This window comes from Tamandua tetradactyla, chromosome 19, assembly GCF_023851605.1.
Source record: "Tamandua tetradactyla isolate mTamTet1 chromosome 19, mTamTet1.pri, whole genome shotgun sequence".
Taxonomy (NCBI): Eukaryota; Metazoa; Chordata; class Mammalia; order Pilosa; family Myrmecophagidae; genus Tamandua; species Tamandua tetradactyla.
Genome location: NC_135345.1, coordinates 814,712 through 924,911, shown reverse-complemented (window position 1 = coordinate 924,911; position 110,200 = coordinate 814,712). Strand labels below are relative to the sequence as shown.

General features: G+C 52.3%; 2 protein-coding genes and 1 non-coding gene across 9 annotated transcripts; all 3 read left to right on the top strand.

The window, feature by feature from the left end:
* The first annotated feature begins 1,618 nt into the window (after nucleotides 1-1,618).
* On the top strand, nucleotides 1,619-61,420 carry CTBP1 (C-terminal binding protein 1). 7 transcript variants are annotated; one of them, XM_077136200.1, is made up of 11 exons: nucleotides 1,619-1,732; nucleotides 9,253-9,449; nucleotides 11,224-11,378; nucleotides 19,575-19,719; nucleotides 22,195-22,401; nucleotides 27,200-27,414; nucleotides 28,874-29,004; nucleotides 29,515-29,642; nucleotides 29,986-30,103; nucleotides 58,672-58,942; nucleotides 60,132-60,191. In XM_077136200.1, exons 2-10 carry the CDS (start codon nucleotides 9,443-9,445, stop codon nucleotides 58,910-58,912), a joined length of 1,347 nt encoding a protein of 448 aa, XP_076992315.1. In that variant the 5' UTR covers nucleotides 1,619-1,732; nucleotides 9,253-9,442; the 3' UTR covers nucleotides 58,913-58,942; nucleotides 60,132-60,191. The 7 variants fall into 7 exon arrangements, with proteins under 7 accessions (XP_076992315.1, XP_076992314.1, XP_076992318.1 ...); XM_077136201.1 differs by lacking the exon at nucleotides 1,619-1,732 and adding an exon at nucleotides 1,932-1,960; XM_077136202.1 differs by lacking the exon at nucleotides 1,619-1,732 and adding an exon at nucleotides 8,776-8,963.
* A 10,006-nt stretch (nucleotides 61,421-71,426) lies between these two features.
* LOC143663768 (U6 spliceosomal RNA) lies at nucleotides 71,427-71,533 on the top strand. The gene has a single exon (XR_013166153.1). It is a non-coding gene; the product is annotated as a U6 spliceosomal RNA (small nuclear RNA).
* A 17,624-nt stretch (nucleotides 71,534-89,157) lies between these two features.
* SPON2 (spondin 2) lies at nucleotides 89,158-106,709 on the top strand. The gene is made up of 6 exons (XM_077137104.1): nucleotides 89,158-89,265; nucleotides 89,839-90,064; nucleotides 90,345-90,568; nucleotides 90,789-90,980; nucleotides 91,462-91,633; nucleotides 106,115-106,709. The coding sequence occupies exons 2-6, from the start codon at nucleotides 89,842-89,844 to the stop codon at nucleotides 106,297-106,299; spliced, it is 996 nt and encodes a 331-aa protein (XP_076993219.1). The 5' UTR covers nucleotides 89,158-89,265; nucleotides 89,839-89,841; the 3' UTR covers nucleotides 106,300-106,709.
* The last annotated feature ends 3,491 nt before the right edge of the window (nucleotides 106,710-110,200 follow it).

Sequence of the window (110,200 nt, the reverse complement as noted above, 5' to 3'; positions counted from 1 at the left end):
TGGGCTCCCAGGCCCGCAGGGGCGTCCACGGCGGAAAGTCCCAGAAGCCGCAGATTCTGGAAGGCTGAGGTTGGCGACTTTGAAGGCCGCCCATTAGCCAAGTGCAACAAAGCAGAGGTTTGGAAGCAAATGTTGCAACTTAGGTTTATGTCCCCACATGTGCACACACACGCATGTGTTTCTCCATCTGTGGAATTTCTGACTTAAATGATCCTTTTGGGTTCGTAAATGAGCCTGAGGGGGAGGAAGCTGTTTGCTTGTGTAGGGAGCAGGGGACAGGCCATGCCCAGAAGTTAAGGGGGTGGGGGTGGAATCACCGCTGCCCCTTTGCCAGCAGCACACCTTGAAGCAGGCGCAGGTAGGGGCAGGCCTCAGGAGCAGGTAGAAGTTAATGCGCCTCCAGTGACACGCTGCCCCTGGGTTGCTCTATTGATGAACCTTCCCAGCTATCTCGGGACTGGGCCAGAGCCGGCGGGTGCCGCGGTGAGCCCCGCCCGGGCCGACGTGCCTGCGCCCAGGTGTGCAGGCCGCTTTGCAGGTGCCAACAGGGCCTTCCCCGTGAGTGCCCTAGGCGGGCTCTGGTGGCAGGCGTCGGCGCCTCACAACCCGGCCCAGCCCTGTGCTGGGGGAGATAAGGCGAAAGGAGGCCCTGCTGCCTTCCCCGGGTCCGGGCCGCCGCGCACCAAGCCCGGGGCTGGCCGGGCTTTCTCTGTCGCGCCCGCAGGGGTGTCCTCGGGCCGCCCTGCGCCCTCCTGTCTCTCCGGCCCCGCGCCCCGTCCCCCCTCCCGCCCCTTGACCCCAGGCCCCAGGCTCTGGTCCCTTGTTCCCCAGCTCCGCGGCCCCCAGGCCCTTGCCTGCATCCTCCAGCCCGGCATCCCCCGACTCCGCGCCCCTCCCCTCATCCCCCAGCCCCGCATCCCCCGGCACCGTGCCACCCGCACCCCCCAGTCCCGCGCACCCTGGCTCCACGCCCCCCCGGGGCCCTTGCCCGCATCCCCAGCTCCGCGACCCCCGGCCCCTTGCCCGCATCCCCCAGCCCCGCATCCCTGGGTCCTGCATCCCCCGACCCCTTGCCTGCACCCCCCAGCCCCCGGTCCCCCGGCTCCACGCCCCCTGGGCCCTTGCCCGCATCCCCCAGCCCCGCATCCCCCGGCACCGTGCCACTCGCACCCCCCAGCCCCGCGTACCCTGGCTCCGCTCCCCCCGGACCCCTTGCCCGCATCCCCAGCTCCGCGTTCCCCGGCTCCGCGCCCCCCGGCCCCTTGCCTGCATCCCCCAGCCCCGGATCCCCCGGCTCTGAGCCCCCCGCATCCCCCGCTCCGCTCCCCCCGCATCCCCCGGGCCCGCATCCCCCGCTCCGCGCCCCCCGCATCCCGGGGCGGGAGGGCGGCGTCGCTGCCAGGCCAGGGCGGGGCCGGCGGGCGCGCCCTGCAGCCGCCCGCGTCGGTCCGGCGCGGCGCGCTCGCCTGGAAACACGAGATTAATGCGGCCGCGCAAGCCCCGCCCGCCGCCGCGCGCCGCCGCCGCTCTGCGTCCCCGCCCGCTCGGAGGCGGCTGCTCGGCGCGGCGCGGCGCGATCGGCTCGGCGGCCCCGGGCGCAGGCGGGCGGAGCAGCGGACGGCGCAGGGCCCAGGCGCCGGGCTCGGCGGAGCGCGCCGCACTCGTCGGGGCCGCGGCCGCCCGCGCCTTTCAATGGGCAGCTCGCACTTGCTCAACAAGGGCCTGCCTCTCGGTGAGCGGGCCGCGCTTCCGGCCGGCGGGGGGCGGCGGCGCGGGGGGCGGGGAACGGCCGGCGGGCGGGGGGCGCGGGGGCGGGCCGAGCGCGCGCCGCGGGCGCCGCTTTGTGTGCGAGTGCGCGTGCGCGCCCGCCGGCCGGGGGCGGGGCCGCGCGCGGGCGCGGGCGCGGGCTGCTGAGTGCGCGTGCGCGGAGCCGCCGTCACGCCCGGCCGGGTCGGCGCAGGTGACACAAAGGGGCCGGCGCGGCGGGAGGGGCAGCCGGGCGCGCCGGCCGTCGGACCCCAGACCCGGCTGTCGTCCGACACCCAGATCCGGGTCCCCTCGGACCCCAGAGCCGTCCCTTTGCACCCCCAGACCCGTCTTCTCGGACCTCCAGTCCCGGTTCCCTCGGACCCCCAGACCCGGTTCTCCTCGGACCCACAGACCCGGTCTCCTTGGACCCGAGACCCGGCCCACGGCCCTGCGGCCTGGTCCTCTCGGACTCCCAGACCCGGGTCTCCTCGGACCCCCAGTCCCGGTCCCCTGGGATCCCCAGTTCCAGCCCACGACCCTGCGGCCCGGCCCCCTCCGACTCCCAAACCCGGTTCCCTTGGACCCCCAGACCTGGTCCCATTGGATCCGCTGATCTGGCCCATGACCCTGCACCCGGTCCCCTCGGACCCCCATTCCTGAGTCCCTCAGATCCCCAGACCCGGTCCCCTCGGACCCCCAGACCCGGTCCCCTCAGACCCCCAGACCCGGTCCCCTCGGACCCCCAGATCCGGGTTGCCTTGGGATCCCCAGATCTGGCCCACGATCCTGTGGCCCGGTCCCCTCAGACCCAGTGTCCTCAGACCCTGATGTCCGGCGGGGCCCCATTGGATCCCCAGACCCAGGTCACATCGAACCCCAGACCCAGAGTTGCTGCCCTGCAGCCCAGCCCTCTCATAGCCCCAGTCCTACAGCTGGCTGGGTGGACCCCCAGATCCAGCCCACAACCCTACTGCCGGGTCCCATCAGACCCCCAGATCTGGCCTGCAGCTCTGCACCCTAACCTCATCAGACCCCCAGACGCAGGTCCTACCATACCTTCAGACCTGGGCCTACCCGGTTCCAGGCTTGTTGGACCTCCAGAACCTGGCCTGCAGTTTTTTGGCCCAGCCCATTTGACCCCCAGTCCCAGGTCCCACTGGACCCTCAGAGCTGCGTTTCATCTTAGATCTGCCCCCCATCCTCGCCCCCCACCCCCGTCCTGGATGTCAGCCTGTGAGTTGCCCCGACCGGTCCCTGCTGGAGCCGGGCTGGCCTCGTTGGGCGGTCAGCAGAGCCTCCTGCTCTGTTTAAGTCGCCTTCCTGTCCTGGAGCCTCCTGCTCTGTTTAAGTCGCCTTCCTGTCCCGGAGCCTCCTGCTCTGTTTAAGTCGCCTTCCTGTCCCGGAGCCTCCTGCTCTGTTTAAGTCGCCTTCCTGTCCCGGAGCCTCCTGCTCTGTTTAAGTCGCCTTTCTGTCCCGGAGCCCGGGTTGGCGTCCGTTGTGTTTGGAGCATGCTGGGGTGTGCTTTTGGTGCTTCTGCGGCGCGCAAGCAGCCGGTTCACCCATCGACTTGCTTTGCAAGAAGGAGACAGCTCTCCCTCCGCCTGGGGATGTTTACTGTGTGTGACCAGGGGTGGGAGTCAGAAGGCGGTCGCGAGTGTGTTGGCCCAGCACTGCCCCCCGCCCGTTTCCTGTGGGTGGGGGTGGGGGCTGCTGGCCGACCCGGGCCTCTGTGACGTCCGAAGGCGAGGCGGCCGGCCCTCAGGTTAAGGGAGGTGACCCCAGGCTGCCGCTGTCGCACCGCAGCCCAGCTTTGCCCTTAGGCCTCTTGCTTTGAATTTTTTTGTCCCCGGTTTGTGTGTGTAAAATTAGGACGCAGCTGTCCGGCGGGCGGGAGGGCAGCCGTTCCCTCTGTGCTGCCGGCTGGAAGGCCCAGGCATTGGCCCTGCGACGTGGGTGTGTGGGGTGTGTCCGTGTCCCCCCGTGGGTGGAGGGGCCGCTGCTGGGGCACCCCCGCGGGCACCCCAGCGACACAGAGTCTGTGCATCACGAGGCACCTTGGTCTCCCCTCCTGGCATCCGAGCGCCAGCGCAGGGCCCTTCGGCTCCAGGCCCAGGCGAATGCAGGCCTTGCTCTGAGCGGCCCTCACCCAGGCCACTTTGTCACTTGCGCACGGCCCTCCGTGGCCATTTTGCAGTTCCTGGTCGCGTCCCCGCAGCGTGGCCTTCCTCGTGGCAGGAGCACTTCCGGGGTGGAGCGTCCCCGGGTCCTGCCTGGCCCGCCCGCCTCGGCTGCCCCCTCCTCGGCCCCTCCCTGTGCCCGCAGCGGCAAGGTCAGGCGGGAGCCGGGGGAGGGGGCCGCACCTGAGCCGGAGGCTTGGAGACTGGAACCTTCCCTGGCAGGGTGCCCAGCCCGGCCTTTGCCTGGGGACCTGCTTAACCCTTTGCTGCCTGCTGGAAGAAGGGCCGCCCCAGGAGGGACAGGGAACCCGTGGGCGGCCCTGGCTGTGGCCGTGGCCCTGCGGCTGAGCTGGGCTGTCACTCTTGCCACAGGGAAGCCAAACACGTCTAGCTTTCTGGGGTTTCCCTCCGTGGCCGCCGCCCTCCAGGGTCAGGCCGTGGGCCTGGAGGTGGCCGTGCCTGGGGAGATTGGGGGCTGCAGAAGCTGTAACCCTCCGCCCTGCAGCTCCCTCCCTCTCTCTACCTCCCCGTCCCCGTTCTCTCCTGCTGGGGAACCCCGCCCCCGCAGCCTGGTTTCCGGCCAGGACCCAGGACCCTCTTCAACAGTGACGACTTTGCCAAGTGTCCGGCAGTCTGTGCTCATGGTGAGCGGTCCAGTGTTTGAGAGGAGGGCCTGGGGACGTGCCCCTGGCAGTCTCCCCCGGCAGTCTCCCCCCTCAGCCTCCCTACCAGCAGTCTCCCCCCCCAGCAGTCTTCCCCCCCAGTTTCCCCCCCAGGCAGAGTCCCACCAATCTCCCCCCCCCCGTATCTTCCCCTCAACAGTCTCCCCTCTCAGTATCTCCCCCCAGCCTCTCCCCGCCAGCAGTCTCTCCCCAACTGTCTTCCCCCATCCCTCCCCCACCAGCAGTCTCCCCCAGTCTCCCCCCAGCAGTCTCCCCCCCAGCCTCCCCCCCTCCGCAGCCTCCCCCCCTCCGCAGCCTCCCCCCACTCTCCCCCGCAGCAGTTTCTCCCTGCAAGCCGTCTCACCCCCAGTCTCCCCCCGAGCATGCCCTGTGTCTTTGGAGCGGATCGGGTCTAGGACTGGTGCTACCTGGCCCTGTCCTGACCCCCCTGCTTACTGGCCTCCCCACACGGCTGCACAGTTGGATGGAGGGGTGCAGCCGTGAGGGGCTTGAGGGGCTTGTACCAGTGTCCCCGGGAGGGGCGACATGCGGTGGGCAAGAGCACCCACTGAGCTGCTGCCCTGTGCAGATCCAGGTGGAGGCTAGCTGTGTGGGGCCCTGTTGTATAGGTGGCTGTCAGGCCGCCTGCCCAGTGCACCGAGAGGGGTACCCTGCTGCGGTTGGACGCTGTCCCCAGCCACCCCGTACTGCCCCAGCTGCCCCCTGCTGCCCCCAGCTACCCCCAGCTGCCCCCTGCTGCCCCCAGCTACCCCCAGCTGCCCCCTGCTGCAGTTGGACGCTGCCCCCTGCTACCCCCTGCTGCCCCCAGCTGCCCCCTGCTGCCCCCAACTGCCCCCTGCTGCCCCCAACTGCCCCCTGCTTCCCCTAACTGCTCGTAGCTGTCCCCTGCTGCCCCTGCTGCCCCCTACTGCCCCCTGCTGCCCCCTGCTGCCCCTAGCTTTCCCCTGCTGCCCCCAGCTGACCCCTGCTGACCCCCACTGACCCCAGCTGCCCCCCTGCTTCCCCGGCACTGCTGGACAGGTGGGGCCTCTGTGCCTGCACTGCACCCCCGGGGCGCACCCATGGCTCCTGCCTCCCTCTGGGCCTTGCTCCCCACCATGGGGGTGGGGGTGGGGCACGTGACTGTGCCCCTTCCTCTGTGGGGTCCCCTCCTGCAGCACGGTGAGGCGTGGGCCACCATTCTCCACTGCCGGCTCCTGTTCCTGTTTCCAGGCTTCTGTGAAGTGCAGGATTTTCCTTTGGGCCCCTTGTCCAGGCCCTTGGACATGGGCAGTTAGGGAGGGGACGGCCCGCCTGCCCAGTGCACCGAGATGCTGGTGGATGCTGGTGGTGACAGGGGGCCCCACAGGGGCAGCAGCATCAGCCTGAGGGGCTGCAGGCAGAGGTGGCCAGGGCTCCCCAGGAACAGTGGCCACAGCCTGGGGTCCCCGTGGGCCAGTTCCCAGCTCCACACCCAGCTTCCCAGGCTTGGTGGCAGCACCGCCTAGCGTGGCCTGCTTGCCATCATCATGGGTCGCTGCTGAGGGGCCTCTGGGGGGGGGGCCCTGGCCCGAAGTTGTGCAGCGTTCGCTCCACTCACTGTGGGGGAGAGCCTTGCCTTTCGTGCCAGGTGTAGCCTCCAAGATGCTGCCCGCTGGAGACCAAGCCTTGGTGTCCCTCAGCCACGGCTGCTGGGAGGAGCAGCAGACCCAGGCCACCAGGGGACAGTAGACCCGGGCCACCAGGGGGACGGCAGACCCAGGCTACCAGGGGGACAGCAGACCCAGGCCACCAGGGGGACGGCAGTCCCGGGCCACCAGGGGGACGGCAGACCCGGGCCACCAGGTCACCATGGGGGACAGGAGTCTGCCAAGGCAGCTTTAATCCAGCTTGGCGGTGGCAGCCAAGTCCAGCAGGCCCTGCCGGCCCTTGTGACGTCTGCTTGCACCCTGTCCATGGGGCAGGCCTGTCTCTGGCATCCTCGTGGGCCTTGGGGAGCTGTGGTGGCCGCCCTGTAGTGCCCCCTCGGCCCTGGGGCAGGCCCTTGCACCTGCGGCGCAGACAGTTTGCAGGAAGCTCTGGGGGTGGAGTGGGGGCACAGACCCTGGGGACCCTCAGAAGAGGGACCCCTTTTCCCTGTGGAGCCGGAGCCCTCCGGCGGCCAGTGCTGGCGGTGTGAGGACACTGACCGTTTTCATCTGTGGCCTGGTGGTGGCCCCCCTGGCCCTGCGCCATCAGGGCTGTGTGTAGACTTGGGGCTCCAGGGCCCAGCCTGGCCCAGGGCTGTGCAGAAGGAAACCCTGGACGGGCAGGGGGACCACAGCCAGGGGCCCCCCGAGAGCAGCTGTGCTCCCAGGACCATTCCGGGGGCCGTCAGGGGCTACTGGACAGCGCAAGTGCCCTGGAGAGGCTGGGGTTTCCTCCGCCCCCTCCGCCCCAGATGGCAGTCCCTGTCCCCAGCAGGAGGGGAGGAGGGAGGAGGGGGAGGGGCAGGAGCAAAGAGGGAAGGGGAAGGTAGGGAGGAAGCAGGGACAGTTTGGGGTGCACTTTGGGGGTGCAGGCCGGTGGGGGGCCGTGGTGCCCTGGGGTGCAGGAGGGGCCCCCGAGTGGCAGTTGTCCCACAACTGCTGGGGCCTCAGGTGGGTGGGGGGCACCCAGTGGTCGGGCCTGGTGGGGCCGAGGGGCAGCAGTGGCCAGCTGTGCTGGGGGTCGCGTGTGGGGGCTCAGGCCAGGCAGGGGCCTCCAGCAGCTTCCCCCCCAGGACAAAGGGGCACCACTGTTCTCACCTCATCCCCGTTTTCTTTAAAATAAGCATTTTGTTAGGAAAGCTTTAGGTTTAGAGGAAACTTGCCAGTGAGCTTCTGGGCACCTGTGGCCTGTTTCCCGCTGTAGTGCCTGGCTCAGGCTGCCCAGCCGCCACCTGCCTGCCCTGGCCGCCGTGGGCCGGGGAGGGGGTGCTCTATCCAGGATTTTACTGCGCCCCTACACGCACCTCTGTGCAGGGTGTCCTCTCACCTGCACCCCCTCCCTGCTGTCTTTTGGGTTCAGGTGGCTGGGAACTGGTGGGTACAGCGGCCATGGGGCGTGGCAGGTACCCCTTTCCAGAGCCGGAGCTGAGGGCTGAGGCAGCGCCCTCCATGGGCACCTGCAGGGAAGGGGGTGACCCAGGGGGAGGCCAGGTGTGCAGGCCAGTGGGAGTACCCAGATGTATGGGTCTGGTGGTGAGGCCCAGATGTGTGGGCCAGTGGGGGGGGGGGGCCCAGGTGTGTGGGCCAGGTGCGTGGGCCAGGTGTGCAAGCCAGTGGGGGTACCCAGGTGCACGGGCCAGAGGCAGGGAACCCAAGTGTGCGGGCCAGGTGTGGGACCCAGGTGTGCAGGCCAGTGGGGTTGCCCAGGTGTGTGGGCCAGGTGTGGAGGCCCAGGTGTACAGGCCAGTGGGGAACCCAGGCGTGTGGGCCAGGTGGGGAGGCCCAGGTGTGCAGGCCAGGTTGGGGGGCGGGGCCAGGTGTGCGGACCAGTGGAGTACACAGGTGTGCGGACCAGGTGGGGAGGCCCAGGTGTGGGGGCCAATGGGGAGGGCCTGGTGTGTGGCCAGTGGGAGGCCCAGGTATGTGGGCTAGGTGGGGGCCCCAGATACTCGGGCCAGGTTGGGGAGTGCTAGTGTGGGTGGCCAGTTAGGGGGGCCCAGGAGGTCTAGGTAGGGGGCTCCAGCTGCTGCACGGCTACCCCGCCTCAGGCTCCAGCCCCCATGCCTCTCCCGATGTGCGGACTTGTTGGTTTTCGCTCTCTTGCCTTTTATCTCCTTCCCCCTTGGCGGCTGCTGTGAGTTCGTGTGGCGCTCACAGCATTATTTTTGGGTAAAGCCATTTCCTGGAGGCTGCTCGGGTTATCAAGGAGTCCAGTGCTTCCGTCCTTTTGGTCATTCAGGGAAGCAGAAGAAAGAAGGTTTCAGTGGCTTTTGGGATTGGTGGGTGCATGGCTGTGCCATTGCCTGCACCCCTTCTCCACTGCCGCAGTGGGGACCTGGCGTGGCTGCCCAGAGTGGGGCCCACAAGGTGCCCCTGCCTGTGTCCCTCCTGGGCCAGGTGGGGGTGTGGGGTGCAGGGTGGGCATCCTGCAGCGTGCCCCTCCAGCTGGCCCCCCGGCCTCCTCCCTGGCCACTGCCTGTGTCCTCTGCGGAGTGTGGCTAGAGGGATGCAGCCAGGGTCCCTGGAGCCCCGCGTGCCCGTCGGGGCGTCGCCTGCCTCCGTGGTCTAGCAGGCTTGTGTCCAGGCCACGGGACCGCTCTTTTGGGGGTGCACGGCTCTGCTTCGCGGTCCCCCAGGCCCTGGGCGCCGTGTGCTGTGTGGCCGGAGCACGCAGTGAGAGAGAGCAGGTGAGCGGGGCACGTGTGGGGTCTACGGAATCCTCACTGGCACACCCCCCTGGAGTGTGGAGGCGAGGGCCCTGGGGCAGCCAGGCCTGTGCCTGCCACTCGCCTTGGCCCAGCGTGGGGTGGGCGGCGTCCGGCCACGTTTGTGTGACACAGGTCCAGGGCTGTGTGTGGGTGGCCAGCTGGGCAGGCTGAGGGCTCAGCGAGAGGCCCCCACGTGGAACTTCCTGGCCGGGGCACTTCCAGAGGGCCTGATGGCATTTTAATGTGTCTCTTGTGTTTTAATTTTTAGTAAAAGTTTGAACCTGGCCCAGGCTGCAGTGGTGCAGTGGATAAGAAGCTTAAGAGCTTTGGTCCGAGAAAATTTAAGGACATGGAGCTAAAGATCCAGTGACAGGACGCTATTCTGCCTGGGAGTTCTGAAGATATAAAGCTTTGAAAAGTCGAATTCATGGTCCTGGAAACCGAGCTCATGTTAAGAGATGTCAGGTTGGTAGGCATCCCTGCCGCGTGGACTCAGGTGGAGAGCCCTGTGCGAGGCGCGGGGAAGGCACTGGCACGGCGCAGCTGTCCGGCGAGGGCTGGGACCTTCTCCGGCCACCTGCGCAGGGCTGCGTCTGCGCTGTTTTCTTTTCCTTCCTCTGCGTTCTGGGTGCCGCCTGCGAGCCAGTAGCGTGCAGTCCTGGGTCACGCTTTGAGACCTTTTCCCTCGGGGCATGTCCCCAAGCTGGCCCCAGCTCGGGGGGCTGGGGACAGTGCTGGGGATCCTGGGGGCAGGCGCTGGGGGTCCTGGGGGCAGGCGCTGGGGGTCCTAGGCACAGGTCCTGGGGGTTGGCCTCAGGTGCTAGGGGAGGGGGCAGGGTGGCCGCTGTGCTTTGCGGTGCTGCCAGCAGCGGGGGCTCCTCTGACTGCCCCCCAGAATCTAGTCCAGGTGTGAAGGTGGCTTAGCGGAGTCTTGGTCCCTTCCCAGGGCGCTACTGACACTGCTGAGGGCTGCGTCTGTGCCTCCTGCTGCGTCTGTGCCTCCTGCGCCCGCTTCCCTGGGTCCTTTCTCTAGCCTTAACTCATGGGCTTGGCGAGCCACTGCCCCCGTGCACTACGCTGTGCGTGGACGCTGGGCTCACTGGAAGGTTCTCCTGGGCTTGTGGGGAGCAGCTGGGATGTGTGTTCGCCAGCCCACCCGGAACGAGCCATGGTGAACCCATGGCAGCGTCCTTCAGCGGAGCCTCCTGCACAGAGGCCTGGGGTGCGTGGCCGCAGGGGGCACCTGCAGTCCCCTCACCCTGATGGAGCGCGTGGGGCTGGGGGCGGCGGGGTTGAGGTCGTCTGCAGATCAGTGGTCCCAGAGCCCACCGGCCCCGACCCCTTTGTCTGTGCAGGGGCAGCGCGTCCTGGGATGACTCGCAGTGCCGCGCCTTTCTGCTGTAGGACCCTGCGGGGTGGCCGCCCTGGTGCGCCTTGGTGCTGCCCCCCTGCCCGGGACCCCTGCCCCGCCCCGGAGGCTTCTCCTCTGCCCTCTGCCCCCTGCGCACTGGCTGGAAGGATCCTGGGGCGAGTCTGCCCGGCGTGGGTGGCTTCGTCCCAGCTCCTCCACCATCCCGGAGCTGAGCCCCGTGCCTCTCTGTGCCCCTTGCACCCCTCACGCCCCTCCGTGCCCCTCGTGCCCCTCACGCCCGTGGCTGGTGCCATGTGGTTAGCGCCCCAGCGTCTCCCTGTAGTGCACCTCGAGCCCGAGTCCTGTTGAATTTGCAGTGTCTGTGTCGAGACAGTTCTCAGCTGCCTTGCTCTGGGAAGCTGAGGCTTCTGGGCCGCGCGTTAATGCGTTTTAACCCTTTCTGCGTTTCTTCGTCTTGGGCTTCAAAGCCTGCGACACACCCTGACGACACTTGGGACGAAGTGCCGTTCGCAGCAGGGGCCCCGGCAGCCGCTTAGCTTTAGGCACAAAAGACGTAATAGGGTGTCTCCCCAAAGCCTGGGGCACTGTGTGTTCCAGCACCTAGAAGGTGGAGAGGCTTCCTGGGGCTCCGCCGGGGACTGCGAGACGGGGGAGGGGAGGTTCTCCCCGCCCAGGCCCCACACGGGTCTTCGCACCGCTGCCCAGGGTGCCCCGTGGCTTGCTGTGCAGGACCAGCCTTCCCGTCTCATGCAGCTCTGGTTTCCTTACGGGAGCACCACGTGGCGTCCACTTGGAACTGGGCTCCCAGGAAGTCAGCTGGCGGGGAACCATGGCTGCAGGGGAGCTGACTGTCCCGTGTCATTGCAGGCGTCCGACCCCCGATCATGAATGGGCCCATGCACCCCCGGCCGCTGGTGGCACTGCTCGACGGCCGGGACTGCACCGTGGAGATGCCCATCCTGAAGGACGTCGCCACAGTGGCCTTCTGCGACGCGCAGTCCACGCAGGAGATCCACGAGAAGGTGAGGCCAGGCGTGCGTGCGTCTTGGTCACACAGCCGTCCGCGGGGGCTGGGGGCTGAGGTGAGTGGGAGGCGGCCAGGCCTGTCCAGTGTGGCGCTGCTCCCGCGCGCTCGGCCTTCGGGTCTCGGCTCCTGCCCTGCGAGGCGCTCCTGGGACGGAGCTGGCCTGGCCGGCATGCAGGCCTCAGGAGGGGAGCCTCGATGGACGCATCTCCCGCAGTTCCTTGAGTCGTTTGTCATTAGAACTGGTTTTCCCAGAGCTGCGCGGTGCTGTGCGTGGCTGCCGCGGCCTCCTTGCTCCCAGCCACCCCGTGGGGCCCGCGCCTGTGCCCTGGCTGCTGGATGGGCCTGTGCTTTCGTGGCCTGTGCTTGCTTTGGAGTTAACGTCAGCACCTTTGGCGGTGGTGACGACGGCTGAAGAAGCTGGATAAAATGAAGAAAAGCATCCAGAAAGCAGCCAGTAGCTAGCAGGAAGGGCCCGCCTGCAGGCGGAGTGGAGAGGAGCGGAGCGGTTTGGCTGCCTCTGGCCGGGGTGTTTCCCCCTGGAAGGAGGGGCTGCGAGGCCGTGTTCTCTCTGCGGCTCCTGGGCCTGCCCAGTACGAGGTCCTGGTGGGTGCAGAAGGACTCGGAGGACGGGTTGAAACCAGGCCCACGCTCACGTCCCCCAGCGGCTTTATGCCCTGCTGAGCCCTGGGTTTGGGCTCTCGGTGGCCAGGTGCCCGGCAGGGTATGTGGAGGCCCCTGGCCTGCCATGTCACGTGTGGAGTGTGGGGCTGCCCCTGCTGCCCTGACCGGAGGGGAAAGCCAGGCTTGACAATTTTGACAACGAACCAAGAACTAAAAAATGTGACAGGGCAGGTTTGGGAAAAAGAGAAAACTTCAAGCTGAGAGATACCAATTCTCGAGGTAAGGCAGGCTGGCTCGTGCCTTCGGACTGGAGGAAAACGTGGTCGTTCTGTGTTGCTTTCTCCTCATCTGTGCCGGAGCTGGAGCTGAAGCCGCCCAGCCCAGAAATAGCAGCCGGCACAGAAGGGAGCTCCGACGAAAGCATGTTCCGTGGAGAAAGGACCGGGAAGGGGCAGCCTGGCGGGCAGTCACCCCCTGCTGTGATGGAGAGAATGGTGCCCTCCCCCGCGCGGCAAGGCCAGCCCAGGTGCCCACCTCCAGAGCGTCCGGGAAGGCCGGGGGAGGGTCCTTCATGTCTAGGTTATACGGACCCGCCCATGGTCCAGTGGGGGTGTGAGCCTGGACGTCGCCCCCCCCCCCCCCGCCATAATGAGGCCCCTCCTTTCCCTGCGGGGCAGGATGCTCAGGCTGCCCCCCCAGCCTGGCAGTACTGGGGGTCCCCTTGGGGAGTTGGAACTCCTACCTCTCTCCAGCAGCAGTGACCCCCCCATCAGGTGTCGGTGGGGTGGGGGGCTTGTGCTTGTGCCCCCCAGCACGGGCAAGGCGGCACTCTCTGCTCCTATGCTAGGGTGGTATGCAAGAGAGCCTCAAAATAATACAGAAGTGTCAAGGTTTTAACTGAAAATCACTCATCACACCAAGAACTGGGAGGCCCTCCTACCTGATGAAAAGAATAAACAATAGACAGCAACACTGGATGAAAAAGTGTTGGATTCGGCTGAGTAAAACTTAAAGCAGCCATGAAAAATGGTTCCGGTGAGGAATTTCAAGCATGCTTAAAACAGAGGAAAAAATAGAAGACTTCAGCAAACAAATAGAAAGTATCAGCAGAGAAATAAAAGATAGAAAGAAAAACATGACAGAAATTTTAAAGCTGAAAATTTAACTGAAATAAAAAGTTCCCTGGATGAATTCAGCACCAGAATGAAGCAAAGAAACTGACTTGGAAGACAGAACAATAGACATTACCAGTCCCAGCAAGACTGCTGTAAAGAAGAGCTCCAGGCCCCTGTGGGACTGTGACGGCGTCTGGGGGTTGTCATGGGTGCCCTGGAAGTAGAGGGCAAAGAGGATGGGCCTGAAAAAGTACTCGAAGAAACTGGCTGAAAACTCCCCAAATTTTGCAGGAAGCTCAAAGCTATAGAATCAGTGAGTTGAGTGAACAAAAAATTCTACACCAAGACACACGGTGAAACTTCTGAACATTAGAAGCAAAGGAAAACATTTTGAAAGTGGCACAAGAGAAATGACGGCTGATGTAGGGAAGATGATCTGAGCGACGTCAGCCTTCTCAGCACAGCCGGGAGGCCAGCACCCACCCGGGACCTCCACCCGGTGAGGGCACCTTGGGGCTGGAGGGGAGACAGGGGCATTCTCAGGGGACGGGAGCTGAGAGGCCTTGTCACAGCAGGCTGGCGCGCACCCACGGAAACGCAGACACCTATCCATGGGGGGTCCCTGCAGCTCTGGCATCCAGAGCCCGGGCAGATGTTCTCCAGAGGGTAGTGGCCAAACAAACTGGCACATCGGGGCCACAGAATAGAGAGGGGCAGACGGCTGCCCCACGCCACCTAAAGTCGCATATGCTAGGCTGTGGCATGATCCCATGTATCCAACGTTCTGGAAATGGCAAAACCAGAGAGCAGAGAGCAGTGGAGCGGCTGCAGGGTGGAAGCAGGTTGGGGAGTGGGGGCTGTGAAGGGCCTTCCGGGTCCCGACGAGTGAGGGTCAGAATCCAGGCTGTGGTTGTGGCCAGACCTACAATCAAACTAACCACTGATAAGTCAAATGCCTTCTGTCCCTAAAAGAGGAGTTTTAGTTTGTTAAAACTGCCGGGATGCGATATGCCAGAAACAGAATGGCTGTAAAAGGGGAATTTATTAAGTTGCAAGTTTACAATTCTAAGGCCATAATAATTTCCAAATTAAGGCACCAGTGAGAGGTTACCTTCACCCGAGAAAGGCTGATGCCCCCCATCATCGGGGGGGGGGGGGCATGTGGTGAGGTCTGCCAGCTTTCTCTCCTCATTTCCTAAGGCTTTCCTGGGAGCGTTTTCCTGCTGCATCTCCGAAGGCCTCTTGCTGCGTGGCTGTGTCAGCACTAAAGCTTTTTCTGAAAAGGTCCCTCTCAAAGGGCTCCACTAAGCAGCCCCACCTTGAGTGGGGTTCATCTTGAATCTCCATGGAAACCCCTAATCAAAGTTACCACACAGTTGGGTGGGCCACATCTCCATAGGAACAAATAAAAAGCTCCCACCCAGCAATATTGAATGAGGGTTAAAGGACGTGGCTTTTTTTGGGGTACACAACAGTTTCAAACCAGTACAAACAACCACAATAAAGCAATGAAATTTGTAAAGAAAACAGGATAAAAAGGAGATAGTAAGAGACAGAAAAAAGGAAACAGAAGAAAGTAAATTGTGAAAACATAAAAGGAGATGCTAAAGTATGAAGAAATTTTCAGGTAGGGTAACAAATATAAAATACGTTAAATGGGGCGGGCCACGGTGGCTTAGCAGGCAGAACTCTCGCCGCCATGCCAGAGACCCAGGTTCGATTCTTGGTGCTTGCCCATGCAAAAACAGAAAAATTAAAATAAAAAATAAATTAAAAAATATATATATATTTTATATGTCAGGTGCTGGTTTGAAAATGTTATGTATCCCAGAAAAGCCATGTTTTTAATCCTGACTCAGTCTTGTGGGACAGCTGTTTTTTTCAATCCTGATTCGATACTGTAGGGTGGAAACTTTTAATTAGATGATCTATGCAGAGATGTGACTCTACCCATTCTGGGTGGATCTTTTGTAGTTTACTCGAGTCCTTTAAAAGAGGAAACATTTTGAGACAGCTCAGAGGTGACAGAGAGAGAGAGCATGGACTTCACAGCAGAGCTGACACAGATGCCAATACTTGGAGAACAGAGACACAGATGTTTGCAGATGCTTGGAGCCCAGCAGACATCGCCATGAGATGTGAAGCAAGCCAGAGCCTGGAGAGAGCCAAGGGAAGCCAAGAGATGAAACCCAGCCCCGGAGAAGCAAAGTGCGGAGCCCCCACAGGAACAAAGACTGAAAGCAGCAGAGCCCAGGGGCAAGGGACCTGCAGCTGCCAGCACGTGACTCCCCAGCTGACAGAGGGCTCCTGACCCATTGGCCGTCCTTGAATTCAGATATCTTTCCCAGGATGACTTAGTTTGGACAGTTTTATAGGCTTAGAACTGTAAACTTGTGACTTATTAAATTCCCTTTTTAAGAGCTGCTCCAGTTCTGACACACTGCATTCTGGCAGCTTATTAGCTAACACTTGCTGTTTTTAAAACATTAGGCCAAAGAACAACTTGACAGTTTTGTTTTTGAGAGAAACAAGTTAATAGAATGACATTGCGATGTTACAGCAGAAGGCTTGGTGGCCTGCATGGTGAGGCAAAGAAAGGGAACAAATGGCGCCTGGACGGCGAGGGAAAGTAAAACCGTCCCTGCTTGCAGATGCACAGTGGCCGTAGGAAACGCAAAGGATCCTCCCAGCGACCTCATGTGCAGACACTGCCGTCGGCCCCGAGGACAGGCCATGGCGGACGGCATGTACCCACGTGCCAGCCGTGGCCAGGGGCAGACCTGGCGAACAGCCCGCTGGAGCCTCCCCTCCAGACAGAAGCAGCTGCTGTAACTGTGACTGAACATGTTGGGCGAGCTGTGCAGGAGGCGCAAATGCCCCTGAGAGAAACAGGAAGCGCCGCGGTAAATGAATACCAGGCCCGCAGATGGGAAGGGAGATGACGTCCGTCGTCCACGCAGAAAGCAGCGCCTGGTTGGCAACTTCGTCCTGGCCGCGAGAGCCGGTGGCAGCACCGAGGCCCGGTGGGTGGACGATGCACACACCGGACACCCCGAGCAGGGAAGCCCCGGGGCCGGGGCACGGGCGTAGCAGCGTGGGGAAGCCACGTCTGGGCTGACTCGCACCGCGTCTCAGGCGACACTCAGGTGGGAACAGAGCATGGCACGTCCAGGCTGTGCAGGGGCAGGCACCTGGGGCGGACGGGCTGTCTCTGCGCCCATGGGCTCTGGTCCTACGACGTGATGTGCATGTGCCCACCTGCCACACACACGTACGCAAACATGTACACACGCCACAGGTGCACAACCTGCCCACTCGCCACGTGTGAGTACACACACGTGCATACATGTACTACACGCACACCACGGGCGTACACACGACACACTCCACACACACGTACCACACGTAGATACACACCAGTCCCCACTGTACAGACACACATAGACACCACCACACACACAAAGCTGCAGAGAGGACGTGGTGGGGCCTGGGGACCTGCAGGCCGACGGGGGCCACCCCAGGCCCTGGCCTGCTGTTCCCCCAGGAGCCCGGTGAGGTGCGCAGGGACCGCTCCACTGTTTCGGCAACTTCTCGTGAGTCTTTAAGTATTGAAAAGTAAAGAACATTAAAAACAACGGGTTGGCAAAGGGATATACAGTTAGAAACTTATAAAAACAGTACTACTAAAACAAATTTTACCAGTATTTTAAAAAACAAATTAATGAAATAGATATTTTCTTGTAAAGTTGTAACTTCACACGTGAACATAAAATGCAAATAAGGCAAGTTAACCCAAATCCTGGCACTGGGAGGAGAGGGCTGGCCTCGGGATGATTGCAGCACCCCAACCCCCAGCCCTCCTGACCCCCCAGCCTTCCAGCCCCCGCAGGCTGCTGGGGAGACTGCAGCCAAGCTTCGGTCACTGAAACAGGATGTCAGTCCAAAGAAAGCTGTGGAGGGCAGGGCTCAGACCCCGCAGTGGAGGGAGCCCAAGAGCCTGTGTCTGGGCTCCTCACCAGAGGAGCCATGTGGTGCCGTGTGGGGCGTCTCAGTAGACGTGGAAACAGGGGAAACGCTCAAGGCCAGCTCCATCCAGGGGCCCTGGAGCTGCAGTGTCGCTCTTCGACCTCAGGCACGCCCCTTTTCCTGGTTAGGCAGGAGCCCCCCGAGATGTCATTTCTCAGCTCTCTTGCATCCAGGTATGGCCAGGCTCCGACCTGTGGAGGTCAGGTGGCAGCTTCCACCTGAGGAGGCCGCGGGAGAGGGTCCAGGTGCTGCTGGTTGGTGGGTGGGGTCTCCTGCGGTGCTGCGGCACTCCCCTGGCAGGGTGCCAGCTCGGCTCAGGGAGAAGCAGGCCCTGGGGACACGGGCACCCATGCCACGGTGACCGCCTAAGTGGCGGGTCCTGAAAAGCCCGGGTGGCCCTGGGGAGGGGAGCCTTTCCCTGCCCCGGAAGGATTTCAGGGAAGCTGGAAGGAGAGGGCGGCACTCTGTGGGGTGCCTGTGCTCCCCCACGCCTGCCGGCTCACCCTCAGCCCCTGGACCCACGCAGCCTCAGGTGCTGGATTTGCGCATCGCAGGGCGGCTCCTCCCGTGTGGCACCCCCAGGACAGTGGGGAGGGCCCTGTGGCCACGCGGCCCGGTCCTGCTGCTGTGGGGTGTGGCCATCGTGTGGCAGTTTGGTGCAGAGGCTGTTCCCACGAGGTCCGGGCCAGCACAGGGTGCCCAGCATGCCTGAGAGCGGCGTGCTGCTCGCCTGCCTGCCATGGGTCAGGAGGGGAGGCGGCCACAGCCCGTGCCCAGGGCGTGGGATGTGCTGGCTTCCGGCCCTGGGGTCACATGGCTCTCCGTGCCCGCCCGGGGGCTCTCCCAGGACTAGGAGTGGGCACAGGCCTCATATCCTTGTTGCTGGCTTAGGGGGCCAGGCCAGGGAGGGGTCAGGCTGAGGGGCCTTTCCGTGCAGCCTGGCAGGCTTGGCGTCTGGCCCGAGTCCACTCTGGGCCCTGAGACTGTGAGCTGCGGGGAGGGTGGGGGCTGTCTCACCAGGGAGCTTGTGCTGGCTATGGGTCAGCGCCGAGTATGCGTGCCATGCGCCCTCAGGTGGTTTGCAGGAGCCTTCGTTGAGCCCCACGGCCATGCAGGAGCCAGCCACACAGCTCAGGGCGGCACAGAGCCCTGCATGTGGTCACCATGTGCCCATGCCCTCCACGACCCCCTGACCTGCCTAAGCATGAGCCTGCAGGGTGCACTGAGGCCCAAGCTTCCCACTGCTGGGGCACCCCAGCCTGGCTGCCTGGAGACGTGGGTGAGGGAGGAGCCGAGCAGAGGGAGCAGGGGCCCGGGTGCATGAGCGGGGTTGCGGGAAGGTCCTGCTTGGGACCTTGGTCCCACTTTGCCTCTGGTCCTCCTGGGCACTCGTAGCCTTGAGTCCCTCCTGCCCAACCCCAGGGCTGGCACAGGGTGGTGGACACAAGGGGATGTGCGGAGGAACAGGTGACATGGCTACATGTGCAGACACAAGTGTGTGCATGCACTTGTGGGTGTGAAGACATGGGTGTGCTCATGGCATGCGTGTGTGTCTGAACACAGGTGTGCACGTGTGCAAACGGAAGAACAGGTGTGGCGCACACAGGCACCGTCAGGGAAAGGTGGGCGGATGCGCATGTTTCTGGGCGTGTGGGCACATGCCCATGAGGCTGAGCACGCGTGTCTGTGTGTATGCCACATGCCTGGCACACTTCCTGGGCCACGGGGACTCACAGCAGCGGTGCAACTGAGGTTCCTTGGTGGAGCGTGCTCATGGCTCATGAATGGGGCAGCTGCTGTTGTTTTCTTAAGCGACATCAACTTTAAAAACCGTGAAGCCTTAAATCTTGCACGTGCTCAGCAACACACGCCCAGCACGCACATGGCAAGGCCTCCGGGCGGGTCGCATGCACAGCACCAAGGGAGGTGTGCCCGCCCCAGGCCCTGGAGGGGCTCCTGCAGCCTGAGTGCATGTGGTCCCCGGGCCAGGAGGGGTGGGGCTGGAGTGGGACCTGGGAGCAGTCTGAGCGGAGAGCCCCAAGTGGGCCGTGCACACTGGCAGCTTCCGACACGGGAGAGCAGGGAGAGGCAGCTGTGTGTGCCGGCCCGGCCCTGCGAGCACGCCCTGCTCCTGAGTGCCCCGGTGTGCATGGGAGGGGCTGTCAGGACACTGCTGTGCTCTTGGGGCTGCCCCCGCCAGGGAGCTGCACTTGGGGGAACCTTGTGTGTGGCCTCTCCCTGGGGTCTGTGGTGTCTCCCTGGGGTCCCTGGGGTCCTTAGCCTCCCCCTGGGGTCCCTGGCCTCTCCTCTGGGGTCTGTGGCCTCTCCCATGTGCAGTAATTCCTTCCATGTGGGCTGCCAGCTGCCTGCCCCCATGGTGCCGCGATGGCTTCCAGGCTGCAGGGTTCCCATCCCTTCATGTCCTCCAGGTTCTGAACGAAGCCGTGGGTGCCCTGATGTATCACACCATCACTCTGACGAGAGAAGACCTGGAGAAGTTCAAAGCCCTGCGGATCATTGTCCGCATCGGCAGTGGTTTTGACAACATCGACATCAAGTCAGCTGGAGATTTAGGTAGGTTGGCTCCAGCTCTGCTCCTTCGAAACCCTCCCTTCCTTTCCTTGGAGGAGTCTTTAGTGCACGGTCCTTAGCGCACGGTCTTGAATGTGTGGTGTTCTCTTTCACCCGCCAAGGCGTCCCTGCACTTCTCTTGCGGGCCCCGTATGGCTGACCGTAGTATGTGTGCACTGGGCAGTGGGCCTGGGACTGTATCGGGGACACTGGACCACCTGGCCTGTGGGGTCCTGGGCAAGGGCCCCCAACCAGCTTCCGTGTCCCTCTGTGGCCACAGTGTCTGCGTCGGTGCCTGGGCTGTGAGTGGTTCTGAGTCTGGGCTTGGGCAGGACCCGGCCTGCGAGGAGTGGATGTGCATCAGCCTAGGCAAGGGCCAGGGCAGCTGGGTCAGATCATCTGGATACCGCAGGGACACAGTTCACGTTGTCACCTAGTACACACACGTGCAAACTCCAGTACTCACGCACAGCCACACATACATGCAGGCGGACACACTTGTCCACACTAGCATGCAAACACGTGTACGTGTGCACACCTGCACATGTGTACACATCTGCATGTTATACGTACGTACAAATCACTCATATACCCACCCACATATGTACACGTACACACTTGCAACCCACATTCACATGTACACATGTGAACATGCACTCACACATGTACACACATGCAAACACGTGTGCACACGTACATGTTGTACACATACATATCAGTCACACACACTTGCACAGGCGCACCCTTGCACACAAACACATGCAATCACACACATGCACACTAGTATGGATGCACACACCCACACATGCACACGTGCACATTCCCACACATGTAGACACACCACCCACGAACCCAGGCACACAAACCCCCACTAAACAAACGCTTGGCCAGGCTTCAGCTTACCATACACTCGGTGCTCCTTCCGGTTTGCCTGAGGGTCAGTTCTGGTCTTTCCTTCTAAATTCCTTGTTTCTTTGGTAAGTGTTGGTCCAACCTGATAAAATGAGTGGCCAGCACTGTGTCTGGACCTCACTGCTTTCCTTTTTCTCTGGGATCAGACTGTTTGTGTTTCCACTGCTGATGGTCAAGGTGTGCACCAGCCTAAAACTGTCCCATCTCCTCGTACTGGCAGCCGGTGCCCTCATCTGCCCTCCTGAGGCTGCATCCTGTGCATTGAGGGCACTGTGCACCACCTGGGCCTCTGCAGTCAGTGGGGCTTGTGGCGTCTGAGTCTCGGGGCTGGCTCCGTCAGCATCTCCTGTCCTCGTTTTCTGTGCAGTTTACTCGTGGGCAACCTTGTCCTTTGGCCCAGGGTTTTTCTGGAGCCAGAACACCTGGCTTGTTCCTTCAAGGCGAGACAAATTGGAGACACAATCGCCACTCCTCAGAAGTGAGCCAGGAGGCGCGGGCTCCAGAGGGCAGTGCAGGGGGCTCTGTACCCCCAGGGCGAACCCCATCCAGACACTTGGAAGGTGTCAAGGAAGAAAAGTCACTGGGCACAGGGTGAGAGGGCAGCAGGCACAGAAGGTGAGAGGGCATGGGCACAACGGCACAGGGTGAGAGGGCAGCAGGCACACAGAACAGGGGGTAAGTGGGCATAGGCATATGGGAACACGGTGAGAGAGTACCAGGTACAGGGAGTAAGAGAGCACCAGGCACACAGGCAGGGGTAAGAGGGCACTGGACACGTGGGCATAGAGGGTAAGAAGGTAGTGGGCACACAGACACAGGGAGTGAGAGGGCACAGGCACACAGGCACAGGGAGTGAGAGGGCACTGGGCACATGGGCACAGGGAGTAAGAGGGCACTGGGAAAATGGGCACAGGGAGTGAGAGGGCACTGGGCACACAGGAACAGGGAGTGAGAGGGCACTGGGCACAGGGAGTGAGAGGGCACTGGGCAAACAGGAACAGGGAGTGAGAGGGCACTGGGCAAACAGGAACAGGGAGTGAGAGGGCACTGGGGAAACAGGCACAGGGGTAAGAGGTACAGGCACATGGGTACAGAGTGAGAGGATATCAGATATATGGGCATTGTGAGTGGGCACCAGGCATACGGGAAAAAGGTGAGAGGATACTGGGCACAGGGATAAGAGAGCAACAGGCACACTGGCACGGGGTGAGAAGGCACTGGACACATGGGCATGGAGATGAGAGTGTGCTGGGCACATGTGTATAAGGGGTGAGGGGCACCAGTACATGGGTGTAGCATCAAAGGGCCTGGGGTCTGTGCGGGACGCCATCCAGAGCGGGTGGCCCAGCCGTCCTGTGCTGCCACGTCTGGGTAGCATGGTTTGCTGCCCTCCTGGCATGAGTGCTGGATGGTAACTCTGGCTTCTCTGCATGAAGCGGTGCACACAGGACGGGTTGCCCTGGCCGTTCTCTCCCTGGAGCCAGCAGCCACAGCTCTGCAGTGTCCACTCTGGCAAGCTGGGGCCCTGGGCGTGGCGACCACCGGTGCTTGTCCCTTTGTCCTCAGGCATTGCTGTCTGCAACGTGCCGGCGGCATCAGTGGAGGAGACGGCAGACTCGACCCTCTGCCACATCCTGAACCTGTACCGGCGGACCACCTGGCTGCACCAGGCGCTGCGGGAAGGCACGCGGGTCCAGAGCGTCGAGCAGATCCGGGAGGTGGCTTCTGGGGCTGCCAGGATCCGTGGCGAGACCTTGGGCATCATCGGACTAGGTGTGTTTGCCAGCCGCAGGGCTATGGGCCTCGGCACCTCAGCCCTAACCCTAACTCACTCTCTTACTTCTCTGGCATTCTAAAGCTCACAGAGGGTGGTATGGCAGAAGTTCCCTGTGCAGGGAACGCAAACCCATATCCAGAGTCTGTGTCTATTCCAGTTAGGACAAATCACTGCCCCTTCCATGAAGGGAGTGGTCCAGTGCAATCAACCTGCGACCAGGTAGCAGGCTCATCACTTCAGGGAATGATGCCATATTGGGGACTGAGTGTGGTCGATCAGGCACTCAGTAGTGGCTGTAGCCGGGCTGGCCTTGGTGAGTGGGAGTCCATGTTGCTGAGCCCATGCATAACCTCCATCCCTACCACCATGACCACTTTGTTCATGAGCCCATTGGGCAATAACAGGAGTTGTTGGGGAAAGAGGCTAACTGGTATCCACAGAACAGGTCATCTTATCCACTTGATTATTAAAAGCTTCCTCTGCTGAAGTCACCCTCTGGTGCGCATTCACATGGGACACAAATATGTTCATGTTTTTAGACCACGCAGAAAGGTCTAACCACACACTTCTTCCCCAGAACTCTTTGTCACCAATTTTCCAATTATGGTCCTTCCAAGTCCCTGACCCTCCAGCCAAACCATCAGCAACAGCCCATGAGTCAGTATACAAACGCACCTCTTGCCAGTTCTCTTTCCAAGCAAAATGAACAACCAGGTGCACTGCTTGAAGTTCTGCCCACTGGGAGGATTTCCCCTCACTACTGTCCTTCAAGAACATCCCAGAAAGGGGCTGCAGTTACCCACTTCCGGGTGGTACCTGCATATCATGCAGAACCACCTGTAAACCAGGCCCGAGTTTTCTCTTCCTCAGTCAACTGACTGTAAGGAACTCCCCAAGAGGCCATAGCTCTGGGCTGGGAAAGAGAAGGTAATGTGGCAGGAGTGGGGGCCATGGGCATTTGGGCCACTTCCTCATGTGCCTTCAGGACCTGCTCTGGCCCTATCTCATATATACCATTTCCATTTTACAATAGAGCGCTGCTGAGCATGCCCAACTTTATGGCTTCATGGGTTAGACAACACCCAGCTCATGACAGGCAACTCAGGTCTCATGGCAACTTCTTGGCCCATGGTTAAGCGTTCAGTCTCTACTAAGGCCCAGTAGCAGGTTAAAAGCCGTATCTCAAAAGGAGAGCAGTTATCTGCAGCAGATGGTAAGGCTTTACTCCAAAATCCTAAGGGTCTGTGTTGTGATCATCCTATAGGGGTCTGCCAAAGGCTCCAGACAGCATCTCTATTTGCCACTGACACTTCCAGCACCATTGGATCTGCTGGATCATATGGTCCAACTGGCAGAGCAGTTTGTATAGCAGCCTGGACCTGTCACAGAGCCTCCTCTTGTTCAGGTCCCACTCAAAATCATCAGCTTTTCTGGTCATTTGATAAATGGGCTGGAGTAGCACACCCAAATGAGGAATATGCTGTCTCAAAATTTAAAGAGACTGAGGGTCCTCTTTTTTGACCATAGTAGAAGCCAGATGTAGCAGCTTATCCTTTACCTTAGAAGGGATATCTCAACATGCCGCACACCACTGGACACCTAGAAATTTCACTGAGGTGGAAGGCCCCTGTATTTTTGTTGGATTTATCTCCCATCCTCTGACACGCAAATGTCTTACCAGTAAGTCTAGAGTAGTTGCTGCTTCTTGCTCACTAGGTCCAGTCAACATGACATCATCAATATAATGGACCAATGTGATGTCTTTTGGGAGGGAGAAACGATCAAGGTCTCTGCGAACAAGATTATGACATAGGGCTGGAGAGTTGATATACCCCTGAGGTAGGACAGTGAAAGTATGTTGCTCACCTTGCCAGCTGAAAGCAAACTGTTTCTGGTGGTCCTTATTAACAGCTATTGAGAAAAAAGCATTTGCCAGATCCATAGGTGCATACCAGGTACCAGGGGATATATTGATTTGCTCAAGCAATGATACCACATCTGGAACAGCAGCTGCAATTGGAGTTACCGCCTGGTTGAGTTTACGATAATCCACTGTCATTCTCCAAGACCCATCTGTTCTCTGCACAGGCTAAATAGAGTTGAACGGGGATGTGGTGGGAATCACCACCCCTGCATCCTTCAAGTCCTTAAGAGTGGCAGTAATCTCTGCAATTCCTCCAGGAGTCCAGTATTGCTTCTGATTTACTGTTTTGCTAGGTAGGGGCAGTTCTGGTGGCTTCCACTTGGACTTTCCCACCATAATAGCCCTCACTGTATGAGTTAGAGAGCCAACGTGGGGATTCTGCCAGCTGCTCAGTATGTCTGTTCCAATTATGCATTCTGGAACTGGGGAAATGACCACAGAATGGGTCCGGGGGCCCACTGGACCCACTGTGAGATGGACCTGAGCTAAAACTCTGTTGATCACTGACCTCCTTAAGCCCCTACTCTGACTCGTGGACTAATTTTGGGTCTCCTGGAATAGTGTCACTTACGAGCCAGTGTCTAATAATCCCCAGAATGCCTGTGCACTTCCTTTTCTCCCACGCACAGGCTCCTGGGAGAAGCCCCTTTGGGGAGGCTGCGAGGATGGTTAACCTGATGGTAGGAAACACCCTGTGAGGCCACAGGTGTGAGCTGGGAAAGGGGGTGACGTGGCAGGAGTGGGGGCTGTGAGCCTTCTGGCCACTTCCTGGTGTGAAGAGAGTGAGCACGAGGGCCCTCCTCCAAAGGGACCTGGCCTCCCCTCATTCGAGGGGCTCTGGGTCTGTAAACCGTCTCAAGTCTGGGAATTGATTAAGGGGCCATGACTCTCTGTTTTTGTCATTCAAGTTCGACTTCTGTTGACTTGACCTAGAACTCTTGTTTATACAGCTCAAAGAAGAACTTAATAGACTGCCCGTCTGCTGTACTTGTAGGGACCCCGTGGTCTGCTAGCCAGCACCACAGATCTCTGCGAGGTAGACTGTTTTGACTCCTGCTTGCAGTCTGCTGTTCGTTACCGTGGCCACACCCACCTTGTCTTTGGTGATTGGCTGTCACCACCTGGCTTCTGCCAACTCGGGATCTGGCCATCCCCACTGTGTTTAAGGATTCCAGCTGAGTGACAGCAGCTCCCACAGCAACATCTCACCTACAGAGAAGGGCGACTGCAGAGCTCTGTGGGGGTGATGGAGCAAGTCTCACAAATTTATTCTTCAAGGTTCTGGTGAAAGGGGCATCCTGCAGACATTCATGGGGTGTAAGAGCAGGCTTTGCATGATAAATCCACTCTAACGTTCCCATCTCTCTAAGCTGTTGGATCCCTCATCTACATTATACCAGGGCAGTTCTGGCATTTTCACCTCAGGTAATGTTGGCCACCTTTTGATCCATGTTTCAACCAGCCTTCTATATAAACTGTGGGTGCCTTTTCTGACCCCTCGAGCTACAACATTGAATGCAGAATCTCTGCTTAGCAGTGGGCCCGTATCAATGCAGTCAGCTTGATCCAACATTTGTATTCTTTCCAACATTATCCCACAGTCTTAAAATCCATTCCCACACGTTCCCCTATATAGATTGGAAAAGTCATGCAGTTACCTTGGAGTACAGCGTACCTCCCCTTTCGGGGCCTGTTGGGACTTTAGTTATAGGTCTTGAGGAAAAGAGGGGTGGTGGGGTGGGTGTGAGCGGAATTAGAAGGGTCTTGTCAGCCAGCTGCCTCATGGTGTTCCATCAGCGTTTCATCCTGCAGAGGTCTCACCCCCGAGATGGTGGAAGGGCTTTTCAGCAAAGAAGAGCTACCGGAAGTCAGAGTCACTGCCTCTCCTTCTTCATGGCGTACCCATGTGGCCTGTCCAGTTTTCAGGGTTATATTCCCTCCAGCCCACACCCTCACTGTAGTGCTCACAGCCTCCAAAGTTGGCAATTCAATTGGAAATTTAATTGAGCAACTTTCAGGATGAGCCTCTGGGTTTACCTTTCAAAACTTTCAGTTCTGCATCCAGAGGGGATAAGGATTTCTTTTAAGACACACTTAGGAACTTGCATGTCATTTAGGTTGCATTTCAGCTCACCCATTTTACCACTTTCCCCAGCACATTAAGGAACAGCCAGCCGTTCTCATTATGCGCAGGCTGAGGAGAATGTTCTAAAGCATCAAATACAGCCACCCATCACCTGCCACTTACCAGTATTTGACCGCGAGTGTCCACGCGTGGTATTTGTGTATCTATTGCCACGCCACATCGTGGAGTGGCGGTGCCCTATTTGTCACCGGACATAGAGTTCCTTGTGCCTGTGCGTTGAATCAGATTAAAGGTTCCTTCTCCAACCCCCAGCCCCACCTTGGAGGGCTCAGCCTCAGGCTGTGTTCATCTTGGTCCATGTGAGGCGGGCGCTGGAGGCTGAGCATTGCGCGGAGTGATGCTGAGGCCCTGAGCCTGGAGTCCTTAGGCTGAGCGCTCTCAGGGCTTGGACATGGAGGCTTGAGGCAGAATTCCTCCTTTTCAGGAACCCTCAGTTGAAGGTCTCCGGGGCGCCCCTGAGGCCAGGGCAGGTCAGCTGCTGGGTCCAGGTCTGACTGTTCCCAGGTTCCAGTGCTTCAGGGAAGATGGGTGGGGACGGCCGTCCTCGGAAAAAGGGCGTCTGTGCCCTGCCCCTGGCACCCCAAGGCGGCTCGAGGGGTGGGTGCACCCTCGGGCAGGGTGCCAGGCCTCCGCCCAACGCCCATGCCTCCAACCCAGAGGACGGCGCCCACGGGGGAGCGGCTGGGCTCGGCGGCACCAGTGACTGCACGTCTCGCCCTCCCAGGCCGTGTGGGGCAGGCAGTGGCGCTGCGGGCCAAGGCCTTTGGCTTCAGTGTCCTCTTTTATGACCCCTACCTGTCGGATGGCGTGGAGCGGGCGCTGGGGCTGCAGCGCGTTAGCACCCTGCAGGACCTGCTGTTCCACAGCGACTGCGTGACGCTGCACTGCGGCCTCAACGAGCACAACCACCACCTCATCAACGACTTCACCGTGAAGCAGGTGGGCGGCCCGCGGGCTGACACCTGCGTCCCCGGGGCCGTCAGGAGCGCCGGCGAGGGGCACCCAAAGGCCCTCTGGCTGCCCCTGCGGGTGTCACGGCCCCGTGGGCTGAGCCACACGGGAGGGGGGTGGTCCTGGGGAGGCAGCAGTCCCTTCCAGAATCCACGGGTGCATGGGGGGTGCAGGTCCTAACCCCCGTTTTCCGCCAAACCTGGTGCCTCGGGGCTGGGCCACCCGCTCCTCTATGCCCGCAGCTACGGACGACAGGTGGGGCCGCCCAGTGCCCACCTCTCCGGGAAGCTGCGCAGACACAGCCTGCCTGGGTGCCCTGAGTTCCCGCCAGAGCCGCCACAGGCTCTGTGAGGGCACCTCTGCAGAAGTGAACTGCTTACTTCCACCGCTGGCCTCCTTGTCTGCCGTGGGCAGCTCCCCAGCAGGACCCCCACGGCCTGGGCACTGGCCAGAGCCAGCACTGGGCCTGCGTGCATCTTAAAGCCCACCCCGGGCTCAGTCCGGGGGCCCTGGCTGCTCATCCAGGTGTTCCCTCCAGAGTCTGCCTGACCCCCGGCAGGAGCTAGCACCAGGCGGCCACCCCAGCCAGCCCCAGGCCTTTGATGGATGTGTGTGTGTGTGTGTGTGTGCACGCATGTTTCACGTGTGTCTGCATGTACATGACTGCACTTGTGTGCATGTGCACAAGTCTGTACTTGTGTGTTCTGTATGTATACAAGTGTGCACACGTGCATGTGTGTGTGAGCACGTGGGGGGCCGCCACCCTCCTCCCCGGCCCCACAGTGTGCTCAGACCAGCTGCAGCTCCTTCACTCCCCACCTGAGACTTGGCCTGGGGCCTCCCACACAGGGCCCATGGGGGTGGCTTGTGGCAAGATGCGGGTGTGAGGCCACGCGGGCGACCACTGACCAAGGAAACAGGCGTCCTGACCAGCCAGATGTGGGCGCAGCACGGACTCACCAGGGATGGAGTTGGGGTTCCCAGAACTCCCCCTCCCCCGTGAAGGGGCCAGCTCTGAGTGGCCTTTAGCAAAAGTGAAGAGAACGTGACTCTGTAGTGGGGTTACACGCCCCTCTGCACTCAGCCTGGACCTGGCTGCTGCATGGCAGGTGGCGCTCACAGGACCCCGGAGGGGACGGGGGCCGAGGCCTGTGGGACAAGGCTGAGGACTGAGGAACACCAGAACAAACCCACCCTGCCCCCTGGGAAGGGGACAACCTGAGAGCCAGTGTGTCTGGGTCTGCGCAGTGGCCCTGCTGTCCACAGCCTGTCCGGGCACCAGCTGGGCCCTCGGTGACTGGGCAGGGAGGCGAGGAAGGGGGCTCTCTGCGGGTGCCTGTGGCTGCCCACTGGCCTGCCATCTGCTCGCTGGCCCTCCTTGCGCGGACCCTGGTGGGATGCTGCCATGGCCAGGGGGCGCCCCTCACCTTGTGTGCTGTCTCCCCAGATGAGGCAGGGGGCCTTCCTGGTGAACACGGCACGGGGCGGCCTGGTGGACGAGAAGGCGCTGGCGCAGGCCCTCAAGGAGGGGCGGATACGTGGCGCCGCCCTGGACGTGCACGAGTCGGAGCCCTTCAGGTGCGGCCCGTGGGCCCCGGGACCACCCGCCTGGGCCCAGCCTGCCCCCCAGCCCCTGGGTCCCGCTGGCCCTGTTACGCTGGCGATACCCAGGGTTGTCACTTCGCGGGGAGCAGGCGGCACCCTCGGGGCTCTCGTGTGGCCGAGGGGGGTGGAGGGCGCATCCGGGCACACACTCCAGTGCCCAGGACAACTCCAGGCCTGCCCACCTCCTGCGGCCCCGGAGGGGCCATCCTCCAAGAGCTTGGGGGACAGCAGGCCGCCCTGGGCTGGGGGGCGGTGCCAGGAGGGTGGACAGCCCTGGGGCCAGCAGCCCCTCTCGCGGGAGTGCCCAGCCGGTGTCTCGCTGTGCGGTGGCTTGTCGCCTCTCCCCAGCTGAGGGTTCGCCGCGGCAGGCAGAGGAGGGACAGGGGAGTGGGCACAGCCACAGCACTTGCCGGTCCCCGGGGCCAGACCCCCCCCCGCCCGCCCCCGCCCCTGCAGCTGCCCTGACCGGGCCGTTTTTCGCAGCTTCAGCCAGGGCCCCCTGAAGGACGCCCCTAACCTGATCTGTACCCCGCACGCCGCCTGGTACAGCGAGCAGGCATCCATCGAGATGCGCGAGGAGGCGGCGCGAGAGATCCGGAGGGCCATCACAGGTGGGCGTGGGGGCCGGTGCGGGCGGCCTGAGCCGCCCCTGGGAAGGGCAGAGCGAGTTTCCCATGGGGTCTCCTGCCTGAAGGTCGGGTTTGTAAACACATTTGAGCATGTGAGCATTTTCTTATTGAAATTTAAGACCTCTGTAAAAGCCGCAGCATGTGGACAGCCTCCTGGGCTGACCGTTGTCCCTGTGCTGCCAAGGGCAGTGGGATCCTGCCCAGACCAGCTGGCTGCGCCCGCAGGGTCCCCTGGGCGCTCCTTCCCCAGGAGGCGTGCGGGGAGGACGCGGGGTGCAGGTGTCCCTGCGGGGACGCCATCCACTCCTTTGCTCGCATCTCCCAGGCCGCATCCCCGACAGCCTAAAAAACTGCGTCAACAAGGAGCACCTGACCGCCGCCACACACTGGGCCAGCATGGACCCGGCCGTGGTCCACCCTGAGCTCAACGGGGCTGCCTACAGGTGAGGGGCCGGGTGGGAGGCCCTGCTGGGAGTCCCCGGGGCTTCCTGAGGACCCTTCCCTGGCCAGGGGTCTAGAGATGTGCGGAGGTTGGCCTGAGGGTTCTAAGGGGCCATTACGGACCTTAGTGGGTCTGCTGCGCACACCGTTTGCTGGCCCGGGGAGAGGTGGTGCCCCCGTGGTCTGGGAGGGGGTTGGCTAGGGGGCCCGAGGCCACGCTGTCTGCTGGAGGAGCCCCTGAGGCCAGCTTTGGTGATGGCCCTGACAAGGACACTCCCCAGAGCCAGCTGGGACCTTCCTTGGGGCCACTGGTCAGCCATGCAGGTCACCACTGGGCAGTCACAGCAGAGGAGGGCGGGATAGGCTCTGCACCCCAGGGGCCTCTAAGCCTAGGACCACCCCCCCATGGGGCACAGGGGACAAGGCAGGGATGGGAGCCCCTGGACTTGTCCGGGCCTCGTGGACGCAGGTGCCACCTGGGTAGAAGCCACTGCTGGGGGAGGGAACGGGAGGGGCAGAGCAGCCTGAGGACTGAGCCTCGGAATACCCGGGCCCCAGCCCCACCACCTGCCCCGTGTGCCCAGGAAGGGGTCCTCTAGAAGCGTGGAGTGCTGGGGATGCTCCGAGCAGGCAGACGCCGTGCGCTTCCCGCCTCACTGTCTCCCCCGCCAGCAGGTACCCCCCGGGCGTGGTGGGCGTGGCCCCCACCGGCATCCCTGCCGCCGTCGAAAGCATCGTGCCCAGCGCCATGTCCTTGTCCCACGGCTTGCCCCCCGTCACCCACCCGCCCCACGCCCCTTCTCCTGGCCAAACGGTCAAGCCCGAGGCTGATAGAGACCACGCGAGCGACCAGTTGTAGCCGGGGGCGCTGCGCAGCGCCGGCCGCTGGGGGACGCGGGCCTGGACGGCGGCGGCGGCGGCCCAGGGACCCAGGAGCCAGGGAGGCGCGCGGGCCGCCCCGCCGCCGCTCCCCGGGCCTGCCCTGGCCTGCGCGTTCTCCGTTTAAGCAAAAGAAGTTAGTAGTTAATTATACCATGGATGTTCTTGTCTGTGTACAGTTTTTAGAACATTGGAAAGGATTTGTTTGCTTAGCTGTCGGCGAAGAGAAAGCCTGCGGAGCTGCCGCGGGGCGTCGGGCGGCTTCCCTGCGCCCGGGTGCGGCGCCCGGGGATGAGGCAGCTGGCAAACTTCTCAGGACAAGGAATACCCCGTTTTTCTTTCTACGCCACACAGTGCATTGTTTTTTTCTACCTGCTTGTCTTATTTCTAGAATAACTTAGAAAAACAAAACAAAGGCTGTTTCCCCCCTAATTTTGGCATGACCCCCTATTCCAAATGAAGGCAGCGCGGCGCAGCGGCGTGGAGGAAGAGGAGAGGTTTGTACCAGCCCTCGTGCCGCGGCCACGCCGACACCTGCCCCGCGGCGTCCCGCTGACGTGGGAGGCTAGCAATATTTTGGTTAAAATCATGTTTGTGACTGTAACCATTTGTATGAATTATTTTAAAGAAATAAAAACCCCAGAAAGAGCCGGGGTGCCTGGCATCTGCTTGAGTGGCTCCAGCTCGCCGGGCCCGCGGCCACTCACCCCCGACCCGCGCCGGCTGCACTCCAGGGCTCCAAAGCGGGGAAGGCCCGGGGGCCTGGGTCGGTCGTGGGGGGGGGGGCCTGAGGGAGGGAGGCGGCGCCCCGAGTGGCTCCCCCACGCCCGCCGCCCCCAAGCTGCGGCGCACACACCATGCCCCGTGGCCCTGCGGGGGCCGCGTTTGTGTGTCTGTCTCGTGCCTCCGTCCTTCTGGCACAGCCACTTCCCTACATGGGCCTCTTCGGGGTAACCCAGCCTAGAAGGTCAGAGGGACAGCCCCTTCCAGCAGCCCCAGCCGCACACCCTCCCCAGCCAAAGATGGGGGGGCCAGGCCGCTGCTGCAACCAGATTCCTAGAAATGACAGAAGAAAATCTCTTTATGGAAGTGTAGGGTGGGGTCGCCCCCAGGGACACCAGGCACAGCAGAAAGCTCCAGAGCGCATTGCCCCCGCACCCCACCCCCTGCAGAGGGGACAGGCCGAGGCGCCCCCCACCAGCACCTCCACCCGGGAGCTGGTCCCACCCGGGAGCTGGTCCCAGAGTGAAAACACCAGGGGCGCGCTCAGCCCGGAGAACTACTGGGGGGCCACCACTGGCTGCAGGCAACCAAGGAAGGAAAGGATTCATCTGCAGCCTCACAAGGAAACCCAAGTCTCCCTCAGAGTGTGCAAGTAACAACTAAACGATGGAGGCCGTTTTCATAACATGATGAACGAGATGATTTTTTTTTTTTTTTAATATGGGCAGGCACCGGGAATCGAACCCAGGTCCTCTGGCATGGCAGGCGAGAACTCTACCTGCTAAGCCATCATGGCCTGCCCACGAGATGATATTTGCCCATTGTTATTTGTGCCAGTATACAGGGAACGCATACACTTAGGAGAAAAAATTAGCGAGAGGGGTCACAAAAATGTTATTTTCATGAAAGAGAAGAGAAAGATCTACCCCTCCCCCCCAAAAAAAGCAGGCATTTTACAAGTCATATTTATTAACCACAATGAAATAAAATTGGAAATTAAAACCACTGTGATCAAACATGAATCACAGGTATAAGAAGCACCAATTAAAGATACAACAAAATTCAGATAAAATGTACTGTAAGGAATTTAAGCATTTCCAAAATAAAGCTGTCTAATTCCTAGTGAGAAAAAGTTCCATTCACCAAGAAGATGAAGTAGTTCCAAATTTGCATGTGCCAAATAATTGGGCTTCTGTGAACATCCAACCAAAATCTGACAGAACGAAAAGGCAAAAAGTAAACTCTAGAACCTTTGAGTCGTTCACACAACTCCACCAGTAATGGACAAACAGCCATACAAAGGAACTGGAAACTGCGAGCACACAGAAGATTTGAACAATGCAATTTGCAAATTTATCCTATAGGCTACACCCCTAAGCATTAAGGAACATTCTGACCTCAAATGCTAGTGGAAACACGAAACAGAAAAACTCACAAAAAGTAGTAGCTAAAGTAATTATTTAGGAGAAAATTTAAAGCCTTAAATGTAAATATTAGAAAACACTAAAATCTAAAAATAAATTTACTTTTATTCTAAGAACCAAGAAAAATAATTGCAAACTGAAAAACACTTTTAGAAGGAAAGAAGTCATAATAAGATCAAATATTAATTAAATAGAAACAAAATACAGTAGAGAGACTCAAGATCAACAGTTTTCTCGGGAAAAGTGAATAAAATGAATAAAATTGGTAAGATTCAACCAATGTCAGGAATGAAAAAGGTTATCAGTACAGCTCCTGCAGTCATTAAGGCAATTGGAGGATATGATGAATAACTTGATGCTGAAAATTTTGAAAATCTAACAGAAACGGGGAAAAAATTACCAAAAGAGGGCGGTGCGACCGTGGCTCAGTGGCAGAGTTCCCGCCTGCCACGCCGGGGACGCCGTTCGATTCCCGGTGCCTGCGAAAAGATAATAAGAAATTACCAAAAGCAACACCAAAGTAAGAGATCGGAATAGCGCCATGACTAACAAGAAATTGATCTAAAAGGAAAATGACCAGTCCGGACGGCTTCCATGGCTGCTTGTCCACCAAACCCGCAGAGGAGAAATTCTGTCCCGCGAAGCGAAGGGCGGGCGGCGGTGCTGGAGCCGCGGGGAGGAGCGCAGCGCCCCGGCGTGGGTTCGAGGGCTCCACGCGCGTGGAGAGTCACAGAACGCCACGCCAAACAGAAAGTCCACTTTACGGTGTGATGCGTTTTCTCAAAACGACACGCTTTCTCCTTTTTTTGGCGTGGGCGGGCACCGAGGACCGCCCCGGGCGTGGGGCGCGGCGGGGAGCGCAGCCGGGAAAAGACACTTTGAGACGAGCGGCCGCCGTGTCGGCGCGCCCGGTGCCCGGGGCTCGCCGGGTGGCCGCTCCCCGCGCGGCGCGTGGCCCGGGGGACTCGGGCCCGGCGGGGAGTAGCCGTGGGTGGCGCGCAGCCGCCGCGACGTGCCGCCCGGCTCTTCCGCGGCTCAGCCAGCACTGCGGCGCCTGTGCAGGGCCAGGCGGGGAGAGGACGCGCGGGCCCGCGGGAGGTGCGTGCACGCGTGCCCGGGAAGCGAGCGGGGCTGGAGGAGGACCCAGCACCCTGGGCCACACGGGAAGTCTCGCCGCACTGGTGCAGGTGCGAGGAAGTGAGACTGTACCTTGTTCTCTTTTCTCCTCTCACTCGCCTTAAAAAACATAAGAGGACACATAACTGTAACACTGTGCTTCTGAGTTTATCTTTCCCCATTTCGAACCACTTTCACATGTACAATTCAGTGATATTAATTACAGTCAACACAGTGCTTCTGTCACCACCGTCCATTACCAGAAGTTTCCACCGCGGCAAACAGAAACCCTGGACCCATTAGATAGTGACTCCCCACTCCTCACTCCCCCAGCCCCTGGTGACCTCTATTCTCCTTTCTGCCTCTAAAATGTACTCATATAAGTGCAATAATAGGGTATTTGTCTTTATGTGCCTTACCTATTTCCCTCCAGCATGTTGTCAAGACTCATCCCTGTTGTAGCACGTATTAGAACGCCATTCCCTTTTATGGCTGAGTAATATTCTATAGATATATATACCGTATTTTCTTTATCCATCTATCTTTTAATGGACACATGCTTTGTTTCCACCTTTTGGCTATTGTGGGCAATGCTGCTGTGAATACTGGACCCTAGGTATCTATCTGTGTGAGCCCCTGTTTTCATTTTCTTTGCATATATTCCTAAGAGTGCAATTGCCAGATCAACGATTAACTCAAAATGGCTCAGTGACCTAAATAAAGAGCTAAAACCATAAAACTCTGGAGAAAAAAAAAAGGACATCTTCATGATTCCTACACTGGCAATGAATTCTTAGACATGACCCCAAAAGCATGAATAAAAAAATAGATAAGTTGTACTTCATCAAAATTTAAAATTTTGTGCATCAAAGGGACATTATCAAGAAAATAAAAAAACACTACACAATTGGAGAAAATGTTTGCAAATCATATCTTAGGTAAGAATTTTTTTTAGGGGGTGCATGGTCCAGGAATCGAACCCAGGTCTCCTTCATGGAAGGTGAGAATTCCACCACAGAGCTACCTGTGCACCCTATCTTAAATAAGAATTTAATAACTAAAAAATATAAAGAACTCCTAAAACAACAACAAAAAAGCAAAACAACCCAACTTAAAAATGAGCTAAGGACTCGAACAGACATTTCTCCAAAGAAGACATACACATGTCCAACAAACCCAAGAAGAGATGCTCAACCGCACTCTCCACTTGAGCAATGCTAATTAAAGCCACAGTGATGCACCAGCCACACTCAGTAAGACGCTTATCCTTAAATAGGCAGAGAATAACAAATGCTGGCAAGGATGAGGAGAAATGGGAACACTTGTACATTGCTGGTCGGAGTGAAAAATGGAGCAGCCATTGTGCGGAACAGTTTTATTATTTCTCAAAAAGTTAAAATTATCATATTTCTGGGTTTATAGCATGAGTAGAGATCATGTATACAACAATAGTAGCAGAAGGAGGCATACATCTGTTTGAAGTGATGGTGCTGTTTTATCAGGACACAGTTTGAACCTGAAATAGATTGTGAAAGATTGGAAATTGTAATTCTTAGACCATTCACCAAGAGAATAACTCAAAATAACAGCAAAAAAATAAAAATGAGAGGAATAAAAATAATACACAACAAAAAATGATTCAATGTTAAAGGGAGGACAGGAACAAAAAGTTGAGACAGACTTCCCAGAAATGCTCTGACATGCAAAGAGCTGGGAAGTGGTCACTCCCATCTTCCTAATTAGAAGAAAGCAAAACAGACTGAAAGGCAACCACTCCTCTTCAATCCACAGAGAACTGAGGTCACAGGGCAAAGCGACGCCCCAAACACTCGAGAAGCAGGCAAAAGCAGAGTGTTGTGGCTCCAGAGGGCGGGAGCCACTGGGGCCAGGAGCCAAGACTTTGACTGTGACCAGAGAACTTCTGGAGGAGGGGTTAATTCTTCAGCTGAGAGTTCATGGGAGACCCACCAGGTTCTCCTGGTGAAGATCAAAGGAACCCCCCTCATGCTTTCAGGGAAGAAGTAACCCTTCCGAGATGCCGGCAGAGCGTTCTGCTTCTCCACCTCCCTCGAGGGAGTCTTTCATACAGCCTCAAGAGGGACACGAACACCCCACTCCGCCCCCCTACCTTCCTGTCTCCCCCAGGGCACCACTGGCGAGCCCAGAGACTGAAATCTGCCAACACTCGCAGGGTCTCTGCGGTTACAGAGTGCCTTCCCCACACCAGCGGAGACCCCGTGGAGCAGAGCAGAGCAGCTGAGAAACTGCAAGGCCCAGGCTCTAGGAAGGGGTTTCCAAGGAAACCCGATGACAACAGGGAAGAACACAGGAGGATGCCAGAGGAAACTGACGCCTCAGATACCTACAGCTATGACAAACAGCAAAGAGAGCGTCAACCCAAGCATGGGAAACGCAAACTCTCAAACCAGAAGCCTATTTATCTCAGTTTCTATTACACAATACAACAGTTCTGGCTTTCAGCAAAAAATTACGAGGCATGCTAAAGTCAAGGAAATAACAGTCTGGGGAGACAAAGCCAGTGACAGAACCAAACTCAGATATGGCAGAGATTTTGGAATTATCAGACTGGGAATTCAAAATAGCTGTGATTAATACGTCAAGTCTTCTAATGGAAAAAGTGGAAAACATGCAAGAATGGATGGGTGTGTAAAAGATTGAAACTCTAAGTAAGATTCAAAAGGAAATGCTAAAATAAAAAACACTATAGGGTAGTGCAACAGTGGCTCAGTGGCAGAATTCTTGCCTGCCTTGCGGGAGACTCGGGTTCGATTCCTGGTGCCTGCCCACGCAAAAAAACAAAACAAAACAAAAAACAGTATAATGGAAACAAAGAATGCCTTTGATGTGCTCACTGGGAAACTGGTCGTGGTGGAGAAGGAATCAGAGAGTTTCTGTTTCTATTGAGGAACCGATAGAAACTTCTCTGACTGAAATGCAAAGAGAAAAGAATAAAAAATATGGAGCAGAACAAACAAGAAATGTAGGACAATTACAAAAGGTGCAACTTAAGCATAATGGGAATATCAGAAAAAGGCAGAAAGAAAGGAGCAGAAGGAATACCTTAAGGAAATGTAGCCACATATTTTCCAAAAATGTTCAAGGCAGGAAGCCACAGATTAGGAAGCTTGGAGAACAAGAAACAAGCAGGATTACATCAAAAAGTTTGAATCTAGGCATATCATAGTCAAATGGCAGAAAACCAAAGACAAACAGAAAATCTTGAAAGAAAGCGGGGTGGGGGGAAGCGCATTATTCTAGAGGAACAAGGGTAGGTATTTACAGACTTCTGTTCACAAACCATTCAAGCAAGAAGACAGACAGTGGAGTGGGACATTTAAAATGTTGAAACTGAAAAACACCAACCTCTAAGTTTATATCCAGTGAAACTGTTCTTCAAAAGTGAAGGAGAAATAAAGATTTTCTCAGACCAAAAAAAAAAGTGAATTTGCTGCCAGTAGAGCCACTTTACAAGATGTGTTAAAAAAAATTCTTCAGAAAGAATGAAAATGATGTACTCAGAAACCCTTTCTCTGTGCATTCACAAATAAATGAAGAGAAGGAACAAATGAAGATAAAGATTAAACCTTTTATTTTCCTTATTCTTAACTAGTCTAACAGATTTTTTTTGCTCACAATAATGACAGCAGCATACTAGGGGGTGACGGGTCATGAACAAGTGAGACAAATGGCCATAGGGGAGGGGAGTGAGGAATTGGGACACTCTGTTGTGGCACTGGTGTGCCCCATGAAGTGGGGTCATTTGAAAGTGGGCTTGGATTTGTTGTAAATGTATATTATAAACTTTAGGGCAGCCATTCAATGTATTTTTTAGAAGAAGTGTAATGGATTGATATGCTAAGAGAGAAGAGAAAATGGTCTATTAATCTCACTTCATATTCTTACAAAATTCATCATTCAGTGAACCTATATCACTTCAAAATGCTACACCGTTGTCCTACCTAATTTCAGTAGTCTTATTTTGCTTCAATGTGTACTAAAGGGTCAATATAAAGTACCCTGTATTCCACTATGAATTTTCTGAGGTGAAATCTTGTTGAAGATTTTCCTAAATTGACGTTAGGATTGTTGTTAATACACAAAAAATCAATTGTATTTCTATGCACTTGAAATGAGCAATCCAAAAATGAAATTAAGTAAACAATTCCATAAGCAATAGCATCAAAAGAATAAAATACTTAGAAATAAATTTAACAAAATAAGTGCCAAACATATACTCTGAAAACTACAAAATACTGTTGAAGGAATTACAGATCTAATTAAAGGGGAAAACATGCCATGTCCATGGATCAGAAGACTTAACATTGTTAAGGTGGCAATATTCACCAAAGTGATCTACAGATTCAACACAATTCCTATCAGAATAGCCAATGAATTCTTCCAGAAATTGACAAACTGATCCTAAAATTCACATGGAATTGCAAAGGATCCAGCCTGGCCAAAACAATCCAGAAAAAAAGAAGACAGTCGGAAGACTCACCCTTCCCAATTTCAAAAGTTACTGCAAAGCAACAGTAATCACATACTGGGGTGCTGGCACAAGAATAGACATATAGAGTAATGTAATATAATAGAGGGTTCAGACATAAATCCACACATCTAAGGTCAACTGATTTTTGACTAGGTTACCAAGACCATTCAACGAGGAATGAATAGATTTTCAACAGGTGGTACTGGGACAACTCGATAGCCACATGCAAAAGAATGAACTTGGGCCATTACCTCTCACCATATCTAAAAATTAGCTTAAAACTGGACCTGATAGCTAACATTTAAGAGCAAAAACTGTAAAACTCTTAGATGACATAGGAATAAATCTTCATGACCTTGGATTTGGCAGATTCTTAGTAACTCCCAAAGCAGGAGCAAATAGAGAAAAATACAGATGAATTGGACTATTTAAAACTTGAGTGCTTCAAAGAATCCAGAAAATGAAAAGACAACCAAAGAATAGCAGAAAGTATTTGCAAAGCATATGTCTGATAAAAGACTTGTATCTAGAATAAAGAACTCAAAAGTCAGCAATAAAAGACAAACAGCTCAATTAAAAATAGGGAAAGGAAGTGAACAAATATTTCTTCAAAGAAGACATACAAATAACCAATAAGGACGTGAAAAGATACTGAACATAATTAGTCATCAGGGAAATGCAAAACAAAACCGCGGTAAGATTGCACTAGGATAAGTATAATTAAAAAGTTGGATAATAACAAGTGTCAACAAGGATTTGGAGAAATTACTCTCAAACACTGTCGGTGGGAATGTGAAATGGTACAGCCACTTTGGAAACCAGCCGGCAGTTTCCTGAAGGATTAAATGTAGAATTTTCATCTATAAAAATTGTTGTTCCCTAAGGATAAGAATGTTAAAGCTGAGCAATGGGCGAGCACTGAAGACACGCCTTCATACACGACACGGAGTTTCATACAGTATGGGTTTTCAGTTGTCCTACAAGTATTGCCATATCAATACATGATTTTGTGTGGTTTATCATGAATAACATCTCCAGCACGAATTATCTGGCAGCCCCTCAAGGGACATAATCCTCTGGTAAAGACTTGTTTTTTGATCGGGTGCAGCAGTGGACGAAAACTTTTCCACCTTCATTACATGTTGCACAAAGGGGGCATTCGTACTGACTCTCTCAAGCATGAATTGGTTTAGACCGATGAACTAGGCAGAGTGACGTCTATAACATTCACAGAGCTTCTTTTTAGTTTGAGTTCTGTCATGTTGTCTAAGTTTATAAAAATAAAATAAGATTTCCCCACAGAGATGATATTGTTATAGTATCTCTCCAACGTGAGTTTTCTCATGTATTCTATTGCCAGAACAATGAGTGAAGGCTTTCCCACATAATGGCATTCTTGTGGTTTCTCTCCAGTGTGAGTTTTCTCACGTTAACTCAAAGGAGAGCATTTAATGAAGCCTTTGCCGCATAGATGACATTCATATGGTTTTTCTCCAGTTTGAGCTCACTCGTGTTGTCTCTGGGGAGAGCATTGAGTGAAAGATTTCCCATATGCACGGCAATCATTAGGATTCTCTCCCGTGTGAGTTCTCTCATGTTATCTCACAGCTAAACAGTCAGTGAAGGTTTTCCCACATCCATGATGGTCACAGGGTTTCTCTCCATTGTGAATTCTCTCATGTAGACTAAGATTATGAATTCTATTGACGGCTTTCCCACATAGATAGTATTCATATGGTTTCTCTCTAATGTGAGTTCCATTGTAATGGGTAAGGCCAGAGCTCTGAATAAAGGATTTACCAATTAGATGGCGTTCATCTGATTTATGTCTAGTGTAAATTTGCTTTTTGTTGATTGAGAGATGACTCATCACTGAGGGCTTTTCCACGTAAATGGCTGAGTTAATACATGTTGAGACACTCTGGATCTGTGAATAAAATCTTCCATCTATCACTACATGTGATGTTATTCTTTTGAGCATGAGATCTCTGTTTCTGGGAAGTAAATGAGAGACCATAAAAGGATTGTCCGTTTACATCCATTTTTAGACACAGAAATTCTCCTGCATGCACAGATATCTTCTTGTTCATAGCATCACAACTGCAGAGCTAGATCAGAGATTTGGGAGACTTAATAATGTTTCAAACATTAGGTACGTGAGCCGTGTTTATGCAGTTATCTTCTTATAAAAACCTATGTTGTGCTTTTGCATTTATGTTCCTATTTTCCTAAATACAAACTCTCCCATACTTTTTCTGGATTAACCCTAAGCCCAATTTCCTTACCCTTAGGTGATGGAACCGCATTCCAAGTTTCTGCACTCATAGGTGCCACCTGGGAGACCAGGCGTCACACCAGCGGCATGGTGGCTGATGTGTCTTTCCTGCAGAAATGTGGGATGGGTAGCATTTTTTGTTTGTTTGTTTTTTGAAGATCATGCTTTCTGCCTGAATACCGGTTTTGGAAAAATTCAATTCCTTCTCTACACAGTTCCTTTCTTTGCTCCAACTGGGAATGTATATCTGATTTGCAGAAGTGATGTTATGAACGCCGCCTGAGGACTCCCAGGTGTGCATAGGTCCTGAGGGAATGAAGCACTGGTCCTCCCTGTGGAAGCAGCACTTGGCTAAAATTTCCCTTTTTAATCACATGCAGATATACAATTCGGTGGTATAATTACAGAAACAATGTTGTGTTACCATCACCAACTATACATTATTTTTCCATTTGTTCCAATTCTGCAACAGAAAAGAACTAACTCCCCATTTCTACCCCCACCCTACAGCAAGATGACCTGTATTCTAGTTCCTAGCTCTATGAATTTGCTTGTTCTTGTTATTTTATAACAGTGAGATCATATGACATTTGTCCTTTTTTGTCCGGCTTATTTCATTCAACTTGGTGTCTCCAAGATTCTTCCATGTTATCTCATGTATCAGAACTTTGTTCCTTTTCACAGCTGACTAATATCCAATTGTATGTAAACACCACGCTTCGTTTATGCATTCGTCAGTCGATGGACACTTGGGTGGCTTCCACCTTTTGACAATTGTGAATAATGCCACTATAAGCGTCAGTGTGCAAGGATTCGTTTGAGTTCCTGCTTTCTGTCCTTTTGGTTACATACTTAGAAGTGGGATTGGTGGGTCCTCTGGAGATTGTAAAGTTACCTTTCCAAGGAACCACCAAACTGTTTTCGACAGCCACTGGACCATTTTACAGTCTCACCAACAATGAAAGAGTGTTTCTATTTCTGTACACCCTCTCTAATACTTGTTATTTTCCATTTTTTAATAGTAGCCATTCTAATGGATGTGAATTGTATCAAATTATGGTTTTGATTTGCATTTCCCCAATGGCTTAAATGTCAGGCATCTTTTCGTGTGCTTTTTAGCCATCGGGTGTCACGGTTGGAGAAATGTCTATTCAAATCTTTTGCCCATTTTTAAATTGGGTTGTTTGTCTTTTTGCTGTTGAGTTGGAGGATTTCTTTATATATTCTGGATACCAAACGCTTATTAGATAAGAGGTTTCAAATATTTTCTCCCATTGTGTAGATTGTCTTTTTATTTTCATGATGAAGTCCTTTTGTACACAAAGGTTTAAATTTTGACGAAATTCCACTGATCTGTTTTTCTTTTGTTATTTGTACTTTGGGTGTAAAGTCTAAGAAACCATGCCTAAGACAAGGTTCTGAAGATGCTTTAGGAGTTTTAGAGTCCTGGTTCCTATATTTAGGTCTTTGATCCATTTCACATCAATTTTTGTCAATGGTGTAAGATGGGGTACACCTTCATTTTTTTGCATATGGATATTCAGCTTTCTCAGCAACATTTGTTGAAGAGACTGTTCTTTCCCAAATGAGTAACCCTGGCAATCTTGTCAAAAGTTAATTGGCAGTGGGTGTGAAGGTCTGTCTGAGTTCCCGGCACACTTAGGCAAATACCACAAAGTGGTTTGGCTTGTATAATGGGAATTTACTCACTCGCGGTCTGAGCCTGGTGAAAAGTGCAAGTCAAGGCGTCATCAAGCTGATGCCTTTTTGCTGAAGATCCTGGGATCCTTGAAGTGATTTTTCCTTCAAATTGTTATCTTTTCTGTCCTTCGTGATCCAGGCTGGCAGTGGTTCCTTTCATAGAAATGGCACAGGAAATCTGTCAGTTTTGTGTGTAGCTCACAGGAGCCCAATCCACCAGACAGAAGGGCTTCCCACAGGGCGTTCCTGGTACCTGCATCTCCATTTCTGACACCCTGAGGTGGGTGACTTTTTCCACGCTCAGTTAAACCCTCTCACGGGACACTATCCTCTGGGGACCCGCTTTCTGGAAGCTCAGAATTTTCCAAACCATCAACTTCTGTTTTCTCTGTGCCCAGGAGTTCTCAGCTTATTTATTTTCTGTCACGTTTTATTATAAGCTGCAAAAAGAAGCTAGGCTGCACTTTCCACATTTAATTTGGAAATCTTCTCAGCTAAATATGCAATTCATAACTTTCAAGTTCTGCCTTCAATTCAACATCAGAACTCAGTTTCACTAAGTTCTCTGCCATTTTAAAATAAGGATCATCTTTCCTCCGGTTTGCAATGACACCTTCCTCATGTCTGCCTATGTCCGCATCAGAAGGGCATTTAGCAGCCATATTTCTACCAACAGTCTCTCCAAATAAATCTACGCCCTTTCTATCAAAAATCTCACAATTTTCTAGCTTCAGTACATTACCCAATCCCAAAGCCATTTCCACATTTCTGGTATTTGCAATAGTAGCACCCCATTCTCTGTGCCAAAATACAGGAGCACCCCCTCTCCTGTACTAGGCTGCGTAGGCAAGCACCACAAAATAGTTCATCCTAAACAATGGGAATTTTTTCACTCACAGTTTTGTTGCTGGGAAAATGTCTAAATCAAGGCATCATAAAATGATGTGCTCCTCCTGAGGACCGACTGCCGGTGACCCTTGGCTCCTCGGCCACATGGAAAGAGACCTGGCAGCATCCACTGGGCTCTCTCTTCGCTTCCAGGTGTCCTTGATTTCAGCTTTTGGCTTCCATAGCTTCTTTCTGTTCTTTGTTCCCTTATAAAAGGCTTCAACAATAAGATTAAGACCCACCTAACTGAGATGGGTTACACCTTAACTGAAGTAGCCTTCTCAAAATGTCCTAATTATAATTGGTTCACATCCACTCCACAGAAATGGGTTAACTTTAAGAACTCGTTTTTTTCTGAAATATATACAGCCTAGACTATCACAGGGCCTATTTCTGAACCCTCATTTTGATTTCACTGGTTTACAATTCTGTCCATGCTGATTTGGCAACTGTAGATTTATAGTACGTTTTCCATGAGGAATTGTGAGCCCCCCAATTCATTCTTTTTGAAGATGGTTTTGGCTATTCAGGGCCATTTACCCTTCCAGATAAATTTGATGATTGGCTTTTCCATTTCTGCAAAGAAGGCTGTTGGAATTTTGATTGGGATTATATTGAATCTGTAAATAGGTTTAGGTAAAACTGACATCTTGACAATAATTAGTCTTCCTATCCATGATCCTGGAATATCCTTCCATTTGTTTAGGTCTTTTAAAATTTCTTTCAGTAGTTTTTGTAGTTTGTTGTCTATAAATCCTTTACATCTTTGGTTAAATTTATTCCTTTTTTTTTTAGTTGCTGTTGTAAATGCAATTTTAATCTTAATTTTTCCTTGGATTTTTCATCACTAGTGTATAGAAACACTACTGATTTTTGCATGTGGCGCTTGTAACCTGCCACTTTGCTGAAATTGTTTATAAGCTTTGTTGTAGTTTTTTTATTTTCTAAGTACAGGATCAGGTCATTGCAAATAGAGGAGGTTTTACTTCTTCCTTTCCAGACTGGATAACTTTTATTTCTTTTCCTGCCTAATTGCTCTGGCCAGAACTTCCAGCACCATGCTGAATAACAGTGGTGACATGGGCTTCCTTGTCTTGTTCGCAATCTTACAATAAAGCTTTCAGTCTTTCACTGTGATATTAGCTATGAGTTTTTCATGTGTGCTCTTTATCCTGGCGAATACATTTCCTTCTTGTTCTGGTTTGCTAGCTACCAGAATGAAATATACCAGAAATAGAATGGCTTTTAAAAAGAGGAATTTAAAGTTGCTAGTTTACAGTTCTAAGGCCAAGAAAATGTCCCAATTAAAGCAAGTCTATAAAAATATTCAAATTAAGGCACTAACAAGAGGTTACCTTCACTCAAGAAAGGCCAGTGAAGTTCAGGGTTTCTCTCTCAACTGGAAAGGCACATGGTGAGCATGGCAACATCCGCTAGCTTCCTCTCCAGGGCTCTTGCTTCACGAAGATCCCCCAGGGGCGTTCTCCTCATCTCCAAAGGTCAACGGCTGGTGGACTCTGGTTCTCATGGGTCTGCTGCTCTCATTCTCAAACTTTCTCCAAAATGCTTCCTCTTTTAAAGGATTCCAGTAAAGTCATCATGACCCACCTGGAATGGGGTGGAGACACGTGTCCCTCAAATAAAAAGTTAATATCCACAATTGTACGAGTCACATCTCTGGAGATAACCTAATCGAGTTTCCAACCTATAGTGCTGAATAGGGATTAGAAGAAACCATTGCTCTCATAAAATAGATTAGGATGAAAACATAGCTTTTTGAGGGTACGTAAGCCTTTTCAAACCTGCACACTTCTGTTCTTTGTTTTCTAATCGTTTTTATCAAGAAAAGGTGCTGGATTTTTTTCTAATGCTTTATTTGCATCAATTGAGATTATCCTGGGTTTTTTTTCCCCTTTATTCTAAAAATGTGTATTACATTAATTGATTTTCTCATGTTGAACTACCCTTGTTTACCTGGGGTAAATCCCACTTGACTATGGTGTATAAATATTTTAATACTCTGTTGGTTTCAGTTTGCTAGTTTTTTTGAGGATTTTTCCATCTTTGTTCATAAGGGATGTTATCTGTAATTTTCTTTTCTTGAGGGTATCTATATCTAGCTTTAGTGTGAGGGAGGTATTAACCTTATACAATGAGTTAGGGAGTGTTCGCACAACTTCATTTTTTTTTTTAAAGTTTGAGCAAGATTTGAATAATTATTCATGGAATACTTGGCAAGATTCACCTGTGAAGGCATCTGTTCCTGGGCTTTTCTTGGTTGGGAGTTTTTAACTATTGATTCATCCTCTTTACTTGTTAAGGGTCTGTTGAGATCTCCTATTTCTTCTTGAGTCAGTGTTTTAGTTTACTAAGGTTGCTGGAATGCAACAGGCCAGAAAAGGGTTGGTTTTTATAAAGGCGATTTATTAAGGCCATAAAAATGCCCAAACTAAGGCATCCAGAGAAAGACACCTTGACTCAAGAAAGACCGATGGCATCCAGAACACGTCTGTCAGCTGGGAAGGCACATGGCTGGCATCTGCTGGTCCTTTGGCTTCTGGTTTCAAACAGCTACCCCAGGAGCATTTTCTTTCTGTAGCTCTGTTTTAGTTTGTTAAAGCTGTCAGAATGCAATATACCAGAAATGGGTTGGCTTTTATAAAGGGAATTTATTAAATTGCAAGTTTACAGTTCTAAAGCCATAAAATTGTCCAAAAAAAGACATCCAGGGAAAGATGCCTTGACTCAGGAAAGGGCCAGTGACATTTGGGGTTTCTCTGTCAGCTGGGAAGGGACACGGCAATGTCTCTAGGTTTCTCTCCTAGTTACTCGTTTCAAAATGGCTTCCCCAGGGGCTGTTTTCATCTCCATCTCCAAAGGTCTCTTCTCTGTGTCAGGTCTGAAGATTTTCCCAAAAGTGGTTCCCTCTTAAAGAACCCCAGTAAGCAACCCCACCTTGAATTGGTAGAGACACAATTCCATGGAGACCACCTGATCAAAAGGTCCCATCACAATTAGGTAGGTCACATCTCCACAGAAACAACTTAGTGAAATAATTCCCACTAAGTAATATTGAATGAGGTTTAAAGAACATGGGTTTCTGGGGTATACAATAGCTCCAAGCCAGCACAATCTCTAAATGTCTGACTGTGCTGGCTTTGAACTTTCTCCTTCTTAAAGGACTCCAGTAAGCAGATTAAGTCCCACCTCGAATGGATGGAGTTACATCTTCGTGTAAACCACCTAATCCCAAATTCCCACCCTTGCATTGTTGACTGTGAATATTATACATGATGCCCAACGGATGGAAGTGGCTGGAGGATACTGTGATGAGGAGTAGGACGGCAAGATATTGTGCATACCAGTGATGGAGTGACGTGCAGCTACAGAAAGGAACAAAGGTGTGAGGCATGCAATGAGTCGAATGAACCTTAGGGACCTATGTGGTACAAAATAAACTAGAAACAAAAGAACAAAGATTATGTGGTCTCTTTTAGAGAACACTCAAGAAAATTAGGGCCTAGACTGTAAATTCTTAGAGCACTCACATTTCATCTGGAGCTATCAATGTGATGTCTAGATTTTGAGATGCTGTGCTATATTTGTATAACTTGGTATTTCCCTGGAACATTCACCTACTGTATGTGACCAAGGAGGAGAGGTTTATGTTGCCCAAAACCTAAATTTTCTGTAGCACAACCTAACTGAAGATATCTGGATAGCTCATTTCAACAGCCCAGACACATGGAGCCCAGAATGGGAGTGAGGACTAGTATTCTGTAGAGCTTAACGCAATCCTTGGATACATCCCAGAGTTGTTGAGTAGATAATTAAAAAGTATTGGCAGAGTCCCTTGAGGAGCAGGAGAAAAGTATGGAACTATTAAGCTTTACCACTGGGGAAACCCCTTACATTGGTGACTCCCAGGTCAATAGACTGAGCCCTTGATTTTTTTTCAAGTCTCTCATTTTTCTCTCCTTTTTTTCTTTTTCAAGTCTCTCATTTAAAAAAATATATTTTTATTGACAAATCTTCACACACATACAGTCCATACATAGTCTACAATCAATGGCTCACAATATCATCACTTAGTTGTGTATTCATCACCATGATCATTTTTAGAACATTTGCATCACTCCAGAAAAATAAATTAAAAGAAAACACTCATGCATCCCTTTACCCCTCCCTCTCATTGACCGCCAGTATTTCAATCCACCCAATTAATTTTACCCTTTATTCCTCCTATTATTTATTTAGTTTTATCTATGTATTTTTACTCATCTGTCCATATCCTGCATAAAAGAAGCATCAGACACAAAGTTTTCATAATCACACAGTCACATTGTAAAAGTTATGTCTTTACACAATCATCTTCAAGAAACTAGGCTACTGGAACACAGCTCTACAGTTTCAGGTACTTCCCTCCAGCCACCCCATTATACCATAAACTAAAAAGGGTTATCTATATAATGCATAAGAATAACCTCCAGGATATCCTCTTGGCTCTGAAATCTTCCTCTTGTCTTATTTATCTCTTTCCCCTTGTGGTCAGGAAGGTTTTCTCAGTCACACGATGCTGGGTCCTGGCTCCTCCCAGAAGTTCTGCCCTACGTTGCCAGTGAGATTTACACCCCTGGAAGTCATGTCCCACTTACTGGGGAGGGCAGTGAGTTCACCTGCCAAGTTGGCTTAGAAAGAGAGGCCATATCTGAGCAACAAAAGAGGTCCTCTGGGGGTGACTCTTGTTTTAATTTTAAGTAGGTTTAGCCTATCCTTTGCAGGGATAACTTTCATAGGGGTGAACCCCAAGACTGAAGGCTCAGCCCATTGGTTTGGTTGTCCCCGCTGCTTGTGAGATTATTAGAAATTCTTCAAATGGGGAAGCTGAATATTTCCTACTTTCTCCCCAGTCCCCCAAAGTTTTTTTGCAAATACTTCTTTATTCACTGCCCAAATTACTCTGGGATGTATTGGGGCATCACACTAACGTGGAGAAACCAACCAGATCTCACTCTCTAGTCAAGAATGTACTTATGGTGTTCAATTAAACTGACTATTCAAGTTAAATCAAGTAATGAACTGCCCCAAATATAAATTTTGCACCAAGTAGACTTTCTCCCTTTGGTCTCACACAGAAGTTGAGGTTTGAAAATATGGGCCATGCCATCCTTTACGCTGTATTCCGACTTACCTTAGTCTTGTCCAGATCAGCTTCATTCATATCTCTACTCGAAGTCTGATCCCTTTTTCAGCTTCTTAAACAGTTCCTGTATGAGATAGTGCTGACTTTCATAGCTTCAGAGATCTAATTCTGAATCTCAAGTGTCACATAAATACCCGAAGTTTCTGGGAATGTCCAGGTTATACATAAACAACCTAGTATCTCAGAATTTAGAAATAACAGTTATGCCTCCTGAATATATTTTTACAATAGGCCACAACCTGATAACCTGTTCTTGACTTCAGTTCACCGAGTTTGTATATTGTAGTTAGTCCATACAAGCGGGACATGATAATATTTATCTTTTTGTTCCTGCCATTGCATTCAGCACACAGTCCTTAAGTTCAATCACCTAGTTGCATGCCCCACAACTTCATTCCTTCTTGAGGCCTCTCAGCAGTCCACTGTATGTACACACCACAGTTCCCCTTCCTTCCCTCAGTCGTTGTGCCCTTAGGCCACCTCCATCCATTGTGGATCACAAACACTGCTGCCATAACCACCAGGGTGCAAATGTCCATGCGTGTCCCACACTCAGCTCCTCCAGGTATACACTGAGCAATGGGGTCTCAGGATCCTATGGCAGCCCCACCCCTAGCCTCCGGTGGGGCCATCACTCTGCCCTCCAGGGGGCTGCACCTCTCATTCCCCTACCGACAGTGAATAGGGACATCTCTTTCTCCACATTTTCTCCAGCACTCGTTTCTCTCTGTTCATTATTAAGCAGTTTTAATCACATAGCATACAATCCAATTAAGTCAATAGCCATGCCTCTACCACCACACTCTATCTAAAGGTATTTCCTTTTCTTCCACAAGGAATCCACACCCCTCCCCCATGCCCGCTGCCTGCTGACATTTAGTTTTGGGTAATGCCCTTGTACATCCAGTGGAAGCACATGACAATGTTACTGTTGACTACAGACCCAGCTTGCACGACTATAGTTTTTCCCATATGCCATCCTTGCAGTGCTGACATTCATTTATTCTCTCTCTTGCAAAAATGTTTTTTTATTTGTACACTTGATCACCATCATTGCCCACACTAGGCATTCTTAAATTATACCGCCTCAGTCTTTATCCTACCTTTCCTTCTGGTTTCATGTGTGCCCCCAGCCCTTCTCCCTCTATCATACTCACATTCAGTTTCATTCAGTGTACTTATATTATTCTGCTACAATCAGGTAGTATTGTGCTTCCATTTCTGAATTTTTGCAATCAGTCCTGTTACACAATCTGTATTCCTTCAGCACCAAATGCCCAATCTCTAACCTATTTTTATCTCCTGCTAACCTGTGTTCTTAACTTCAACTCTCAAAGTTCACTCATTAATGTTAATTCATATCAGTGAGACAATATAGTATTTGTCCTTCAGTTTCTGGCTAATTTTACTCAGCAAAATGTCCTCAGATTTCATCCATGTTGTTATGTGCTTCATAACTATATTCTGTCTTACAGCTGCATAATATTTCATCTTATGTATACACCACAGCTTGTGCAGCCACTCATGCATTGATGGACATTTGGGCTGTTTTCACCTCTTGGCATTCATACATAATGCTGCTATAAACACTGGTGTGCAAATGTCCTCTTGTGTCCTTGCTCTCACGTCCTCTGAGTAGATACCTAGCAATGGTATTGCTGGGTCATATGGCAATTCTATATTTAGCTTCTTGAGGAATCACCAAACTGCCTTCCACAGCGGTTGTACCATTTGACATTCCCACCAACACTGGATAAGCGTCTCTCTTTCTCCACATCCTCTCCAGCACTTGCCGTTTTCTCTTTCATTGATAATGGCCATTCTGGTGGGTGTGAGATGATATCTCATCGTGGTTTTGATTGCATTTCCATAATAGTGAGTGTAGCTGAGCATCTTTTCATGTTCCTTTTAGCCATTTGTATTTCCTCTTCTGAGAAGTATCTGTTCATATCTTTTGCCCATTTTTTAATTGGGTTGTTTTCTTGTTGTTGTTGAGTTGAAGGATCTTTTTATATATTCTGGATACTAAAACCTTATCTGATATGTGTGGTTTCCACATATTTTCTTCCATTGCATAGACTGCCTATTTCTTTCCTGGCAAAGTTCTTTGATGCACGAAAGTGTTTAAGTTTGAGGAGTTCCCATTTATCTATTTCTTTTTTCAATGCTCGTGCTTTGGGTAAAATGTCTAGAAAACTGTCTCTTATCACAAGATTTATAAGATATTTCCCTACATTTTCTTTAAAAAATTTTATGGTGTTAGGTCTAATGTTTAGGTCTTTGATCCATTTCGATTTAATTTTTGTATAGGGTGTGAGATATGGATCCTTCTTCATTCTTTTGCATGTGGATATCCAGTTCTCCAAGCATCATTTATTGAAGAGACTATTCTTTCCCAGGTGAGTTGGCTTGACTGCCTTATCAAAGATCAATTACCCATGGATGAGAGGGTCTATATCTGAACACTCTATTCAATTCCATTGGTCAGTGTATCTAACTTTCTGCCAGTACCATGCTGTTTGACCACTGTAGCTTCATAATATGTTTTAAAGCCAGGTAATGTGAGACCCACTTCATTTTTCTTTCTCAAGATATTTTTAGTTATTTAGAGCACACTGCCCTTCCAAATAAATGTGATTATTGGTTTTTTTATTTCTGCAAAATAAGCTGTTGGGATTTTAACTGGTATTGCATTGAATCTATAAATCAATTTGGGTAGAACTGACATCTTAACTATATTTAGTCTTCCAATCCATGAACACAGTATGCCTTCCATTTCTTTAGGCCTTCAATGATTTCCTTTAGAAATTTCTTGCAGTTTTCTGTGTATAGGTCTTTTGTATCCTTAAATTTATTTCTAAATATTTTATTCTTTTGGTGGCTATTGTAAATGGAACTTTTTTATTGATTTCCTCCTCAGATTGCTCATCACTGGTGTATAGAAATGTACACTAGTACATAGATTTATGGGTGTTGATCTTGTAACCTGCCACTTTGCTGAACTCATTTATTAGCTCTAGTAGATTTGCTGTAGATTTTTTAGGATTTTTAATCTATAGTATCATGTCATCTGGAAACAATGAGAGTTTTACCTCTTCCTTTCCGATTTGGATGCTTTTGTTTCTTTTTCTTGTCTAATTGCTCTGGCTAGAACTTCCAGCACAATGTTGAATAACAGTGGTGACACTGGGCATCCTTGTCTTGTTTCTGATCTTAGAGGGAAAGCTTTCAGTCCTTCCCCACTGAGGATGATGTTGGGTATGGGTTTTTCAAAGATTCCCTTTATCATGAAAAAGGGAAAGTCCCTTCTATTCCTATGTTTTGAAGTGTTTTCATCAAGAAAGGATGTTGAATTTTGTCAAATGCCTTTTCAGCAGCAATTGAGATGATCATGTGATTTTTCTGCTTTGATTTGTTGATTTGGTATATTACATTAATACTTGGAATAAATCCTATTTGGTCATGATGTATACTTCTTTTAATGTGCTGCTGGATTCTATTTACAAGTATTTTGTTGAGGATTTTGCACCTATATTCATTAGAGAGATTAGTCTGTTGTTTTCTTTTCTTGTAATATCTTTGTCTGGCTTTAGTATTAGGGTGATGTTGGCTTCATAGAATGTTAGATAGTTTATTTCCTCTTCAATTTTCTTGAAGATTTTGATCAGGATTGGCATTAATTCTTTCTTGAATGCTTGGTAGAATTCACATGGGAAGTCATCTTGTTCTGGACATTTCTGTTTTGGGAGCTTCTTGATGACATTCAATCTCTTTACTTGTGATTGGTTTGTTGAGGTCGTCTATTTCTTCTCAAGTCAATGTTGGTTGCTCATGCTTTTCTAGGAAGTTTCCATTTCATCTCTGTTGTCTAGTTTATTACCATATAGTTGCTCAAAGTATCCTCTCATTACCTCCTCTATTTCTGTGGGATCAGTGGTTATGTCTCCTCTTCCATTTCTGATTTTATTTATTTACATCATCTCTGTTTGTAAACTTAGCTAAGGGCTCATTGATTTTATTGATTTTCTCAAGGAACCAACTTCTGGGTTTGTTGATTTTCTTGATTGTTTTCATATTCTCAGTTTCATTTATTTTTGCTCTAATATTTTGTTATTTGTTTTCCTTCAGGTTTAGTTTGCTGTCTTTCTCTAGTTCTTACAAGTGAACAGTTAATTCCTCAATTTTTGCTCTTTCTTCTTTTTTTAATATAGGCATCTCAGGCAATAAATTTCCCACTTAGCACTGCCTTAGCTGTATCCCATAATTTTTTTCATCTTATAAATTTTGATATGTTGCATTTTCATTTTCACTTGAGATATTTACTTATTTCTCTTGTCATTTCTTCCTTGACCCACTAGTTGTTTAGGAGTGTGTTGTTGAGGCTCCATAGATTTGTGAATTTTCTGGCACTCTGTTATTGATTTCCAACTTCATTACATTATTATCCAAGAAAGTGTTTTGTGTGACTTCAGTCTTTTTAAATTTACTGAGACTTGCTTTCTGACCCAGCTATGGTCTATCCTTGAGAATGATCCATGAGCACCTGAGAAAAAGGTGTCTCCTGCTGTTGTGGTGTGTAGTGTTCTGTAAATGTCTGTTAAGTCTAGCTCATTTATTGTATCATTCAAAATCTCTGTTTACTTATTGAGCTTCTGTCTAGATGTTCTGTCCATTGATGAGAGTGGGGAATTGAAGTCTCCAAATATTATGGTAGATGTGTCTATTTCTCCCTTCAGTGTTGTTAGTGGTTGCCTCATGTAATTTGGAACATTTTGGCTCAGTGCATAAATATTTATGATTGTTATGTCTTCTTTTTTAGTTGTTCTTTTTATTAATACATAGTGTCCTTCTTTGTTTCTTTTAGTTGTTTTGCATTTGAAATTGAATTTGTCAAATATTAGTATAGCTACTGCTGTTCTTTTCTGATTGTTGTTTGCATGAAATATATTTTCCCAATCTTTCGCTTTCAACCTATTTTTTGTCCTTGGGTCTAAAATGAGTCTCTTGTAGACAACATATAGATAGGTCCTGTTTTGTACTCCATTCTGCCAGTCTTTGTCTTTTGATTTGGAGTTTATTCCATTAACATTTAATGTTGTTACTGTAAAGGCAGTACTTTCTTCTACCATTTTGTCTTCTGGGTTTTATATGCCATATCAAAATTTTTCTACTTTTTACCTTTACTGATAGTTTTCATTTCTACATTCTTCTCCACACCTCCTTTCCTGCCTTTTCCTATCTGCCTCTAGTGCTTCCTTTAGTATTTCTTGCAGAGCCAGTTGCTTAGTCACAAATTCTCTTAGTGATTATTTGTCTGAAAATATTTTCATCTCCCCTTCATCTCTGAAGGACAGTTTTGTTGGGTATAGAATTCTTGGTTGGCAGTTTTACTCTTTTAGAATCTTAAATATATCATCCCACTGCCTTCTTGCCTCCATGGATTCTGCTGAGAAGTCCACACATAGTCTTATTGAGCTTCCTTTGTATGTGATGGGTTGCTCTTCTCTTGCTGATTTATAAAATTCACTCTTTCTTTTTGACATTTGACAATCTGATTAGTTAAGTGTGCTATAGTATGTCAATTTGGATCTCTTCTGTTTAGGGTATGCTGCACTTCTTGGATCTGTAGTTTTATGTCTTTCATAACAGATGGGAAATTTTCAGTGATTGTTTCCTGCATTTCTCCTTTTCCATTCTCTTCTCTTTTTGGGACACCCACAACACATATATTCGTGCACTTCATGTTGTCATTCAGTTCCCTGAGACCCTGCTCATATTTTTCTATTATTTTCCCTATATTTTCTTTTGTGTGTTGGATTTCAGATGTCCAGTCCTCTAACTCACAAATCCTTTCTTCTGCCTTTAATTCTATTGTTGTAGGTTTCCATTGTTTTTTTCATCTCTTCTACTGTGCTTTTCATTCCCGTATGTTCTATGATTTGTTTTCTCAAACTTTTTTTTTTTTTTTTTTTTTAAGGAAAGACAGAGAGAAGGAAGGAAGGATAGAAGGAAGGAAGGAAGGAAGAAAGGGAAACATTTTTAAACATCTTCTTGCTCCATTGTACTCTGTTTCTCCATTTTTGTTACATGGGCTGGGGCCGGGAATCGAACCGAGGTCCTCCGGCATAGCAGGCAAGCACTTTGCCCGCTGAGCCACCGCGGCCCGCCCTGTTTTCTCAAACTTTTGAGTTCTTCTTTTATTTTTTTGCCCAATGTCTTCTTTATATCCTCCTTCATCTCATTGATTTGATTTTTTTATGGGCTTTTGCATGTCTGTTCAAACATCCTGAGTCAGTTGTTTCAACTTCTGTATCTTATTTAAAGTGTTGGTTTGTTCTTTTGATTGGACCATATTTTCGATTTTTCTAGTATGACTCATTATTTTTTGCTGGTGTTTAGGCATTTGATTTTCTTAACTTGTTCATTCTGGAGGTTGTTTACACATTTTAAACTAGGGTTTTCTTTCTGGGCGGCTTTGTTTTCTATCAGTTCTTTCACAGTCTGTTCAGCTTATTCTGGACCTCTAGCACAGGTTCTGTTTAATGGATCAGAATTTTTTCAGTTCTTTTTGTCTTGTTTCTTGCCCTGCCTGTATGGTGCCTTTTTTTTCCTTAGGAAGGTCTACTTAGATATTATAAACCCCAGTCAGATTTTCCCAGACCAAACTGGCCTCCTATCAGGAGGAAAGAGTCACCTGCTTCGGTTTTCCCTGAGGGTGAGACCCAGCAGGTTGAAAGACTTTCCTTTGAAGTCTCTGGACTCTGTTTTTCTTATCCTGCCCAGTATGTGGTGCTTGTCTGCCTGCAGGTCCCACCAGCATAAGATGATGCAGCACCTTTAACTTCAGCAGACTCTCCCTGCTGGGGCATGGTGGAGATGGAGGAGAGGTTGTAGGTTGGCTTTAATTGCTTCAGTTTTTCAGACCCTGGGGTCTGAATTTCTTGAGGGAGAGAATCCACCTGAGCTAGGCCCCACTTTTCTCTTGGGAAAGATACGCCCTTTAGGGAATTAAGCCCTTCTACCTGACAAGTTACTTTGTCTCTCAGACAAACTTAATTCCACCCTTGCCTGGGGCAGAGCTGGAGCCTGAAAAGCTTGCAGTTCTATCTATTGAGCTTCTTAAAGAGTAAAAAACAAAAAAAACAAAAATGCCTTTTCAGAGTGGAACCCCGCTCCATGGGTTTGTCCACCAAGAGCTTGAGTTGGTTCATGGTTCTATGTACCTCCAGGCTCCATGTGCCCCCTTTTCTTGGGGTCTAGTCCTTTTCCAGTATTTTGTGCTTCCCAACTGAAAAATCCTCTGAGTTTGTGTGTTTATTTGTTTTCCATCATCCCCACCCCTGTTTTTGCCAGCGCAAAAACTCCTAGTTCCTTTAGTGCTTATTTAGTGTTTATTTGTGCTGGAGGCCTGTTTTCAGTAGTCAGAATTTGTTAATTAATTCTGCAATTGGAGCTTGGTTGAACTAAGCCTTTGCTGCTAGTAAAGTCTGTTTCCTTTCCCCTCAGGGAACCAGGCTACCGTGCCTGTGGGGGAGGAGTGTGGGTCTCCATGGCTTGGGGGACTCACAGTTCTGCATGGGGTCTCAGCCATTCCACCTGGTAAAGACTGGGGTACACTGTGTGTCCAGTCACACTGACGTGGCCCCAGCAGTTGTTCTGTATTGTTCCTGGTTATTTACTAGCTGCTCTGGAGGACGAATAAATCCCACACCTCACTAGGCCGCCATCTTGCCCCCCTCCAAGACATTCAATCTTGAGAGCACAATCTGTTCCTTAGAATGATGGAATTCTTAAAATGATGATCAGATCTGGAAAAGCTCCTGATTCCAGTATTCAAAAGTTCCATCCATATTATCCCATATGCACAGTCCTTTTTCAGGCCATGCATCAAAGGACCTTGAAAACGAAGAGCTTGACAGTGTTAGGAGGCAAAGGTCTTTCACTAGCCGAGTTTGGGGTATCTTCACTTCTGAAGGATCATTTTGCTGCATATGGAATTCTAGCTTGATGCGTGTTTTGTTTCAACATTTTAAATATTCCACCTACACTCTTCTTGTTTGTGTGGTTTGTGAAGAGAAGATAATTTAATTTCCACCTTTTACTCCATAGACACAAGGATTTTTCCCCCTCTGGCATCTTTCAAGGTTTTCTTTGTCTTTGGTTTTCTGAAGTTTGAAGATGATCTTCCTGGCTGTGAACTTTTAGGTATTTATCTTACTTGTAGTTCTCTGAGCTTCCCAGACCTGTGTTTGGTGTCTGCCATTAATTTTGGAAAATACTTGGCCCTTATTACTTCACATATTTCTTCTGCCCCTTTCTGCCTCTCCTCTCCTTCTGGTTTTCCTATTGTGACTACGTTACACCTTTGATAACTGTTCATTGGTTCTTGCAAATTCTGTTCTGTTCTCTGCATTCTTTTATTCTCTTTGCCTTTCCCTTGGGGAAGTTTCTACCGATGCATTTTCAGGGCCCCTGGTTCTTTCCTTAGTTGTGTCTAACTACTGCTGTGCCATCAAAGGCACCCTGCATTTCTGTTTTAGTGATTTTGAGTCCTAGCATTTGTTTCATTTCTTTCTCTAGTTTCCACCTCTCTGCTGACATTATTCTTTTGTTCTTGGGTATTGTTTTCATTTTCTGGTGGTGTCCTTAACATACTTATCATAGTTATTTAAAATTCTCCGTCCGAAACTTCCAGATCTCTGTGTCATATCTGAGTCTGATTCTGTCGCTTGTTCTGGCCCTTCAGATGTGACTTTTCTTGCCTTTAGGCATGTCTTGTAATTTTTTGTTGCGAGCCAGACACAGTGCTTTGGACAGTGGGAACAGGGGTGAAGAGGCTTTTATGTGAGGTTTCTGTCACCCTGCCCGGAAGCTGGGGTCTGTTTGTGCACTGCTGTAGCTGCAGGCACGGGGGCTCCCGTTTCCTCCCATGTCTTTTTTTCCTCCTCTGTTATCTTTGGATTCCTGTAAGAACTCCTTAAATACGTGCATCTTGCAGCTCTTTCTGCTATATTCCACTGTTATTATACTGGAGCCCTTTGACATGACGGTAAAGTACTGAGGAGGGGAAGGATTCCACAATCTTACGGCTTCGTCTCTGTCTTCCAGTGGGTCTTTGTCCCTGGGCTGGGGCCTTCTCAAGTGCTTCCTTGTTTCCCTCCCTTTGGGTGAGACAGGAAGGCCCGAGCAGCTGCAGTTACATAATTGCCTTTCCCCCAGGTCTGACGAAGATCTAGTAAAATCTTTTCCTTGGAGAGTGAGGCTTTGTTATGGAGAATACCTGGGCACATTTCAGAATGATAGCTTTCCCTTCCCCCTGCCAGACACAGGCTTTTCTCTGTGCAAACCTGACGGGGTGCTGAAGGTAAAACCTCTGAAAGCTAGGGGGCCCCCCAGGAGTTACTCTCTCACATGAATCTATACTTCACCTCCAGCATTTTTTTTTCAAAATAATTTTTTTATTAATTAAAAAAAATTTAACAACAAACAAACGCAAACATTCTTAACCTACGATCATTCTACATATGCAATCAGTAATTCACAACATCATCACACAGTTGCATATTCATCATCATGATCGTTTTTTAGAACATTTGCATCAATTCCCACCTCCAGCATTTACGTTTCCTGTTGTTCACAGCTGCAGTGGCAGTCAGGGGGGCCACGTAGGCTGCCCCTGAGGTCCTCTCCGCCCCGAGGGTCCGCCCTCCGGCAGGGAGCCTACTGGCCCAAGGTCGCGGTGACTCTCCACCCACCCTCGGGGGGAGCTGCCAGGCGGGGTGGCAAATGGGTACGTGGTATGTGGGGTGAAGGTGGAGAGCCGAGACCCCCAACGACGCGTCCCCCTCCAGTAGGCACAGAGGCTGCAAGGGAGGCCCCATGGATGGCTCTGGGAGGTCACAGGCCGAGAGGGCTCGGCCCCTTCGGGTGCTGTCCATGCCGTCCAGTGGAGTGACCAGCTTTCCAGAAAGAGGGCAGGAAAATTTGCTGGTGGAAACCCTAAGCCTGCAAGGCACAGACGTCCTCCCATCCCATGAGGATGTGACTGGACTCGGGGACGGAGTGGACAGAGGGGCCATGGCTGGAGAGTAGGCCTGCCTGGCCGCCTCCTCCTCCCGCCAGGTGAGCGCTCCTGCCCTCCCTGCCTCCCTCCCCTCCCTCCCGCCCCCTCCCCCTCCCCCTCTCCCCCTCCTCCCCTGCTTTCCACCCACTCGGAGCGTGTGACCAGCACTTCTGAGACCCTGGGACGCAGCATTGAACAAAAAGGCAAAAACCCCTTCCCGTAAGGAATTCTAGTGGAGGGAGACAGACAAGAAAGCACAGAAAGTCCATGGGCGGACAAGATGCGGGAGAGGTGGAAAGGAAGGGCGGCGGTGGGGGGTGATTTTAGGGGAGCAGCCAAAGGGGTCCTCCGTGCGAAGACGGCCCACAGGCCTGGGGAGGAGCGTCCAGGCAGAGGAAGAGCAGTGCAAAAGCCCTGGGGTGGTGCAGGCAGGGGACAGAGGAGGCCGGTGTGGAGAGAAGGGGCAGGCGCGGGAACTCTGGCTGCTCCCCTGCCCAGGACAGGAGCCTCAGGGGGTGCGAGTGGGGAAGCGGGGACCTGCCTTAAGGCTCACAGGTCTCTCGCCGCGGCCATGCTGGTGTGGGCTACATGAAGGGCCTGGCAAGGCTGCAACGACCCGGGCAGACTGCCAGTGCCCGGGAAGCTGGGGGCGGGTATGTGCTGAGGACACAGTCTGCAGGCTCCCTCATGGGCTGGGGGGGCAGAGGGGAGGGAGTGGGGGTCTGGCAGTGAGTTTCTTGGTCTCAGCACTGCAGGGACTGGCTGGGGTGTGGGGGATACCATGGAGCGGGGGCATCGAGAGAGGCCAGGAGTCCAGTTTGGCCAGGTCAGGCTGGAGTGTGGCTGGGGCGGCGCCCGGGACGGAGGGTTGAGAGGACCTAGGGGCCCTGGGAGGCCGGGCAGTGCGCAGTGTTTCTGGTGAGTGGGTCCCTCTCCCTACGGAAAGTCTAGTCCGTGCTCACCTTGTCATATGCTGGGGGCCTGGACACTAAAATATGACTACAAACTGGTGATGTTGCAAGGGGGCAAAACAGCAAAACAAAACAAAACAAAAACCACCTCTCAAAGTAAAGGCTGTGACCCCCACGGTGGATCTACTGTTGTGGGCAGGGGCATCCCCCCTCCCCGCAGGTGCATGGGGTGGGTGGCGGCAGACACCCCGTGCTCTTTACGCTGTGCTCCTTTTGTGACCATGGGCACAGCCCCAGTTTCCATCCATCAAATGAGGATCACATTTTATCTCCCCAGAGTCGAACACTCCACTGGAAGCCGTGTCCAAAGCTATAAGACAAGAACATGAAATAAGAAGTTGAGCATTGAGAGGAAGAGGTAACCTGTCAGTATTTGTCCACAGTCATCTGTATAGAAAACTCAACGGCATCACAAACTAGCTGACCGCTGGAGACCCTGGCAAGACTGCTGCATGTGGCTTTGCTGGCAGCCCAATCTTCTCTGACCAACCACTGAAAAAACACCAAGAGCAGCAAAGTATTAGAAAATAATTGCAATTGCACGCAAAACACTTTGAAATGTTCTCTCCTGTTCTCTTTCACTGTCTTCCACTTCATTTTTTTAAGATTCAGGTTAAGACCCAGCAAATGGATTCTAAAGTAAAACGGGTCAAGACCTGGAACCAGCCGACATGGCAGTGAGCTTCCTGAGCAGCCCGGCAACTGACGAAGAAGGCGCTCTACTCAGAGGCGAACATTTAAAGACTCCGTTAAATGACATTAAAAACATCTGAATAACTATAGAGATCATCTCTGTTTGTGGATGGGGTTTACATCTCTCCACATTAATGCAGAAATCCATTGCAATCCCAGTCAAAATTCTAATTTTTCTTTTTATAACAAATTCTATGGTTTAATCCCAACATTTATATGGAATAGCAAAGGTCCGTTAACTTGGTCCCTGTGCTGGCTTGAACGGATGTTTGGACCCTAGAAAAGCCATGTTTTAATCAAAGTCGCATTTCGTAATGGCAGAATAATCCCCATTCAATACCATGTGTTTGAAACTGTAATCAGATCATCTCCCTGGAGATGTGATTTAATCAAGAGTGGTTGTTAAGCTGGATTAGGTGATGACATGTCTGCACCCTTTTGGGTGGGTCTTGATTAGTTTCTGGAGTCCATAAAAAAGGAAACACTTTGGAGAGTGGAGGAGATTCAGAGAGAGCAGAGCAGAATGACATAGCCATGAGAATCAGAGTCCACCAGCCAGAGACCTTTGGAGATGAAGAAGGAAAATGCCTCCTGGGGAGCTTCACTAAACAGGAAGCCAGGAGGAGAAGCTAGCAGATGATGCTGTGTTCTCCATTCTCCATGTGCCCTTCCAGATGAGAGAGGAACCCTGACTGTGTTCGCCATGTGCCTTCTCACTTGAGAGAGAAACCCTGAACTTTATTGGCCTTCTTGAACCAAGGTATCTTTCCCTGGATGCCTTTGATTGGACATTTTTATAGACTTCTATGGACATTTTCTTGGCCTTAGAACTGTAAACTAGCAACTTATTAAATTTCCCCTTTTTAAAAGCCATTCCGTTTCTGGTATGTTGCATTCTGGCAGCTAGCAAACTAGAACAGTCCCCGTGACTGCAGGGTTGCTGCGATGTGTGTGTGACAGACAGTTGGTTCTGACACAGCCCACAAGAGAGCAACCGGGGGACCAGAGGCAGCTGGTGTGGCGTGTCTGCGTGCACAGCGTGCACCTGTGCCTGGAGATGTGTGCGTGCACCTGCGGGTGTGCACGTGTGCGCACGTGTATGTGTGCATGTGCACACTGGAGCTCTGATTCCTGGCACAGATGGAGGGGCTGGATGGCATCCTAGCGGGTGGTGCGGGGAAAGCCAGCCCCCAGGCGGGGAGAGGGGCGGACCCCACTGATGTTGCGCTGGGGAGACTACAGAGGGGTCAGAGGCCCAAACTGAGAGTCCAGCATCCGGCGAAAGGGGGTGGGAGGGCAGCTCTGCAGGGCGGGCAGGGGAACAGATTCTTAGCCAGGGCTGCGAAAGCACAAACCTTGCGGCAGAGGCGCCGGCAGATGTCACGTGCCAAAGCTTGTGCAGACACAGAGCGGAAAGCCCCTTAGCGCTGGCCCCAGAGCGGGCAGGCCGGGAAGGCCCCAGCTTCTCTGCATCCTTGGGGAGTGGTGGCCACTGCAGGGCTGGCGGCGGGCAGGACACCTGCTGCCCTACAACAGTTCAGGGTCCTTCTCCTGGGGCCCCCTGCAAGTCCCCAGGTCTGGGAGATGGAGGGCCTGAGACCTCCGCCTGGACTTAAGGAGTAGGGGAGGGGCGGTCATTCCCGGGGGCAGCTGGGGTGGCTGAGAGAGGGCAGGGCAGGGAGGCAGGCTCCTGCCCCGTGACCGCTAGCCCCCCCCCCCCCCCACTGCCCCCGCGCCCTCTCGATCGTAGCTCAGGCTCTCAGGAGTCCGGGAAGCGGCCCAGGCCATCCCCGCCCACAGTTGCTCTCGGGAGTTCAGTTTCCAACAAAAACAACAGCCTGGAGAAGGATGGAGACGCGCCAGCCGCTGTCCTCCCAGGAAGGGAGCCATCTGGCTGCTGCCGCCTCGCCCTTGGCCCCCACGCTCAGGCCAGCCGCCTCCCCTCCTTGTGACCCCGGCCTGGCCCTGGTTGGGACCCCACGGCCGCTCCCGCTCCCGACTCGGGTGACAGCGTCTGCGCACAAACGCCGGGGGCTCAAGGACAAGGTGGGGTCAGCCCTGCCCAGCCGCAGTCCCCGCGCCTCCGTCCCTTCCCACGGGGCAGCCCTGGGCGGTTGTCGTGGGTGCCCTCGGGCTGGTTGGGCAGGGGCTGCCGCCTTTCCCCACCAGCCCCTGGGACCAGGGAACCCCACCCTCTAAGCGCCCCAAGGCTGTGGGCCACCTACCCCCTCTAAACACCCTAAAGCTGTGGACCCCCCACCCTCTAAGCCCCTCCTCTCCCCACACCAGCCACCAGCCTGTGCTCCTGCTCTGGACCCTGCCCCCCACCCCACCCTCCAGCAGAGCCTGTGGCCAGCAGCGTCGGGACCTGTGCAGCCTCCTCCTGCCCGCGGGCCCCCCACCTGCCCCCGCGTGTCCCCCCCAGCTGCTGTCACACCATCCCACGCCAAAGGCCAGCCTTGGTCTGGCTTGCTTGCTGCACGCAGCTGGGTGAACGAATCGCAGTCCCCGGAGGGCCGAGCCGCGGGGGCAGGCGGGGATCCCCTCCTCTGTTCTTCCCCCGGAGCGCCTGACCCCAGCATGGGCTCCTTCCAGCTTCAGAAGGCACCGCACGGGCCCGACCGCTGTGTTTCGCGGGGCGGTGGTGGTGGGGGGTGGTGGCTTGGCCTGGCCTTCCATCTGTCTGGAGACCCCTCTCTCACCACGCTTTTCAGCGACGGGGCAGTCCCCTCCCATGAGGGCCCCTGTAGCAGCCCAGTGTTCCCCACAGCCTCCACTGGGCTCCTCCCCCCACCTCCCTTTCCAGGCTTGCCCTCTGGGCCGCCCCACCTCACACAGGCTTTCTCACCTGCTGCTGCTGCCCCGCTGCGCTGGGGCCTTCGGCTTGGGAGGCGGCCGCACACCCCTGTGCGCACACAGCCCCCCCACCACCCGGCGACCCTGATTCTCTGTGGCCAGGATGGATGCATGGATGGATGGACGGACAGACAGTGGGCAGGCATATTTGGTACCCAGCAGTGGGGAGGGGCTGCTCCGGCCCGGGGAAGGATGCTCTGGTCGCAGCTCTGGGATCACACGCCAGCCAGGTGACCCTGGCTGCTGGGCCATGGCGGGGGACAAGGGCGTCCCTCCCCCGAGTTCTGCTGGGTCCAGAATCACCCCAGTGGGCACCCTGAGAGGCGGCGAGCAAGCCCCTGGTTGCAGGGAGGAGGCGTCCGCCAGCTCAGGCCAGGTCTGAGCAGAGGCCACAGGGTTGGGGGCGCGGTCACCCCAGCGCTGGGACAGGAAGAGGGACCCGGTGGCGCCAGCCAAGATGTCACAGCCCGAAATGAGAACCACCTGTGGGGCCTGGCTGCTCCCCATCAAGGGCCAGAGGCCAAGGCCCTGCCCAGCCGCCCCTGCACCCCGTCCCTGCCCCCCAGCCATCCCTGCCCCCCATCCCCGCCCCCGCTTAGGGTGGGGGCCTCTGGGCGTCTCTGCCTCCACCTGGCATGGCCTGGAGCTGTCGATGGGGGTGGCCGGGGATGAGTGGCCCCTCCCTCCCTGCTGCCCCCTCACCCAGGCCTGAGAGAGGAGCCCTCTGGGACCCCAGCCCTGGGCCATTCTGGGCAGCAAGGCTTTGGCGCCCTGAGCTGCCCTCCCCCACCCCAGTCAAAAGTGGCAGGTGCCAGTGATCTTGCGGGGGCTGGGGGGAGGCAGGGGGTGAGGGGGGTACCGCGGGCCAGTGCCCACCTCCTGGCATTGGAGGGGAGAGGCGCCTTGGCAGGGCCCACCAGGAGGGGAGTGCCAAGTGGGGGTCTGACGGCCTGCGCCCGGTCAGGGCGACCTTCACTGGGGCGAGGACTTCGGGGAAGGTGCGGTGAGCGTGGGGTGGGATGTGAGGGGTGTGGTGAGGGGGGTGGGCAGGGGTCATCAGGTTGGTGTCAGGTGCTGCCCCCGCGGACCGCGTGGTAACGGCCCTGGGCACTTTGGCAGGAAAACAAGGCAGGCCTGGGGGGCGCGTCCTCCACCCTGTCCTCAGGACCCGCCCCTGGCCCTCGGAGGGCTGCCCCTGGGGGCGGGAGGGGATCCAGGCGGGCTGCCCTCCTGCCCGCGGCTGCCCCACCTGGCCGGGTCCTGGGGGAGGGCCAGGGGTCTCCAGGCCTCAGCCGCAGCCCGCAGAGCTTAGCACAGGCAGCCGTCAGGCAGCGACCATCAGGAGAGCTGCTGGAAGCAGGAAGGTGCCACAACTCAGTGGTCAGCACACGTCTCTCAGGCTCAGGTGGCTTCCGGTGGCTGGAGACCACCCACTTCCCCAGCAGTCAGAGCTAGAAGATGCCTCGGAATCGGCTGGTATGGCAGACCTAGCTGGGAAAAAACTCGACGAGGTAAAAGGGACTCACTGCACAGAGGGAAGGACAGGTCCCGGCTCAGCCAGAGACACTCATGGGGTCGCATTAAAAACACGAGCAGAGTGTCTCTGTAACCAGGTAGGTTGGTTCTAAGGTTAATGTGGAAAATGTAAAAAGTAAGAGTAGCTTAAATATTCAGAAATAAAAGAGTAACAGTCTTAGGAGGACATCCTGAGCAGGTGTTAAAACACAAGTCAAGGCTACTAGCAGCTGAACCTGAGTCTTGTCGGTATGCGAATGCGACAAAATACAAAGCACAGAAACAGAGCTGAAATCCTCAAGGGATTATGAATGTGGTGAAGGTGATGTTTCAAAAGGATTTGGTGTGGAAAAAGTAAATTGTCAAGTAAGTGGCCAGCCCGCCCCCATGGGCCTTGTCCTTCAGACACTGCAGCAAAGACAGCGAATTCGTCAAATATTTCCCGCGACACCGCACCCTGAGTTGCGGCCAGGTGATGTGTCTGGAGGCTGAGTGTGCCACAAAGGCTGCGTGCCATGTCCGGGGTGAGGCGTGGGAAAGCAGCGTGCTAGAGAACGCTTATAACTCAGTAACACACTGAAACATTTCTCCCAAGAAGACAGACAGATGTCCAGTAAGGCAGGACGAGATGGGCAGTGTTAGCCGTCTGGAAACAGCACAGCAACCCCCAGGGAGGTCCCACTCCACAGCGCAGGGGCCGTGCGCAGGCGGCAGACAACGGCAGGCGCGGGCGGGACGCGGGGCGCTCTGGGGGGAAGGCCGGTGGCGCAGCTGCTGAGAAGACAGTTTGGTGGTTCCTCCAAAAGTTAAACAGAATTATCCCATGATCTGCAGTTCCACTCCTAGACACATACCTAAGAGAAGTGAAAACATATGCTCACACAGTAATTGACGCGTGATGTTCCCAGCAGCCTTATTCAAAATAGCCCCAAAGTGGAGACAACCCAACATCGATCAACAGACGAGTGAAGAAACAAAATGTGGTGTACCGGAAAATTGGGATGGACATTCCAATTGGAATATTAGTTGGACATGAAAAGGAACAAAAGGGGGTGCACGGGTGGTTCAGTGGCAGAGCGCTCGCCTTCCACGCGGGAGACCTGGGTTCGATTCCCGGACCACGCACCCCCACCCCCACCCCCCACCTCCCCCACCCCCGGCCCCGCGCCAAAAAAAAGCGAACGAAACTTTGATACCGGCTACGACACAAATGAACCTTGAAAACATTATGCTGAGTGAAAGAAGCCAGACGTGAATACCACATACTGTATGATTCCATTTATGGGAAATGTCCTGAGAAGCAAACCCACAGAGAGAGAAAGCAGCAGAGAGGTGGCCCCAGGCTGGAGGGTCTGGCAGGAAAAGGGCAGGAGATTTGGTTTTCTGGGGATGAAAATGCTTTGGAATTAGGTATCTGTGAACATACGAAAAACCTTCGGCTCACACACTAGGAAAGGGTGGTTGTTACAGTTGTGAATACATCTTGAGAAAGCTATTTAAAAAGCAAGTTTACTTCCCCACCTCTCTCTCCACCGCTGGCAGCAAGAACACAGGCCCGCATAGAGCGGCGGGTCCAGGGCCACAGAAGCCGCGGGGCTGCCGGGTCACCAGAGGGCACTGCGTCCCGGGCAGCTGCTGGAGTGCGTTCGGCTGCGCGGGAAGGAGAAACAGGCTGACCTGGCCACATGGAGCTGTCCTAAACACGGGTCCACTCTGCGCTTGGTCACAGGCCACAGAGGGAGCGGGGGCAGTGCTCCTTCTCCTGCCTGATACAGAAGCTGGTCCCGGAAGTGGGTGACCTCGCAAAAACCCGCTCGGCACAAAGACACATGGCACTGCTTCGCGGCCCTGCAGTGGGCAGCGGAGAGGCCAGTGGGGAAGGCTGGGGAAGTGGCCACCACACGGAAACAAGCGTTTGCACAAACTGTCTCTTGCAAGGGGCAGCGCACGCCCCCACGGAGCTGGCAACACTGGGGGACGCGGTTGGAAACAAGACGGTGTGCGCCCGTGTGTGCGCCTGTGTGTGCGCGCGCGCCATGAGAAGGAAAGACGTGGAACAAGCAGGCTGAAATGAGAGCGCGGAGGGAGCCGGGGAACCCCGGAGGCTCGCAGTGTAGGAAAAGCGTCGGGACCTCATCGGTAAGGGAAGGGACAGGGAGCCACACGCGCCCAGGAAAAGCCCTGCTGGTCGGAAGTGCCCGAGCAAAGCCCGATGCGGTCACGGCTGCGGGTAGAGCTCTCCTGGGACAAAGAGGCCGTGGCGAAGTTGGGCTCCCCGGGCTGCGTGGACGCAGCGGTCCCCGCTTGGCGCAGGAAGGAAGGCGGGACGCGGGACACCGGAAGACGCGCGGCGTCTTTCTCAGCTGCGCGTCTGCGGCGCCTCGCAAGGTCCCGCGCTCTCTCCCTACGCCGCACGTCGATGGCGCGCGCGGAGCCCTGAGCGCGGCGGTCAGTGCGCGGCTCCGCGGGTCCCTCGGCCGCTTTCGAGTCTGCGTGGGTGCCGAGGTGGCGCGGGGCTGTGCGGCGCGGCCACTGCAGGGGGACGGGAGCTGCGCTACACGGAGCCTCGCGGAGAGGGTGATTCCGCCGCCCCAGCCACTGCCCTGTGCCAGTACTCCCAGGCCCGGCCCGCAGCACGCGCCGCTCTCCAGAGGCCAGCGGGAAGGAGGGCCCGAGCCAGGGTGCCAGAAGCCGGGCTGCGCCCCGGGCCCCAAACGCGAGGCGGCAGACCAGCAACAGGGGCCTGGGCCGCCCCGCCCCTTGGAGCGGACCGTTCCTGCACCCCGGGCTCCGCCTACCGAAGGGTCGCAAGAGACAGTGTAGCTGCAGCAGCTGTTGGCATAAAAACAGGCAGCATCCGAAGTCACCGCAGCCAACCCCCACCCAACCCCGACGTCTCCTCTCCTCCCTTCCGCGACCCCTCCCCAGGCAGGTGATGGCCACGGCACCGTGGACCTCTCTGAGGCTCTTGCCTGCCCCTGGCGCCCTCCCTTGAGCCTCCCCTCACCCACTCCTGCCCTTGGTCCCCCCACGGCTCTTGCCCCCAATGCCGGATTTCGACCCGGCCTCAGGCTTGCAGGAGGTTGCCGCTGGTGGATGCCGTTCTGGGGTGGACCCCCCAGGGGCCCTCCAACGTTCTGATCTGGCAGCTGACCCCACAGTTGCGGGCCTTGTCCGAGGGGCTCAGAGCCCTGGGGTCCCGCGGTGCTTCCGCCACTGGCTGGGCCTGTCCTGGTGCCTCCCCTCTGGACTGGGCGGGTGTTCTCATCTGCCCACAGGTGCCCAGACCCTGGGCTTCCTGCCCTGCCCAGAGCAGCTGCCAGCAGGCGCAGCCTGGGATGCTGGCTGCCCAGGGCGTCAGGCAGGGATGCCAGAGCTGTAACAACAGCACCTCCAGGGCAGATGCCGGAAACTTCTCTCCAGACGCTGGGATCCCTGGCCTTGGAACACCCTGGGGCAGCTCCTTCTGAAGCTGGGCCTCTAGCAGTGCCTCCTCCTTCCAATGGCCACACCTTGGTGACCCCGGGCAAGGCCCCCCAGCTCGTCCCCGCCGTCCCCAGTCTCTCCAATCCCCTCCAGCCCTGTATGGGGCCAGCGGCCTCCCCCCAGCACCCACACACCATCCCCCCAGAGTGAGGGCACCAGCTCCACACTCCCTGGGACACCTACTCGTCCCCCGAGTGACCCATCCTTTCACACAAGCTAAGATGTCATTATTTACTGGTTACTTAATCAGACCCCATTCTCCCTGTGATTATTATTTTTTTCACAATCACACGGTCACATTGCAAAAGCTCTGTCATACATTCGTCTTCAAGAAACGTGGCCACTGGAACACAGCACTATGGTTTCAGGCATTTCCCTCTACCCTAATACCTTAAACTAAAGGTGATATCTATTTAATGTGTAAATTACCTCCAGGATAACCTCTCGACTCTGGAATCTCAGCTATTGACATTTTATTTTGACTCATTTCTCTCTTTCCCCGTTTGGTCGAGAAGGTTTCTCAGTCTCTTGATGCCGAGTCCCAGCTCATTCTAGGATTTCAGCCCCACATTGCCAGGAAGATCCACACCCCTGGGAGTCATGTCCCAAGTAGACAGGGGGAGGGTGGTGAGTTTGCTTGTTGTGTTGGCTGGAGAGAGGCCACATCTGAGCCACAGAAGAGGTTCTCTTGGGGCTGACTCTTGGGCCTAATTTTAAGTAGGCTTGACCTATCCCTTGTGTGGTTAAGTCTCACAGGAACAAACCCCAAGATTGAGGGCTCGGCCTGTCGCTTTGGTTGTCCCCACTGCTTGTGAGAATATCAAGAATTCTCCACTTGTCTCTGCTGCCTTTAGGTCCACTTTGCCGGTCTTTAATGGCTCACATACCCCACAACCCGGTCCCGAGTCCCCTCTGGTGCTCACGGGGCCACTGCTGTGGATTCCCTCGCAGGGCTTTATGCCGCTCATGCCACCCGCAGACCCGACCAACAGCCAACATGTGTCAGAGCATGTGTCCGTGCCAGCTGCTGCGCAGTCTCCTCTCTCACATACCCCCTGGGCAGGTGCCCTCGCCACCTGTGCTACCGATGTGGCACCTGAGACACAGGGAGGGCAAGTCGCTGTCCGAGGCCACACAGAGTGGACTTCTCTTTTCATGCTATGCCCTTATCCATCCATAGGATTTTAAGATTTTTTTACCCAACTTAAAGCGCTGGACTCTAACTGGAATTGCAGTAAATGTGCATAACGGACTTGGGAGAATTAGCATGGGGTGAGTCTTAAGTCCCTCCCAACTTGCTGGGTCTTTCTCTTCAGCTTTCCTTGTTTGCCCTGCACAAAGATTTCTGGCTCTTTTCTAGTGGGTTGTAATGTAGAATTGTGGATATTTTATTGGATTCTACTGGCTATTCTTTCAGATTTTTGTTTTCGGCTTCATTTTCTTCTTTTTTGTAGCGTATCAGGTTTTACTATTAAATTTTACTGGTTTCATAAGATGGATTACAGTTTTCCATCTTTTTATGAGTCCTGGAAAAGTTGAAATGACACCAGGATAACTTTTCTTCCAGCATGAGCTCAGATAATACAGCAGTGAACATGTGTTCCCGGAGCTCTTCTTTCTTGATTTGTTTTTAATCACCTTTCCAGCTTGTTATAGTGATATATTCATGTTTTCCCTTTAAGTTATTTCAGTGATTTATATTCACTAAAAAATTATGTATTTGCTCCAGGTTTCCAAACAGTTGCCACAGATTTGCGTCTTGTGGTATCACTGTTTTTCCAATCTCTTCTGCAGCTGGATGTCCTTTTCATTGCTCATCAGTAAAAGTCTCTAAACTTCAGCACCCACAGATTCTAACCATCAGAGGCTTGTGGGCAAGGGAGGAGATTTCTAGTTTACCTTCTTTTAGGGGAAAAGAGTGCTCTTTCTATTCGCTATGCTTCCTGCTTGTTTTCCACTTCATTACTTCTGGTTTTATCTTCATACTGTTGTCTTTCTAGCTTCTTTTCCCATTCCTTATCACTCCCTGTCTACTGCCTTGAGATGGGCACGCAGCCCCCTGCTTTCAGCCCTCTCCACGCAGCAGGTATGTGGGGGCCAGGTGAGTTGCGGACCTGCCCACCTCCTGTGACCCCGCTTCCCAGACAGCTTGTGGGTCAGACCTGACTCGTGTTTTACCTGCGGGCCCCCAGGGGTGTTTCTGGATGGGGGGTAGGTACCGGTTTATTATGTATTTTGAATACAGCAATGTAAGTTAATATATATTTTTAATCCATGGGGGCTTTCTTTGTGCTGAGCATACACGGACACACAGGGCTGGGCGAAAGGCTGTGCTTCTCCGGGCACGTGAGGCCTGGGTTCTCCTTCTGGGCCTCAGGTCGTTCCAGGCCCTTGTCCTGGATGGGGGTAGGGAGGGCCGCCCCCCCCCCCCCCCCCCCCCCGCTGAGCTCAGAGCACACAGGCCTGGGTCCTGGACGACGGCGACGAGTAAGAACCCCCAGGGGTCAGTCCCTCCACCCAAATACGCTCAACTGGAAAAACCATCAGAATCAACCCTTTAGAACTCGGAAACCTGACCAGATATTTCTGATGGCCAGGGGATGCTGGAGGTGTCTCCCAAGTGGGCGCGAACCTGTGCTGCCCGGTCCTAGGCCCTGCTGTGCTGTGGGGTGGCAGCTTGCGTAGCTGGCCAGCTGGTGCCAGGGGACGGCTGGGACCTTGTCCTCCCGAGCTGTGTATTTTGGTTGGTCTGGCGACTCCCTCAGGGACAGCACAAACACTGGCCTTTCAGCTTCCCAGACAGTGGGTAGTGTCAGAAGATTCAAACCAAAAGACACCCTTTTATTTGGAAGAAGATATTTAAAGAAATTTCTGTCAGGTCACTGCCTGACCACAGAGAAAATAGAACAGAAACTTCAGTGACAAAAGACAACAAGGAATATAGACTTTACAAAAATAACCTGGAAAAGTCACCAAGCAAATAGATGATGTCAGCCCTCAGCAAGCAGTGGTCAGCGGCCCTGTGCCCACTTTGGCAGCACATAGACGAAAATTGGAAAGACACAGAGGAGACCAGTAGGACCCCTGCACAAGGATGATATGCAGATTCATAAAACGTTCCATTAAAAAAGAAAGAAAGAAAGAAAGCCAGCAGTTCGTGGAGGCAGAATCTGATTTCTAGAGTTACCATGCTGCAGTACTCAAAATACACAGTTCTAAACAAAAACTAAAAACAAAGCATACAAAGAAACAGGAAGGTATGGCCTAGTCACAGGGAAAAAAGAAGAATTTGACATAAACTATCCTCAGGGAAACCCAGATATTGTAATTACTAGTCAAAGACATTAAATTGGCTGTCTTAAATTTGCTCATTAAGGAAACCATGGGCAAAGAATGGGAAGAAATAAAGAAAACAATGAATGAGAAAATAGGAAATGTCAGTTAAGAGGTAGAAATTATAAAAAAGTATAAAGTAGAAATTCCAGAGATGAAAAGTACAGTAGCTGAAATGGAAAATTCATTGGAGGGGTTGACCAACATCTTTGAGCTGGCAGAAGGATGAATCAGCAAATTTGAAGACAAGGTCTTTAAAATTATCCAGTTTGAAAAGCAGAAAGAAAAGAGAATGAAGAAAAATGAGCAAAATCTGAGTGACCTGTGGACCCATCAAGCAGAGAGAGGAGGCCAGAAAAAACATTTGAAAATGAATGCTCGAAAACTTCCCAAATCTAATGAAAGACGTGAATACACACATCTGAGGATCTCAACAAACTCCCAATCAGATAAACTCAAGGAGAATCACACTGAGGCGTGTCACAGCCAAACCTTCAAAACACAAAGACCAAGAGAATCTTGAAAGCAGCAAGAGAGAAGCAAGTTGTCATACAGAAGGGATCCTCAGAACTGCGGATTTCTCATCAGAACCATGGACCCGGCGGCAGGAATGGCATATTTAAAGTACTGAAAGGAAAAAAAGCCTGTCAACCAAGAATTCTGTATCCAACAAAATTATCCTTCAAGAATGAAGGAGAAATTGAGATGTTTCCAGATAAGCAAATGCGGAGGGACTTCATTACCACTAAATCTGCCCTACGAGAAACACTAAAGGGAACCTGTCTTAAGGTGGTGAAGCTGCTGAAATGCGATCTACAAGAAACGGTCTGGATTTTCACAATGGGAATGTGTTAGTTTACAAGCTGACAGTTCTAAGGCCATGGAATGTCCAAACTGAGGCATCGTCAACACTGTACCTTCTTCCTGAAGGCCGGCTGCCGGTGACCCTGGGCTCCTCTGTCTCGGCAGGGCACGCGGTGGCATGTGCTGGGCTCTCCCTCCTCTTCCAGGTTCTGCTGCTTCCAGCTTCTGGCTTCAGTGGCTTCCTCTCTGTTTCTGTGGCTTTCCTTTCAGCTTCGGGTCTTTCTCTCTGTCTTCTACCTCTAAACTCCATCCTTTGAGAAAGGGTTCAAATAAGAGGATTAAGACCCACTTGGCACAGGCCTCAGCTGAAATAAGCACCTACTCAAGAGCTCCCACCCACAATAGGTCTAACCCGCAGGAGGGGATTAGCTTTAAGAGCATGCTTTTCTGGGCGTGCATCCAGCTTCAGGCGGATATGACAGGACACTGGACAGTAACCTGAAGTCCCGCGAAGAAATAGGCAGTACTAGTAACGGTTACTACATAGGCAAATGTAAAAGCCAGTATTTTTCTGAATATATGTTATTTTCACAAAAAGGAAAAAAAAGTCAATTGTGATGATAAATGCACAGCTGTGGGATGAAAAAAATTAATGTATTCATGCACTGCATTAAAGAATAAAGAATTTTTTTTAAAACCAGTGTTGTACTTTTGTTTTGTAACTTCTCTTTTTTCCCCTATATGATTAAAAAGGCAAATGCATAAAACAGTAATTTTAAATCTTTATCAGTGGACACAGTGTGTAAAATGTAATCTGAGATAATAAGATAAAAAGGAGGGACAAGGCGGTACAACGGTGGCTCAGTGGCAGAATTCTTGCCTGCGTGCCGGAGACCGGGGTTTGATTCCCAGAGCCTGCCCATGAGAAAAAAAAGGAGGGACAGAGATATACAGGTGTGGAATGTATTATAATATTGAAACTAAGTTGTACTCTTCACGCCAGGTTGTTATAAATTTAGATATCAACTGCATCCCCAAGGCAACCACTAAGAAAATATATGGAAAAATATATAGAAAAGGAATAAAGAAAGGGATCAAAAGAGCACACAATAAAAATATCAACTGAATTCAAAATAGATCGGAAATGAAATTGAGGAACACCAAAAAAAACCCATGTAAAACATACAGAGAATGGCTAAATGGGGAAGTCTTTCCTTATCAGTGATTACTTTACATGTAAATGGTTAAGCTCTTTAATTAAAAGCCAGAGATTGGCAGAATGGATTAAAACAAAAGGAAACAAAATAAACATGGTGCATCTATACGCGTCTATGAGAGATTACCTTAGATTCAAAGACAGAATGAGGTTGAGAGTAAGAGGCTGGGCAGAGAAAATTCATGCAGACAGTGGTCAGGAGAAAGCTGGGGTGACTGTGCGGTGGGTACAGGAAATGTTAACGTCAGAGGCAGCTGGGGGGAGGCGAGCCGCGACTCTTCCGTTTCTTCAGCTCCTCTGTAGGTCTAAAATTATGTCAGAAGCAAAGTTCAAAAAGGCTGTCTCCTGATGGTATTTTGTTATAATCTTATTAAACATCAATAATATATTATTATATCATATGATGTTTAATTATATAGGGGAAAAGAGAAGTTACACTGGTTTTTAAGAAATTCTTTACTCTTTATTGCAATGCATGAATACGTTTTATTTTTTTATCCCATAGCTGTGCATTTATCATCACAATTGACTTTTTTTCCTTTTTGTGAAAAATAATTTATATTCAGGAAAATACTGGCTTTTACATTTGCCTATGTAGTAACCGTTACCAGTACTCCTTGTTTCTTTGCGGAACTTCAGGTTACTGTCCAGTGTCCTGTCATATCCGCCTGAAGCTGAACGCAACCCCAGAAGAGCATGTTCTGGGAAGAAGGCGTGGGGCGTGGCAGCCCCCGCACCTGGCGCTGCGTGGGGAGAAGGGCCGTCTCCCCCTCGCCTCCAGCCTGGCCGGCTCCCCCCGCCACCTCACGCGGCCGCAGCAGCCCTGAGCCCGCACCCGAGGGCTGAGGGGTGCAAGGCCACCGGCCGCCAAGACCCTGCCCTGCCGTCCTTAGGGGCCGTCGGGGCAGCGCCCAGCTGAGCGCGTTCATTCAGTTTAGGGGGCCAGGGGAGGGCTGGTCGTTTCCTTCAGTGTGAAGGACGAGTCTCCCTCCCCATGCTCTCAGCACTCCCTGGAGAATTCCGAGGCGAGGAAGCCAGTCATTGCACAGCACAAAGGAGGACAGCAGACCCAGGGGCTGGAAGCCCTCTGCCACGGGGGTGGGGGGCTCCACCCAGGCCCCAGGCTGGGCCGAGGGGCTGAATCTGCCCCAGGCCCCCCTCCCTGGGGTGTCTGGGGCCCGGGCTGCAGGCCATGCAACTCCCAGGCACCCCCTGGATCCAGGCACGTGACACCCAGCAGCGAGACCCAAGTAGCTCCCCACTGGGACCAACAGGGTGGCCCTGGGCAGGGAGGCCACGGGTGGGCGGCGTGAGCCTCGCATCTCTGCGGGGTGCCTGGAGCTCCGGGGGGCCTCTGGGTGTCTGCAGGGTGGGACCTCGTCTCCCTCTGCAGCAGGAACCACGAAGTGAGGAAGGAGTGCGGACCCCCTTGTCCTGGTGGGGGGCCGTCCGCCCCTCAGAGAGCTCAAGAGGGGCCCCGTCCCGCCTGCCGAGGGGCAAAGGTCTGGGCTCTGGGGCCAGGCCGGGCTGAGGCCGCTGGGCTGGGCAGGCAGGTGGAGGACGAGCTGACAGCCAGGTGGGACCACCGCCAGGCAGAGCAGATGCTGCCCCACGTTCCCATGGGCGGCAGGAGGTCAACCAGCCCAGGAGGCTGCAGCCTGGGCGCTGCTTGCTCACACTTTCCGGGCTGGGACGCACGTCCTGGGGGCAGGGGGGCCGACGGGCTGGCCCTGGTCTCCAGGTCGTAGGAGGCCTCACTGGGCTGGGCTGGGCTGGCGGTGCCATCTGCGCTGCCCCACCCGGCCTTGGGGACACGGGGATCCCGGGGAGGGGGAAGGGCCAGGCACCCAGGGCCACAACCCCCTAGCCTGGAGGGAAAACCTGCCGTGGGCTGGCTCTAGAAGTGGGTGTCCCTGCAGGGCCTGGGCTCAGCTGGGGGGTGTCAGAGGAGACGTGGGCACTGCCCCCTCCTTGGGTACTCCAGCTCTGACTCTGAGCTGGGCGACCACTGCAGAGGCCCAAGGCAGGAGAGTTTTCCAGAAACGCCCCCAAGACTGCTGGCCCCTCAGGGGCTTCCACCACCTTGCCAGGCCCCCTCCAAGGGGTCTGTGTCCTTGCGCCTGAGCTGGGCTGGCCTTGAGACACAAAGTGCGAGGCCACTGGGAGAGGCGGTGTGGCCGCCTCCTGGCACACCTGCCCCCAGGCACACCCGCCGCCGCCCCGGGAGGGCCCAGGCCATGGGGAAGCCATAGCAGGTGGCCCCGCCCCAGCTCTCCCCTCTGTACCCCCCCAGCAGTGAAGCAGGAGCCCAGGCCGCTGAGCCCGGTGCCAAGTGTAGACTCAACAGCAAGGCCCCATCGGTTAGGAGGCCTTTCCTTCTGGGGATGCGGCCACAGAGACGGGAAGAGATCCCCGGGCCCTGGGTGCTGCACTGGGGGCTTCTATGGGACCAGATGGGGGGTCAGGAGGTCCACGTGAGCATAAGAGCTCGGGGATTTGCCGGGCATCTGGCAGCCTCGGTCTTGCTACCCACAAAGAGGGGCCCTCCAGCACCTCCAAGGGTGCTCAGAGCTGCCTGAGCCTGCCGTGGACAGCGTGCTGCTCTGTGCCCCAGGCTGCCGCTGCGGCATCAGCCCTGGGACATCCCCTTGGACTCCGCCTCCCTCCCCCGGGGGGACCCCTTCTCCAGGTCCATTGATCTCTGGATTTCCTCATCGTCAATCATTCTGGGGAACCAGCATGCTTCTGGATCTGCAGACCGAGGGTTTCCTTTAGGGAACCTTTGCTTCTCTTGGGCATTTCCATTTGTTTTCTTCTCCCGCAGGTGGCCCGTCTGTTCATTCCGTGGCCTGCTTGTCAGCTGCCCGCTCGTCCTCATGGTCCTTTGAAGCCTCTCCTCCACTCTCCCACCAGATACCACGCTGTGCAGGTACAGAGGTGAGCAGGCGTGCAGGTGAGCACTCTGCAGGTGTGCAGTCTGCAGGTGAGCAGGTGTGCAGGTGTGCGGTCTGCAGGTGTGCAGGTGAGCAGTCTGCAGGTGTGCAGGTATGCGGTCTGCAGGTGAGCACTCTGCAGGTGTGCAGTCTGCAGGTGAATTGGTGTGCAGGTGAGCAGTCTGCAGGTGTGCAGGTGTGCAGTCTGCAGGTGAGCAGGTGTGCAGGTGTGCGGTCTGCAGGTCTGTAGGTGTGCAGTCTCTGCGTGGCCTGGCTTGTGCATGGCACCCCGAGCCCTCGCCAGCGCAGTGCCCAGAAGAGCGTGAGTGCTCAAGTCTCCTGTCCACAGCCCACCTTGTCCCGGCTGGGCCTGTCCTGTGTCCCTGCCGCCTCTGCCTGGGCTGCACGTCTGAAGACCCTGTGCTCGTTGCACCTTCCTGAGGAGGGGGCAGGCGTGGGCTCACCCGGGTCCCTAGTGCCTCACTCCTGGCTTTGTGCCCTTGGCTGCGTGGCCAGCTTCTCTGTACCTCAGTTTCCTCATTGTGAAATAGGATTAAAACTACATATGGGATTTTGTGAGAAAGGAATGAGCTGATAATCTGAAAACCCCTCCGAATAGCACCTGGCAAATAGAAAATACTCCATCTCAGCTGACCCAGAGGCTGGCGGAGCTGTGGAGACAAATGTCCAGTGGGGGGGGCAGGGGGCACCTGTGGCCACCCACCTCCCAGGGGATCTGGGCGCCTCACCTGCTCCCAGTGCGTGACCCGCAGCTGACCCGCTGAGGGCATTTGGCTTCAACAGGCCTGTCCCAGGCAGTGCCCCACCTGCCCGGTACAGCCCAGCGACCCTCCCTCCCTGAGCTGAAGGAGGGGCGTGTCCTCTGCCTGGCCCCGCCTTCCTCACACCCCAAGACCATCTCCGGCTGGGAGCGGTGACGCAGCGCGTGGGTCTGTGCAGCCACCGCGTGAGCCGGCCCCACCCACACGCCTGCCCTCCCCTCCGTTCAGGCCTGGGGGACGAGGCCGAGGCCGAGCAGAGCCCCGCGCCCCACGTGTGTCCGCCGCTGCGCTCGCCACCTCGGCAGCCCGGCTCAGGGCTCCCTGCCCTGGCCTCTCCCCTGCCGGCCGTCGGTGGGTGGAGAGGGCACGGGACTCCGGGCTGGGTGTCCGGGAGAGGCGAGGGGCCCGCAGGGAGGGAAGGGCCCCCGAGGGGACATCCCGAGGGGCAGCATGTCCAGGGCAGGTGGCCTGGCCTGCAAGCTGCTGGGCTCGGCCAGTCCCGGGGACAGCCATGCCTGTTTTCCCCGGGGACACGTCGGGGTCCTGGGGTCCGACCCTCCCTCCTTCTGCTGCCTGGTGCTCTAGGGTCGCTCAGACGCGGGTCGGCCTCTCCTGTGGGTAGTCAAGGGACGGGATGGGCGAGTCACGAGCCAGAGGCGGCCGCGCTGGGCCCCGAGCAGGACTGTGGAGGCAGCCGGAGGCTCCCCGCCCCCACCCGTGGGCCTCGCGTGGCTCCGGGGAGCCCGGCCCCCCGCCTTGTCACCCACGAGCCATCTCCGAGGGCCCCAGTCAAGGTGGACCCTCCGCCCTGGCCACACCTCCTGCCACCCCCCTCCCGTCCCCCCTTCCCCCCCCCCCCCGCGAGCCCCGCAAAAGAACTACAAATCCATCCAAAAAGGAGGGAACCCAGTTTTTCTAATGAGCGGGAAATCGGAGACGTTTTCCAGAAGGCCAACGAAATTGTGAAAACGCGCTCAAGCTGACTGAGCCCCGGGGGGTGCGGGGGAAAGATGTGGGGGCGCCCGCCCCCTAGAAGCGCCCCCAGGGCAGGATGCGCCGGCCGCCGAGGCTGGGGCCGCTGCCATGCCGCCCACGCGCGGGGCGGCCACCCCACAGGCCCTTCTCGAAGGTCCCCCCCACCGCGCGGTGGCCCAGGCCGGAGCCCGCCCGCGGACGGGCAGCCTCGTGGACAGGCGTCAGGAGCGCATCTGTCAGGCGCGCAGGGGCTTGGCGAGGCTCCGTCTCCTGGTCTGGGTCCTGGATTCGCTGGCGGGTTCGGTTTCTTCAGACTCACCGACCTGCGCACCGCCGGGGTGCGCTTTCCCAGGGCGTGTCTGTCGCTGAGGCGCCTCTTGTTCATCAGCCGAAGCACACGTGCCCCGCTGCCCCTTCTCCGGCCGGCTCCACTGCAAGCCCTCCTGGGGAGAGCCAGGCCCCCGCAGACCACGGGCAGCGCTGGGACTCTTCTGAGGGTCACCTCTGGTCCTGGCCACCAGACCATCGTTTCTTGGGTCAGGCTCTGTCCTGGGGGTGGCATCTGTCCAGCTGGGGTGGCACACAAACTTTTAGACAACTCCAGTGCCAGAGTGGCCAGCAGCTGACCCACAGATGTCCTGCTCGGCCCACCCACACACAGGAAGGAGGGGCACCAAGGATCCCCTGAAGCTGGGTTTGGGGCTCACCTTGGGTCTCTTTTGTGTTAATTTTTTTTTTTTAGGAGGAGGAATTTATTAAGTTGCAACTTTACAGTTCCAAGCCTATGAAATTGTCCAAATTAAAGCAAGTCTGTAGAAATGTCCAAATTAAGGCACCAATAAGAGGTAACCTTCACTCAAAAAAGGCCGATGAAGTTCAGGGTTTCTTGCTCGTCTGGAAAGTCACATGGCGAACATGATGACGTCTGCTGGCTTCCTCTCCAGGCTTCTTGTTTCATGAAGGTCTCCAGGAGGCGTCTTACCTCTTGGTTTCCAGGACCTCTGGTGGCCTGGGCTCTGGCTCTCTTTATTCTATTAAGGGACTCTCTCCAAAATGCTTCCTCTTTTAAAGGATTCCGGTAAACTAGTCAAGGCCCATGTGGAGTGGGTGGGGTCACAGCTCCCTCTATTCAGAAGTTAATACCCACAATTGGGCGAGTCACATCTCCATGGAAATAATCTGATCATGTTTCTGACGTACAGAAGTGAATAGGGCTTAAAAGAAACGGTTGCTCCCACAAGATTGATTAGGATTAAAACATGGCTTTTCTAGGGCACATAAATCCTTTCAAACTGGCACGGGTTGTTTGTCTTTTCATTGGCAAGTTGAAGAATCTATATATTCTGGATACTAAACCCTAATCTGATATGTGGTTTCCAAATATTGTCTCCCTTTGCAAAGGCTGCCTTTTTACTTTCTTTTTTTTTCATTAATAAAAAAATTAACAACAAACAAACAAAACAATAAGATAGCATTCCATTTTACCCTTTTTACTTTCTTGACAAAGTTCTTTAACACACAAAAGTGTTTAATTTTGAGGAGTTCCCATTTATCTATTTCTTTCTTCAGTGCTCATGCTTTGGGTGCAAGGTCTAGGAAACCCCTCCTATTACAAGTTTTATGAGCTATTTCCCTACATTTTCTTCTAAAAGTTTAATGGTCTTAGCTCCAATGCTTAGGACTTTGGTCCATTTGAGTTAATTTTTTGTTTAGACTGCGAGATATGGATCGTCTTTCATTCTTTTGAGTCTGGATATCCAGTTCTCCAAGCAGTGCTTACTGAAGAGGCTGCTTGTCCCACGTGGGTTGGTGTGACCACCTCATCAAAGATCAATTGTCCACAGATGAGAGGGTCTATGTTTGAATACTATTTGATTCCAATGGTCAGTATATCCATCTTTATGCCAGTACCATGCTGTTTTGACCACTGTGGCTTCATAATATGCTTTTTATTTCATTTTTTAAAAAATTTATGACACATAACCACATACAAATACAAACATTCTTACCATACGATCATTCCATTCTTGTTATATAATCAATAACTCACAATCTCTTCACATCGTTGTATATTCATCATCATGATCATTTCTTAGAATATTTGCATCAATTCAGAAAAAGAAATAAAAGGAAAACAGAAAAAATCATATGTACCATACCCCTTACCCTTCCCTTTCATTGATCATTAGCATTTCAATCTACTAACTTTATTTTAACATTTGTCCCCCCTATTATTTATTTATTTTTATCCGGATGTTTTACTCATCTATTGATAAGGTAGATAAAAAGAGCATCAGACACAAGGTTTTCACAACCACACAGTCACATTGAGAAAGCTATATCATTATACAATCATTATCAAGAAACATGGCTACTGGAACACAGCTGTACATTTTCAGGCAGTTCCTTCCAGCCTCTCCATTACATCTTGACTAACAAGGTGATATCTATTTAATGCATAAGAATAACCTCCAGGATAACCTCTCGACTCTGTTTGGAACCTCTCAGCAATTGACTGTTTATTTTGTCTCATTTCTCTCTTCCCCCTTTTGGTCTAGAAGGTTTTCTCAATCCCTTGATGCTGAGTCTCAGCTCATTCTAGGATTTCTGTCCCATGTTGCCGTGAAGGTCCACACCCCTGGGAGTCATGTCCCACGCAGAGAGGGGGAGGGTGGTGAGTTTGCTTGTTGTGTTGGCTGGAGAGAGAGGCCACATCTGAGCAACAAAAGAGGTTCTCTTGGGGGTGACTCTTAGGCCTAATTTTAAGTAGGCTTAACCTATCCTTTATGGGGTTAAGTTTCATATAAACAACCCCCAAGATTGAGGGCTCAGCCTATTGCTTTGGTTGTCCCCACTGCTTGTGAGAATATCAAGAATTCTCCACATGGGGAAGTTGAATTTTCCCCTTTCTCAGCATTCCCCCAAGGGGACTTTGCAAATACTTTTTTATTCATTGTTCAAATGACTTGGATTTATCGGGGCATCACTCTGGACAAACCCACAAGATCTCATGCCCTACTCAAGTTTCCAGTACTATGGTGTTCGATTAAGCTGTCTACATAAGTTATATTAGGAAATGCACTAGTCAAAATATAAATTTTGTACCAAATAAACATTTTTTTGCTTTAGTCTTACACATGTTAAAGTTTTAAAATATTAATTACCATCTATTTTCAGCACCCTGCAGTAATGACATTCCTTTGTTCTTCCTCATGCAGAAACATTTTTAAATTTGTACATTTAGTCACTATCATTATACACTCTAGGCATTCCTAGATTATACCATCTCAGTCTTTATCATCTATCCTTCCTTTTGATTTCATTTATGCCCCCAGACCTCCTCCCTCTATCTTTCTCACATTCAGCATCATTCAGTGTTCTAACATAATTGTATTACAGTTAGGTAGTATTGCGCTATCCATTTCTGAGTTTTTATATTCAGTCCTGTTGCACAATCTGTATCCCTTCAGCTCCAATTTCCCAATATCTTACCCTATTTCTATCTCCTGATGGTCTCTGTTACCCCTTTCGTGTTAACTTTTGTATACATGTGGATCAGTCAGGGCTCTGCAGAGAAACAGAACAGTAGAATGCGTATACCCCATGTGTGTGTGCGTGTGTGTGGGTGTGTGTGCGTGTGTGTGGGTGTGTGGAGGGAGAGAGTTTGCCCGAAGCAATCAGTTTCTGCAGCAGCAGAGGTTGGAAGGTCCAAGCTCCATCAGGCTGGCTGGGCAGCTGGAAACCCTGAGGCAGGAGCAGACGCCACAGCCAGTCTCGAGGCAGAATTTCTTCAACTTCTGGGAAACCTCCGTCTAGTTGTTAAGGCCTTTTGGTTGATTAGAAATTATCAAGGATAATTGCCTTTACTTAAAGTCAACTGACTGTAGATATTAATCACATCTACAAAATACGTCACAGCCACACCTGAATCAGCGTTTGACTGAAAAATTGAGCATGTGGCTGGCCGAGTAGGCACGTGAAGCCATCAGAGGAGGGGGGCAGGGGTGCAGGTTCTCTCTTTTACATGTGGCAACCCGGGTGTCCCAGGACTGTTGGTCGAAAGGACCATTCTTTCCCCGTTGGCTCATCCTGACACCGTGATGAGCATCAACTAACCAAAGACGGGCGGATTTATTTCTGGACTCTCGACTCCATTCCATCAATGCTTATCTTCACCATCGCACCATGCAGGCTTGGTTGGAAGCTGGGAAGTGTGGGGCCTCCAACCTTGTTCTTTTCAGTTCATTTTAGCTATTTGGGGTCCTTTAAAATTCCATGTGAGTATTAGGACCAGCTTCTTCATTTCTGCCAAAGACAGAAAAGGAGTTGCAGTTTTGACAGGGCTTGCTAGGACCTCCAGGTCAGTCCGAATGGCCGCTCTAATGGAGATCTCCTTGGGCGTCTGGCTCGCTTCTCCCTCTGCTTCCGAGAACCTCCCTTTGTTTTCCACCAGCTCCGGTGTGATGCATCTTGGTGTGGGTCTCTGAGTTCATCCTACTTGGAATTCATCGAGCCTCTTAGATGTGCAGATTAATGTTTTTATCAAACCAGGAAGTTCCTGCCATTGTTTCTTCAAATATTTTTTCCCTCTTCTCTTCTGGGACTTCAGTTATGCATAGTCGGTCTGCTCAGGGGCCTCGCAGGTCTCAGAGGCTCTGCGAGTTTCCTGTCATTATTTTTTCTGTTCTCTAATTGACCTACTTATGGTTCACTGTTTCTTTATTCTGTCTGCTTTCTAATCCGCGCCGAAGACCTTTTAGTGAATTTTTCATCTCAGTTACTGTACTTTGCAACTTCACTCTATTTGGTTCTTTTAAAAACTATATATATATATAATTTTTATTCTTTTTTGATGTTCTACATTTGGTGAGGCATCATTCTCAAACTCTTCTTTAGTTCTTTAGACATGGTTTCCTATCGTTCTTTGATCATATTTAGAATAGCTTTTTAATCGTTATCATTTAGTAAACCCAGCGTCTGGCCTCCTCAGGGGCAGTTTCTACTGATGGCTTCACAGCCCCCCGCCACCGTGTATGACCACACTTTCTAGTTTCATTGCATGCTTCATATTTTTTTGCTAAATAAGTAATATAATTTGGCATCTCTGGAAATCAGATTCTCCCTCTTCCCATGGTTTTTCACTGCTGCCGCTTGCTGTAGCAATCAGGGGCTTGGGGGTTTGGTCTCTGAATTAATTTCATAAAGCCTGAACACCCATTGCCATGCGTGGCCACTGAAGTCTCTGCCCGTTTAACTTGTCGGCCCATCAGTGACTGACAGCTTTCCTCAGGCCTGGGGCCTGCGTGCCTCCCTCCCAGAGGGCTCTGTGTGCGGGGGTTTCCCATAGCCAGCCAGGCCACCGCCGCCGCCGCCTCCAGTTCCCAAGTGCGCTCAGCACCCACCCCCCCACCCCCCAGAGGGCACTGCGGGTCTCTCGGGCCCTGCTGGCAGGTGGCGTTCCAGAGCCACAGGGCTTTTCAGAGACCTCAGTTCCGCCCGTCTTCCACTCTTCCCTGGAGGAATTCTGCTTCGTCTGTGGATGGTCCAACTGTTGCCACTGCTCCAGGCGCCTTTGCAACTGGCCAGTCGAGTGTGCCCGTCTTCAGCAGGGGCTCCCGGACTCTGGGCAGGTACAGACGGCCTTGCACAGGGGTCTTCCGGGGAAGGTCAGGGAAGGCCGCTGTTCTGGTTTGCTAGCTGCTAGTGCAATATACCAGAAACAGAACGGCTTTTAAAAAAGGGGAATTTAATGAGTTGCTAGTTTACCGTTCTAAGGCCGAGAAAATGTCCCAATTACAACAAGTCTATAGAAATGTCCAATCAAAGGCATCCGGGGAAAGATACCTTGGTTCAAGAAGGCTGATGAAGTTCAAGGTTTCTCTCTCAAGTGAGAAGGCACATGGCGAACACAGTCAGGGCTTCTCTCTCAGCCGGAAGGGCACATGGTGAACACGGTCAGAGTTTCTCTCTCATCTGGAAGGGCACATGGCGAACATGGCATCATCTGCTAATGTTCTCTCCTGGCTTCCTGTTTCATGAAGCTCCCCGGGAGGCGTTTTCCTTCTTCATCTCCAAAGGTCTCTGGCTGGTGGACTCTGCTTCTCATGGCTATGTCATTCTGCTCTCTCTGAATCTCTTGCTTTCTCCAAAATGTTTCCTCTTTTATAGGATTCCAGTAAACCAGTCAAGACCCACCCAAATGGGTGGAGACATGTTGTCACCTAATCCAGTTTAACAACCACTCTCGATTGGGTTACATCTCCAGGGAGATGATCTGATTACAGTTTCAAATAGACAGTATTGAATAAGGATTATTCTGCCTGTATGAAATAGGATTTTGATTAAAACATGGCTTTTCTAGGGGACATACATCCTTTCAAACCAGCGCAGCTGCCTTCTGCAGTGAGGCTTTGAGTGGCTCCGTTGTGCTGGCCCTGCCCGTGATGGGCTGGGGGCTTCTCCTGGAATGATGGCTCTTATCGTTCAAAACCACTGGAGCTGGAGCGCTGAGGGCGGGCCAGGGCAAGTTAAAATGCCACAAATCTTTCTACTCTTACAAAGATTTAGCCAAAGTCAGTTGTATTAGCTCTTCCTCTATTGCTTCAACTCTTCAGTTGAATTTCCATAGTGCCGGAAAGGTTGATCCTGACCATTTTTGCCAGTTTTCTCGTTGCTTCTATGGAGGAGAGGGTTTTAGAGGTCCTTCATTTTCAGTGATGTCCTGGAGTCTGAATCTGAACAGAAACAAACCAAGAAAAAGACATTATGGCAAATGCTGGTGGAAACACGCAGCCCTGTGCTTGCAGGAGTCGGCCTGTGGCACGGGGGCAGCTGTGGGGCTCACCAGCTGTGGCCTGGCCTCCTCGCTAAGTTCCAGGGGAGCCATGGGGGGCCTGTTGAGAGCAGCATGTTTGCTGACCTTCCCGGACACCATGCCAGGGGCAGGGGTCACCCCACAGAGGGCGACAGCCAGGCCAGGTCTTCGGTTGGAAAGCAGGCGGCGGCCTGCGGCTTGCTCAGCTGCTGCCCTCTGTGCAGGTGTGCGCTGGACACAAGGCTGAGCCCTGACCCTGACCCTGACTTGATTTGGGGACCCCTGAGCCCAGGACGGAGGGGAGCAGGAGGGCTGGAGGAGGGCCAGGCAGCCTTCGGCCACCGCGTGCGGTCACCGCTGCATGGCCTGGCCACTGGGCGACTCCCAGGGAACTGCGGTCATTACTGCCTTGCAACAGACCCCTTTTTGTGTCCTCGCGTCAGAGGAGGCTGTTTTCTTTGCAGACTCCCTGAGTGATCAATTCACCGCCAAGAAAACGAAAGGGTGACATAGCCAAGCGCGTACGGGTGCTGCGCTGGCTGGCGGCCTGGAGAGCTGTCCGGCGGAGCGGCCCCAGGGCTGGGGCGGGCAGGACAGGCCGCGGCAGGGGCAGGGCGCAGGGTGCGGCGGTGGCCTGAGGGACGTCTGGCTGTACCTGGGACACAGACCCTGGGAGTGGGAGCAGCCTTTCGGAGCCCGTGCTCACGGGCTGGCCCACACGCGGCCTCCACAACACGCCTGCTGCTTGGATGGACATGCAGACCAGTGCCGGCCGGAGCAGGGCCTAGGGAGAGCCTCTGTGCTCGGGGAGATGCCCGCCCGGGCGGGGGCCGAACTCGGAGTCGTCAGCTGTGGGCTCGGTGGGCTCGGTGTTTCTCCCTCTCGGTGTCCGCAGCACTGCAGGTGCCCGCGTTCCCGCTAGGTCAGAGGGGCCTGCTGTCGGAAACCAAGCAGAGGGGCGGGAAGCCACCCCACCCGCCCCGAGGACATCCTGGGTGCTCGGATGAGATGAGGAAAGAGCTGCAAGGGGAGAAGAGCTGCCCCTTGGCCAGGAGCCGCCAAGCCCGCGAAAACCTCGCCCTCCGAAGCCCGACAGAACCTCAGCCTCCATCCAAATCAGGAAGGGAAAGCACCTGGGGGTCCCTGTAAGGTCCCCCAGTTGCAACGCAGACGGGTGAGAGGAGCCTTCGAAACACTGCAAGTGTCCCAGGTGAGTCCGGGCAGAGGGGGCTGGTGCCGGGCGCCACGAAGAGGAAAGGAGCCTCCTCAGGAGGAGGGAACAGGGGGCAAGGGAGTCCCCACTGGGGCATGAGATGGGGTTGGGGTGACTGGGAGACTTGGGGCGTGGGGTGCTGACAGAGGAGTGCCTTGCTGTTGGGGCAAGGGCCAGGGCCCATAGAGATGCTGGCCAGCAGGGGCCTGGCTCATAGCTACAGCCCTGAGCCACCTCGCAGGGAGCTCTGGCCACCCTTCCCCCCACTGGAGTAATTTCGAAGGGGCTGACGCTCGGGGGACCTGGGGTCTCTTACGGACCAACTGAATCCAGAGTCCAAGCTGCAAGACGCATCCTGCCTTACCCTACAGCCTTGGGGACCAGGGCTTCTGTCTGTGGAGGCCGCCTCTGTGTCCCCAGTGTTGAGACACAGGTGGGACCCACCACATGTCTAATCAATGGATGAATTTACTCTGTGTGTGTTGGGGTGTGTCACCTGTGCGCTCAGAGGAACCTTTTCAATTTGTAGAGCGACACCCCACGAGGTGTCCCCACACCCTGTTTCATTGATGCTGACCAGGGGTTAGGACATAGGGTCCTGTTCACTGACCAGCCTGAGGGCCAAAGAGGGGTGCAGCACAGATAGAGTCCCTCTAGTCACCCTCCTGCTTCAGCACAGACATGGCTCTGCTGAGACCCAGCCCAGAACAGCCCAAGGGGAGCTGGTTCCTCCCGCCCCCAGGCCTTGCTCCTCGTCCCCTCTCCAGGCACAAAGGGAAGCGGCCCCTCCCCTTCTTGTACTGGGTCCCAAGAACCCTCTCCGGTGTGCTCTGGAGCCAACCCTCCCTCCCTACAAAGGACGTTTCTCCCTGGCCGCCTTCTTGCCCCCACTCCAAGCCAACCTAGCCCCTCCCTGGGGGACTCAGCCTGTGCCTTGCCTGGAAGGGCTCCACGACCCCCAGCCAGCCGAACTTCCGGGTGCAATGAGGAGGCGAGGGCAGAGAGGCGCCTCCAGAGCCTTTTGTTACCTTCAGCTCACATGAGCTGGGTAAGCCCTGAGGCCCCTGCCGGCTGCTGGACGCTGGATGGAGTGGCTCCCAGCGGGCCACGGGGACAGCACCCTCCTGCAGCCCACTTCCCTGCAGCCAGACCCACCTTCTCACCCCAAACGGGAGTTAGCCACTTCTCCACGGAGCCCCGGTTCCCTGCCAGGAGAATGGGGTGAGGGGCCATCGCTGCTGGGACAGCGCCGTGCCCGGCCCGAGATGACAGAGGGGGGAACAGAAGTAGTATGCCCAGGTGCACACACATGTGCATGCCTCTGCCCACCTTCCTGAAAAGCACGCGCTCACACCGACAGCCTCGATTCTCTCCCAGCACCCGCGGCCGACTCCTGACGGGGAAAGACTCCTGGGCCGTGAGGTGGAGGTGGCATTGCCGACGTAAGGAGAGCTTGTCCTGGCAGCGGCGCTGAAAACATGCGTCAGGACCCTCCGAGGTCCCTGGGACCCTTTCCAGGGGGCTGTGAGGTCACAACTACTTGCTGGGATTTGCCTTTTCCACTCTCACTCACGCACGAATGTGCAGTGGCATTACCCAGGGCCTGTGCGATGTGCCCACAGTTCCTCGAAAAGGCAACAAGACATCCTCCCTTTCCAGCTACGCGTCTGTGAGAAGCTGGATTTTCTTCACAGGCTCAGCCAGCTGCCATCAGATGAGAGGCAGGAGCGGGCCGGGCGCCGCTGCCTTTCCTTAGCCAGGAGTTAGAGAGACAGAGCTGAGAAACAGTGCCCCGGTCCCCAGTGATTTTTCTTTAAAAAGTGTAGATATTGTCGTAAAACATCATGCTGTTGTTGTTTTTGTGGATTAATAAGTATTCTAGACATTTATGTTGTGATTTCAAATATGGTAAATATCGGAAGGTATAAGGCATATAAACAAAGGCTCTGTGGGGTCCCCAGTGAGGTCTAAGCTGTGAAGGGGTCCTGGGGCCACAAAGTTTGAGAACCACTGACTTGGAGTTCTTCCCGCCCCTGTCCCAGGGCAGTGTCCATGCTGGTAGCCTGTGGCTCATGTGAGCGGGTTGGCTCACTGGCTCTTGTGGCCACTCCTGGCTTGCTGGTGCCTTCATTATTTTCTCTCTGAACCTGGGAAGCATTAATCTGGTTCCAAACTCAGTGTTGGTTTTTAAGCTGAACCGGTTCTGAAGCGTGGGGGGGTGGGGGGGGCGGCCCTTCCCGGTCGGATCTCCCGCCGGCTTCTCCAACTCCGCGGCGGTGACCCCACAAGGTGCTGCAGCGCCCCAGCGCCCCTTCCCCGGCGGCCCCCAGGACCCTGCGGGCGGCTGAGACCGCCTTCTCCGGGCAGCCGGTGGCCGTGTCCCGGCCTGAGCGTGGGTCCCGCGTGGCCCCGGCAGCCCCGACAGGTCCCCAGACCCCCCAGGGCCACGCCTCCGCGCGGGGAGCCCCCACCTCCACACCCACAGCCACCCCCGGTCGGGGATCCCGAGGCCGCGTCAGTGGCCGCAGCGAGGGCGCCAGGCGGAAAGGGAAGGAGAGGACAGAGGGCGTGGAGGGGGAGGAGACTCGGGAAGGGAGAGACAAAGAGAGGGGGCGGTGGCCGGGCGTGGGGGCCGGGGCCGAGGGCGCTTGGACCCGCTGCCCTTCTCATTGGCCGGCGCCCTCCGCGGACACGAACAGCAGCTCCGCTTCGCTCCCCACCCGCCCCGCGCCGGCCCCGTGCTCCTCGCGTCCGCCTGCCCCGTGCCCGGCTCTTCAGTTGCGCCTGCTTGGTGAGTAGCTACTGTCCCTCTGTCCCCAAGACGCGCGCTCCCGAGAGGGTTTCCGGGCCCCCTGGTCACCTCTCCCCTTGGACTGGAGCCTGCGGCGCCCCAGAGGGAGCCCCACCCTGGAGTCCGGCCGGCGCCCGAGCCTTGCTCGTTGGTCCTCGGTAGCAGCAAATAGTTTCCATCCGCGTTGCCCGGCCGAGTGCTCTGGGAGTCAGCGGGCAGCAGGGTGGACGTGTGATGCCCTGAACTCGGCAGGTTACGCCCTGGGGCCAGAGCCAAACTGTAAACCCCACTGTGGTCTTGGCAAAGTGGGGTGCTGGTGCCCCCCCACAGACGCTGGGGAGCCTTTGGAAGGGCCGTTTGGAATCCCGTGATGGGCTGCGGAACCTAAGGCAGCTCTGCTTCCCCAGCCGCGGGGTCGGGTGGGGGCTCTGCTTTCTCCGCGGAAACCCTCTCAGCCCTAGAGGGGGATGCGGGGGTGCCCGGAGGGGCCCCGAGTCTCCCCTGCCAGGCTCCGTGCATCAGGGGCGTCTGGGTACCTGTGGGTGCCGGTGTGAACGCAGTCTCTGCTTGTAGGAGATGGGACCCCTGAGGCCCGCGGCCCCCCTGGGCAGGGTGCTGTGGGCTCTACTCCTGGCCCCCCTGGGCCCCGCCGCCGGCCAGCCTCGTGGGGGAGAGACCCTCTGCGCAGCCCGGCTCCCGGCCAAGTACAGCATCACCTTCACCGGCCAGTGGAGCCAAGCCGCCTTCCCCAAGCAGTACCCCTTGTTCCGCCCCCCTGCGCAGTGGTCCTCCCTGCTGGGTAAGCACCCCTCCTCGCCCCTGCTGGGGGGCAGCGCCGGGCCCTGCGGGAGGGCCATAGCTCAGGCCTGCTGTCCTGGCCACTTCAGCCGGCACCCCAGAGCGGCCGGCACCTCGCCGGCCTCTTACTTCAAGGCAGGAAGGAATTGCGACCCCCACCCCAACACCCCCCCGGCCCCCCCCCGGCCCCCCCCGCCCCCCTTGAGCAGTCGGGGCCCTGGGGCTGTGGGGAGGGACAGGCGGCCGGTCCTGGACGTTCTCGCGCGCGGGCTCACCCCCAGGGGCCACGCACAGCTCCGACTACAGCCTGTGGAGGAAGGACGGCTACGTCAGCAACGGGCTGCGGGACTTCGCGGAGAAGGGCGAGGCGTGGGCGCTGCTGAGGGAGATCGAGGCCGCTGGGGAGAGAATCCAGAGCGTGCACGGCGTGTTCTCGGCGCCCGCGGTGGCCAGCGGCATCGGGCAGACCTCCACCGAGCTGGAAGCGCACCCCCGGCGCTCGCGGGTCGGCCGCGGCTCGGGGCGCCCCAGGGTCCCGCGGGGGGGGGGGGGGGCAGGGTCGGGGCTCCCCAGGGTCCCGCGGGGGGGGGGGGCAGGGTCAGGGCTCCCCAGGGTCCCTCGGGGGGGGGGGCAGGGCCGGGGCTCCCCAGGGTCCCGCGGGGGAGAGTCGGCCGGGTCTCCCCAGGGCCCCGCCGGGAGGCTCACTGTGCCCCCGCCCCCTCAAGGTGTCTTTTGTGGTGCGCATCGTGCCCAGCCCCGACTGGTTCGTGGGGGTGGACAGTCTGGATCTGTGCGAAGGAGGCCACTGGAAGGAGCGGGCGGTGCTGGACCTTCACCCGTACGACGCGGGCACCGACAGCGGCTTCACCTTCTCTTCCCCGAACTTCGCGACCATCCCGCAGGCCCCGGTGACGCAGGTGAGGCGGCCCCGCTTGCCCTGGGACCACCCGCTCCGGGCGCGCGCGAGGGGAGCCCGGGCGCTGGGGGGATGGAGCGTCCCCGGCCGCCCTCCGGGTGCTTGCGCATCTGGCTCCGGTTTTGGGAGACACCCCCGTATCTCTGTCCTCCCTGAAGAACGGGGGGAACCACCAGTGTTGGGGGCGCGGCTTCGGGCAGCCTCGGGCCATAGCCCCGCCCGGCGCTTGGCGTTTCCCGGGGGTCGCTGACTCACGAGCATCATTTTGCTCCCCCTGCCTGGGCCCCAGTGCTCGCGGGGCGTGACGGATAAAACCCCTGCCTGCGTCGACGCCGCATGCGCCGGGCCCCAGGAGTCCGGGAGAAGGCCGGCGCTGAGCTTCACCCACCCCGGGTTGGGGCCCCTGGTTTCCCTGCGCGGGTCGCAGGTGGGCGTTGGGGTTCCCAGCCCTGGGTGCCAGCTGCTTCTTCGTCACGTGCCAGATAACGTCCTCCTCTCCGAGCCACCCCGCGAACTCCTTCTACTACCCGCGGCTGAAGTCCCTGCCCCCTATCGCCAGAGTGACGCTGGTGCGGCTGCGGCACAGCCCCCGAACTTTCGTGCCCCCCACCCCGGACCTGGTGGGCAGGGACAACGAGGTCGACACCCTCCCAGGTAAGGGGGCGCGCGGGACGCGGCTGCGAGGAGAGGGGGCTTCAGTGGGTCCCTGAGTCCGGGCGCGCCCCGGCAGGAGGAGGTGCCCAGCGATCCGGCTTGGGCTCCTGGGCGGCGGCCCCGCGCGGGGCGTTCACAGCGCGCCTCCCCCTCCGTTAAAGCGACCCTTGGGGGTCGCGCGAAGAGGAGCTGACGTTCAGAGGCGAAGAGCAAGCGCCAACCCCGTCGCGCGGCGGCGACACCACGCGGCCTCCCCTGGGGACCGCTGCTTCCGTGAGGCAGCACCCCCCCCCCCGGCCCCCGCGGGGCGCCGCCCTCTCAGCGGGGGACACGGTCGAGCGCTGGGCGCCGCCGCGAGCGCTGGACCTGGCCCAGCGGCTGAACCCCAGCTGCGCCCGGAGACCCGCCGGGGCTCCCCGGCACTCGGGGTCCGGGACCCTGAAAGCGCCTCCGGGCCCCCAGGGGGGCCACCCGCTCTAAATCTCAGGAGTCTGGGTCTCTTTAAGCAGTTTCAAAATCACATGATTCATAGCATTCATCAGGATAACTTTAAACACTTTTTATTGTGATAAAATATACCTAAAATGCTCTATTTTAACCACATTTAAATGTACAATTCGATGGCAAAGTACATTCACCAATATCTATTTCCCAGACATTTCCATCATTCCGGAGAGAAACTCTGATGTCAAGCAGTAACCTCATTGCCAGCTCCCCGCCCGGTGACGGCAATTCTGCTTTCCTCTCTATGAATGGTCTATTCTGGAGTCTTCTTATAAATGGAATTATACAGGACTGTCCTTTTGCATCTGGCTTGTTTCACTCAGCCTGACGCCTTCAGGGCTCATCCACGCTGATGCGTGTATCAGCGTGTCATTCATTTTTATGGTGGAATAATCCATTGCGTGTATAAACCACATTTTGTCTTTCTATTCATCTGGAGAGGGACACGGGCTGCTCCCATCTTTTTGCAGTTGTGAACAATGCCACTGTAACCATCTGTGCGAATACGCTCGCGTGCCCCCGCTTTCAGTTCTTTTGGGTGTGTACGTCTGGAAGTGGGACTGTGCCTCATATGGGAATTCTATATTTAGCCTTGTGAGGAGCCACCAAACTGTTTTCCACAGAGGCTGCACTTATTTCATGTTTCCACCAGCAATGCACGTGGGTTCCAAATTCTCCACGTTTTATTTTCCATTAAAAAAATAAATAGCCCCCCCCAGTGGTTGTGACGTGGCATCTCTTTGTGGTTTGATTTGCATTTCCCTGATGGCTAATGATGTCGAGCGTCTTTCCATGTGCTCTCTGGCCACTTGTAAATCTTCTTTGGAGAAATGTCTACTCAAGTCTTTTGTCCATTTTAAAAATTAGGTTGTTTGTCTTTTTGTTGTCAAGTTGGAGGATTTCTTCTTATATTCTGGATGTTAAACCCTTTACCAGATGTGTGGTTTCCAAATATTTTCTCTCTTCTGTAGGTTGTCTATTTTACTTTCATGGTAAAGTCCTTTGATGTACAAATGTTTTTCATTTTGGTGTGGTCCCTTTTATCTATTTTTTCTTTTGTTGCTTGTGCTTTGGGTATAAAGTCTAGAAAACCATTGCCTAAGACAAGTTCCTGAGGATACTGCCCCATGTTTCCTTCCAGGAGTTTTAGTTTCAGTTCTTCTATTTCAGTATTTGATCTGTTTTGAGTCGATTTTTGTATACAGCATGATTTTGTATACGGTATAGCGTCCACCTTCATTCTTTCGCGTATGGATATCCAGTTTTCCTAGAACCATTTCTGGAATGGTTATTCCCAAACCTGGGTGCCCTTGGCACCCTTGTCAGAAATCAGTTGGCCACAGAAGTGTTTATTTATCAACTCTGAATTGAATTCCATTGATATAAGTCTATCCTTGTGCCAGTGCCGTGCTATTTTGATTCCTGTGGCTTTGTAATGTGCTTAGAGATCAGGAAGTATGAGTACTCCAATTTCATTTTTTTTTGCATGCTGTATGAATAACAAAGACCACATTTCTTTCCTTTCCATGTCAGTATCCCGTTATTGCAGCACCATTTGTTGGAATTTTGTTTGTTGGTTTGGGGGGGAGTGCATGGGCTGGGAATTGAACCTGGGTCTCCCACATGGCAGGTGAGAATTCTCCCACGGAGCTACCCTCGCCCCTCACTCATTCTTGCTTTTCAGGATGGCTTTGGCTATAGAGAGCAGCTTACCCTTCCATGTCATTTTGGTGATTGGTTTTCCATTTCTGTAAAGAAGGCTGTTCAGATTTTTATTGGGGTTGAATTGAAGAAATTACTTTGGACAGAATTCATATCTTAACAATATTTAGTCTTCCAGTCCATGAAACCGGAATGGCCTTCCATTTATTTAGGTCTACTTTGATTTCCTTTAGAAACGTTTCTTAGTTTTCTGTGTTGTCCTTTATATACTTGGTTAAATTTAATTCCTAAAGATTTCATTCTTTTAGCTACTATAAATAAGTGGAATTTTCTTGATTTCTTCTTCAGAGCGTTCATTACTACCGTATGGGAACACTACTGGTTTTTTTCACATTGACTTGAACCTGACATTTTGTGAATGTGTTTATTAGCTCTGCCAGCTTTGTTGAAGATTTTCAGGATTTCCTATATATAGGATCATGTCAGGATTTTCTGTATATAGGATCCTTTGAAATAGGGACAATTTCAATTCTTCCTCTCCAATGTGGATGTCTTTTGTTTCGTTTTCTTGCCTAACTGCAGGAAGAAGGTCACGTTGATCACAGTGGTGACAGTGGGCGCCCTCAAGCTTGTAGGGAAAGTTTTCCGTCTCTCTCCACCGAGTCGGATGTTAGCAGGGGGTTTTCATAACCTGACCTTTATCACACTGAGGAAGTTTCCTTCCATTCCTAGTCTTCTACATTTTTTCAATCAAGAAGGGGTGCTGGATTTTGTCAGATGCCTTTTTTGTAACACTTGAGATGATTATGTGTTTTTTTTCTTCCCTCTGTGGCTGTGATATATTACATTAATTAATTTTCTTATGTTGGTCACCCTTGCAAGTGGATAAATACCACTTGACTATGGTATATACATATTTTAATATTTCAATCTGCCAGTATTTTGTTGAGGATGTTTCATCTATATTCATAAGGGGTAGTGGTGTGTTACTTTCTTTCTCTGGCTTTGTTATGAGGGTGATATTACCTCATAGAATGAGTTAGGGTGCATTTTCTCTTAAAAGTTTCTTAAGAGTTTGAGCAAGATTGTACTAATTCTCGGAATATTTATTAAAATTCACCTGTGAAGTCATCCAGTCCCAACCTTTCATGGTCGGGCAGTTTTTTTTATTACTTATTCGATCTTTTTTCTAGTTATTCTTCTGTTTCTTCTTGAATCAGTGTGGGTAGTTTGTGTTTTTCTAAGAATTTGTCCATTTCATGTGTTGGCTTATCTGTGTGCAGTTGTTCGTAGTGTACTCTTTTACTCCTTCTTATTTCTGTGTAGTTTGTTGTCTGTCACCTTTTCCATTTCTGATTTTAGTTATTTGTGTCCTCTCTATTTATTTGTCAGTCTAGCTAAAGGTTTGTCAAATTTTATTGATCTTTTCAAGAAAACTGCTTTTAGTTTTGTTGATTCTATCTTTTTTTTTTTTTTACTTCTATTTTATAGATCTTCTCTCTAATCTTTGTTGTTTCCTTCCTCTGCTCACTTTAGGTTTAGTGTCCTTTCTTTTTCTAGATTCCCTAGTTGTGAAGTGAGGTCTCCGATTTTATCTTCTTTCTTCTTCTTTTTTTTAACAGCTGAAGAATAATTTTTTTATTAGAAGGGTAATGCTTCAAGAGCCACGAATCCCCACCCAGGAAAAGCAGAACACTTCTAGTGCATGATCTGACTGGGGCCTGGTCCTTCCAAATAGGACATAAGAAATAATCTGGCATGTCTCCTGGCGGACGTTATGGCATAGGGTACGAATGGCGCCGCCTCTGGAGAAGCAGCTACAAGAGCCAGATGGACAAGGTTTTTATTTGACCATTTTTAAGTCTTTCAAGCACTGAAAAGGCTGTGAAAGCACAGGAAGGGGAGAGAGCAAAGGTGAAACCTGCTAACTGCCCTTTCCACCTGCCATACATCTCTTTTCCCCACCCCCTTAACTCATCGGCCCCCAATCCGCAGTAAGTGTTAAGACCACACCAGAAGGCTTGTACCAAGAGTAAAGAAAGGCCTAGAATCAAGGTGTAGATAAGCAGAGAGGAGGGAATGCAGTGGACATTTGTCATTTTTTAGTCCCCAGCATCCACACCCATACCCCCTTCTTACGAAGTCCTTTCAGGCAAGTCAGGCACTCCTTGTGTAATAAGGAAAAGCAAACATTTGCCCTCCCTCAAAAGAAACCAAGGAAGTCCCAGACGCTTTCTTTCTATATGTAGATACAGCCATCAGCGTCACTTGACTTAAGCTTGGCTAATCAAATTTCTGTCTCCTAGAACTTTAATTCTTCAACAGAGTCAGATGCAACAACCAAAGAAATAGTTTGCAGTGGAACCAGGCAAGTCAATCAGCAGCTCCGCTACTGAGATGGCCTCCATCAGTTTCAAGGCCCGGTTCCTTAGGCTACCCGTCCACCCTGCCAGGCTTCTCCTCAATGGGGAAATGGTATTTTAAGCGCCCTTTCTTTCTTTCTTTTTTAATGTTAAGCATTTAGAGCTATGAATTTCCTTCACAGCACTACCTTTCCTGCATTCTGTAAGTTTAGCTATGTTGTGTTGTCATTTTCAGTTGTCTCAAGTCATTTCCCTGTAATTTATTCTTTACCCATTGGTTGTTTAAGAATACATTAATTTCCACATATATTTTTCCACTTCTCATTTTGTTATTGATTACTAGCTCCATTTTGTTGTGGTTGAAGAGAATACATTGTATGATTTCAATATTTTTTAATTGATTGGGACTTGTTTTATGACTGTATTAGCTAGGGTTTGCTAGAGAAACAGAATCAGCAGGAAATATTTGTAGATATAACATTTAAAAAAGTGTCTCATGTAACCGTGGGAAGGTAGAGTCCAAGGTCTGTAGGGCAGGCTGCAAGCTGGCAGCTCTGATGAAGTTCCTCAGTGAACTCTCAAGAGAGGCTGGCTGGATAACTTGTAGGAATGCAGACTCTGAAATCCGCAGGGCAGGCTGTGAAACTGATGACTCCAGTGGAGGGTCTGGACGAACACCACAGGAGAGGCTCACCGGCCGAAGCAGGAATAGAGCCTGTCTCCTCTGAATCCTCCTTAAAAGGCTTCCAGTGATTAGACTGAGCATCACTCATGGCAGAAGACACTCCCCTTTGACTGATTACAAATGGAATCAGCTGTGGATACAGCTGACGTGATCATGATCTAATCCTATGAAATGTCCTCATCGCAACAGACAGGCCAGCACTTGCCCGACCAGACGCCCAGGCACCACCTGGCCAAGGGGACACATGAAGCTGACCATGACAGCGACCTAGCGAACGGCCTGCCCTGGAGAATGACCGCATGCACTCGAGAGGATGTGTATTGGAGTGTTGTAGACACATGTCTGTCAGGTCTTGTTGGTTTAGGATATCGCTCAAATCTTCCTTTTCCTTAAAGATCTTCCAGCTAATGAAGCTTCTATCCATATTCAAAGTGGTGTATTGAGTCTCTACTATTAATGTAGAACGGTCCATGTCTCCTTTCAAATCTGTCAGTTTGACAATAGCGTAATTGTTATGTCTTCTTGTTGCATTGCCTCTTTATCAGTTTATAATAACTGTCTCTGTCCCTTGTAACTGTTTTTGACTTGAAGTCTATTTCATCTAATGCTAGTTAGCTACTTTTGTTCTGTGTTGGTTGCTATTTGCATAGTATATACTTTTCCATCCTTCCACTTTCAACTTCTTGGGTATTTAATTTAAGGGAGTCTCTTGTAAACAGCATATCAATGGGTAATAGTTTTTTTTATCCATTCTACCAATTTCTGCTTTTTGTCTGGAAAATTTAGTCCTTTTATATTTAAAGTAACCACTTATCATGCAAGACTTTCTTTTGCCATTCTGCTAGTTTGTCTTTTAAGTCTTTTCTTCTACTAATGCTTACTTTAATATTTGTTTGATTTTTTTGTATTATACTATTTTGAATCCCTCCTCATTTCTTTTGAATATATTTTTCATGTATTTTCTCTGTGGCTGCCATGGGGTAACAATTTAACATCCTGAATCTGTAACAGTAATATTTGATTAGATACCAATCTAACTTCAATAGAAACATATATACTGTTCTTATGCCCCTCTGTTACCCCACATTTTTTTGGACTTGTTACAAATTATATCTTTGTCCATCATATTTCAGAACCATAGAACTCTCATTGCTATTTTGCATTTGCATTTTAGAACCTATAAAAATAAGAATAAGTGAACTGACACACTAAAAATTACAGTGCAGTAGTCCTGGCATTTATAATTATTGTGGTTATCTTTACAGGAGGTCTGTATTTCTTATGCCGCTTTGGAACATTGTCCAGTGTCCCTTCCTTCAGGCCAAAGGTCTCCCTTTCAGCATTGCTCGTAGGGCAGGTCTAGTGGCGATGAGCTCAGTCAGCTTTTGTTTAGTTTAGAAATCTTAATCTCCTTCTCACTTTTGAAAGACAGTCTTGCTGGATATAAAATTCCTGCTTGGCTAATTGTTTTCTTTCAGCCCTTTAAATATTTTGTCCCACTGCCTTCTTGCCTTCATGATTTCTGATGAAAAATCAGAACTTAAACTTATTGGGTTTCCCTTGTACATAACTCAACACTTTTCGCTTGCAGCTTCCAGAACTGTTTGCCCTTGGCATTGGACAATTTTATTACTACGTGTCTGGTCATAGTTCTCTTTGAGTTTATCCTATTTGGGGTTTGCTGGGATTCTAGAATGTGTATATGATGGTTAGGTTCTGGTTCAACCTGGCCAGGTGATGAGGCCCAGGTTTCTGGTCAGGTGAGCACTGCTGTGACCATTGCTGCAAGGATACTTCATAGTTGGTTAATAAACCGGAAGGCTGGTGTATTAAATCATCAGCTCGTTGACTGCATTTGAGGCTGATTGCATCTGCGATCAACTAAGGTGTGTCTCCCACAGCAAGAGAATCCAATCAGTTGAAGGCTTTAAGGAAGAAGAGAGGCTTTTTAACTGCTTCTCCAGCCAGCGAGCCTCTCCTGTGGCGCTCGTCCAGACCCTTCATCAGAGCCGCCAGCCTTGCAGCCTGCCCTGCAGATTCTGGGCTCTTCCATCCCCACGGGTGCTTGAGACCCCTTTATAAACCTATTTACAGAGCTCTCCTGTTGGTTCTGTTCTCTAGAGAGTGCTAACACGGTGCATATTCACGTCTTTCATTAAATTTGGGATGGATTCTGCCATTATTCCTTTGGTATTCTTTCTGCCGTTTCTCTCTGTTTCTTCTCTTTCTGGGCCTCCCAGTATGCTTATGTTGGTATACGTTTCAGAGCATCCAAACATGTTTCTGAGCCTCTGTCTGCTCTTTTTAACTCTTCTTTCTTTCTGCTCCTCAGCCTGAATCATTTCAATTGTCTCGTCCTCAAGACCACTGATTCTTTCTTCTGCCAGCTCCAGTCTGTTTTTGAAACCCTCTAGGGAATTCCCATATTTATTATTCAAGTTTTCCTCATATTCTTTTGTTTTTTATCCATATTTTCCTTTATCTCATTTAAAAAAATTTTTGTCTGGTATGTCCAAAGTCTGGTGATAGTTTATGGATTTTCATCTTCTTCCTTTGAATGGGCCATCATTTCCTCTTTCTTCGTCTTGTAATATTCTGTGGCACAGTATACATTTTCATAGTTCAGTGTGTTAATTTTGGGACTTAGATCCTGTGCTGTCTTCTTTATGTTTGTATACATTGTGCGATATGACAGAGAATTTTTTGAGTGCCAGGAACTAACTAAAATAAACAAACCAAACAAAAAAGACCTGCCACTGTGTTTTTGAATTGGATCTGCTCTGTCTGGGGCGGCCCTTCAGAGCCTGGCCTGAGGCAGGTCTCTCTGTCTTACCTCATTCTGTGTGGTCCTGCCTTTTCCGGGCTGGTGCTTGCTTGAGGCTTTAGGAATTTCCCTTTTGGGGTTTATAGGGGTTGGATGCCCTCTCCGCTTTCTTTGAAACAGACTTTCACCCCTCCTGGGTGCTCTTCTGTGGTAATCCTTTACCCCAGGCAGCTTTGACGTAATTGTTTCTTATGCTGCTTTAGCGGTCTGCAAGCTGCTTCTTGCTTCCAGGACAAATTGTGGGAGGGTGGGCCTGAGACACCTTCCCGGCTCGGTCTTTCAGGCGTCTACTCAGTGGGCTGGCACCGCCTTCAGGCACCCCAGTGTGTGGGGGTCACTCTGTGCTCTCCGGAGCAGCACGGGGTCCAGTGGGGCACAGGCTGGCTCCACACCGCACTGGCCCACCGAGGGTGCCACGAGCTTCTCCCGTCGTTCTGAAGTTGCACTTTCTGACTCAGGACTTGCCCACTTACTGTGGCCTTTTCACTGTTTTCTGCAGTTTTGAGGCAGGGCACTGTCTTTAAGATTTCTCTGTCACCTTTGCCTGTGGGAGGTTGGAGAAGTGCCCACCCTCAGCACTGGTTCCCCAGCCATCGGAAGAGGCTCATCGAAAGCACCGACCCGCAGCCAGACCACACCCCCAGCTATGCTGTGGGAGCTGCACCAGTATCTACTTCATCATCCCAAACCAAAACTCGGATTCCTTTAGCAATAACTCTCCTTTCCCCTCCACTGCCCCTGATAACCAGTGTTCTGCTTCTGTCTCTGCACATTTGCTTTTTCTAAGTATGTCACGTAAGAGAAATCCCACAGTACTTGTCCTTTTGTGTCTGGCTTATTTCATTTAGGTGATGGCTTCAAGGTGCTGCATTTTGTAGCACGGGCCAGCACGTCCTTATTAGAGACACTGTGGGCTCACAGAACAATCATGCGTAAGACACAGGGTCCCCACATGCCACCCCCACCAACACCCTGCTTTAGTGTGGAGTATCTGTCTCCACTGATGACAGCACATTTTATAATTGTGCTATTAATTAAAGTCCATGGTTTGACTTACGGTGCCCTGTTTGCGTGTTCTAGTTCCATGGACTTCTAAAAAGGTTTTAATGAAGCTACCATATGCACAATCTACCATTTCCCTTTTTAATTGTATTGCTTCTTTTTTATGGGTCAACATTCCATTGTTTGGATATACTGTATTTGCTTTATCCATTCATCTGTTGAAGGGCACTGTGCCACTTCCATCTTTTCACTACCATGGCTCCTGCGATGTACCTTGCTTGGTGCACAAATCTTTCCAAGTCCCTGATTTCAGGTCTTTGGGGCATACGTAGGCGAATGGCTGGGTCATATGGTAATTTCTATTTCAATTTTCGGAGGAAACACTAAACTGTTTCCATGACGGCTGCACCATTTTATAACCCCGCCAACAATGGACAAGGATTCCAATTTCTCCGCATCCTCACCAACACTTTCTATTTCTAGATTTTTTTCTAATACTAGCCATCCTAGAGGGTGTGAAATGTTATCTCATTTTAGCTTTAATTTGCACTTTTATAATGGCTAGTGATGCTGAGCATTTTTTTCATGTATTTATCATCCACTTGAATATTATCTTTGGAGAGACGTCTAGTCATTGCATGGCACATTTTTAAATTGGAATTTTGTCTTTTTGTTGTGAGTGACAGGAGTTCCCTATATATTCTGGATAGTAAACACTTATTAGATAAATGATTTCCAAGCATTTTCTCCATTGGGGTTTGGATAGGAATTGCACTGACTCTGTAGATTACTTTGAGGAGTATTGCCATTTTAGCACTATTGTCTTCCAATCCATGAATATGATATATATTTCCATGATTTAGATCTTCTTTAATTTTTTTTAAAACTTTTTTATTGTATAGTATAACATATATACAAAGCAAAGAAATAAAAAAAGCAATACTTTTCAAAGCACTCTTTAACAACTAGTTACAGGATAGATGCCAGAGTCTGTCATGGGCTCCCATACGATCCTCTCGTATCTTTCCTTCCAGCTGCTCCAGAATATAGGAGGCTAGAGGACTTAAATATTTTTTTTATCACCACAATCGACCTTTTTTTCCTCCTTTTTTTGCGTGTGAAAAATAACATATATACAAAAAGCAATAAATTTCAAAGCACAGTATCACATTAGTTGTAGAACATATTTCATTTAGAGTTTGAAATGGGTTACAGTTCCACAATTTTAGGCTTTTACTTCTAGCTTCTCTAAGATACTGGAGACTAAAGAAATATCAATTTAATGATTCAGCATTCATATTCATTTGTTAAATACTGTCTTCTCTGTATAACTCCACCATCACCTTTGATCTTTCCATCTCTCTTGTTAGAGGTGTTTGGACTGTGCCCAGATCTTCTTCAGTTTCCTTCAGCAGCGTTTTATAGTTTTCTGTGTATAATCATTCACTTCCTTGGCTAAGTTTATTCCTAGCTATTTTCTTCCTTTAGATGCTATTGTAAATGGGATTTTTTACTTAATTTCTTGTTTTGGGTTGCTCATTACTTGTGCATAGAAGCATGATAGATTTTTGTTGAACTTGTCCTGCAACTCTGCAATTAGCTCCAGAAGCTTTCTATGAATTTTTGGGATTTTCTACCTAAAGGATCTTGTCATCTGTGAATGGATAGTTCTACTGCTTCTTTACCAATCTGGATGCCTTTAACTTCTTTTTCTTGCCTGTTTCTCTGGTACAATGTTGAATAACTAGCAGTGACAGTGGACACCCTTGTCTTGTTCTTGATCTTAGAGGGAAAGTTTTCTGTCTTTTAGCACTGAATGTGGTGTTATCTGTGGTTTTCATATATGCCCTTTATCATTTTGTGGAAGTCCCTGTCTAACCTTAGTTTGCTTATTGTTTTTATCATGAAAGGGTGTTGGAATTTGTCAATTTTGAGTGTATGAGTGTGTGTTTTCCTTCATTCTACCAATGTAGTGCATTACAGGGATCGATTTTCATATCCAGTACAGATTCCACTTGGCCCTGGTGGATAACCTGTTAAAATACTGTTGGATTTTGTTCTCCAGTATTTTGTTGAGGGTTTTTGCACCTGTATTGATAGGAGTTATTGTCTGTAATTTTTTTCTTATGATGTCTTGCCTGACTTTGGTATCAGGTTACTGCTGGCCTCATGGAATGCGTTAGGAAGTGTACCCTCCTCTTCCAGTTTTTGGAAGAGTTTGAGAAGGATTGGTGTCAATTCTCTTTTAAATGTTGGATAGAATTCAGCAGTGACGTCATCAACTCTGGACTTTTCTTTGTTGGCAGGATTTTGATTACCTATTGAATGGGTCTTTATTTGTTAAAAATTCTGTTGAAATTTTCTATTTCTTCTTGCATCAGAGTAAGTAACCTGTGTGTTTCCAGGAATTTGTCCATTTTATCTAGGTAATCTAATTGGTTGGAGTACAGGTCATAGTAATCTCTTATGATCCTTTTTATTCATGTAGGGTTAGAGCAATGACCCACTTTCTTTTTTTTTCCTTTTTTTATTATTAATTTTTTAAAAATATATAACAACAAACAAATGCAAACATTCTTAACTTATGATCATTCCGTTCTACATATATAATCAGTAATTCACAATATCATCACATAGTTACATATTCATCATCATGATCATTTCTTAGAACATTTGCATCAATTCAGAAAAAGAAATAAAAAGACAACAGAAAAAAATTCACACATACCATACCCCTTACCCTCCCTTTCATTGATCACTAGCATTTCAATCTAAATTTATTTTAACATTTGCTCCCCCTATTATTTATTTTTATTCCATATGTTTTACTCGTCTGTTGATAAAGTAGATAAAAGGAGCATCAGACACAAGGTTTTCACAATCACACAGTCACATTGTGAAAGCTATAGCAATGACCCACTTTCATTCCTGATTTTAGTTATTTGCATCTGTTTTTTTCCTGTCAGTCTAATTAAAGTGTCGTCAATTTTATTGATAAATTCAAAGACCCAACTTTTTGTTTTGTTGATTTTTCTGTGTTTCATTTATTCCACTCTAATCTTTATTTCCCTTCTTCTGCTAACCTTGAGTTTAGTTGCTTTTCTTTTTCTATTTCCTAGAAGAGAAGTTAGGCTATTGATTTCAAATCTTTCTTCTTTTGTAATGTAGGTAATTACAGCTAATCTTAATATATTTGATGCTCAGTGACAGATTTATAATTATTGTTTAATGCATTTGCCTTTTCAATCATGTAAGAAAAAGAGAGAAGTTACAAACCAAGCCAGAGTTATCACAACACTGGCTGTCATGTTTTCCTATGAAGTTACCTTTACCGCTGGTCTTTAGTTTTTCTAATGGCTTCAAGATCCTGTCTTGTATTCTTTCACTTCAGCTTGCAGGGCTCCAGCCAGTGTTTCTTGGCTCTTCTGGTAATGAACGCCCTCAGCTTTTATTTGGAAATGTATTGATTTCTCTTTCATCATGAAGGATACTTTTGCCAGATAGAGGATACTTGGTAGATAGTTTTTCAGAACTTTAAATATGCTTTCTGGTCCATGGCATCTGATGAGAAATCATCTGCTAAGCTTACTGAAATTCCCTTGCATGTGGTGCATTGCTTCTCTCTGCCTTGGGGGTTTGTAAGTTGACTATCACGTGTTTTGCTGTGGCTATCTTTGAGTTTATCTTGCTCAGAAATCTTTGAGATTCTTGTGTGTGTGTATTTATGTCTTTCATCAGATTTGGGAACACTGGGGCCATGATTCCAAATATTTCTGTCAAGTATTTCTTTTTGGGCCTTTTTCTCTTCTCCTGTTAGGGCTCCTATGATGTACATATCGCCATGCTCGATGCTGTCCCACGGGTCCCTCAGGCTCTGTTCATTTTTCCTGAATGTTTTTTCTTTCTGCTCCTCAAACTGGATAATTTCAATTGTCTTATGTTCCAGTTCACTTTTTTCTGCCTAATCTTTTTCTGAATCCCTCTCATGAGTTTTTCATTTCAATTATTGTGCTTTTCAGCTCCAGACTTTGTTTGATTTCTTTTTATAACTAATATTTATTTATTTTATTCAGACAGCTTTAAAAAATTTCCTTTGGCTATTTGTCCACGGCTTTCTTTAGCTCGTTGCACATACTTGAGACAACTGATTTAACATCTGAATCCAATACATGAGTTTCCTCAGGGAGGTTGTCTGTCAAATTCTTTTTTTATTTTTTGAGTATGGATCATAACTTCCTGAATGGATTTTTGTATGTTTTGCATTTTTTTTGGTGTGGAGAACTAGACATTCTGTGTATGATGATGTGGTAACTTGGGAAATCCAGTTCTCCTGGAGATTGTTGATTTCTGCAAGGGGTGGGGCGGGGGTGGAAGCCATGGCCAGCCTGTGGGTGGGAGTGGCCAGAAGCAGTGATCAGCAGTCAGAACACTTGAGCCGGGTTTTTGGAGGACAGGGTCCGTGACACCCACAAGCCACAACAAGAATGGAACCTGGGGTCCCCACAGTGGTGGTGGGCAGGGGATGGTAGCCAGTGGGAAATGCAGGATTCACCAAAATGTATGGAAATAACAAGGGCCTCCATCCTGCTTTTTCTTGGCTGCTGCAAGCATTCAGACTCCAGAGTCCCAAAATCATTAATTCAGATGGTTACTGCCAGTTCAGTAGCTGTTTTTTGAGGAAAGACTGATTCCTGAAGCATTCCTATTCCACCATCTTCCCCAAATCTTCTCTGTGCCTTTCTCTCTTCTTTCCCGAATTCCTCAAATACCCAAGACTTATTTCTGGAGGTCGCAGAGCTGGTAACGAGGGGATGCTGGCAGGAGTTGAGGGGCACAGGGACACCCACCTCCACCAGGCCGAAGGCTGTTGATGAACCCGCTGCCTGGGGTTGGAGAGGTGGGAGCGCATCCCGGGTGGGCTACCCACTGCAGGCGGCCGCGGACCCCAACCCTGCCGGCTGGCTCCCGAGCCGCGCGCTGGGATCATGGGCATTTTCACTTTTCTTTGGGAAAATGAAAATCGCAAGATGATTTAACCATAACACGAAACTGATTATTTTCTGTGTGTGCACACAATGGAAACTGACGGGAAATAGGAAAATGAAGGAACTACGCTGAGAATGTTAACGCCCGGGGGCAGGAAGGTGCCCCTGGGATGGCCCGTGACCCCCGCGAGTCCCCGTGTGTCCCCGAGGGTGGGCACAGCCCGAGGCCCCAGGGCTGGGGAGGTTCCTGCCGCACAGCCCCAGCAGGGCCCGAGCGGGCGCGCGGCTCGCTGCCCTCCGCGAAGCTGCCTTGGCTCGTCTACTTGGGACAGTGCGCGTTGCCGCCGCTTCCCTTTGCGACCCTGGGGTTTGGAGACGGCCACCTGCGGTGAAGACGCCTACCGGGGCGGGGCGTTTCCATCCTTCACATCCGGCTCTCTTCTGTGCTTGGTCCAGTTCTAGAAACGCCGCTGGACTGCGAGGTCTCCCTGTGGTCGTCCTGGGGCCTGTGCGGAGGGCCGTGCGGGAAGCTGGGCGCCAAGCGCAGGACCCGGTACGTCCGGGTGCAGCCGGCCAACGACGGGACCCCCTGCCCGGAGCTCCAGGAGGACGCGGAATGCGTCCCGGATAACTGCGTCTAAGACGAGCGCGGGCCTGGGGTCACACAGGATCCCTGCACAAGCCTCGGCGTGCGTCGCCGGCGGCACCAGGCGGTTCCGGGGTCTTCTGCGTCCGCGCCAGCTTCGCGACCCATGGTCGGGCCACAGGGGCCGAGGTCCCCCTCGACCCTTCTGCACGGCAGCGCGGCAGCAACCCCCCAAGTCCGCGGGAGGCTGCGGGGTGCCCGTGCCGCCCGGCCACCCCCCACCCGCGGGCCTGTTCAGCCCGTGGACCTGGTGGAGCCGCCACTTCCCACGGACGGCGCTGTGGAACGCGCTACGGGCCCGAGGGTGGTGGGTCAAGAGCGCCGCCCAACCCCACGGGCACCGCAGGAGGCCGGCGGGCCACCGCCGGTGGAGAGACCCTTGGGCCCGGCCAGTCCCAGCAGCCCCGCCCCCGCGCCCCGCCCGGCCCGGGACTGCGCGCCCTGCTCGCACCGGGAGGGTGTCGGTGGGCGGGCTGGGCAGCGCCTTGGCGGTTCAGGGCGCTCACCTCTGCACAAAATAAAGACTCCCCGGGCTCCCACCGACACCCACGGCCGCTCGCCTCGCCTTTAATGAACGGTGTGCGGGGGACACTGGGCACGCGGGACCCTGGGGGGGGCCACAGGGCGTGGGGGCACGGGGTGTTCACAGGGGCCACACTGGGCGTGCATAAGACACTGACCGGGGCTGGGGTACAGGGGACGTTGCGTGTGGGGACACGGCATGTTCACAGGAGCTCGCCTGCTCCCAGCGGGGCGCCCCCGGCTCCCCCGGGGCGGAGGGGAGGCGCTCGGATTTCCCACGGGTCCGGGGGGAGTAAAGGAGGCATCAGAGCAGCCTCGAAGGAGTGCCCAGACATACCCCGCGAGTCCAGCGCCCGGTGACCGCGTCAGAGTAACAGCGGGAGAGCTGCTCCGGGCCCGGGGCCCCGCGGCTCCCTGTTCCAGCCACGACGCGCCTGCCTGGCGGGGTCCCGAGCCTCGCCTGTCCAGTGGGCACCCCCCGGTGGATGGTCGGGGGCGCGGAGGGGAGGCCAGCAGTGTCTTGGATGCTGTCCCCGGGGCCCGCGGCCACAAGGTTCCACGGCCTCGCTGGGCCTCGGCACCTCTGCTCCTGAGGACTCAGCAGGGGTCACAGCTCGGCACCCCCCATCCCTGCCCTCCCTGGTCCCTCAGCTGCAGACCCAGCCTCCTACAGGGCCCCACGACCCCCAGGACCCACCCCTCTGGCCAGAGCCGGGTGGCCGCAGACCCCACCCGCCTGGTCACCTACAGGGATGGAACGTCAACCCCCACCCACCCCACCATCACCTCCTGCCTTCCTGTGGAAAATTTGTTAAAATTGCTGGTAACACTTCTGTAATTCTACTACTTTTTAACAGTAACATTTGTTATGTTATGAAGGCGGTACTCTTTAACTGTTGTCCTTAGTTTATGTAGAGATATTTTTGCCTCATTTTCCCAGTCTTTTATTATCTTTTTCTCATGTATACCTTTAATTACTCATTGTTTTGGTTTGTTAAACTTGCCAGAATGCAGTATACCAGAAATGGGTCAGCTTTTATAAAGGGAATTAAGTTACAGGTTTGCAGTTCTAAGGCCATAAACAAAGTCCAGCTAGGGCATCCAGAGAAAGATACCTTGGCTCAAGAGAGCCAATGCCGTCTGTCCAGGGTTGCTCTGTCGACTGGGAAGGCACGCGGTGATGTCTGCTAGCTTTCTCTCCAGTCTTCTTTCAAAAGGCTCCCCCCAGGGCATTTCCTTTCTGTATCTCCCAAGGTTTCTGGCTGTGTGGGCTCTTCTGAAGCTTTTCCCAAAATGGTTCCCTCTTGAACCGGTGGAGACACCTCTCCATGGAAACCACCTATTCAAAAGGTCCCACCCAACGATAATGAATGAAGATGAAAGAGCATGGCTTTTCTGGGTACACAGCACCTTCAAACTTGCGGTCATCTGCCCATACAAAGGATAAAGGGAGTGCCAGTCACAGGGCTGTTACCCTCACCATGTTCTGGTTTTAAACTGTTGTGTACCCCAGAAAAGCCAGGCTCTTTTCCCTAATCCAGTCTTGTGGGGACAGACCTGCTGTTTAGGGGTGGGACCTTCTCATTAGGTAGTTTGCATGGACATGTGACCCACCCAATAGTGGGGGGAACTTTATTTTTTCCAGCAATGTTTTGTGGTTATCAGTATACAAGTCTTTTGTATCCTTGGTTAAATTTAGTCCTAGATATTTTATTTATAAACTATTATAAATTGAACTGTTTTATTAATTTCTTCTTCAGATTGTTCATTACTACTATAGGAATACAACTGATTTTTTTTTATTTTTAGGGAAGGAAGGAGGAAGAAAAAGAGAAAGAGAGGCAGAGAAAGAGACAAAAAGAGAGGAAAAGAGAAGGGAGAAAGGAAGGAGGGAAGAGGGGGAAGGGAGGAGGGCAGGATAGCACCCCATTCCCCACCTGTCCTCAAATTCTCCATCCAGAGCACACCAGAGAAGAATATCAGAGGAAGCTGCTCTGACTTTCCATCTGGGAGCCGATCTCTTAGGGCCTGTTATTCACAGCAACTGAGTCTTGACTTTGTCAACTTCATCAGAGTCACACTATCAAGAGTACACAATGTCTGGTCATTTCACTGAGGATTCGTTCTCAAGGCTCACGCACGTTGTCACATGTTTTGAGACATTGCTTCGTCTTACTGCTAGATAATATTCCATCGTATGTATAGGCCACATTTTTTTGTCCATTTATCTGTTGATGGGCACTTGGACTGTTTCTGTCTTTTGGCAGTTGTGAATAGTGCCACTGTGAACATCGGTGTGCAAATGTCTGTTAGTGTCACTGCCTTCAGCTCTTCTGGGTGGGTACCAAAGAGTGGTATTGCTGGGTCATAGGGCAACTCGATGCTTAGTTTTTTGAGGAACCGCCAAGTTGTCTTCCACAGCTGCTGCACCATTACACATTCCCACCAGAGGTGAATAAGATTCCAATTTCTCTACATCCTCTCCAGCATTTGTAGTTTCTTGTTGGCTTAATGGTGGCCGTTCTTACAGGTGTGAGGTGGTATCTCATTTTGTCTTAATTTGCATTTCCTTTACAGCCAATGAGAATGAGCATCTCTTCATGTGCTTTTTAGCCACTGGTACTTGTTCTTCAGAAAAATGTCCGTTCATATCTTCTGCCCATTTTATAATTGGGTTGTTTATGCTTTTGAATAGAAAATTTTGAGTTGTATAATTTTTTTATGTACGTAGGATATCAAGTCTTTATCTGATGTATTGTTTTCAAATGTGTTTCCCCTTGAGTTGGTTGCCTCTTCATCTTTTTGACAAAATCCTTTGAGGTGCAGAAGCTTTTGAGTCTGAGGAGCTCCCATTTATTTACTTTTAATTTCATTGCTTGTGCTTTGGATGTAAAGTTCAGGAAACTACCCCCATTTAGTAGGTCTTGAAGATATTTCCCTATATTTTCTTACAGGAGTTTTATAGTATTGGCTCTTATATTTAGGCCTTTAATCCATTTTGAGTTAATTTTGGCATAAGGAGTATGCCTTTATTTAATTATTTTGACTATTGATATCCAGTTTTCCCAAGGCCATTTATTGAAAAGACTATTCCAGCCTAGTTCAGTAGATTTGGGAGCCATGTCAAAGGTCAATGGACAGTAAATTTGGTGGTCAATCTCCACACTCTCAATTGAGTTCCACTGATAAATACTTCTATCTTTGTGCCAATACCATATGTTTTGACTATTGTGGCTTTATAATAAGCTTTAAAATATGGACATGTTCATCCTTCCACTTCATTGTTTTTTTTTTAGAATATATTTAGCTATTTGAGGTTTCTTTGCCCTACAAGTGAACTTGATAACTAACTTTTCCAAGTCTTCAAAATAGGT

What these genes read in the sequence shown, in the direction of transcription:
- CTBP1 (XM_077136199.1), top strand. Translation starts at nt 1,693, where the DNA reads ATGGGCAGCTCGCACTTGCTCAACAAGGGCCTGCCTCTCG. An exon ending in CAAGTCAGCTGGAGATTTAG is followed by an intron (nt 19,720 to 22,194) that starts GTAGGTTGGCTC and finishes CTTTGTCCTCAG; the next exon opens with GCATTGCTGTCTGCAACGTG. An exon ending in CTTGGGCATCATCGGACTAG is followed by an intron (nt 22,402 to 27,199) that starts GTGTGTTTGCCA and finishes TCGCCCTCCCAG; the next exon opens with GCCGTGTGGGGCAGGCAGTG.
- SPON2 (XM_077137104.1), top strand. Translation starts at nt 89,842, where the DNA reads ATGGGACCCCTGAGGCCCGCGGCCCCCCTGGGCAGGGTGCTGTGGGCT. An exon ending in GCAGTGGTCCTCCCTGCTGG is followed by an intron (nt 90,065 to 90,344) that starts GTAAGCACCCCT and finishes GCTCACCCCCAG; the next exon opens with GGGCCACGCACAGCTCCGAC. An exon ending in CGCAGGCCCCGGTGACGCAG is followed by an intron (nt 90,981 to 91,461) that starts GTGAGGCGGCCC and finishes GTCACGTGCCAG; the next exon opens with ATAACGTCCTCCTCTCCGAG.